The 118,524-nt window shown below is 41.7% G+C and overlaps 16 protein-coding genes across 19 annotated transcripts in view; 5 read left to right on the top strand and 11 right to left on the bottom strand.

The window, feature by feature from the left end:
• Positions 1 to 3,387: 3,387 nt before the first annotated feature.
• Positions 3,388 to 6,253, bottom strand: LOC148060803 (growth arrest and DNA damage-inducible protein GADD45 beta-like). Its single transcript, XM_087779400.1, has 4 exons — positions 6,123 to 6,253; positions 5,690 to 5,791; positions 4,149 to 4,371; positions 3,388 to 3,492 (listed from the first exon to the last, which is right to left on the bottom strand). The coding sequence occupies exons 1-4, from the start codon at positions 6,164 to 6,166 to the stop codon at positions 3,388 to 3,390; spliced, it is 474 nt and encodes a 157-aa protein (XP_087635526.1). The 5' UTR covers positions 6,167 to 6,253.
• Positions 6,254 to 13,883: 7,630 nt separating this feature from the next.
• Positions 13,884 to 15,362, bottom strand: LOC148060802 (growth arrest and DNA damage-inducible protein GADD45 beta-like). The gene is made up of 4 exons (XM_087780362.1): positions 15,285 to 15,362; positions 15,006 to 15,107; positions 14,525 to 14,747; positions 13,884 to 13,988 (listed from the first exon to the last, which is right to left on the bottom strand). The coding sequence occupies exons 1-4, from the start codon at positions 15,326 to 15,328 to the stop codon at positions 13,884 to 13,886; spliced, it is 474 nt and encodes a 157-aa protein (XP_087636488.1). The 5' UTR covers positions 15,329 to 15,362.
• Positions 15,363 to 20,052: 4,690 nt separating this feature from the next.
• Positions 20,053 to 21,532, bottom strand: LOC148060801 (growth arrest and DNA damage-inducible protein GADD45 beta-like). Its single transcript, XM_087779399.1, has 4 exons — positions 21,455 to 21,532; positions 21,176 to 21,277; positions 20,695 to 20,917; positions 20,053 to 20,157 (listed from the first exon to the last, which is right to left on the bottom strand). The coding sequence occupies exons 1-4, from the start codon at positions 21,496 to 21,498 to the stop codon at positions 20,053 to 20,055; spliced, it is 474 nt and encodes a 157-aa protein (XP_087635525.1). The 5' UTR covers positions 21,499 to 21,532.
• A 3,831-nt stretch (positions 21,533 to 25,363) lies between these two features.
• Positions 25,364 to 28,241, bottom strand: LOC148060800 (growth arrest and DNA damage-inducible protein GADD45 beta-like). Its single transcript, XM_087779398.1, has 4 exons — positions 28,097 to 28,241; positions 27,664 to 27,765; positions 26,125 to 26,347; positions 25,364 to 25,468 (listed from the first exon to the last, which is right to left on the bottom strand). The coding sequence occupies exons 1-4, from the start codon at positions 28,138 to 28,140 to the stop codon at positions 25,364 to 25,366; spliced, it is 474 nt and encodes a 157-aa protein (XP_087635524.1). The 5' UTR covers positions 28,141 to 28,241.
• A 7,452-nt stretch (positions 28,242 to 35,693) lies between these two features.
• LOC148060799 (growth arrest and DNA damage-inducible protein GADD45 beta-like) lies at positions 35,694 to 37,164 on the bottom strand. Its single transcript, XM_087780361.1, has 4 exons — positions 37,092 to 37,164; positions 36,813 to 36,914; positions 36,332 to 36,554; positions 35,694 to 35,798 (listed from the first exon to the last, which is right to left on the bottom strand). The coding sequence occupies exons 1-4, from the start codon at positions 37,133 to 37,135 to the stop codon at positions 35,694 to 35,696; spliced, it is 474 nt and encodes a 157-aa protein (XP_087636487.1). The 5' UTR covers positions 37,136 to 37,164.
• Positions 37,165 to 42,085: 4,921 nt separating this feature from the next.
• On the bottom strand, positions 42,086 to 43,767 carry LOC148060798 (growth arrest and DNA damage-inducible protein GADD45 beta-like). Its single transcript, XM_087779397.1, has 4 exons — positions 43,682 to 43,767; positions 43,411 to 43,512; positions 42,933 to 43,155; positions 42,086 to 42,190 (listed from the first exon to the last, which is right to left on the bottom strand). Exons 1-4 carry the CDS (start codon positions 43,723 to 43,725, stop codon positions 42,086 to 42,088), a joined length of 474 nt encoding a protein of 157 aa, XP_087635523.1. The 5' UTR covers positions 43,726 to 43,767.
• Positions 43,768 to 44,910: 1,143 nt separating this feature from the next.
• On the bottom strand, positions 44,911 to 55,634 carry LOC148060797 (microtubule-associated protein 1S-like). 2 transcript variants are annotated; one of them, XM_087780211.1, is made up of 10 exons: positions 55,451 to 55,634; positions 53,664 to 53,759; positions 51,928 to 52,010; positions 50,605 to 50,742; positions 49,802 to 50,291; positions 49,635 to 49,721; positions 46,758 to 48,937; positions 46,532 to 46,667; positions 46,238 to 46,458; positions 44,911 to 45,615 (listed from the first exon to the last, which is right to left on the bottom strand). In XM_087780211.1, the coding sequence occupies exons 1-10, from the start codon at positions 55,599 to 55,601 to the stop codon at positions 45,460 to 45,462; spliced, it is 3,738 nt and encodes a 1,245-aa protein (XP_087636337.1). In that variant the 5' UTR covers positions 55,602 to 55,634; the 3' UTR covers positions 44,911 to 45,459. The 2 variants fall into 2 exon arrangements, with proteins under 2 accessions (XP_087636337.1, XP_087636338.1); XM_087780212.1 differs by having other exon boundaries at positions 53,670 to 53,759.
• Positions 55,635 to 57,349: 1,715 nt separating this feature from the next.
• LOC148060796 (cocaine- and amphetamine-regulated transcript protein-like) lies at positions 57,350 to 58,297 on the bottom strand. Its single transcript, XM_087779934.1, has 3 exons — positions 58,163 to 58,297; positions 57,905 to 57,985; positions 57,350 to 57,457 (listed from the first exon to the last, which is right to left on the bottom strand). The coding sequence occupies exons 1-3, from the start codon at positions 58,295 to 58,297 to the stop codon at positions 57,350 to 57,352; spliced, it is 324 nt and encodes a 107-aa protein (XP_087636060.1).
• A 1,745-nt stretch (positions 58,298 to 60,042) lies between these two features.
• On the top strand, positions 60,043 to 63,643 carry yju2 (YJU2 splicing factor homolog). Its single transcript, XM_087779746.1, has 8 exons — positions 60,043 to 60,251; positions 60,373 to 60,473; positions 61,641 to 61,785; positions 61,861 to 61,995; positions 62,063 to 62,244; positions 62,330 to 62,477; positions 62,744 to 62,927; positions 63,009 to 63,643. Exons 1-8 carry the CDS (start codon positions 60,228 to 60,230, stop codon positions 63,116 to 63,118), a joined length of 1,029 nt encoding a protein of 342 aa, XP_087635872.1. The 5' UTR covers positions 60,043 to 60,227; the 3' UTR covers positions 63,119 to 63,643.
• A 512-nt stretch (positions 63,644 to 64,155) lies between these two features.
• On the top strand, positions 64,156 to 70,780 carry LOC148060794 (SH2 domain-containing adapter protein F-like). Its single transcript, XM_087780334.1, has 8 exons — positions 64,156 to 64,327; positions 65,045 to 65,294; positions 65,380 to 65,481; positions 65,705 to 65,867; positions 66,510 to 66,758; positions 66,832 to 67,006; positions 67,319 to 67,438; positions 69,985 to 70,780. The coding sequence occupies exons 2-8, from the start codon at positions 65,049 to 65,051 to the stop codon at positions 70,169 to 70,171; spliced, it is 1,242 nt and encodes a 413-aa protein (XP_087636460.1). The 5' UTR covers positions 64,156 to 64,327; positions 65,045 to 65,048; the 3' UTR covers positions 70,172 to 70,780.
• Positions 70,781 to 72,484: 1,704 nt separating this feature from the next.
• On the top strand, positions 72,485 to 73,192 carry cimip5 (ciliary microtubule inner protein 5). Its single transcript, XM_087779468.1, has 3 exons — positions 72,485 to 72,733; positions 72,795 to 72,834; positions 72,956 to 73,192. The coding sequence occupies exons 1-3, from the start codon at positions 72,531 to 72,533 to the stop codon at positions 73,142 to 73,144; spliced, it is 432 nt and encodes a 143-aa protein (XP_087635594.1). The 5' UTR covers positions 72,485 to 72,530; the 3' UTR covers positions 73,145 to 73,192.
• A 98-nt stretch (positions 73,193 to 73,290) lies between these two features.
• On the bottom strand, positions 73,291 to 93,976 carry mgaa (MAX dimerization protein MGA a). 3 transcript variants are annotated; one of them, XM_087779467.1, is made up of 23 exons: positions 91,870 to 93,976; positions 88,603 to 89,714; positions 85,670 to 87,230; positions 84,068 to 84,515; positions 83,808 to 83,951; positions 83,602 to 83,730; positions 82,360 to 82,482; positions 81,578 to 82,284; positions 81,154 to 81,433; positions 80,655 to 81,085; positions 80,125 to 80,194; positions 79,706 to 80,052; positions 78,674 to 78,934; positions 78,309 to 78,606; positions 78,040 to 78,231; positions 77,025 to 77,560; positions 75,694 to 75,816; positions 75,485 to 75,596; positions 75,066 to 75,150; positions 74,916 to 75,003; positions 74,731 to 74,842; positions 74,445 to 74,669; positions 73,291 to 74,384 (listed from the first exon to the last, which is right to left on the bottom strand). In XM_087779467.1, exons 2-23 carry the CDS (start codon positions 89,637 to 89,639, stop codon positions 73,981 to 73,983), a joined length of 7,713 nt encoding a protein of 2,570 aa, XP_087635593.1. In that variant the 5' UTR covers positions 89,640 to 89,714; positions 91,870 to 93,976; the 3' UTR covers positions 73,291 to 73,980. The 3 variants fall into 3 exon arrangements, with proteins under 3 accessions (XP_087635593.1, XP_087635591.1, XP_087635592.1); XM_087779465.1 differs by having other exon boundaries at positions 73,293 to 74,387; positions 91,870 to 93,975; XM_087779466.1 differs by having other exon boundaries at positions 73,293 to 74,387; positions 85,670 to 87,227; positions 91,870 to 93,975.
• Positions 93,977 to 94,176: 200 nt separating this feature from the next.
• tyro3 (TYRO3 protein tyrosine kinase) lies at positions 94,177 to 102,252 on the bottom strand. Its single transcript, XM_087779722.1, has 19 exons — positions 101,966 to 102,252; positions 100,874 to 101,057; positions 100,701 to 100,801; positions 100,463 to 100,633; positions 100,242 to 100,328; positions 100,066 to 100,178; positions 99,816 to 99,996; positions 99,157 to 99,299; positions 98,959 to 99,097; positions 98,766 to 98,889; positions 98,608 to 98,705; positions 97,552 to 97,647; positions 97,354 to 97,434; positions 97,198 to 97,290; positions 97,013 to 97,134; positions 96,841 to 96,950; positions 96,615 to 96,774; positions 96,402 to 96,538; positions 94,177 to 95,050 (listed from the first exon to the last, which is right to left on the bottom strand). Exons 1-19 carry the CDS (start codon positions 102,024 to 102,026, stop codon positions 94,666 to 94,668), a joined length of 2,586 nt encoding a protein of 861 aa, XP_087635848.1. The 5' UTR covers positions 102,027 to 102,252; the 3' UTR covers positions 94,177 to 94,665.
• Positions 102,253 to 102,338: 86 nt separating this feature from the next.
• On the bottom strand, positions 102,339 to 105,930 carry lrrc57 (leucine rich repeat containing 57). Its single transcript, XM_087779723.1, has 6 exons — positions 105,810 to 105,930; positions 105,306 to 105,437; positions 105,085 to 105,220; positions 103,310 to 103,578; positions 103,059 to 103,244; positions 102,339 to 102,997 (listed from the first exon to the last, which is right to left on the bottom strand). Exons 2-6 carry the CDS (start codon positions 105,387 to 105,389, stop codon positions 102,956 to 102,958), a joined length of 717 nt encoding a protein of 238 aa, XP_087635849.1. The 5' UTR covers positions 105,390 to 105,437; positions 105,810 to 105,930; the 3' UTR covers positions 102,339 to 102,955.
• haus2 (HAUS augmin like complex subunit 2) lies at positions 105,471 to 107,584 on the top strand. The gene is made up of 7 exons (XM_087779724.1): positions 105,471 to 105,739; positions 106,070 to 106,193; positions 106,702 to 106,788; positions 106,856 to 106,948; positions 107,010 to 107,206; positions 107,269 to 107,377; positions 107,432 to 107,584. Exons 3-7 carry the CDS (start codon positions 106,702 to 106,704, stop codon positions 107,546 to 107,548), a joined length of 603 nt encoding a protein of 200 aa, XP_087635850.1. The 5' UTR covers positions 105,471 to 105,739; positions 106,070 to 106,193; the 3' UTR covers positions 107,549 to 107,584.
• A 3,721-nt stretch (positions 107,585 to 111,305) lies between these two features.
• The window catches only part of ppp2r5ca (protein phosphatase 2, regulatory subunit B', gamma a), a 7,622-nt gene continuing 403 nt past the window's right edge, over positions 111,306 to 118,524 (top strand). The window contains exons 1-13 of the mRNA XM_087779506.1: positions 111,306 to 111,473; positions 113,576 to 113,775; positions 115,514 to 115,624; positions 115,687 to 115,779; positions 115,845 to 115,975; positions 116,035 to 116,094; positions 116,164 to 116,272; positions 116,341 to 116,394; positions 116,462 to 116,632; positions 116,710 to 116,837; positions 116,910 to 117,011; positions 117,080 to 117,152; positions 117,569 to 118,524. The exon at positions 117,569 to 118,524 is cut by the window's right edge and continues 403 nt beyond it. Of these exons, the coding sequence (XP_087635632.1) occupies positions 111,410 to 111,473; positions 113,576 to 113,775; positions 115,514 to 115,624; positions 115,687 to 115,779; positions 115,845 to 115,975; positions 116,035 to 116,094; positions 116,164 to 116,272; positions 116,341 to 116,394; positions 116,462 to 116,632; positions 116,710 to 116,837; positions 116,910 to 117,011; positions 117,080 to 117,152; positions 117,569 to 117,700 (1,428 nt within the window). The 5' untranslated portion in view covers positions 111,306 to 111,409 and the 3' untranslated portion in view covers positions 117,701 to 118,524. The remainder of the gene's footprint in view (positions 111,474 to 113,575; positions 113,776 to 115,513; positions 115,625 to 115,686; positions 115,780 to 115,844; positions 115,976 to 116,034; positions 116,095 to 116,163; positions 116,273 to 116,340; positions 116,395 to 116,461; positions 116,633 to 116,709; positions 116,838 to 116,909; positions 117,012 to 117,079; positions 117,153 to 117,568) is intronic.

Genomic DNA, 118,524 nt, shown 5'->3' with positions numbered 1-118,524 from the left:
CGCACATGGCTAATTAATATGGTAATTTATTCACGTGTAGCGACTTCAGCTGATAATACTTCCGTGTCAACAGAGAGAGAGAGAGAGAGAGAAGCAGGCGATGAGAATCACTGCATGAGGAAGGTAACTTAGTCGACAACAACTTGTTAAATATATTATTTTGATTTGACTTGAATGAATGAATGTAACTCTAGATTGATATCAGAAAGTTATTCACCCACAGCACGGATAAAGCATTGAGGAATAAGTGGTAAGTGAAGTCCTAGCTAGCAAGTCTGTCTTAAGTTAATGCTAAGTTATCTAACATTATTCCTTGTATCAAGTCAACTATATTAATAGTAGTAGAGTTTCACCAGCATGAAACATAATAATAATAATAATAATAATAATAATAATAACAATAATAATAATAATAATGTCTATTTGTATAGCACCTTTCTAGATAATGTTGGTGATGGTCTGCTGGTTCTGCTCAGGACCTCTGCATCAATGATGATTTTGAGGAAGCTTGTGTTAGTTGACAGATACAGCCTATGGATGGTGCAGTGGTTCTCAAATGCTCTATCTTCAGGATGAAAAACATTTTTCCCTATCATCAAGTCTTGAGCCAATTTTTTTTAACCTTTCAAGTTTATTTCACAGAAAAACAGTACAGTAGACTTGTCTTGTTATTCGGTTTGTCTTTGACTAAAATAATCTTGTTTTTTCACCAGAAAAATGGCTACAGCTAAAGAAAAAATCATCAGCATTAACAACCCTATGGCAGTGGGGCTCAAGTCAAACTGGCTAGGTTCTCCACACTGTATCTGTTGATGATGTTCAAGACTTTTTCATCTGTGACTGAAAACCTACACAAGTATCTGCGAAGTCATACAGTAGACCCGGCCAAAGAGTACAAATGCGCTGTGTGTGCCACTCTAAAATATATGTGCACGGATGAGAAGGCTGCTGAGCTTTGTGACAGAGCAAAAACCTACTGTGCAGCCAACCCGATCCCAGAGTCATGTGCTGTTACCGGACAAAGGCAGAAGCAGAAACACATGGAGGACTATGTAGTGGACTCTAGTCATGGGGAAGTGAGTGACCTAGGTGATGCAGAGAAATTGTAAGTAAGTAAGTAAGTAAGTAAGTAATATTTATTTATATAGCGCTTTTCCAGACCAGGGTCACAAAGCGCTTTAACAATCAAAACAATACTCAAAAAATATATATAAAGATCTACCTTGCCTTGACAGGATGGTTGCTGAGATGGATCAGTGTTTTGTTGCAATGTGTTTTCAGCTTGCTGGATAAAGTCATGTTCCCGACCTTGACACAGGTCATTCAGGTCTCTCTGATCGTCCCAGTGTTCAGCTGCACTTGTGAATGGACATTCAGTTGCTGAGACGGCTCCACACTTGGCTGAGAAGCACAATGGGGCAGGATAGGCTTTACCATCTTGCCATCATGCCAGTGGAGACTGAGGAACTTTCCAAGCAAAGCCGTAGCCAAGTGATTGACCGCTTTGCAAAAACCGTTCTTAATTTATTCTTCTACTAAGGAAATAAAAGAACCCAGAGATGCAGGGGTGCTTTATTTTATTTTTATTTTTTACTTTTGTAAATGTTCAATTTGCAGATGTTTACTGAAAAAAAAAAAAAAAAAAAGTTTCATTGCTCACTCACTTTCAGTGCTGAATTTCTTTTTTTTTCTCGCGCACTTTGCACGCTCTAATGAATTATTTGTGCCCCATGTGTGCCCCAGTACAGTATTAGGTCTAGTGATGCCCCTGGCCTAGGGGGCATCGTCAAGAGATGCGTGAACCAAACCGCAAACCTTCCCTGCCAGAGCTGTGCCTCGAAATCCTGTCCATGAAAACCAGGAACAGGATTGGAGACAAAGCACATCCCTGACAGAGACTCTCACCGGGAATACCCAAAATTCCCGAAGCACCTCCCACAACTTCGTCCTTGGCACTCGGTCGTAGGCCTTCTCCAAATCCAAAAGCACATGTAGACTGGTAAGTCATACTCCCAGGCACCCTCGAGAACCCTCAAGAGAGTGAAGAGTTGGTCCGAAGTTCCACAGCCATGACAGAACCCGCGTTATTCCTCTTGGATCTGAGGTTGAACTAATGCTCGGACCCTCCTTTCCAGGACCTTAGAGTAGACCTCACCAGGAATGTTGAGGAGTGTAATGCCTCTGTAGTCGGCACACAACCTCTGGTCCCTCTTTTTAAATAGGGGGACCACCAACCCGGTCTACCACTCTTCAGGTACTGACCCAGACACCCATGCAATCTTGAAGAGACAAATCAGCGAAGACATCCCTTCAACACTCAGAGCCTTCAGCATTTCTGGGCAAATCTCATCAATTCCCACAGCTTTGCCACTTCGGAGCTTTCTGACCACCACAGCACAACTTCAGCACGAGAGATCGATGAAGCCAATCGGCCTCCAGCTCTGTCTCTACTAGAGAGGGTGGGACATCCAGGTTGAAGAGTTCCTCAAAGTAGTCTTTCCAACGGCCAACAACATCCTGTTTGCACAAACAACAGTCCGAGTTATACCTCCATCCGGGGGCTCAGCCGGGGGCTTGTGAGTATCTCCACACCTGCCTGACGCCCTATACCATGAGCAACACCGGAGAAGGACAGAGTCCAGAGCCCAAGCTATGCGTGGAGGTGAGCCCCACCAGATCCAACTGGTAACGTTCCCGCACCAACTCAGGCTCCTTACCCCAAATAGAGGTGAAGTTCCACGTCTCCAGAGCCAGCCGATGCAGCCAGGGTCTCGTACAGCTAGGCTCCCTGTTTCCACCGCCACCCAGTTGGCATTGCACCCGACTCCTGAGATGTTTCCAACAGGATAAAAGTAAAATGTTTATTTAAAAAAAAATAGGAATATATGTTATTATTGGGTATAAATAAAAACATGCTACAACTGAGGACATTTACTTTATTCTTTTCTTTTTTTGTGGAGTAAGACCATTTGTTTAAAACAAAAATATATATATATATATTTAACGGAAATAACTTCCATAATATGTTTTAAAAACAATATATTGAAAAAGCAAAATTACAACTAATGTGAAACATGAATATAATTTCATGAGTCAGTTTTATTATGGTGTAGCTTACCTTTTTAAAAGTATGAAGCAATATTAGCTTAGTAGCTAGTTAGCTAGAGATATGCTAAATTATAAGTGCTACTTAATATTAAGCTAGCTTGTGACAGAACTTGTAAAAGAAACTGATAGATAGCGAAACTTCTAGCTAGTTAGTCAGACACACAGACTTAACATCTCATCAGTCATTTCTATAAATCATTTATTTTCATCAACACACAATTTTAAAGCATTAATAAAAATAATAACATTAACAATATTTACAAAATTATGACATGTGTGTCATGTTTCCTGAAGGACCAACTCTGGCACCCACTGGTTTTCTCGCCGTCTCTGCTGACAGTAGCTCAGGACTTCCTGTAGCCTGCAGTGGTCGCCCTGTTGATTCTGAAGGTAAAAAAATAATTCACATTAATCTTCATTTCCCAAGCTCAACTACAAAAGATCCAAGTGAATTGTTTGTTGCCTGTCTTTTAAATTGTAGATGTAATAAGGCCACCACCTTTCCAGGGTGTCCCATATTTCTTGCTCCATTTAGAGAAGCAGATGATGCTCATTGACTCTCTTTAAATATATTGTGCTTTTTGTCCTTTTTATTTGATTGTCTTTTAGTGTCAACGATAATCAAATAAATATTATTAAATAATATAAGTGCCTAACTCTGTCTTTTTAAAAGTCTTTAAAAGTGTCTCATACATATTATATCCAACTTGATTTCTATCAAAGTTGAGAAATGTGTTGAGATAAAAGGTGAAATTTACAAGGTTATGGTCATATTTCAAAAAACAACTTTTCATTAACAAAACATTCTAGTAATATATTCTGAAAGCTTAATAATAATATTAATTCATGTCACTTGGACTCGTCCATGTCTTTTTTTGGAAGGAAGAGAAGAGTATTATTTGTTAAGATATGCACACAATGTGCTTTTGTAAAACATTTGATGACTTCACAAAGTGTGTTCATTCCTCTTTCTGAACTCCAGGAAGTACATATAAGAAGATCTTGTTAAATAACAAAGAAGAAAGAAGAAGAAAACGTACCGTCACCAGCATGCAGTTGAAGTCCCTGTGCTCTTCCTCGTTCCTGTTGAAGTCCACTGACCCCAGAAGCTGCTGGAGCCGCTGACCACGAGATACCCGTAGGATTGTAATGCCCATATCACAGCAGAAAGACTGGAGTAAAGTGAAGTGGATCTGCAGCGCCACGTCGTCCTCGTCCTCATCGTCCGCCACGAGCACACACATGACTACACTGTCCGGGTCTCTAAGAAAGTCAAAGCAGTGATGCTACTTAGTGCTGAACCTCTGGATTTGTCATTGACATGTACAAAATCATTGTTGTTAGCATTATTAAAATTAGTCTTTTATGTGTAATTGTGCACACGTGGCTGCTGTGATTGCGAAGAGAAGATGCGAGAGGTGCTTGAAGGTACAAAACTCTTTCTGAAATTAAATATTTTCCTCAATTAATCATTTGCTTGTGATGACTACTCACTTTTATATAGCAGCACTAGTGATGCAGTATAATGACAGTATTTAACGACACTACTCTAACTGAATTCTCTCAGTATTTCAAGTTCAAATGCTCAAGGTTTTCTGGTGTGACCTTCTATCCCAGGGGTAGGGAACCTGGTCCAGAAAGAGCCGCAGTGGGTGCAGGTTTTTGTTCCAACCGATCAAGCATGTACAGTTTAACCAATGAGGTTTCAGCTGAACAAGCAACACCAGACTGACAATCAACTGATTACACTCCTAAGACACCTGATTGGATAAAATGTGTCCTCTTGAATGGTTGGAACGAAAACCTGCACCCACTGCGGCTCTTTCTGGACCAGGTTCCCTACCCCTGTTCTATCCCTAGAAAACCTTGGTTGACATTCACCAAGATGGTGAGGCTGTGTGTCCCTATTCTACTAATGGAATACCTGTATGTTCTGCTGATCATTATCACAAACCAAGCCAATATTTAGTCTCTTAAGGATTGGTAACATGTTCTATGATAGTTTCCAGTTTAATTAGGTAGTGAGTTTGGTGGAAATCCTCTCGAAAATCTTTGATGCTTAGTATCTCTGCCCCTGAGCTCACAGTGTGGTTGCAATTCAAACAGAAACATAGAAAGAATGAGGAAACTACTTCGACATTACTACTTGGTTAACATCTTTCAACTACCTTTAAAGTTTGCTAAGCTTAAGGCTGCAAACTTTAAGAGTATATTACTTGCGTAAAGTTGAGAGTTGACATTTGTTTGTAATCATTTTTTGTTTTGTTGTTATGGTGTTTACATATCTATTTCTTATGTTTTTAGTCATTCTAACATTGTATTTCTTTTCTATTATGCGTGATTTATTTTGGAATACGGGCTCTTTATATACTCAGTATATAATTCTGATATTTAAATTAGTATTTTATTACTGTGGGGCAAATACATTTTTATTTAATCTTATCTTGAAACTATTTCCTTAAACAGGTATGCACCTCCTTCACTTAAATTTGCACATCAGTGGTTTTGCATTTTTGTGTAACAGTGAGGACAGTGTGTGCAGATCCAAAGACTTAATAATAATGGTCATTGCATAACTTACTCAGAAAGAAGTTGAGCTGATTCATAGATGCCAACAGTGAGACAGTCTTGTGTCTGGGCTGTCATCAGTAACTCCTCAACAGCCATATCCATAGAAGCCAACCTGTAACCAGACAGACAAGGAAATTAAGTTCATTTAAAGTTGAATGCAGGTGACACAAGGATGGATTAAAGGTTAAGTCAATTTAAATCTAAATGACAGGTGTGCAGGTGTTAGAGGATGTAGACACATGAGCTGCAACAGTGACTGACTCATGGTCAACACATGCAGCATGTGCAGTAAGACTGCTGCACCACAACATATCTCGTCACGACATGCAATAAGCGTTAAAAAATTAATTAAAAAACTTGTTTAAATATGGGACGGATCGATTGCATTTGAGATCAACAGATTACTTTGGAGAAACGTTTCAATATAAATATAAAATGTTTACCTGTTCTCAACAGCGCTGGAGCAAAATACTTCACCGGGGATCATGTTTGCACGTGTAAAGCAATAAAATCCTCTTGGTTTCAAGTATTAAATCCTCGCTGACCATCATGTGCAGCAGTGTGTGTTGAATCCTGACCTGAACTGAAACTCACTCATACCTGCCTTTGATTGTGGGCGGAGCTACAACGTCAACGGTCCCGCTCTGAACTGAACGTAATGTACCTTTGTGACGTGCTTCCTTTGAAGTGTCTGGAGACACTGTAGTGTTTTTTTTATTTTTTATTTTTTTAACAAGAATGAATGTCAAAGTGACTCTAAACTACGTTGATTCTGCAAGAAGGGAGCACATCTGAAAGTTACGTAATGTTGGGGGCGTGTCTAGCGTGTGCGTGTTTTGTTTTGGTGAGGAGGCGAGCAGAGCAGCTGGAGAAAATCCTTCAAATGAATAAGCGAATATAATAAAGTGCACCTGCATTTTTTTGGGGGGGGGGGTTCCACCCTGGCCGGTGGACCACATGGAAGTCGTATTCAGCGATTTTTCCAACCAATGAGCTAGCTGACCTTCTGGCCTCACTTGACCTGGTCAACCATCTCAGAATATTATTTACTGAAGGGAAGGATCAACATTCACCGATCTTGCTGCTCCATGCTTGCCATAAACCAGTGATGGACTTTAAAATTCTGGTTCTTACTTTCAGAGCTATTCATGGTCAGGCTCAGGGCCGGGTCTAGACAAGCATGTATGAGGGGGCAGCCACAAATCTTGAGGGGGCATTGTGCTGTAACTTACTTACTTACATGTAAGTTTGAGGGGGCACAACATTTATTTGAGGGGGCCAGGCCCCCTCTTGCCCCTGCCTAGACCCGGCCCTGGTCAGGCTCCTCCTTACATCACTGATCTGATCCAGCCTTACACCCCAGCTCGGGCTCTGAGGTCTGTGGATCAGAATCTACTGATGGTTCCTCGCACACGGTTCAGGACCAGAGGAGAGAAATCTTTTCAGGCTGTTGCTCCTAAGCTTTGGAACGATCTTCATCTCTCTCTGTGCTTGATGGATCTACTGACTCCTTCAAGAAACATCTTAAGACGTTTCTATTTGTTCAGGCTTTTCCTAGATTTTCTGGAACTCCTGTTGTGTTATCAGTTTGATCTTGATCTTTAAAATATATACTTTATTGAACATTGTTTTGATTGTTTAAGCGCTTTGTGTCCCTGGTCTGGAAAAGCGCTATATAAATAAACAATTCTTACTTACTTACTTAAACTACATATTATTGGTACAACATGAGTAACCTGCACCAGTTGCGCTGCCAAATCCCGGCCCAAGAAAACACTGCATGCCACTATGGGCACAGTACGAGTCAGTGCACCTATGGAGAGAATTGCAGTCGACTTGATGGGGCCCTTGAATGAGACAGAGAGACACAGCAGATTCTTACTGGTGGTGCAGGACTATTTCAGTAAGTGGGTGGAAGCCAATCCCCAACGAGCGAGCGACAACGGTGGCAGAGAAGATTGCCTCTGAGTGGGTACGCAGATACGGCGCTCCATACTCCCTCCACAGTGACCAGGGCACCGACTTCGAATCAGCCGTCTTCCAAGGAATGTGCGAGCTGTTGGGGATTGACAAGACATGAACTACCTCTTTCCATCCTCAGTCAGACGGTCAAGTGGTACGCTTCAATGCCACCCTACAGAAAATCCTAGCCACTACAGCAGAACTATGTCACTGGGATTGGGACCTTATGATTCCATAGGCACCTGATTATATGGACCAAAAGAGTAAAAAAGAAAGTCCTGAAGTTCCTATCCTTCTACGAGGGCCCTTACTTTGTCGTAGGTCAACAGGACGACCTAATCTATCACATCAAGAAGAGCTCCAGGTCCAAGACCAAAGTTGTTCATCGTGGCTCAAGCTCAAGCACTCAGCATCAGGGAGAGAGACTAGTCGGCTGCCCACTGGTACCTCTTCCACGACGACCACCAAGAGTGCGCAGAACTCCAGACATGTTTGGTGACTGGCTGAGTCACTAAACCTGGTGTGATGATCACCTGAGTGAGGGTGTAGGCGGATTGCTGCCTTACTCAGGTCAAAAAAAGCACTGTTACATTGTTTACAATCGTTGTTTGTTAAAATGTATATTAATGTTGTTATTTTGTGTTCTTTTTCACAGATATAGGATGATAAGAGTAAGGAGAATGTTCATTCTGATATTATTTTTAAAAAAAAGGTTTACTCAATTACCTTTTGTGTGTTAATTGAGGATTTCGGCGCATGTATACGTTATATACGACTATTGTGATGCTCAAGCTTTAATACCTTGTGACTTATATTGACTGGAATGTTTAAAAGTGAAATTGAGCAACTGTTTACAGAGTAGTGTACATATTTGTTATGGACACTTTGTTGCATTTACATGTGAATGGTAAGGGTTTAGTCATTTCAGTTTACACACTCGATGGCGATCATTCCCATGTCAGGTTTTCTCCCGCTTAGAATAGCACTGAGGGACTCTAGGGGTTGGGATGAGTATTGTGGGAATGTTTCCAAGTGTGATGTCACATGTCCTGTTTATAATGTGTACTGTGTCCTGGGGTGATGTTAAGGGTTTAATTATAATCCAATAGACATATATACATAGACGCCGCATTATCATAATTATCAAAGCAGCCTGTATCATATACAGCAACAGGAATGAAGGAATGGATTATCAATTTTGGTGACTTAGAAAGTTGTGTCAATGAAATGAGGTTCGTAGCATGGCTTGTGAGTTATTATGAGTGATTGGTAACTTCTCTGAGGCCCTATTTAGTTGGTCTCAGAGATCCTTGGATACAAACGCCCAAAAACACTAGAATGGGAATTTACAATCTTCATCCAAACTATACAGACAGTGAGTTATCAGCGCCAAACAATCAATCAATACAATGTGAAAATTGCTTGTTTAAATGCAGCATTGACACAGATGAGGTTTAACCTCATAACATTTTTCTGGAATCAATCATATGGAACTTTTTGGGTTGACTAAGAAACTCAGGAATTTGGAGCGGAAGTTTTGCTTCTAGATCAAGATATTAGTTGGAAGATGCGGTTGACACAAGTGGTAGAAAATACATTTGAAAATTCAATTTGCTTCAAATAACTTAGACCAAAAAATCTTAAAACCTAAATCAACGAAGTGGGCTTCATATAAAATACAGTAAACTGGAATGATTCAAGGATCTTTTTGGCTCACTTCAAAAATGTTCAAACAGTCTCAATTATAAGGGAACATCTATATATATTTTTTTCTAGTGAATTGATTTTACACTGTGAATCATTAATTTAGTTTATCTAAGAAAATGAACCAGAACCCAAAGAAATCTAAGTGATACTATTTATAGCAAATCCTGAAAATGTTGTTTATGTGATGCTTTTAACCAACAAACCATTGCTTACAAAAAAGTAATATCAGATATTCTGTATATGCTCTTGTTGGTTGATTGTTTTGTTTGTTTCAGGAAGTTACCAATATTGTTTGAGACTGTGGTTAAAAACTAGATAGAATTTTCTTCTTTTTAATATTATTTATTTTGGTCTTTTATCAGGCTCACTTTCCACTTCGTTCTCAGTTGATCAAGACTCCTGGAACTATTCTGAGTAAAACAACCACAGCCACTTAATGACTCGCTTTTGTTTTATTAATAACACATTTTACTAATATATCCGTCGCTGTAATGGTGCTGATGTACTGAAACTATTGTGCATCATTTTTATATAGTTTTTGTGACAGATACTTGTAGTTAAATTGGCAAACAAAAAAAAAATACACTTAAGCGATCATGCACGACATCTAGTGGTTAAAATGTAAACTTTGACTCCGGGGTGTGACAATTCCTAGAAGTTGGTCAGTCTTCGTGGAAGTGAGATTGCCAATATTCCAGATAACTTATCTGGAATATTGGCAATCTCACTTGTGTGTTGTAAAAAACTATAATAAACACAGTATCCTTGAGGGAAACTATATAATGAAACGCATGTGGTTGTTTTATTCAACTACTTTCATATCATTGTACATTTAGTGTCAATTTAATTTAATTAATGTGTCCTGTTTACTACACTATATATGTTAAATAAGTAATATATATGAATTATTTAAATGAAAGTAAATATATTGTGATAATAACATAATAATCATAACGTGTTATATAATTGTATTACATTTTACACTGCATTTTTATTACCTGCATTTTATTATTGCCATCGTGTTTTTAACTAGTTTTTTTTTTTAACCAACATCAAGGAGGTTTTGTTTTGTCTGATTTGTTTGTCTTACTAGTTATGATTTTAGAAAAGCTTAAAAAGTATCATAATGTACAAAAATAATAACCTTAGGGTTATACTTACTATTATACTATTACTGTTAGTACTATACATTTCTAAATTACCTGTTTTTTTATTGGCCACTTGAGGGCGCTCGATAACCAGTGGTTGCTTTATTTTTTTGTTTTTTATTTATTATGCGATGACAACTTTTTTGTTAACATCAGTCATATAATATTGTCTCTATTTCTTAATTAGACAAAAAGAGCCTTGTAACTGACTTTTTTTTTTCTATTTTCCATAATAGCAAAGCTCATGACCGTAGGTCGGGAAAAGCGAAAGCAATACCGCCCCTGCTGCACCAATTCGCCGACCATTCTCCAATTCCCGAACACCCTCACACGAGAACAAGACCCCAAGATACTTAAACTTCTCCACTTGAGGCAAAGGCACAATCCTAACCCGGAGAGAACAATCCATCTTTCTCCAGGTGAGAACCATGGTCTCAGATTTAAAGGTGCTGATCCTCATCCCAGCCGCTTCACATTCAAATACAAACTGATCCAGCAAGAGCTGAAGGTCGCGGTGTGATGAATCCATGAGAACCAAATCATCCGCAAAAAGCAGCGATCGGATCTTCAGGCCACCTTCACCTCGAAATCCTGTCCATGAAAAACCAGAAACAGGATTTGACACATCCCTGAAGACCAACTCTCACCGGGAATACACCACCCACTGCGGGAATACAGTGACTGGACGGCCCTCAGTAGAGAGACTCTAGCTCCATATTCCCGATGCACCTCCCACAACTTCGCCAATGTCACTCGGTCATAGGCCTTCTCCAAATCCAAAAGCACATGTAGACTGGCAGGTCATACTCCCAGGCACCCTTGAGAACCTGGATACTCCAAACTACTGTTTGGTGCATATTCACAAAAAAACAGTTAGAGTTATACCTCCATACAACCTAAACCATAAAATGTTTATTTTCAGATAAATAGGAATATATGGAATTATTGTACATCAATAAAAACATGATAAAACAAATCCTGTAATAACAAAGAAACAATACTAATGGTCGACTTCAATTTAAATTGGTTAGATAAAGCTCATTCCAGTTAAGGTCTCTCACAAAACAATTAAATCTAACACAAATGATAAAGAAACCAACAAGGATTATTAGCTCCTCAAAAACACTCTTAACTTAATTTTCACTGACAATTGTGATTGTGTTAGTAAAACTTACAAATTAATTACTGGGGTGTCAGACCATAATGCAACCCTGGTCTCAAGGCAACTCTCAAAAACTCGATACAGAAATCTAAATAGAAGAAAGGTCTATATTTCCTGTATTCCAAAGCGTGACATGGAGTCATTTGATACTGAAATAAATAATGCTGTCCAAAATGAGTTAGTTAGTGGCCAGGACACCAAGCAGACCTGTAGCACATTTAAAAGTGCCATCACTCAAATCCTTCATAAATTCACCAAAACACAGTTGCAAAACTTCAAAAGTAAAAAATCCTTGCCATGGCTCAATGAGTGGTTATGGCTTTTAATGAAGGAAAGAGATGCTGCTCTAAAAAAGGATCTGAAATCTAGCACCTTGATAACGGAAACATGTTTTATCCTATGCAATTCGGCTTCCAGTCAAAACATTCCACTGACACGGCATGCTGTTACTTTCTTGAGGTCATCAAATCCAAGCTGGACAAGGGAGGGGTGGTGGGGTCCATGTTCCTCGATCTTCGTAAGGCATTCGACACTGTCAACCACTCAGTGCTGCTGAAAAATCATATTCATTTCAATCTTTCTGTAAACTCTATCAGCTGGTTTTAGTCGTACCTTGACAACCGTTCTCAGTGCGTTAGAATCAATGACAAAACGTCACCTTCTAAACCCTGTACAACGGGCGTCCCACAAGGTTCTATTCTAGGGCCATTACTATTCAGCTTGTACATCAACGATCTACCCTCCATCTGTGACGATGTGGAGGTCTTGATGTACGCTGATGATACTGTCTTCTTTACAAACAACCCCGACACAAATTCAGTAGCAACTAGGCTTGACAGGTCCTGCCTTACGCTGAACACGGAGAAGGCGGTCTCGATGTTCTTCTCGAACAGATAGATCCAAAGTGCTTTTCCAAATATCTATGTGGATTATTTCACAATCAAAAATGTAGAGGAAGAGAAATACTTGGGTGTCGTTTTGGACCCTACACCTAATTTTAAAAAACATCTGAAAAAGGTCTGCAATGTGATGAAATTTAACATTGGCAACTTTAAACACACCAGGAGCTCCTTATCATTGCGAGCAGCAAAATGTTATTTTAATGCAATGATGATTTCAGATTTTTTGTACTGCTTGTCATGTTCCAAAGCGAAACCCACAGTTTTAAACTCGCTTAGATCTTTGCACAGCAAGGCCTTAAAAGTCTTTGATCAAAAACCTTGGCGTTACGACCATTGCTTCTTCCTTGAAAAACATAAAATCTTGAGCTTTGACAACTTGATAAGGTTCTCTAAAGGCTGGTACATAAAGTCCTGCATGATGCTGCCCCTCCTCCCCTAAAAACCTGTGTACAGCCACGCTCTCAACTAATAAGCAGAGCTTTAAGGTCAGTGTCCAGGGGCGACTGCAATGTTCCCAAAAGAAAGTCTGCGTTCACTGAATCAGCCTTTTCACACAAAGGCATCAAAGAATGGAACAGGCTCCCAGACAATCTAAGGAACAAAGCAGTTTTTTCATCGCTTCTCACAGGCTGTCATCAACTATTTTTTAGACCACCAGTCCTGCGCGCACTAATAGTACCAGATGGGTATTTGGCCATCAGATGAGATTATTAGATTGTACTTTGTTTTTGTATATTATTGTGTTTTTGCTTTATTTGTATGTGATGTATTATGTAAACTGTCTGCATCTTTGTTGAGGACTACGAATGGAAAGTGGCATTGTGATAAAACTGGTGCAGCTATCTTTTTAATTGAACTGCACTTTGTCCTTTTAAATAAACTTAACTGACACAATTGAGAGCATTTCCTTTTTTTTGTAGTAAGACCATTTGTTTAAAACAAACAAAAGAAAAGTTTATTTAACGGAAATAACTTCCACAATATGTATTAAAAACAATATATCGAAAAGCAAAATTACGACTAATGTGAAAGATGAATATCATTTCAAAAGTTAATTTTATTATGATTTAGTTTACCTTTTTAAAAGTATAAAACAATATTAGCTTAGTAGGTAGTTAGCTAGAGATATGCTAAATTATAAGGGTTATTTAATATTAAGCTAGCTTGTGACAGAACTTGTAAGTGAAACTGATAGAAACTTCTAGCTAGTTAGTCAGACACATCAGTCATTTCTATAAATAATTTATTTTCTTAAACACACAATTTTAAAGCATGAATAAAAATAATAACATTAACAATATTTACAAAATTATGACATGTGTGTCAGGGTTCCTGAAGGACCAACTCTGGCACCCACTGGTTTTCTCGCCGTCTCTGCTGACAGTAGCTCAGGACTTCCTGCAGCCTGCAGTGGTCGCCCTGTTGATTCTGAAGGGAAAACAATAATTCACATTAATCTTCTTTTCCCAAGCTCAACTACAAAAGACCCAAGTGAATTGTTTGTTGCCTGTCTTTTAAATTGTAGATGTAATTAGGCCACCTTTCCAGGGTGTCCCAAATTTCTTGCTCCATTTAAAGATGCAGATGATGCTCATTGAATCTCTTTAAATATTCTGGTGATATATTCTGAAAGCTTAATAATAATATCAATTCATGTCATTTTTATATGCTTGAAGTTTAAAAACATAAGGTTTATTATTGTAAATTATTACTTGGACTCGTCCATATCTTTTTTTGGAAGGAAGAGAAGAGTATTATTTGTTAAAATATTCACACAATGTGCTTTTGTAAAACATTTGATGACTTCACAAGTGTGTGGAAGTACATAGTAGAAGATCTTAAACATAGAGTAAGACAATTTGACAAAATTTGACACAAAAGACAACTTTCAAAGAAAGAAGCACAAATATAGAACAACAAGTGCTCTTGTTATATAACAAACAGGCCGGAAGAAGAAAACGTACCGTCACTAGCATGCAGTTGAAGTCACTGTGCTCTTCCTCGTTCCTGTTGAAGTCCACTGACCACAGAAGCTGCTGGAGCCGCTGACCTCGAGACACCCGTAGGATTGTAATGCCCATATCACAGCAGAAAGACTGGAGTAAAGTGAAGTGGATCTGCAGCGCCACGTCGTCCTCGTCCTCATCGTCCGTCACGAGCACACACATGACTACACTGTCCGGGTCTCTAAGAAAGTCAAAGCAGTGATGCTACTTAGTGCTGAACCTCTGGATTTGTCATTGACATGTACAAAATCATTGTTGTTAGCATTATTAAAATTAGTCTTTTATGTTTAATTGTGTAACAAAAACTATTTCCTTAAAACAGTTATGTTTTCATGCTTCATTTAAATTTGACCATCAGTGGTTTTGCATTTTTGTGTAACAGTGAGGACAGTGTGTGCAGATCCAAAGACTTAATAATGATGTTCATTACATAACTTACTCATAAAGAAGTTGAGCTGATTCATAGATGCCAACAGTGAGACAGTCTTGCGTCTGGGCTGTCATCAGTAACTCCTCAACAGCCATATCCATAGAAGCCAACCTGTAACCAGACAGACAAGGAAATTAAGTTCATTTAAAGTTGAAGTTGAATGCAGGTGACAAAAGATGATGATAAAAATGAATTTAAATACTTGTTTAATTATGGGATGGATCGATTGCATTTGAGATCAACAGTTTACTTTGGAGAAACGTTTCAATATAAATATAAAATATGTACCTGTTCTCAACGGCGCTGGAGCAAAATGCTTCAACGGGGATCATGTTTGCACGTGTAAAGCAATAAAATCCTCTTGGTTTCAAGTATTAAATCCTCGCTGACCATCATGTGCAGCAGTGTGTGTTGAATCCTGACCTGAACTGAATCTCACTCGTACCTGCCTTTGATTGTGGGCGGAGCTACAACGTCAACGGTCCCGCTCTGAACTGAACGTAACGTACCTTTGTGACGTGTTTCCTTTGAAGTGTCTGGAGACACTGACGGGCTTGCACCGTTGCTGCTTGTTGCTGTGGATTATATATATAAAAAAAGTCTACATAGCATAGATTACAGCGCACTTACCACTTAGTTTGGTAAATCATTGCTACTGTAATAAAGTTGTATCTTTCTATTCTCTCCACATAAACAATGCGCACATGGCTAATTAATATGGTAATTTATTCACGTGTAGTGACTTCAGCTGATAATACTTCCGTGTCAACAGAGAGAGAGAGAGAGAAGCAGGCGATGAGAATCACTGCATGAGGAAGGTAACTTAGTCGACTACAACTTGTTAAATATATTATTTTGATTTTACTTGAATGAATGAATGTAACTCTAGATTGATATCAGAAAGTTATTCACTAAGTTAATGCTAAGTTATCTAACATTATTCCTTGTATCAAGACAACTATATTAATTTGCTGTACGAGCTGTGGGAGGAATTTCCAGTGAGTTTCACCAGCATGAAACATAATAATAATAATAATAATAATAATAATAATCATAATAATAATGTCTATTTGTATAGCACCTTTCGAGATAATGTTGGTGATGGTCTTCCGGGTTCTGCTCAGGACCTCACAGTTGATTAAGGAAAAATAGATCCCAGCAATTCAACAAAGAGCAAGAAACAAAACACTGTACAGTGAGCTGTACAGTGAGCAATGGCGAGGAAAAACTTCCTTTTCGAAGGCAGAAACCTCGAGTGGAACCCGACTCATTGTTGACGGCCTGCCGCTTTGACCGGCTGGGAGGAAGGATGGGGGGGTAGACAGATGGATAAGGAGAGGAGTGAGGGAGGATATAGTGAGAGAAAAGAGGAGAGTGTAGGAGGGTCCATGGGGGTGCTGGAGAGAACTCGGGATCTGATGACGTGGTGAAGATCCTGGATCAGCAGCAGCTCTGGAGGTGGATCCCTGGATCAGCAGCAGCTCTGGAGGTGGATCCCTGGGGCTCCGGGAGAGAAATAAAAAGGTGTGGGTTTGGGACAAATGTAGACAATACACAGGTATACAGACTCCGGTGACGGGTGAAGATATATAGAGGGGAGAGGGGGGGGGGGGTTGAAATAGCCAGGCCAGAGGGCACATACCTAGCACAGCAGATCCAGACACAGGGGCCCAAGCCGCGGCAGGAACCTGCGGGAGACCAGGACCCGGCAGGCGAGATAACCACCAGAGCCGACCCCAAACACCAGCGAGAAGGCGGACCACCACCGGGGGCACGAGAGGACGAGCACAGGCGAGGACGACCGAGGAAGCAGAGAGGGGGAGGCACCAGGCGCAGGCACCGGGGCAGAGGGGCAGCCAGAAGAACCAGTCAGGGGATAGGGCCCCGGGGCCAGGCCGGGCGACGGAGGACCTCCAGACCGTCAGGCCGCCACCAAGTCCATAGCAGGGGACCGAGTCAAGGAGATGGGGACCCACCACAGCAGCGGCGGCGGAACCCCCCCCAATACCCTGCGGACACGGCCAGTAGCCGGGTTGAGTGCCACCGCATGAGCCCGGGGGAGCAATGGCCAGGCACCGGCCCAGGTCCCCCGGGTCACAGGGGGGCCACGGTTGTGCGGGCAGGGCGGGGGCAATGGGGCCGCAGCCGTCCGGGAACGGCCCCCAGTCTATGAACTGTAGCCCGTCCCCAACAGCCGCAGCCCACCTCCCCATGAGGGAAGTTTGGGGGGCCTTTCAAGTTTATTTCACAGAAAAACAGTACAGTAGACTTGTCTTGTTATTCAGTTTGTCTTTGACTAAAATAATCTTGTTTTTTCACCAGAAAAATGGCTACAGCTAAAGAAAAAATCATCAGTATTAACAACCCTATGGCAGTGGGGCTCAAGTCAAACTTGCTAGGTTCTCCACAGTGTATCTGTTGATGATGTTCAAGACTTTTTCATCTGTGACTGAAAACCTACACAAGTATCTGCAAAGTTATACAGTAGACCCGGCCAAAGAGTACAAATGCGCTGTGTGTGCCACTCTAAAATATATGTGCACGGATGAGAAGGCTGCTGAGCTTTGTAACAGAGCAAAGACCTACTGTGCAGCCAACCAGATCCCAGAGTCATGTGCTGTTACCGGACAAAGGCAGAAGCAGAAACACATGGAGGACTATGTAGTGGACTCTAGTTGTGGGGAAGTGAGTGACCTAGGTGATGCAGAGAAATTGAAAGTAAGTAAGTAAGTAAGTAAGTAATATTTATTTATATAGCGCTTTTCCAGACCAGGGTCACAAAGCGCTTTAACAATCAAAACAATACTCAAAAAAGTATATACTTTAAAGATCTACCTTGCCTTGACAGGATGGTTGCTGAGATGGATCAGTGTTTTGTTGCAATGTGTTTTCAGCTTGCTGGATAAAGTCATGTTCCCGACCTTGACACAGGTCATTCAGGTCTCTCTGATCATCCCAGTGTTCAGCTGCACTTGTGAATGGACGTTCAGTTGCTGAGACGGCTCCACACTTGGCTGAGAAGCATAATGGAGTAGGATAGGCTTTACCATCTTGCCATCATGCCAGTGGAGACTGAGGAACTTTCTAAGCAAAGCCACAGCCAAGTGATTGACCACTTTGCAAAAACAGTTGTTAATTTATTCTTCTACTAAGGAAATAAAAGAACCCAGAGATGCAGGGGTGCTTTATTTTATTTTTTACTTTTGTAAATGTTCAATTTGCAGATGTTTACTGAAAAAAAAAAATCAAAAAGTTTCATTGCCTACTCACTTTCAGTGCTGAATTTTTTTTTTGTCTCGCGCACTTTGCACTCTCTAATGAATTATTTGTGCCCCATGTGTGCCCCAGTACAGTATTAGGTCTAGTGATGCCCCTGGCCTAGGGGGCATCATCAAGAGATGCGTGAACCAAACCGCAAACCTTCCCCGCCAGAGCTGTGCCTCGAAATCCTGTCCATGAAAACCAGAAACAGGATTGGAGACAAAGCACATCCCTGACAGAGACTCTCACCGGGAATACCCAAAATTCCCGAAGCACCTCCCACAACTTCGTCCTTGGCACTCGGTCGTAGGCCTTCTCCAAATCCAAAAGCACATGTAGACTGGTAAGTCATACTCCCAGGCACCCTCGAGAACCCTCAAGAGAGTGAAGAGTTGGTCCAAAGTTCCACAGCCATGACAGAACCCGCGTTATTCCTCTTGGATCTGAGGTTGAACTAACGCTCGGACCCTCCTTTCCAGGACCTTAGAGAAGACCTTACCAGGAAGGCTGAGGAGTGTGATGCCTCTGTAGTCGGCACACAACCTCTGGTCCCTCTTTTTAAATAGGGGGACCACCAACCCGGTCTACCACTCTTCAGGTACTGACCCAGACACCCATGCAATCTTGAAGAGACGAATCAGCGAAGACAACCATTCAACACTCAGAGCCTTCAGCATTTCTGGGCAAATCTCATCAATTCCCACAGCTTTGCCACTTCAGAGCTTTCTGACCACCACAGCACAACTTCAGCACGAGAGATCGATGAAGCCAATCGGCCTCCAGCTCTGTCTCTACTAGAGAGGGTGGGACATCCAGGTTGAGGAGTTCCTCAAAGTAGTCTTTCAAACGGCCAACAACATCCTGTTTGGTGCATATGCACAAACAACAGTCCGAGTTATACCTCCGTTCAGGCTAAGCCATAGGGAGGCGACCCTCTGATCCACCGGAGCGAACTCCAATATACAGGCGCTCAGCCGGGGGCTTGTGAGTATCACCACACCTGCCTGACGCCCTATACCATGAGCAACACCGGAGAAGGACAGAGTCCAGAGCCCAAGCTATGCGTGGAGGTGAGCCCCACAAGATCCAACTGGTAACGTTGCCGCACTAACTCAGGCTCCTTACCCCAAATAGAGGTGAAGTTCCACGTCTCCAGAGCCAGCCGATGCAGCCAGGGTCTCGTACAGCTAGGCTCCCTGTTTCCACTGCCACCCAGTTGGCATTGCACCCGACTCCTGAGATGTTTCCAACAGGATAAAAGTAAAATGTTTATTTAAAAAAAAAATAGGAATATATGTAATTATTGGTTATAAATAAAAACATGCTACAACTGAGGACGTTTACTTTATTATTTTCTTTTTTTGTGGAGTAAGACCATTTGTTTAAAACAAATAAAAAATATATATATTTAACGGAAATAACTTCCATAATATGTTTTAAAAACAATATATTGAAAAAGCAAAATTACAACTAATGTGAAACATGAATATAATTTCATGAGTCAGTTTTATTATGGTGTAGCTTACCTTTTTAAAAGTATGAAGCAATATTAGCTTAGTAGCTAGTTAGCTAGAGATATGCTAAATTATAAGTGCTACTTAATATTAAGCTAGCTTGTGACAGAACTTGTAAATGAAACTGATAGATAGCGAAACTTCTAGCTAGTTAGTCAGACACACAGACTTAACATCTCATCAGTCATTTCTATAAATCATTTATTTTCATCAACACACAATTTTAAAGCATAAATAAAAATAATAACATTAACAATATTTACAAAATTATGACATGTGTGTCAGGGTTCCTGAAGGACCAACTCTGGCACCCACTGGTTTTCTCGCCGTCTCTGCTGACAGTAGCTCAGGACTTCCTGCAGCCTGCAGTGGTCGCCCTGTTGATTCTGAAGGGAAAACAATAATTCACATTAATCTTCTTTTCCCAAGCTCAACTACAAAAGACCCAAGTGAATTGTTTGTTGCCTGTCTTTTAAATTGTAGATGTAATTAGGCCACCTTTCCAGGGTGTCCCAAATTTCTTGCTCCATTTAAAGATGCAGATGATGCTCATTGAATCTCTTTAAATATTCTGGTGATATATTCTGAAAGCTTAATAATAATATCAATTCATGTCATTTTTATATGCTTGAAGTTTAAAAACATAAGGTTTATTATTGTAAATTATTACTTGGACTCGTCCATATCTTTTTTTGGAAGGAAGAGAAGAGTATTATTTGTTAAAATATTCACACAATGTGCTTTTGTAAAACATGTGATGACTTCACAAAGTGTGTGGAAGTACATAGTAGAAGATCTTAAACATAGAGTAAGACAATTTGACAAAATTTGACACAAAAGACAACTTTCAAAGAAAGAAGCACGAATATAGAACAACAAGTGCTCTTGTTATATAACAAACAGGCCGGAAGAAGAAAACGTACCGTCACCAGCATGCAGTTGAAGTCACTGTGCTCTTCCTCGTTCCTGTTGAAGTCCACTGACCACAGAAGCTGCTGGAGCCGCTGACCACAAGACACCCGTAGGATTGTAATGCCCATATCACAGCAGAAAGACTGGAGTAAAGTGAAGTGGATCTGCAGCGCCACGTCGTCCTCGTCCTCATCGTCCGTCACGAGCACACACATAACTACACTGTCCGGGTCTCTAAGAAAGTCAAAGCAGTGATGCTACTTAGTGCTGAACCTCTGGATTTGTCATTGACATGTACAAAATCATTGTTGTTAGCATTATTAAAATTAGTCTTTTATGTGTAATTGTGTAACAAAAACTATTTCCTTAAAACAGGTATGTTTTCATGCTTCATTTAAATTTGACCATCAGTGGTTTTGCATTTTTGTGTAACAGTGAGGACAATGTGTGCAGATCCAAAGACTTAATAATGATGTTCATTACATAACTTACTCATAAAGAAGTTGAGCTGATTCATGGATGCCAACAGTGAGACAGTCTTGTGTCTGGGCTGTCATCAGTAACTCCTCAACAGCCATATCCATAGAAGCCAACCTGTAACCAGACAGACAAGGAAATGAAGTTCATTTAAAGTTGAAGTTGAATGCAGGTGACAAAAGATGATGATAAAAATGAATCTAAATACTTGTTTAATTATGGGATGGATCGATTGCATTTGAGATCAACAGTTTACTTTGGAGAAACGTTTCAATATAAATATAAAATATTTACCTGTTCTCAACGGCGCTGGAGCAAAATGCTTCAACGGGGATCATGTTTGCACGTGTAAAGCAATAAAATCCTCTTGGTTTCAAGTATTAAATCCTCGCTGACCATCATGTGCAGCAGTGTGTGTTGAATCCTGACCTGAACTGAAACTCACTCATACCTGCCTTTGATTGTGGGCGGAGCTACAACGTCAACGGTCCCGCTCTGAACTGAACGTAACGTACCTTTGTGACGTGTTTCCTTTGAAGTGTCTGGAGACACTGATGGGCTTGCACCGTTGCTGCTTGTGGATTATATATAAAAAATATGGGAACGTTTTTACTTAATTAATTCTGTGTTTATGGGTGTGAACTTAATTTCTAATGGCAATAAAATAAAGGTACAGCAGGTGCAAAAATCACTTGAGAGTTTTAAGTCTACATAGCATAGATTACAGCGCACTTACCACTTAGTTTGGTAAATCATTGCTACTGTAATAAAGTTGTATCTTTCTATTCTCTCCACATAAACAATGCGCACATGGCTAATTAATATGGTAATTTATTCACGTGTAGCGACTTCAGCTGATAATACTTCCGTGTCAACAGAGAGAGAGAGAGAGAGAGAAGCAGGCGATGAGAATCACTGCATGAGGAAGGTAACTTAGTCGACAACAACTTGTTAAATATATTATTTTGATTTGACTTGAATGAATGAATGTAACTCTAGATTGATATCAGAAAGTTATTCACCCACAGCACGGATAAAGCATTGAGGAATAAGTGGTAAGTGAAGTCCTAGCTAGCAAGTCTGTCTTAAGTTAATGCTAAGTTATCTAACATTATTCCTTGTATCAAGTCAACTATATTAATAGTAGTAGAGTTTCACCAGCATGAAACATAATAATAATAATAATAATAATAATAATAATAATAATAACAATAATAATAATAATAATGTCTATTTGTATAGCACCTTTCTAGATAATGTTGGATGATGGTCTGCTGGTTCTGCTCAGGACCTCTGCATCAATGATGATTTTGAGGAAGCTTGTGTTAGTTGACAGATACAGCCTATGGATGGTGCAGTGGTTCTCAAATGCTCTATCTTCAGGATGAAAAACATTTTTCCCTATCATCAAGTCTTGAGCCAATTTTTTTTAACCTTTCAAGTTTATTTCACAGAAAAACAGTACAGTAGACTTGTCTTGTTATTCGGTTTGTCTTTGACTAAAATAATCTTGTTTTTTCACCAGAAAAATGGCTACAGCTAAAGAAAAAATCATCAGCATTAACAACCCTATGGCAGTGGGGCTCAAGTCAAACTTGCTAGGTTCTCCACACTGTATCTGTTGATGATGTTCAAGACTTTTTCATCTGTGACTGAAAACCTACACAAGTATCTGCGAAGTCATACAGTAGACCCGGCCAAAGAGTACAAATGCGCTGTGTGTGCCACTCTAAAATATATGTGCACGGATGAGAAGGCTGCTGAGCTTTGTGACAGAGCAAAAACCTACTGTGCAGCCAACCCGATCCCAGAGTCATGTGCTGTTACCGGACAAAGGCAGAAGCAGAAACACATGGAGGACTATGTAGTGGACTCTAGTCGTGGGGAAGTGAGTGACCTAGGTGATGCAGAGAAATTGTAAGTAAGTAAGTAAGTAAGTAAGTAATATTTATTTATATAGCGCTTTTCCAGACCAGGGTCACAAAGCGCTTTAACAATCAAAACAATACTCAAAAAAGTATATACTTTAAAGATCTACCTTGCCTTGACAGGATGGTTGCTGAGATGGATCAGTGTTTTGTTGCAATGTGTTTTCAGCTTGCTGGATAAAGTCATGTTCCCGACCTTGACACAGGTCATTCAGGTCTCTCTGATCATCCCAGTGTTCAGCTGCACTTGTGAATGGACGTTCAGTTGCTGAGACGGCTCCACACTTGGCTGAGAAGCACAATGGGGCAGGATAGGCTTTACCATCTTGCCATCATGCCAGTGGAGACTGAGGAACTTTCCAAACAAAGCCGTAGCCAAGTGATTGACCGCTTTGCAAAAAACGTTCTTAATTTATTCTTCTACTAAGGAAATAAAAGAACCCAGAGATGCAGGGGTGCTTTATTTTATTTTTATTTTTTACTTTTGTAAATGTTCAATTTGCAGATGTTTACTGAAAAAAAAAAAAAAAAAAAGTTTCATTGCTCACTCACTTTCAGTGCTGAATTTCTTTTTTTTTCTCGCGCACTTTGCACGCTCTAATGAATTATTTGTGCCCCATGTGTGCCCCAGTACAGTATTAGGTCTAGTGATGCCCCTGGCCTAGGGGGCATCGTCAAGAGATGCGTGAACCAAACCGCAAACCTTCCCCGCCAGAGCTGTGCCTCGAAATCCTGTCCATGAAAACCAGAAACAGGATTGGAGACAAAGCACATCCCTGACAGAGACTCTCACCGGGAATACCCAAAATTCCCGAAGCACCTCCCACAACTTCGTCCTTGGCACTCGGTCGTAGGCCTTCTCCAAATCCAAAAGCACATGTAGACTGGTAAGTCATACTCCCAGGCACCCTCGAGAACCCTCAAGAGAGTGAAGAGTTGGTCCGAAGTTCCACAGCCATGACAGAACCCGCGTTATTCCTCTTGGATCTGAGGTTGAACTAACGCTCGGACCCTCCTTTCCAGGACCTTAGAGTAGACCTCACCAGGAATGTTGAGGAGTGTAATGCCTCTGTAGTCGGCACACAACCTCTGGTCCCTCTTTTTAAATAGGGGGACCACCAACCCGGTCTACCACTCTTCAGGTACTGACCCAGACACCCATGCAATCTTGAAGAGACAAATCAGCGAAGACATCCCTTCAACACTCAGAGCCTTCAGCATTTCTGGGCAAATCTCATCAATTCCCACAGCTTTGCCACTTCGGAGCTTTCTGACCACCACAGCACAACTTCAGCACGAGAGATCGATGAAGCCAATCGGCCTCCAGCTCTGTCTCTACTAGAGAGGGTGGGACATCCAGGTTGAAGAGTTCCTCAAAGTAGTCTTTCCAACGGCCAACAACATCCTGTTTGCACAAACAACAGTCCGAGTTATACCTCCATCCGGGGGCTCAGCCGGGGGCTTGTGAGTATCTCCACACCTGCCTGACGCCCTATACCATGAGCAACACCGGAGAAGGACAGAGTCCAGAGCCCAAGCTATGCGTGGAGGTGAGCCCCACCAGATCCAACTGGTAACGTTCCCGCACCAACTCAGGCTCCTTACCCCAAATAGAGGTGAAGTTCCACGTCTCCAGAGCCAGCCGATGCAGCCAGGGTCTCGTACAGCTAGGCTCCCTGTTTCCACCGCCACCCAGTTGGCATTGCACCCGACTCCTGAGATGTTTCCAACAGGATAAAAGTAAAATGTTTATTTAAAAAAAAATAGGAATATATGTAATTATTGGGTATAAATAAAAACATGCTACAACTGAGGACATTTACTTTATTCTTTTCTTTTTTTGTGGAGTAAGACCATTTGTTTAAAACAAAAATATATATATATATATTTAACGGAAATAACTTCCATAATATGTTTTAAAAACAATATATTGAAAAAGCAAAATTACAACTAATGTGAAACATGAATATAATTTCAAGAGTCAGTTTTATTATGGTGTAGCTTACCTTTTTAAAAGTATGAAGCAATATTAGCTTAGTAGCTAGTTAGCTAGAGATATGCTAAATTATAAGTGCTACTTAATATTAAGCTAGCTTGTGACAGAACTTGTAAGTGAAACTGATAGATAGCGAAACTTCTAGCTAGTTAGTCAGACACACAGACTTAACATCTCATCAGTCATTTCTATAAATCATTTATTTTCATCAACACACAATTTTAAAGCATTAATAAAAATAATAACATTAACAATATTTACAAAATTATGACATGTGTGTCAGGTTTCCTGAAGGACCAACTCTGACACCCACTGGTTTTCTCGCCGTCTCTGCTGACAGTAGCTCAGGACTTCCTGCAGCCTGCAGTGGTCGCCCTGTTGATTCTGAAGGTAAAAAAATAATTCACATTAATCTTCATTTCCCAAGCTCAACTACAAAAGATCCAAGTGAATTGTTTGTTGCCTGTCTTTTAAATTGTAGATGTAATAAGGCCACCACCTTTCCAGGGTGTCCCATATTTCTTGCTCCATTTAGAGAAGCAGATGATGCTCATTGACTCTCTTTAAATATATTGTGCTTTTTGTCCTTTTTATTTGATTGTCTTTTAGTGTCAACGATAATCAAATAAATATTATTAAATAATATAAGTGCCTAACTCTGTCTTTTTAAAAGTCTTTAAAAGTGTCTCATACATATTATATCCAACTTGATTTCTATCAACGTTGAGAAATGTGTTGAGATAAAAGGTGAAATTTACAAGGTTATGGTCATATTTCAAAAAACAACTTTTCATTAACAAAACATTCTAGTAATATATTCTGAAAGCTTAATGATAATATTAATTCATGTCACTTGGACTCGTCCATGTCTTTTTTTGGAAGGAAGAGAAGAGTATTATTTGTTAAGATATGCACACAATGTGCTTTTGTAAAACATTTGATGACTTCACAAAGTGTGTTCATTCCTCTTTCTGAACTCCAGGAAGTACATATAAGAAGATCTTGTTAAATAACAAAGAAGAAAGAAGAAGAAAACGTACCGTCACCAGCATGCAGTTGAAGTCCCTGTGCTCTTCCTCGTTCCTGTTGAAGTCCACTGACCCCAGAAGCTGCTGGAGCCGCTGACCACGAGATACCCTTAGGATTGTAATGCCCATATCACAGCAGAAAGACTGGAGTAAAGTGAAGTGGATCTGCAGCGCCACGTCGTCCTCGTCCTCATCGTCCGCCACGAGCACACACATGACTACACTGTCCGGGTCTCTAAGAAAGTCAAAGCAGTGATGCTACTTAGTGCTGAACCTCTGGATTTGTCATTGACATGTACAAAATCATTGTTGTTAGCATTATTAAAATTAGTCTTTTATGTGTAATTGTGCACACGTGGCTGCTGTGATTGCGAAGAGAAGATGCGAGAGGTGCTTGAAGGTACAAAACTCTTTCTGAAATTAAATATTTTCCTCAATTAATCATTTGCTTGTGATGACTACTCACTTTTATATAGCAGCACTAGTGATGCAGTATAATGACAGTATTTAACGACACTACTCTAACTGAATTCTCTCAGTATTTCAAGTTCAAATGCTCAAGGTTTTCTGGTGTGACCTTCTATCCCAGGGGTAGGGAACCTGGTCCAGAAAGAGCCGCAGTGGGTGCAGGTTTTTGTTCCAACCGATCAAGCATGTACAGTTTAACCAATGAGGTTTCAGCTGAACAAGCAACACCAGACTGACAATCAACTGATTACACTCCTAAGACACCTGATTGGATAAAATGTGTCCTCTTGAATGGTTGGAACGAAAACCTGCACCCACTGCGGCTCTTTCTGGACCAGGTTCCCTACCCCTGTTCTATCCCTAGAAAACCTTGGTTGACATTCACCAAGATGGTGAGGCTGTGTGTCCCTATTCTACTAATGGAATACCTGTATGTTCTGCTGATCATTATCACAAACCAAGCCAATATTTAGTCTCTTAAGGATTGGTAACATGTTCTATGATAGTTTCCAGTTTAATTAGTTAGTGAGTTTGGTGGAAATCCTCTCGAAAATCTTTGATGCTTAGTATCTCTGCCCCTGAGCTCACAGTGTGGTTGCAATTCAAACAGAAACATAGAAAGAATGAGGAAACTACTTCGACATTACTACTTGGTTAACATCTTTCAACTACCTTTAAAGTTTGCTAAGCTTAAGGCTGCAAACTTTAAGAGTATATTACTTGCGTAAAGTTGAGAGTTGACATTTGTTTGTAATCATTTTTTGTTTTGTTGTTATGGTGTTTACATATCTATTTCTTATGTTTTTAGTCATTCTAACATTGTATTTCTTTTCTATTATGCGTGATTTATTTTGGAATACGGGCTCTTTATATACTCAGTATATAGTTCTGATATTTAAATTAGTATTTTATTACTGTGGGGCAAATACATTTTTATTTAATCTTATCTTGAAACTATTTCCTTAAACAGGTATGCACCTCCTTCACTTAAATTTGCACATCAGTGGTTTTGCATTTTTGTGTAAGTGAGGACAGTGTGTGCAGATCCAAAGACTTAATAATAATGGTCATTGCATAACTTACTCAGAAAGAAGTTGAGCTGATTCATAGATGCCAACAGTGAGACAGTCTTGTGTCTGGGCTGTCATCAGTAACTCCTCAACAGCCATATCCATAGAAGCCAACCTGTAACCAGACAGACAAGGAAATTAAGTTCATTTAAAGTTGAATGCAGGTGACACAAGGATGGATTAAAGGTTAAGTCAATTTAAATCTAAATGACAGGTGTGCAGGTGTTAGAGGATGTAGACACATGAGCTGCAACAGTGACTGACTCATGGTCAACACATGCAGCATGTGCAGTAAGACTGCTGCACCACAACATATCTCGTCACGACATGCAATAAGCGTTAAAAAATTAATTTAAAAACTTGTTTAAATATGGGACGGATCGATTGCATTTGAGATCAACAGATTACTTTGGAGAAACGTTTCAATATAAATATAAAATGTTTACCTGTTCTCAACAGCGCTGGAGCAAAATACTTCACCGGGGATCATGTTTGCACGTGTAAAGCAATAAAATCCTCTTGGTTTCAAGTATTAAATCCTCGCTGACCATCATGTGCAGCAGTGTGTGTTGAATCCTGACCTGAACTGAAACTCACTCATACCTGCCTTTGATTGTGGGCGGAGCTACAACGTCAACGGTCCCGCTCTGAACTGAACGTAATGTACCTTTGTGACGTGTTTCCTTTGAAGTGTCTGGAGACACTGTAGTGTTTTTTTTATTTTTAATTTTTTTAACAAGAATGAATGTCAAAGTGACTCTAAACTACGTTGATTCTGCAAGAAGGGAGCACATCTGAAAGTTACGTAATGTTGGGGGCGTGTCTAGCGTGTGCGTGTTTTGTTTTGGTGAGGAGGCGAGCAGAGCAGCTGGAGAAAATCCTTCAAATGAATAAGCGAATATAATAAAGTGCACCTGCATTTTTACTGAAGGGAAGGATCAACATTCACCGATCTTGCTGCTCCATGCTTGCCATAAACCAGTGATGGACTTTAAAATTCTGGTTCTTACTTTCAGAGCTATTCATGGTCAGGCTCAGGGCCGGGTCTAGACAAGCATGTATGAGGGGGCAGCCACAAATCTTGAGGGGGCATTGTGCTGTAACTTACTTACTTACATGTAAGTTTGAGGGGGCACAACATTTATTTGAGGGGGCCAGGCCCCCTCTTGCCCCTGCCTAGACCCGGCCCTGGTCAGGCTCCTCCTTACATCACTGATCTGATCCAGCCTTACACCCCAGCTCGGGCTCTGAGGTCTGTGGATCAGAATCTACTGATGGTTCCTCGCACACGGTTCAGGACCAGAGGAGAGAAATCTTTTCAGGCTGTTGCTCCTAAGCTTTGGAACGATCTTCATCTCTCTCTGTGCTTGATGGATCTACTGACTCCTTCAAGAAACATCTTAAGACGTTTCTATTTGTTCAGGCTTTTCCTAGATTTTCTGGAACTCCTGTTGTGTTATCAGTTTGATCTTGATCTTTAAAATATATACTTTATTGAACATTGTTTTGATTGTTTAAGCGCTTTGTGTCCCTGGTCTGGAAAAGCGCTATATAAATAAACAATTCTTACTTACTTACTTAAACTACATATTATTGGTACAACATGAGTAACCTGCACCAGTTGCGCTGCCAAATCCCGGCCCAAGAAAACACTGCATGCCACTATGGGCACAGTACGAGTCAGTGCACCTATGGAGAGAATTGCAGTCGACTTGATGGGGCCCTTGAATGAGACAGAGAGACACAGCAGATTCTTACTGGTGGTGCAGGACTATTTCAGTAAGTGGGTGGAAGCCAATCCCCAACGAGCGAGCGACAATGGTGGCAGAGAAGATTGCCTCTGAGTGGGTACGCAGATACGGCGCTCCATACTCCCTCCACAGTGACCAGGGCACCGACTTCGAATCAGCCGTCTTCCAAGGAATGTGCGAGCTGTTGGGGATTGAAAAGACATGAACTACCTCTTTCCATCCTCAGTCAGACGGTCAAGTGGTACGCTTCAATGCCACCCTACAGAAAATCCTAGCCACTACAGCAGAACTATGTCACTGGGATTGGGACCTTATGATTCCATAGGCACCTGATTATATGGACCAAAAGAGTAAAAAAGAAAGTCCTGAAGTTCCTACCCTTCTACGAGGGCCCTTACTTTGTCGTAGGTCAACAGGACGACCTAATCTATCACATCAAGAAGAGCTCCAGGTCCAAGACCAAAGTGGTTCATCGTGGCTCAAGCTCAAGCACTCAGCATCAGGGAGAGAGACTGCCCACTGGTACCTCTTCCACGACGACCACCAAGAGTGCGCAGAACTCCAGACATGTTTGGTGACTGGCTGAGTCACTAAACCTGGTGTGATGATCACATGAGTGAGGGTGTAGGAGGATTGCTGCCTTACTCAGGTCAAAAAAAGCACTGTTACATTGTTTACAATCGTTGTTTGTTAAAATGTATATTAATGTTGTTATTTTGTGTTCTTTTTCACAGATATAGGATGATAAGAGTAAGGAGAATGTTCATTCTGATATTATTTTTAAAAAAAAAGGTTTACTCAATTACCTTTTGTGTGTTAATTGAGGATTTCGGCGCATGTATACGTTATATACGACTATTGTGATGCTCAAGCTTTAATACCTTGTGACTTATATTGACTGGAATGTTTAAAAGTGAAATTGAGCAACTGTTTACAGAGTAGTGTACATATTTGTTATGGACACTTTGTTGCATTTACATGTGAATGGTAAGGGTTTAGTCATTTCAGTTTACACACTCGATGGCGATCATTCCCATGTCAGGTTTTCTCCCGCTTAGAATAGCACTGAGGGACTCTAGGGGTTGGGATGAGTATTGTGGGAATGTTTCCAAGTGTGATGTCACATGTCCTGTTTATAATGTGTACTGTGTCCTGGGGTGATGTTAAGGGTTTAATTATAATCCAATAGACATATATACATAGACGCTGCATTATCATAATTATCAAAGCAGCCTGTATCATATACAGCAACAGGAATGAAGGAATGGATTATCAATTTTGGTGACTTAGAAAGTTGTGTCAATGAAATGAGGTTCGTAGCATGGCTTGTGAGTTATTATGAGTGATTGGTAACTTCTCTGAGGCCCTATTTAGTTGGTCTCAGAGATCCTTGGATACAAACGCCCAAAAACACTAGAATGGGAATTTACAATCTTCATCCAAACTATACAGACAGTGAGTTATCAGCGCCAAACAATCAATCAATACAATGTGAAAATTGCTTGTTTAAATGCAGCATTGACACAGATGAGGTTTAACCTCATAACATTGTTCTGGAATCAATCATATGGAACTTTTTGGGTTGCCTAAGAAACTCAGGAATTTGGAGCGGAAGTTTTGCTTCTAGATCAAGATATTAGTTGGAAGATGCGGTTGACACAAGTGGTAGAAAATACATTTGAAAATTCAATTTGCTTCAAATAACTTAGACCAAAAAATCTTAAAACCTAAATCAACAAAGTGGGCTTCATATAAAATACAGTAAACTGGAATGATTCAAGGATCTTTTTGGCTCACTTCAAAAATGTTCAAACAGTCTCAATTATAAGGGAACATCTATATATATTTTTTTCTAGTGAATTGATTTTACACTGTGAATCATTAATTTAGTTTATCTAAGAAAATGAACCAGAACCCAAAGAAATCTAAGTGATACTATTTATAGCAAATCCTGAAAATGTTGTTTATGTGATGCTTTTAACCAACAAACCATTGCTTACAAAAAAGTAATATCAGATATTCTGTATATGCTCTTGTTGGTTGATTGTTTTGTTTGTTTCAGGAAGTTACCAATATTGTTTGAGACTGTGGTTAAAAACTAGATAGAATTTTCTTCTTTTTAATATTATTTATTTTGGTCTTTTATCAGGCTCACTTTCCACTTCGTTCTCAGTTGATCAAGACTCCTGGAACTATTCTGAGTAAAACAACCACAGCCACTTAATGACTCGCTTTTGTTTTATTAATAACACATTTTACTAATATATCCGTCGCTGTAATGGTGCTGATGTACTGAAACTATTGTGCATCATTTTTATATAGTTTTTGTGACAGATACTTGTAGTTAAATTGGCAAACAAAAAAAACATACACTTAAGCGATCATGCACGACATGTAGTGGTTAAAATGTAAACTTTGACTCCGGGGTGTGACAATTCCTAGAAGTTGGTCAGTCTTCGTGGAAGTGAGATTGCAATCTCACTTGTGTGTTGTAAAAAACTATAATAAACACAGTATCCTTGAGGGAAACTATATAATGAAACGCATGTGGTTGTTTTATTCAACTACTTTCATATCATTGTACATTTAGTGTCAATTTAATTTAATTAATGTGTCCTGTTTACTACACTATATATGTTAAATAAGTAATATATATGAATTATTTAAATGAAAGTAAATATATTGTGATAATAACATAATAATCATAACGTGTTATATAATTGTATTACATTTTACACTGCATTTTTATTACCTGCATTTTATTATTGCCATAGTGTTTTTAACTAGTTTTTTTTTTTACCAACATCAAGGAGGTTTTGTTTTGTCTGATTTGTTTGTCTTACTAGTTATGATTTTAGAAAAGCTTAAAAAGTATCATAATGTACAAAAATAATAACCTTAGGGTTATACTTACTATTATACTATTACTGTTAGTACTATACATTTCTAAATTACCTGTTTTTTTATTGGCCACTTGAGGGCGCTCGATGACCAGTGGTTGCTTTATTTATTGTTTTTTATTTATTATGCGATGACAACTTTTTTGTTAACATCAGTCATATAATATTGTCTCTATTTCTTAATTAGACAAAAAGAGCCTTGTAACTGACTTTTTTTTTTCTATTTTCCATAATAGCAAAGCTCATGACCGTAGGTCGGGAAAAGCGAAAGCAATACCGCCCCTGCTGCACCAATTCGCCGACCATTCTCCAATTCCCGAACACCCTCACACGAGAACAAGACCCCAAGATACTTAAACTTCTCCACTTGAGGCAAAGGCACAATCCTAACCCGGAGAGAACAATCCATCTTTCTCCAGGTGAGAACCATGGTCTCAGATTTAGAGGTGCTGATCCTCATCCCAGCCGCTTCACATTCAAATACAAACTGATCCAGCAAGAGCTGAAGGTCGCGGTGTGATGAATCCATGAGAACCAAATCATCCGCAAAAAGCAGCGATCGGATCTTCAGGCCACCTTCACCTCGAAATCCTGTCCATGAAAAACCAGAAACAGGATTTGACACATCCCTGAAGACCAACTCTCACCGGGAATACACCACCCACTGCGGGAATACAGTGACTGGACGGCCCTCAGTAGAGAGACTCTAGCTCCATATTCCCGATGCACCTCCCACAACTTCGCCAATGTCACTCGGTCATAGGCCTTCTCCAAATCCAAAAGCACATGTAGACTGGCAGGTCATACTCCCAGGCACCCTTGAGAACCTGGATACTCCAAACTACTGTTTGGTGCATATTCACAAAAAAACAGTTAGAGTTATACCTCCATACAACCTAAACCATAAAATGTTTATTTTCAGATGAATAGGAATATATGGAATTATTGTACATCAATAAAAACATGATAAAAACAAATCCTGTAATAACAAAGAAACAATACTAATGGTCGACTTCAATTTAAATTGGTTAGATAAAGCTCGCTCCAGTAAGTTAAGGTCTCTCACAAAACAATTAAATCTAACACAAATGATAAAGAAACCAACAAGGATTATTAGCTCCTCAAAAACACTCTTAACTTAATTTTCACTGACAATTGTGATTGTGTTAGTAAAACTTACAACTTAATTACTGGGGTGTCAGACCACAATTCAACCCTGGTCTCAAGGCAACTCTCAAAAACTCGATACAGAAATCTAAATAGAAGAAAGGTCTATATTTCCTGTATTCCAAAGCGTGACATGGAGTCATTTGATACTGAAATAAATAATGCTGTCCAAAATGAGTTAGTTAGTGGCCAGGACACCAAGCAGACCTGTAGCACACTTAAAAGTGCCATCACTCAAATCCTTCATAAATTCACCAAAACACAGTTGCAAAACTTCAAAAGTAAAAAATCCTTGCCATGGCTCAATGAGTGGTTATGGCTTTTAATGAAGGAAAGAGATGCTGCTCTAAAAAAGGATCTGAAATCTAGCACCTTGATAACGGAAACATGTTTTATCCTATGCAATTCGGCTTCCGGTCAAAACATTCCACTGACACGGCATGCTGTTACTTTCTTGAGGTCATCAAATCCAAGCTGGACAAGGGAGGGGTGGTGGGGTCCGTGTTCCTCGATCTTTGTAAGGCATTCGACACTGTCAACCACTCAGTGCTGCTGAAAAAACATATTAATTTCAATCTTTCTGTAAACTCTATCAGCTGGTTTTAGTCGTACCTTGACAACCGTTCTCAGTGCGTTAGAATCATTGACAAAACGTCACCTTCTAAACCCTGTACAACGGGCGTCCCACAAGGTCCTATTCTAGGGCCATTACTATTCAGCTTGTACATCAACGATCTACCCTCCATCTGTGACGATGTGGAGATCTTGATGTACGCTGATGATACCGTCTTCTTTACAAACAGCCCCGACACAAATTCTGTAGCAACTAGGCTTGACAGGTCCTGCCTTACGCTGAACACGGAGAAGGCAGTCTCGATGTTCTTCTCGAACCGATAGATCCAAAGTGCTTTTCCAAATATCTATGTGGATTATTTCACAATCAAAAATGTAGAGGAAGAGAAATACTTGGGTGTCGTTTTGGACCCTACACCTAATTTTAAAAAACATCTGAAAAAGGTCTGCAATGTGATGAAATTTAACATTGGCAACTTTAAACACACCAGGAGCTCCTTATCATTGCGAGCAGCAAAATGTTATTTTAATGCAATGATGATTTCAGATTTTTTGTACTGCTTGTCATGTTCCAAAGCGAAACCCACAGTTTTAAACTCGCTTAGATCTTTGCACAGCAAGGCCTTAAAAGTCTTTGATCAAAAACCTTGGCGTTACGACCATTGCTTCTTCCTTGAAAAACATAAAATCTTGAGCTTTGACAACTTGATAAGGTTCTCTAAAGGCTGGTACATAAAGTCCTGCATGATGCTGCCCCTCCTCCCCTAAAAACCTGTGTACAGCCACGCTCTCAACTAATAAGCAGAGCTTTAAGGTCAGTGTCCAGGGGCGACTGCAATGTTCCCAAAAGAAAGTCTGCGTTCACTGAATCAGCCTTTTCACACAAAGGCATCAAAGAATGGAACAGGCTCTCAGACAATCTAAGGAACAAAGCAGTTTTTCATCGCTTCTCACAGGCTGTCATCAACTATTTTTTAGACCACCAGTCCTGCGCGCACTAATAGTACCAGATGGGTATTTGGCCATCAGATGACATTATTAAATTGTACTTTGTTTTTGCATATTATTGTGTTTTTGCTTTATTTGTATGTGATGTATTATGTAAACTGTATGCATCTTTGTTGAGGACTACGAATGGAAAGTGGCATTGTGATAAAACTGGTGCAGCTATCTTTTTAATTGAACTGCACTTTGTCCTTTTAAATAAACTTAACTGACACAATTGAGAGCATTTCCTTTTTTTTTGTAGTAAGACCATTTGTTTAAAACAAACAAAAGAAAAGTTTATTTAACGGAAATAACTTCCACAATATGTATTAAAAACAATATATCGAAAAGCAAAATTACGACTAATGTGAAAGATGAATATCATTTCAAAAGTTAATTTTATTATGATTTAGTTTACCTTTTTAAAAGTATAAAACAATATTAGCTTAGTAGGTAGTTAGCTAGAGATATGCTAAATTATAAGGGTTATTTAATATTAAGCTAGCTTGTGACAGAACTTGTAAGTGAAACTGATAGAAACTTCTAGCTAGTTAGTCAGACACATCAGTCATTTCTATAAATAATTTATTTTCATCAACACACAATTTTAAAGCATGAATAAATATAAGAACATTTACAAAAGTTACAAAATTATGACATGTGTGTCAGGGTTCCTGAAGGACCAACTCTGGCACCCACTGGTTTTCTCGCCGTCTCTGCTGACAGTAGCTCAGGACTTCCTGCAGCCTGCAGTGGTCGCCCTGTTGATTCTGAAGGGAAAACAATAATTCACATTAATCTTCTTTTCCCAAGCTCAACTACAAAAGACCCAAGTGAATTGTTTGTTGCCTGTCTTTTAAATTGTAGATGTAATTAGGCCACCTTTCCAGGGTGTCCCAAATTTCTTGCTCCATTTAAAGATGCAGATGATGCTCATTGAATCTCTTTAAATATTCTGGTGATATATTCTGAAAGCTTAATAATAATATCAATTCATGTCATTTTTATATGCTTGAAGTTTAAAAACATAAGGTTTATTATTGTAAATTATTACTTGGACTCATCCATATCTTTTTTTGGAAGGAAGAGAAGAGTATTATTTGTTAAAATATTCACACAATGTGCTTTTGACATTTGATGACTTCACAAAGTGTGTGGAAGTACATAGTAGAAGATCTTAAACATAGAGTAAGACAATTTGACAAAATTTGACACAAAAGACAACTTTCAAAGAAAGAAGCACAAATGTAGAACAACAAGTGCTCTTGTTATATAACAAACAGGCCGGAAGAAGAAAACGTACCGTCACCAGCATGCAGTTGAAGTCACTGTGCTCTTCCTCGTTCTTGTTGAAGTCCACTGACCACAGAAGCTGCTGGAGCCGCTGACCACGAGATACCCGTAGGATTGTAATGCCCATATCACTGCAGGAAGACTGGAGTAAAGTGAAGTGGATCTGCAGCGCCACGTCGTCCTCGTCCTCATCGTCCGTCACGAGCACACACATGACTACACTGTCCGGGTCTCTAAAAAAGTCAAAGCAGTGATGCTACTTAGTGCTGAACCTCTGGATTTGTCATTGACATGTACAAAATCATTGTTGTTAGCATTATTAAAATTAGTCTTTTATGTGTAATTGTGTAACAAAAACTATTTCCTTAAAACAGTTATGTTTTCATGCTTCATTTAAATTTGACCATCAGTGGTTTTGCATTTTTGTGTAACAGTGAGGACAGTGTGTGCAGATCCAAAGACTTAATAATGATGTTCATTACATAACTTACTCATAAAGAAGTTGAGCTGATTCATGGATGCCAACAGTGAGACAGTCTTGTGTCTGGGCTGTCATCAGTAACTCCTCAACAGCCATATCCATAGAAGCCAACCTGTAACCAGACAGACAAGGAAATTAAGTTCATTTAAAGTTGAAGTTGAATGCAGGTGACAAAAGATGATGATAAAAATGAATTTAAATACTTGTTTAATTATGGGATGGATCGATTGCATTTGAGATCAACAGTTTACTTTGGAGAAACGTTTCAATATAAATATAAAATATTTACCTGTTCTCAACGGCGCTGGAGCAAAATGCTTCAACGGGGATCATGTTTGCACGTGTAAAGCAATAAAATCCACTTGGTTTCAAGTATTAAATCCTCGCTGACCATCATGTGCAGCAGTGTGTGTTGAATCCTGACCTGAACTGAATCTCACTCGTACCTGCCTTTGATTGTGGGCGGAGCTACAACGTCAACGGTCCCGCTCTGAACTGAACGTAACGTACCTTTGTGACGTGTTTCCTTTGAAGTGTCTGGAGACACTGACGGGCTTGCACCGTTGCTGCTTGTTGCTGTGGATTATATATATAAAAAAAGTCTACATAGCATAGATTACAGCGCACTTACCACTTAGTTTGGTAAATCATTGCTACTGTAATAAAGTTGTATCTTTCTATTCTCTCCACATAAACAATGCGCACATGGCTAATTAATATGGTAATTTATTCACGTGTAGTGACTTCAGCTGATAATACTTCCGTGTCAACAGAGAGAGAGAGAGAGAAGCAGGCGATGAGAATCATTGCATGAGGAAGGTAACTTAGTCGACAACAACTTGTTAAATATATTATTTTGATTTTACTTGAATGAATGAATGTAACTCTAGATTGATATCAGAAAGTTATTCACTAAGTTAATGCTAAGTTATCTAACATTATTCCTTGTATCAAGACAACTATATTAATTTGCTGTACGAGCTGTTGGAGGAATTTCCAGTGAGTTTCACCAGCATGAAACATAATAATAATAATAATAATAATAATAATAATAATCATAATAATAATGTCTATTTGTATAGCACCTTTCGAGATAATGTTGGTGATGGTCTGCTGGTTCTGCTCAGGACCTCTGCATCAATGATGATTTTGAGGAAGCTTGTGTTAGTTGACAGATACAGCCTATGGATGGTGCAGTGGTTCTCAAATGCTCTATCTTCAGGATGAAAAACATTTTTCCCTATCATCAAGTCTTGAGCCAATTTTTTTAACCTTTCAATTCAATTCAATTCAATTCAATTTTATTTAAAGTGTCTTATCATAACAAAGTTATCTCAAGACACTATACAGTTGAAATAAGACTACAGTTGATTAAGGAAAAATAGATCCCAGCAATTCAACAAAGAGCAAGAAACAAAACACTGTACAGTGAGCTGTACAGTGAGCAATGGCGAGGAAAAACTTCCTTTTAGAAGGCAGAAACCTCGAGCGGAACCCGACTCATTGTTGACGGCCTGCCGCTTTGACCGGCTGGGAGGAAGGATGGGGGGGTAGACAGATGGATAAGGAGAGGAGTGAGGGAGGATATAGTGAGAGAAAAGAGGAGAGTGTAGGAGGATCCATGGGGGTGCTGGAGAGAACTCGGGATCTGATGACGTGGTGAAGATCCTGGATCAGCAGCAGCTCTGGAGGTGGATCCCTGGATCAGCAGCAGCTCTGGAGGTGGATCCCTGGGGCTCCGGGAGAGAAATAAAAAGGTGTGGGTTTGGGACAAATGTAGACAATACACAGGTATACAGACTCCGGTGACGGGTGAAGATATATAGAGGGGAGAGGGGGGGGGGGTTGAAATAGCCAGGCCACCAGGCCAGAGGGCACATACCTAGCACAGCAGATCCAGACACAGGGGCCCAAGCCGCGGCAGGAACCCGCGGGAGACCAGGACCCGGCAGGCGAGATAACCACCAGAGCCGACCCCAAACACCAGCGAGAAGGTGGACCACCACCGGGGGCGCGAGAGGGCGAGCACAGGCGAGGACGACCGAGGAAGCAGAGAGGGGGAGGCACCAGGCGCAGGCACCGGGGCAGAGGGGCAGCCAGAAGAACCAGTCAGGGGATAGGGCCCCGGGGCCAGGCCGGGCGACGGAGGACCCCCAGACCGTCAGGCCGCCACCAAGTCCATAGCAGGGGACCGAGTCAAGGAGATGGGGACCCACCACAGCAGCGGCGGCGGAACCCCCCCCAATACCCTGCGGACACGGCCAGTAGCCGGGTTGAGTGCCACCGCATGAGCCCAGGGGAGCAATGGCCAGAAACCCAGGTCACAGGGGGGCCACGGTTGTGCGGGCAGGGCGGGGGCAATGGGGCCGCAGCCGTCCGGGAACGGCCCCCAGTCTATGAACTGTAGCCCGTCCCCAACAGCCGCAGCCCACCTCCCCATGAGGGAAGTTTGGGGGGCCTTTCAAGTTTATTTCACAGAAAAACAGTACAGTAGACTTGTCTTGTTATTCAGTTTGTCTTTGACTAAAATAATCTTGTTTTTTCACCAGAAAAATGGCTACAGCTAAAGAAAAAATCATCAGCATTAACAACCCTATGGCAGTGGGGCTCAAGTCAAACTTGCTAGGTTCTCCACAGTGTATCTGTTGATGATGTTCAAGACTTTTTCATCTGTGACTGAAAACCTACACAAGTATCTGCAAAGTTATACAGTAGACCTGGCCAAAGAGTACAAATGCGCTGTGTGTGCCACTCTAAAATATATGTGCACGGATGAGAAGGCTGCTGAGCTTTGTGACAGAGCAAAAACCTACTGTGCAGCAAACCAGATTCCAGAGTCATGTGCTGTTACCGGACAAAGGCAGAAGCAGAAACACATGGAGGACTATGTAGTGGACTCTAGTTGTGGGGAAGTGAGTGACCTAGGTGATGCAGAGAAATTGAAAGTAAGTAAGTAAGTAAGTAATATTTATTTATATAGCGCTTTTCCAGACCAGGGTCACAAAGCGCTTTAACAATCAAAACAATACTCAAAAAAGTATATACTTTAAAGATCTACCTTGCCTTGACAGGATGGTTGCTGAGATGGATCAGTGTTTTGTTGCAATGTGTTTTCAGCTTGCTGGATAAAGTCATGTTCCCGACCTTGACACAGGTCATTCAGGTCTCTCTGATCGTCCCAGTGTTCAGCTGCACTTGTGAATGGACGTTCAGTTGCTGAGACGGCTCCACACTTGGCTGAGAAGCACAATGGAGCAGGATAGGCTTTACCATCTTGCCATCATGCCAGTGGAGACTGAGGAACTTTCCAAGCAAAGCCACAGCCAAGTGATTGACCGCTTTGCAAAAACAGTTGTTAATTTATTCTTCTACTAAGGAAATAAAAGAACCCAGAGATGCAGGGGTGCTTTATTTTATTTTTATTTTTTACTTTTGTAAATGTTCAATTTGCAGATGTTTACTGAAAAAAAAAATTCAAAAGGTTTCATTGCTCACTCCCTTTCAGTGCTGAATTTTTTTTTTTTCTCGCGCACTTTGCACGCTCTAATGAATTATTTGTGCCCCATGTGTGCCCCAGTACAGTATTACGTCTAGTGATGCCCCTGGCCTAGGGGGCATCGTCAAGAGATGCGTGAACCAAACCGCAAACCTTCCCCGCCAGAGCTGTGCCTCGAAATCCTGTCCATGAAAACCAGAAACAGGATTGGAGACAAAGCACTTCCCTGACAGAGACTCTCACCGGGAATACCCAAAATTCCCGAAGCACCTCCCACAACTTCGTCCTGTGCACTCGGTCGTAGGCCTTCTCCAAATCCAAAAGCACATGTAGACTGGTAAGTCATACTCCCAGGCACCCTCGAGAACCCTCAAGAGAGTGAAGAGTTGGTCCAAAGTTCCACAGCCATGACAGAACCCGCGTTGTTCCGCTTGGATCTGAGGTTGAACTAACGCTCGGACCCTCCTTTCCAGGACCTTAGAGAAGACCTTACCAGGAAGGCTGAGGAGTGTGATGCCTCTGTAGTCGGCACACAACCTCTGGTCCCTCTTTTTAAATAGGGGGACCACCAACCCGGTCTACCACTCTTCAGGTACTGACCCAGACACCCATGCAATCTTGAAGAGACGAATCAGCGAAGACAACCATTCAACACTCAGAGCCTTCAGCATTTCTGGGCAAATCTCATCAATTCCCACAGCTTTGCCACTTCGGAGCTTTCTGACCACCACAGCACAACTTCAGCACGAGAGATCGATGAAGCCAATCGGCCTCCAGCTCTGTCTCTACTAGAGAGGGTGGGACATCCAGGTTGAGGCGTTCCTCAAAGTAGTCTTTCCAACGGCCAACAACATCCTGTTTGGTGCATATGCACAAACAACACTCAGAGTTATACCTCCGTTCAGCCTAAGCCATAGGGAGGCATAGGGATCCACCGGAGCGAACTCCAATATACAGGCGCTCAACCAAGGTCTTGTGAGTATCTCCACACCTGCCTGACGCCCTATACCATGAGCAACACCGGAGAAGGACAGAGTCCAGAGCCCAAGCTATGCGTGGAGGTGAGCCCCACCAGATCCAACTGGTAACGTTCCCGCACCAACTCAGGCTCCTTACCCCAAATAGAGGTGAAGTTCCACGTCTCCAGAGCCAGCCGATGCAGCCAGGGTCTCGTACAGCTAGGCTCCCTGTTTCCACCGCCACCCAGTTGGCATTGCACCCGACTCCTGAGATGTTTCCAACAGGATAAAAGTAAAATGTTTATTTAAAAAAAAAAATAGGAATATATGTAATTGTTGGTTATAAATAAAAACATGCTACAACTGAGGACGTTTACTTTATTCTTTTATTTTTTTGTTGAGTAAGACCATTTGTTTAAAACAAATAAAAAATATATATATTTAACGGAAATAACTTCCATAATATGTTTTAAAAACAATATATTGAAAAAGCAAAATTACAACTAATGTGAAACATGAATATAATTTCAAGAGTCAGTTTTATTATGGTGTAGCTTACCTTTTTAAAAGTATGAAGCAATATTAGCTTAGTAGCTAGTTAGCTAGAGATATGCTAAATTATAAGTGCTACTTAATATTAAGCTAGCTTGTGACAGAACTTGTAAAAGAAACTGATAGATAGCGAAACTTCTAGCTAGTTAGTCAGACACACAGACTTAACATCTCATCAGTCATTTCTATAAATCATTTATTTTCATCAACACACAATTAATAAGCATAAATAAAAATAATAACATTAACAATATTTACAAAATTATGACATGTGTGTCAGGGTTCCTGAAGGACCAACTCTGGTACCCACTGGTTTTCTCGCCGTCTCTGCTGACAGTAGCTCAGGACTTCCTGCAGCCTGCAGTGGTCGCCCTGTTGATTCTGAAGGTAAAAAAATAATTCACATTAGTTTTCTTTTCCCAAGCTCAACTACAAAAGATCCAAGTGAATTGTTTGTTGTCTTTTTAAATTGTAGATGTAATTAGGCCACCTTTCCAGGGTGTCCCATATTTCTTGCTCCATCTATAGAAGCAGATGATGCTCATTGACTCTCTTTAAATATAGCATGTGCTTTTTGTCCTTTTTATTTGATTGTCTTTTAGTGTCAACGATAATCAAATAAATATTATTAAATAAAATAAGTACCTAACTCTGTCTTTTTAAAAGTATTTTCTTTGTTTAAAAGTGTCTAATACATATTATATCCAACTTGATTTCTATCAAAGTTAAGAACTACTTTGAGATAAAAGGTGAAATTTACAAGGTTATGGTCATATTTCAAAAAACAACTTTTCATTAACTAAACATTTTGGTAATATATTCTGAAAGCTTAATAATAATATCAAAACATAAAGTTTATTATTATAAATTATTACTCGGACTTGTCCATATCTTTTTTTTGGAGGAAGAGAAGAGTATTATTTGTTAAGATATTCACACAATGTGCTTTTGTAAAACATTTGATGACTTCACAAAGTGTGTGGAAGTACATAGTAGAAGATCTTAAACATAGAGGAAGACAATTTGACAAGACACAAAAGACAACTTTCAAAGAAAGAAGCACAAATGTAGAACAACAAGTGCTCTTGTTATATAACAAACAGGCCGGAAGAAGAAAACCTACCGTCACCAGCATACAGTTGAAGTCACTGTGCTCTTCCTCGTTCCTGTTGAAGTCCACTGACCACAGAAGCTGCTGGAGCCGCTGACCACGAGATACCCGTAGGATTGTAATGCCCATATCACAGCAGAAAGACTGGAGTAAAGTGAAGTGGATCTGCAGCGCCACGTCGTCCTCGTCCTCATCGTCCGTCACGAGCACACACATGACTACACTGTCCGGGTCTCTAAGAAAGTCAAAGCAGTGATGCTACTTAGTGCTGAACCTCTGGATTTGTCATTGACATGTACAAAATCATTGTTGTTAGCATTAATAAAATTACTCTTTGATTTTTAATTGTGTAACAAAAACTATTTCTTAAAACAGGTATGTTTTCATGCTTCATTTAAATTTGACCATCAGTGGTTTTGCATTTTTGTGTAACAGTGAGGACAGTGTGTGCAGATCCAAAGATAATAATGATGTTTATTGCATAACTTACTCAGAAAGAAGTTGAGCTGATTCATAGATGCCAACAGTGAGACAGTCCTGTGTCTGGGCTGTCATCAGTAACTCCTCAACAGCCATATCCATAGAAGCCAACCTGTAACCAGACAGACAAGGAAATGAAGTTCATTTAAAGTTGAAGTTGAATGCAGGTGACAAAAGATAAAAATGAATTTAAATACTTGTTTAATTATGGGATGGATCGATTGCATTTGAGATCAACAGTTTACTTTGGAGAAACGTTTCAATATAAATGTAAAACTTACCTGTTCTCAACAGCGCTGGAGCAAAATGCTTCACCGGGGATCATGTTTGCACGTGTAAAGCAATAAAATCCTCTTGGTTTCAAGTATTAAATCCTCGCTGACCATCATGTGCAGCAGTGTGTGTTGAATCCTGACCTGAACTGAAACTCACTCATACCTGCCTTTGATTGTGGGCGGAGCTACAACGTCAACGGTGCCGCTCTGAACTGAACGTAATGTACCTTTGAGACACTTGACGTGTTTTGTTGTTTTTTGTTGTTGTTGTTTTTTAACAAGAATGAACGTCAAAGTTACTCCAAAAGTGGATCTACGTTGATTCTGCAAGAAGGAAGCACATCTGTAAGTTACTTAAAGAATAGTTGAGCTAATGTTGTGACAGTGTTGCTAACTAGCTAGCTTGCACAGTTGCTGCTTGTGTATTATATATAAAAATATGGGAACGTTTTTACTTAATTAATCCTGTGTTTATGGGTGTGAACTTAATTTCTAATAGCAATAAAATAAAGATACAGCAGGTGCAAAGGTCTCAGTTAGAAAAAAAAATTCAGACACACGTACATAATAGGATAGTTACATTAGGAATGTGTGGCTAAAAGTAAAACATTTTTTGCGACTATAAATACAACGTATACAATACAATGTGAAAAATCCTTGTTTAAATGCAGCATTGACACAGGTGAGGTTTAACCTAGTAACATTGTTCTGGAGGAACTTTTTTAGAAACTCAGGAATTTGGAGTGGAAGTTATGCTTCTCTATCAAGATATTAGTTGGAAGATGTGGTTGACACAAGTGGTACAAAGTACTGGCCCTACTACTGTCCATCATGGATGATGACAAATGCTTCCGAACACTGTCATCAGTGAGCAGAGAAGCAGGTGGAGCACGAATGCTTCTTCCAGGATGCAACACTAATAGACTCAGGGACTCATTCATTCCTCGTGCTATTCGACTGTTTAATTCCGAGTTTGGGGGCAGGAGTGGAGTGAAAAGATGATTTTATTCTATTCTATTCCATCTTTGTATCCTTTGTCTTTGTTAATTTTTCTTTCATCTATGTTCTTTATCGTTAGACTTAGTTTGTGTCATCTTGCAATCCTTCCAGGCTGTTGCTCTGGAACGATCTTCCTCTCTCTTTGCGCTTGATGGAGACTCCATCAAGCGCAAAGAGGGATCCAGAGGGATCAATAAAGTTCTATCTATCTATATCTATCTATAATAAAAAGCACGTGGTTGTTATGGATTTTATTCAACTACTTTCATATCATTGTACATTCAGGTGTAGTAATCTTCACCGACAGTCTTTGAGTCGCCATGGTAACAGTGAAGCCATTGTGGAACAACAAGTACATTACACAGTACACCTCACATCACATATCTTGCTTGTGTTAATCATAGTTGGCTCAAACTAAATGCTTGGTTGTTCCTGCTAATTGGACACATTAAAAGCTTTTAAGTTGGTCATTTTTCCTTTCACATTTAACAACACAAGCTCAAGTTTTATAGACTCAAACCACACTTCAAGTGCTATAAGCTGTTTGGCTATCACATGAGAATATCATGCTTCAACTGTGGTGTCCTCACCTGCTCCACACAGGGTCATAGGTCAAACTAATTCATGCAACAATCTTAATTTTTTTTTTTTAATTCCTTGGCCGGAAAGGGTTTTCTTAAGTGCATCAGGAACTCACAAGAAGGTACATCCAATGTGCCCGAATTAACTTCCACTCAGATTTTACATTGTCTTGTTACCTTTCTTAAAATATATCTCAGAATGTTTCAAAACTCTATCTTGCAGGCTGGGAAAGTTTCATCCTGCATCGCGACAGTACTGTTTGAGCCCAACATGATGATTCCAAGCTCCTTCTGCTGCTCCACAGTCTGCTGGTACCACTCCTGCATGCAGGCAGACTCAAACGTAGGGATCACCGTCACCTGGAGTTTGAGAAGAATTACTGGTGAGGACAACACATTTTAACACAGCTTATTAACTTATACAAATATATATATATATACTCATATAGTATATACTAGCATAAAACATAGAAACACAATTTCAAAAAGCCTGATTTAGGTTGAAAAAGTTGTCTGTTTTTAATGTATTACATATTTTTTCTTAAAGGTAATTTTAATTAATTTACTTCAATTTAATTTAATGAATAATAATAATAATAATAATAATAATCTCTATTTATATAGCGCCTTTCTAGACCAGGGTCACAAAGCGCTTTGACAGCCATTCACACATACTGATGGGAGTCCTGTTTCCTACAAAATATATGTTAAATAAGAATTATTTAAAAGATATTGTGATAATAACATAATAATTATAACGTGTTATATAATTGTATTACTTTTTAAACTGTATTTTTCGATGCCCAGTGGCCGTCAAGACGTCGAAAAACGGTTAGTGATGATGTTATTGCTTTATTTATTGTTTTTTATTTATTATGCGATCGCAACTTTTTGTTAACATCAGTTATTTAATATTGTATATAAGAGCCTTGCAACAGAAAATCTTTTTTTCTATTTCCATAATAGCAGACTTGAACTCTACCTGCATTGCTTCAGACCAGGTGGACTTTCCCTCCAAGAGGAAGTCAAGGTGGCTCCTTAGAAGCTCCTCCCTCTCTGTGCTGTCACCACTGATGATGTAGCTGGAGGAGCGAACACATTTGAAGAAGTCCACAGTGACCGTAGGTGAGGAGGCTCCAGAGGGGATGTACGCCAGATCCACGAATATACTCAAATCCTCTGCATACGAGGTGGACTTGGACTCTAGACAAGAGGAGAGGACCAGAGCTACTGATGATGCTCTTGAAATGAAATTTTTTGGACGTTTGAAACTGACCTGGAGTGGGTAAGGATTTCGCTGGTACTGATTTGATCCGTGTGGCTGCAGAGCTGTCCTTTTTGCTCTTGGTAAACCCCAATGAATTTCCTGTTTTGGTTTTTCCCGTGCTTGGTTTTTGTGAGCCATCCGGAACCTGGTATGACATCAACAAACAAGAGTTTTCTTAATTTGTTTTTAATTTTACCTCAAGACTCATATGATGAATTAAAACAAAGAAACGTACCGCATTCTTTCTCACTCGGACGCTGCCGGACGTTGCTCTCTTCCCATCTGAGTCGGACAAGGGGACCGGCATGGTGGTGTCAGGGTTGGGGGGTAAAGGAGGGCCATCTCTGAGTGGAGCAGGAGGAGGATCTGGCGGCAGAGCCCGACTGGTTCTCAAATCACGGGGGGAGTTTATCGGCTCAGTACAGGATTCATCGTCATCCGAGTCCAGGACTCCGTCGGCCGTCGTCGAGGGAAAGTCCTCCGTGCAGGCGGGGGCGTTGGTCTCACTGGGCGACAAGTCCTTCTGGTTGTTGTTGTTGTTGCCATGGTGATTTGAACCAGAGCTGGAGTCGAGCGTTTTTAAATGTTTGAACTCACAGGGGGACACCAGGCAAAGGTCCACGTCATGAGTCGAAGCCCCGAAATGAAGAGTTCCGGGAGCCGAGGGACGCCCCATCTCTGACCCCTGACCCAAGGACCGAGGGGGCTTCTTAATCGGTAAGCTGATCGGAACATAATGGCTACCGTTGGAGAGGTGAACGCTGTCCTCGGTCTCTCTCTGGCTCACAGAGGACGGTCCGTGCTCAAGGGACATGGAGAGGGACTCGTCGACTTCGGTGGACTGCGGAGAGCTGACCTCGGCCGGCATCGAGTGCGTCGTGGTCGTGGCAACGGACGGCGAACGATCCGAAACCACCTCTTTGAGCGGACCGAGCGAGAGGAAGCTGAGATGCTTCTCCCTTGAATGACCGTCCGGAGTACACTTCGGCGGGACCTGACCCTCACCTTGTTTCGGCGAGGTCTGCTGGACGTCGCCGGACTCCGCGTCGCTCATCTGCAGTCGACTCAGCGTGGCTCTGTTGCACCACACGTCGTCCGGCGACAGGCAGTACGGCGTGTGACCGGCGCTGTTGGCCCGCGACTCCGGCGACGTCTGTTCCACCGTCGGCTCGTCGAGACTCGCCGCCACCTGGTTCTCTGGAGACGACCGCGATGACGCGTTGCTCCTCAAAGCTCCATCCAGGAGCGTGTATTCAGTCGGGGTCAGATCCAGCTGAGCTGAAGAGTCACTTTTTTTATTCAAGGGAGCTGGAAATCCCAGCACTTTCTCTGGTTTAGGTCTTTCCTGCTCCAGATTATGTGACACCACGTCTTCTACATCACCTCCCAATACTCCCGAGCTGCAGGAAACCTCCTCCTTGATCTTCTCTTCCCGTCTTCCGTCGTTGTCACTTTTCAGCTTTTCCTTCTCTGCCAGAGATCCTTCGTCTCCAGTGAATTCATCCTTCAGTTTCTGGGTATCTCCAGTCACATCTTTAGACTTTGTAGAACGACGGGTAACCCCCTCAGATCCTCTCTGATCCTTGTGATTCTCGACACGTTCTCCGCTCGTCTTCGCTCTCTTTGTGGAGTCGTTTGTCTTCGGAGATGCCTTTTTATCTTCATTGGCCTCATTTCCTGACGGTTTCTTTGCTTTTTTCAGACCTGCCTTTGAGTCGTTTTTCACTTCTTTTTTCTTCTTGTTTTCATTTTTGGGTTTGACAACCGACGACTCTTTTTTATGGTTCCTTGCTTCTCCATTCTCCTCTTTATTCCCATCATTGGCACTAGGTTTCTTCAGGACATTCTTGTCTACCGACTTTTTCTTTTTGCCACTTTCTTTTGATGTGTTTTTATCAACCCCATTCGTCAACTTCCCCTTTTCTTTTGCCTCCTTGCCTTCTTTTTTTGTTTGATTTGTTTCTTTCACTGGCTTGTTCTCCATCATCCTCTCCAGTTCTTCGCTGGTCACCGTTGGTTTTTGAAGAAAGGGAAGGGTCTTCAGCTTCTCCAGCCCCTGGAGGAGTTTAGCCTGCGGTGTCGCGCCGGGAAACAGGACTCGGACCACCTTCTCCTGCGGACTCGCAGGGAGCCACACCAGCAACGCCGACACCGAGGTCAGGGCTGTGAGAGGAAGAGCCTGCGAGCTGGACGCCCCAACATCAGGCCACTTTTGAAGGAACGTCTGCCACTCCTGGCTGTTCTTGCCCGGGGTTAGGATGTACAAGTCAAGCTGACCCACTCCCATCTTCTGGAACAGCGTGATTGGTTCGACCGGTGCCATTCGAAACATGGGTTGTGGTTTGATGTTTAACTTCTTTAATAGCTGCAGAGTGGACGTTGCCTGATCTGTGCTCCTTACAATGTTGTCCTTGCCTGAGGAATGATTCGAAAAATTATCAATATATGTTCTGGTTCAGGGTCATGCCCTGCAATAACACTGGGTTAACACCGGGTGGAGTCTACGGAAATACATCAGTTCCATCTGAATATTGTATTTAACATTTCAAATGTTTAACTTTATTCTTTATAGAAATGTTAGTCTTTATTAAATAATGAAAATCAATCATAAGTTTTTGAAAGGTTTGAAAGGAATTAAATATTGAATATTCTCAAGACAAATGATTATTTACACATAGTTTTATTTTCTAAATCCTATGATTAAACAAATATTTTTCTAAATTTAATCATTTTAAACATTTGAAGCCTTTTAAATCAAATACATTTTACATTGGATTTAAAGGCTACTTGTTATTAATAAAATCTATGTTTAAAGAAAAAAAAAAATGTATTAATAAAATAAATCAACATTTCGATGCACACAATATTAATTTCAACTATTCAATAAAACAAATTCAACCTCTAAATAAAGAAATTATAATTCATATAATTAAATGATTAAAAAAACATTTACATTCAAGGAAATTCAAAGTTTTAATATGTTTAATTAAATCATTAGATATTCTGATGGCACTGGTTCCCTTTCGTAGAGTCAGAAACAATAATTAAATATTATATAGAACCGATCTAACATAAACATTCATTCATTCTTTTATCGTTATAAATTACTCACATGGTTGTAGTTCCACCTCCAGTCTGTTGGGGGCGTTGAAAAACACAACTCCTAATTCGGGAGAAATGAGTCTCCTCGATGAATCCTCTGGCCAGATGCAAGAGAATATAAATAAAACATGACAAGTTTAAATAAATGTCGGCCGTACTGTTACTCAAAGCGTGTACCTTTGATATCCGAGCTCAACTCCATCTCCGCCACCTTCCTCTCCAGGAAGGTGTTGACGCCGGTCAGGTTTTCCGTCCCGACGTGCGTCAATAAAACGGCGTCGATGCGATCAAGGTGTCGCACCAGCTTCCAGAAACATGCCTGCGGGTCCGAACCGCCGCTGACCAGCACCGTGAAGCCGTTGATGGCGAAGAAGGCACAGTCTCCGCTGCCCGCCGGGAACACGTAGCAGCACGGCCGCGACAACTTGAGGAAGCCCACGGTGGTCGGCGGAGGCAGGAGCTCGAAGGGAGACGGGGGACAGAGGACGCCGGAGACACAGGAGGTGAAGTCGCCAATGGCGGCCATCGTGGAATGCACCGCCGGGGGGTTGACGCTGAGGGTGTAAGGGTCCTGGTTCTCCAGGAGGGTCCACTGACCTACCTCTGGACAGCTGAGAGTCAGGTGGAGCTTGGACGATGGAGATGAAGAAGCATCTTGATCTGTGAACTGAAGACAGAAGATCTCTTTAGTGTTTATTAAGAAAGTACTACATAATTGGCAAAGATTAGATTGACATTATATAGCAGGCATATCCAAAGCAATCTGTGGCCCTTGAGTAAGTATAATGCGGCCTCCATTACAAACTATAGAATTGGATCAGAACATCGAAGATATGGACACTTTTTCAGGACGAACTTCTAACCCTGGTTGGTTTTTCAGGTCATCAAATGTGTCCCTCTTCTGAAAAATGTTTGGACACGCCTGTTATAAAGCAACCGTGACAGGTCGTGTGTGAGTAAAAAAAAGAAACATCGCGAACCGCTTCAGTCAGGATTAGCTTCAGGTGGTTCGCTGAGAAGGTCCCTCGCTGGAGAACGAGTTCCCCGCTCTCCTCCAAACTCTCACCCGTCAGGATCAACAGCTTACGACATGATCGCCGGGACAGCAGCGCAGAGACCTGCCGAGACCAGAAAGAGACGTGGGACCTCATTACTGCACAGTTAGGGAGCGACTTGTCCTGAAATGATCAGTAGTGTCAGCAGTGAGCACTATAGTAAAAAACAAAAACACACTTCAAGACGTCTTCCTCATGAGGAAAAATAAATCAGGCATTTGGTAACATCTAAACATACAAATATGTAATTACTGATAGGGGTGTCAGAAAATATAGATACACCGTTAAATATCCTGGTGATGACTGGGGATGAGAGGATACAGTCGACTCCAGCATCTTTTAAAGCTGATGTTTTGGACATATTTAGGTTTCAGAATAAATGAAAGTAGTTACGACTTGTCATGTGTTCTGTAAATTCTGCAACACCAGAGTCAAGTACTCCAGTACTCCACACTCTACTACTACAAATATATCCTCGTTCATAAAGTATCACTATATATCGCAATATATCGTATCAATGTCCTTGTATCGTGATACGTATCTTATATGCAAACATTTCTATAAATCAATGTTTTGCTTCCCGTCTTAATAAACCAAAAACTTACACTACAAAAAAAGCCAAATTAATCTTTTAGATCTTTATTAATGAAAGTAAACCTTACTGATTAAAATGTCACCCCTGAAAGGATTTGACATGTGCATTAGGGTTATTTATTTTGTGTTTGAGCGCAAGTTGCAGTGCAAGTTTTAGAGTTTTTAAAATGTTAAAAAAAATAATAGTTAGAAGGCTATGTGCACATTTTTGAGCAACAGACTAACTCAAATGAACAGATTGCTCTTGTAAATATCGAATAAATCAGAGATTTAATCTCTTTAATATTCATATTTATATTAGTGTTCCTGCCATAATATAAAGTTGCAATTTTAATCTGTATTTCGTTTGTCTCCTATTTTAGCTCAACGATTGACAGTAATGTTGAGCAGTCAGGCAATAAATGTATCTTGGAAAAAAAAGGAGAAAAGCAATCGCACATTTTGTGTTAATCCTGCAGTGATAACTGTCAAATAAATGACTTTAATTATGGGCGAGTGTCTCGGTGGCAGACATCCCTTTAGACTTAACAGCCACTCACAGCCAGTGATGTAGAAAAAAATGTCTGTAAAATAAGAGCAACTTTGATCAAATTTAAACTCTGGTTTAGAGGCAAATATTCTTCATACAAAACATTCAGTTGTTCTCAGTCTCACCTCTGAGTGAACCTGTTCTTGTTGTGGACCGATCAACACCTGAATGTCCAACAGTCTGCCATGGTGGCGAAGACACTTCTGTCCTGCAGGCAAACGATAAGACGGAGTGAGGAGGACTTTAGCCAAAGAGCAGGGGCCTCATGTACTAAGATGTTCGTAGATCTTCTACTAAATATCTCTGGAAACTGAAATCCAGAAGATGGCGCAGCACAAAAATATTCAGATGGATGACACGTCCTCATTTTTATATTTAAATCATATTTAAATGAACCAGAGTTTGTCGTTTTTCTCCCCGTGATCAGAACAAACAAATGAAAAGCGGATTAAAATATTCATTATAAAATGATCGATATACAGATCATCAATTTGGTGAATGAGAACATTAACTTGTTTAACTACAACTACTGTGTGTTAATTTATGATCAATATTGATGGTTAATGTAACTCTGATGTGAACATCTCAACGTGACTAGTGAGGCTGACGTGCATCTGAGCAGCTGATCCGGGCGTACGCGACCTACAGACCTTGCGGGAATCATGTACTTTTTACCGCTCTTTTCAGTATTTCAGTATATACTGTATATACATATGGACTTTGACTTAAAGGTGGCTAAGCACGTTTTTTGTGCGTAAAACCTCTTAGTACATGAGGCCCCAGGTCATGGAGGAGTGTTGGGAAAATGCACACAAAGCAGAAATGAGGTCAAAACGTAGACAATTAACGATGAACGGATTGACTTTCAAAGAGAGAAAGAGGAAGGAGGAGTGGAAGAGCTGAGTCAGAAGGACAGACGAAGGATGAGATGCTATGTTTGCTTAAGTATCAGGAGTGGACAAGAGCTCGAGGACACACTCAAAGACAAGTGCAGTTACACTGCTGCTGCCTTCAGTCATCACTTAAGTATTAAATAACACTGTGGTTATTCATTTGTATTTCATCATCTTCTCTTAAACTGCCGTCCGCTTCTTCTGCTTCCATCATTCATATTTGTTGAATTCATTTATATTAGTACGATAGGTCGATCTCACATAAATACTGCATGAAGAATAATCAATCAATTCAGATGTATATGATTTAGTTTGAGTCTCAAGGCACCACTTATTTATTTATGTGATTTAAATCTAACTCTTGCTGTTGTTCGGGTGATGTTTGTCCATCATTTATTTATCTTGTGTTTAAACTGTGGTGAACTTAATAATATATCATAACAAACGTTTTTAAATCCTAAAATTATGTTTTGTAAGAAATAAAAATTCTGTTTTTTTGTCAAAATATAGGATACACATCTGTTTAGATGATAGATTTTTCATTATCAAACCATTTTAAATTAATTTTAATGTGGGTTTTAAGCAACACTACAGGATAAATGAAATACTATCAAATAACCATAAGTTCACCCCCAAACATTGCATTATAAAATATGGCTAAAGAAAGATAATAATTAAGCATTTCATTTAAATTGACTTTGCAAATAAACGTGTCTGGGAAATGTATCTTATATCTAATGATCAACCCTGTCTTTCAGTGCTAATTTATAACTACTTCTACCAAATTTCAATCCACTCTAAATTTGATCTTCAGTGTTTGCGAAAGGACACACCCTTTTTAACAATAACTTAACAGCCATTCACTTTCCTTCCTTCCTTCCTTCCTCCCCTGTAGCCTCGTTGACCCAGGAAAGCAGTCTACAGACACACAGTGACTTCACGGAGACGGACAGAACTGGGATTCTAACCGGCACCCTTGAAGGACGCAGTGTGATGAGCGAGAAACTCCTGCAGGTAAACGTTGATGTCACAAGAATTCAGGTCCACATCCCAACACCGGATGCCTGCGGATATAAAACACAGGTGTTTAAGACCATGAAAGAAACACTTTTATTCATCAGAAGACACTGAAAGTGCATAATAATGTAATAAGTTATTATTATTGAAAAACATGTGACAATGACATTGTTTTGTACACATCTTAGATGAACAATCAAGCTATTGCAACTGTGATCAAATAGTTAGCAACTGTAATACAAATATTTTACATTAAATAAACTATTTTCAGCTTTAATCAAACAATTACGATGTAATTAACCTATAATTTAAAAATATCTAACAATTGAATGTAATCAAAAGATTATTGACTTTATTCAAACACTTTACCCAAAAAATGTCCAACTGTAATCAAACAGAGTCCTGCAATAATCAATCAATTTTCCAATATAATCAATCAATTATCAACTGTATTCAAACAAATTTCAGCAATAATAAAACAATTTTCCACGATAATCAAAAAGAAATCACTATAATTAAACCATTTTCCACTATAATAAAACAATTTTCAACTGTATTTAAACACGTTTCAGTAATAATCGGACAATTTTCAACTATAATATAACAATTTTTACTTGTATTCAAACACATTTCAGCAATAATTAAACCATTTTCCTCTATAATCAAACAATTTTCCACAATAATCAAACGGATTTTAGCAATAATCAAACAATTTTTAACTGTATTCGAACACAATTCAGCAATCATCAAACAATTTTCCACTATAATCAAACAATTTTCCACTATAATCAAACAATTTCCCATTATAACCAAACCATTTTCAACTGGATTCAAACAATTTTCCGCAATAATCAAACAAATTTCCAATATAATCAAACAATTTTCAACTGTATTTAAACACATTTCAGTAATAATGAAACAAGTTTTAACTATAATATAACCATTTCTAAAGGCATTCAAATATATTCAATATATATATATAATATTCAAATTTCAGCAATAATAAAACAATTTAAACTGTAATCAATTACCAACTGTATTAAGAATTCGAGTTGAAAGTAAATAATGTAACTATAATCAAATTGTTGATCAGTAATAAAACAATTATCAAACCATTATGAAACAATAATCAAAGAAACAAAATTATCAAACATTTATTTGAGTTGTAACCAAACATTGGTCAAGTAACCAAAAATAATAGGTTTTTTTTAGTGATTGAAAAGGAGCGTGGTTGATATTAATTCAAAATAAACAAATAAACATGTTAGTATAGGTCCAGTAGTAGTTAAGTATTGAAGGTGATGCTACTGACTGCACATGAAGCTGGAAGATGATGTGGGGGTTACAGATTACCTCAGGATTATCTCTCGAGTGCTCCCTCTTATTTTGATTCCATATCAATAACTCACACATATCTAACGTCACCTTCAAGTGACAGCTGGGATTCCCCACACCTCGCATCTAAGATGGTACTTGAAATAAATATCAATTCTGTTTGTCATCCTTGAGTGGACAGAGTGTTCTCCCACAGTCCACACTGTCAAGCTCCACTAAAGTGCTGCACATTGTTCCTCATGATGCTACATTTCACAGTACATCCAGGAAGATAACACGCGTGGAAGGAGATGCTGATGACGCATCCACAGATGAGTAACTAACCCTCGCAGCATCACTTCATCACTGCGCGAATATTCATCCGCGGATATTTACAATGTGATGAAGGTGTTTTTTTATTTACCTCGCTGGATGTCCTCGCAGATGTGGACCGGGTGGGACAGACGAGACGTGCGACCCACGACGATGAGGACGGAGTGAAGGTCCGCGGAGGCAGCGGAGAGTCCGGGCTCCTCCTGGTCCTCCCTCCTCAGCAGCAGCCGGCCGGACGCCATCTTGGCTGTGACGTCATTGAAAGGGGGGGCTGTGCAGGAATGCAGCAGAAGTGAAAACAAGAATCGATGATTCATTTTAATTTTTTTTAGGTGTTTAGCATTTATGAGTCAATGAAGTTCTTAATGATGCGTATTTTTTCAAACGCACTCATTTTCCGAAGGAGATCTTCAGAGGGATTAATACAGTATATATAATCTAATCTAATGAAACTATTTTAACGAAAGATATAAAAAAAAAGATGACATATCAAATACATTCTTACGAAGGACTATAAATTACTTATGTATAAATAAATGTATAAATAAATGTTTAAATACATGTTTAAATACGTAACAACGTATATAAATACGTTAAAAATGTATAAATAAATGTTTGGATAAATACCAATATGTAAAAATGTCAAAATAAATAAATTACTTCTTATTTAATGTTTGTCAAAGAATGGAGCTATTCTACGTATAAATACACATTTTGTCATTTATACATTTCGACGTTTATTTAAAATTCTTGTCTTCTTTGTATGTAGGTATTTATACATTTTGACATGTTGACATTTTGACATTTTGTTGTCAGTATGTAAATGAAGTGGGCGGGTCGAACATCAGTCTAAGGCAGTGATTGGTTAAACAGGCGAAACAAACTAAAGCAATCGATGTCGATCCAAAAACTATCGCTTCTGCAGAAACTGGTCTAAAGCGTCGACGCTGGACGAAGAGTGGAAGAATCTTTTCTGAAATCTTGGCAAACGAACTTGATAAGTTGTCCGTGTTGTTCATTTGTTCTTTTTTTTTTACAGCCACGACCATAATGAATGAACAGTATTATATAGATTATATTAGTATATGAAGTAATAAAACACTGAGTGATATCCATTTATATTTATTCATTCACATGAACATTCACCAGAGTGTTACAAATGTGCTTTTGTTCTGATTTTGTCGTTTGTTTTCTTTTCAAATCAAGTTCAGAAATCTGAAACTTAAGCCTATTAGTGTTTGTATTTGGAGCCATCTATAGTCACAGCCAAGTTTAGTGAGTATTACATTTGAACACTTGGTTATTAGGGGTGCGATGAATTGATTACATTATTTGTGCTTTATTATACATATATCTAATCTTGATGATAACGATCACGATTCACGATAAATTAATTTGAGATGTTTTTTTCTTATGTAGTAAAAAACAGATTAATTAGATGAATCCATTACATATCGGAATTATTTAATCTTTCCATTTTTTAATCTCTTGAAACCGTTAGTAGTATTATGTTTTTGGGTCATTTTTACAAAACTGTTTCTGCGTTCCTACCGCCACGTTTTACAAATTCACATTACTGTACTGACACTTGTAATTCATGGTACTATTGGCGGTTAATATTGCTGTCTTCACCAGGTGTCAAAAACAGATGTTATTCTTGAATGGAGTGACAATATATATTTACAAAAAAGAATTTTGAATACACAAAAGTCGAGATTCATGGTTTGTTAAGTTTATTTATTGACCAGCTTCCATGGAAATCCCATTGAATCAACTAAAACAATTAAAATGATAACAAACGAAAAATGACTAACAGCTGAACATTTATATATAGTTTTTCTACTACCTCTAAGTGCACAAATGCTGATTTCGTTTCACATTTAACAATCATAAATGGGTTAAAAATGAACATTGATGTATCATCCGTACAGAACAGAAGCCAAGACATGTTGATTCTGTAACTAACAGACACCGTTATGAACCGAGGATCTCACAAGCACTTCAGAACATAAAAGTTACACGATGTCGCTCGAGGGCAGCTGCACAGCGTCCCGATGCGAGATCCTTTACGCACGGCACACGGCTCCCCCGCATCACACTGAAATAAAGTCAATTTAAATCATGATCAGTCACTTAATCTTCTAATCTTTCCTAAGCTTTGGAACGATCTTCCTCTCTCTTTGCGCTTGATGGATCTACTGACTCCTTTAAGAAACATCTAAAGACATTTTTATTTGTTCAGGCTTTTCCTTGATTTTCTGGAACTCCTATGTTTGTCTCGGTGTTATCTTGACCTTTTAAGTATATTTTTTATTGAGTATTGTTTTGATTGATAGCACTTTGTGTCTTGAAAAGCGCACTATAAATATAATTTACCTACTTACTTACATCTGGTATTAATCTGCACTTATAGATGTAGTTTGACTTGAATTGACATTTTGAAGAAAAGAAAGACACATCAGCCTTAAAACATATCTTTCCAATCAAACAAGTAAACAGCCTGTTGTCATTTCTTATTTTGTCATTCTTGTCCTTGAATTCTTACCGACGGCAGCCAGCCCAGCTTTTTCTCAGACGGCATCTCTTTGCTCCTCAATTTCTCCAGAACTTCTTGTAAAGCATCAATCTGCGGAGAAAAAAAAAGTTTAATTGGTGGATAATTTTATAGCTTATAAGAGGATTCCCATAGAATTCAGGAGAAAATATGGAATAATAAAGAAAGAAGGAGCATAAAGAAAACTGTCTATCAAACCTGAATAAACTGGGAAAATAGTAGATTTTTAGAAAAGGGTTAATCTCTCACCAGGTCTTTTTCCTGTTGAGCCTTGATGGTGTAGTCCAGGGAGCGCGTCTCCAGAGAGGAGTCCTCAGCACAGACCAGCCACAAGTAGGCGCAACAGCAGGTCGCAGCCAAGAGAGCCTGGACACTGACCTTCATGCTGAATCCACAACTGGAGGAGTTGAAGAGAATCTGTGAGTCTGGTCAGGATGTGGAGATTCTGGACAAGGAGCCTTTTATAGAGGCATGGTTGACATCAGCCGCCTCTGAAATATTAATGGGAAATGTTGACAAAGACGTTCACCACCTTTGTATCTGTGATTACCGGAGGAAGATTAGAAAGATAGAAAGTTTAACACACTATTCATATATAACTGCTCTCGTCTTAATGCAACAAATTGGTCAGTGATGACCCGAGTCACCTTTGTGACCAGCCGCCATCAGGGCAGTGAGTCCGACAGGTCAAGTGGTAGGAAGCGGCGCTGTTGTAACACACATCACATCCTGACGGTGGATCATTCGGTAAATAGAACCTTTGGTTTCCAATCTGTGCCAACTCATTAATTTAGACTTATGTCATCGCTTTCCAATAAAGCTGAGCACAACTCGTTTTGACCTGCATTGACACCAATCTGCAGTGACCCTCCAATTTAATTCGGAGGTCACCACTCCTGAATAGAAATGGAGCATTTATGTGTGTGCTGACTTAAAAACCCTTTAGAAAAGTCAGTTTGAACTAAATTCTACTCGAAATACGTCACCAATAATCGATGAATAAATTAAGGGAAAACAATTAAAAAAACTAATTTATAAATAAGCTTACATTGTTAATGTATTGTTTATTATTAGATTATTCAATAATTTTGTGTTATATTATTAAATAAAGCTAAATAAGCGACAGTTTTCATTTTATTTTGTAATATTCTTTTTATACACTCAATTTAGATTTTGAGATGTGTTTATATTTGTAAAGAACATCCACAAAAAGGCAATAAAATAAAGCATAAAAAGAGACTAATACCCTTATAAATCTGTAACTTGTTATATGCAGGGTTGAGACATTCAGTCAGTTATAATTAGTGAGAGATAATAAAAATGAGTGTATTAAAGTAGTATTAAATAGTGTTAGATTATTTCAGAAGTGTGTAACAAACACAAGAGCTGGTGACCCCTGTTCTAAAGCTTATGAATAGAATATTAAATGGAAATAAATACTTCTTATACATACATCAGGTTGTATTGTCTTTACTTTTATCTGGTTTAAAAATGCAATGTCTATCAATAAAACGTTTGAACGTTGAATGCAAAAATCTACGACTAATGTTTAATTTACTGACAATATTACTCTGGCATGATAAAATATTTTTTTAAAGAACAGAAAAGAATTTCATGTGGTTGACATGTGTTACATTAAACATATGTGCTTTTAATAATGGTGAAATAAATAAAAATGCATTTGAATATATTGTGTCATATATTATATCACCATCACCTTATCTTATCTGAGCTCCTTCAGTGGCAGGCTCAGGCACCCCCAGTGTAGGACGGAGCGTTTTAGAAGGTCCTTCATCCCAACTGGTGTCAGGATATTTAACTCTCTAATTAAATATCCTGATGTTAATCCGTAGTGTGTTTTTCTTCTCGTGTGTTTTTATTTTATTTTATTTTATTTTATTTTATTTTATTTTATTTTATTTTATTTTATTTTATTTTATTTTATTTTATTTTATTTTATTTTATTTTATTTTATTTTATTTTATTTATAGTGTTAATTTTCTAATATTGTAAATAATTTGTATATTTTTAAGATCGTTTTATTTTATTTTATTATCTCTTTTATTATTTCTTTTTTTCCTTGCACTTTATTTTCAATTGTGCTGCTGTTGTAAAAGTGTGTTTCCTCTCTGGGGAAGGTTCAGCGAGATGTTGTAGTTACACATCCTTGCCGCAAGAGGCCAGTACTCCTAGTAGAGAAACGGAAATGAATGGGCTGAGGCCGGAAGTTTATATGTTAGCCTGCTAGTGGTTACTGGTTAGCACGTTTCACAAATACAGAAAACTCCTCTACACAGTCGTTTAAAGTGCAGCCATGTCTGAAAGAAAAGTGTTGAACGTAAGTATCTGTTACTGGTTACATCTAAAATATATTTATTTTTTTATTGTGGTATAGTATTTCTGATCTGTGTCCGATCTACTTAAATGCTTATTTACTCACCAATGTTTCATATTCACAGAAATACTACCCTCCGGATTTCGACCCTGCTAAAATCCCCAAACTAAAACTCCCTAAAGATCGACAGTATGTTGTCAGATTGATGGCACCGTTTAATATGAGGTAAGTTTATTTGATAGTAATGAATTTAACACGGGTTATAAACGTAACAACCTCTCAATCTCATAGTGACGTGTTTAACATTTTAGAGATAAGTTGATTCCTATGAAACCAGTATCACTTTAAAGATCTTGTAAAGACGATTCCAATGATATAAGTAACATTTTCCTCTGATAAATATTAATGTTATGGTGTATAATAACCCGTGAAAATACACACATTTCTGGGTAACCTCCTCAATACTAAGTCAATGGGGTCACTATTTTATTTTGTGACCATTTTGTTGAAGCGGACTTTCAAAATGTCATAACTTATAATATTTAATACATTTTAAAAAGGTTCGTATCATTGGAAAGCTTGCTAAACAAAGAAACATAACAACTCGTTTATTTTGTAATAATATTGTAATTTCTCAATTGTAAAAGTTCAAGTAGAAAGAAATTGGCTCTAAAAATATGCATAAAAGAAAGAAAATTAAAATCCCAGATTGAACAAATACACCATAAGTTGTTTAAATATATATACTGTAAATTTAAACAACTTGTACTATAGTACAAGTTGTTTAAAGAAAACAATGTGCAAATCGATCAATTTGAAATATATTTTGCAGTCTCACAGATAAATGTCTAATTTATAATATAATGGGGATTCCAAATAGTGTTTTACTCATCTAAAATGTTATTCGAGTAAGTTTTGACTAGTGAAAAATAGGAAAATGTTGTCAGAGATGTGTAGCGTGTATTCTTAATCAATCTGAAAATGTCAGTATTCTACATAAACTAGCAAGTGTGTTCTATATCATCAGCATTGGTGAAAAGTGGTGACACAAGGCGAACGCAGTTGAACGGTGAATACAGCGATAAGGCAGCTATTTAGATTTAGTGTGATCGAACGTGAAACGGGCTGATTGACCACTGCCGATATATAAGAGGAAAATACACGCATACCTAACTCATGCCAACTAACATTTAGGGCTCACTTTAAAGTTTGTTTGATCCTTACTATTCAATTATTGGTTTCAAATATTTATAGAATGTTCAGGTAAAATGAGAAAAGTCGATTAAAAATGTTTATGAAAAAATCAAGAAAATCTGGTCTTTGCGTTTCGTTTTGTCTCATGTAGATTTGATGATCATGCATTAATTAATTGGTTAAAATGATTTTTTTCAGATGTAAAACATGCGGCGAGTACATCTACAAGGGCAAAAAGTTCAATGCACGCAAAGAGACCGTTATGAATGAACTTTATATGGGACTGGCTATTTTCCGATTCTACATCAAATGTACCCGTTGTCTTGCTGAGATCACGTTTAAGGTGAGTCATACTTTTGGATATAGTTATGGTCTACGTTATAGTATTATGGGAAATAATTTCTGGAGGGGTCCTTAGACTGATCCGGAAAACACAGACTATGCCATGGAGCATGGTGCCACACGAAACTTCCAGGCAGAGAAGCTGTTGGAGGAGGAGGAGAAGAGAGTCCAGCAGGAGAGGGAGGACGAGGAGATGAACAATCCTATGAAGGTTTGTGCTTAAATAATCAGCGTCCACTGCAGGCCTTACAGTTTAAACTTGTGTTGTTCTCAAACAGGTGTTGGAAAATCGTACACGGGATTCCAAAATGGAGATGGAGGTGCTGGAAAACCTTCAGGAGCTGAAAGAGTTGAACCAGAGGCAGGCTCGGGTAGATTTTGAGGGAATGATTGACCAATACAGGGAGTTCGAGAAGAGGGAACAAGCGAGGGCGAAAGACGAGGATGAACGAGAACTCAAGTGAGCGCTTGGATTAGAAATTTCCTTTTGACACATGACATCCGCACGACAAGTCTCATGAATGTATTTACTCATTATTTCATAGGGAGATGCTGGAGTGTGTGCAGGTGAAAAGAATCAAAGATCCAGATTCAGATGAAGAAGAGAATTGCAGCAGCAAGAACCCGCTGAAGAGGTCCATTTCTGAAAATCCAACAGATATTCTCACTGAAGACAAGCCAGGAGAAACACAGGTACAGATGGGTTTTTTTTTATTATTTAGAGAGTGGAATTTGTTTGCTGAATAATTGAGTGGCAGTAACTAATCATTTTCCAACAACCGTTTTAATAGATTGTAGTAGATTGTTGCATAGCATCATGACATCTTGAATGTTTATATTGTTTACTTGGGTTACCATCTAATCTTGTACTTGATCTAGTAGCTCTCAATGACAACCTAAACATGTTCTCCATGTGTGCTTCCTGTCCAGTCAGTTATTTTAAGCAAAAATTCTTTCAGGAAAATGGAGCAGTGAAAAAGCCAAAGATCGAGAGCTGGGAACGCAGTGTGGGCTCTCTCGGAGCTGGTGGTCCTTTAGTAGGACTTGTGCGGAAAAAGACGGCATCGGCGGCGGCAGCTTCATCGTCAGGAGTCACCAAATCAAGTCCGGCATTGGTGCGTCCTGTCAACACATCGCAACCAGGTAATAAAGCAGATGTTTCTTGCAAACAATCTAGAAGTTCGGTTATTCAGTATTTACAAAAAACATTTTTTCCCAATACAGTTGTAAAGAAGTCCGGAAATGATCCAACGCCTGCTGCCCCACAGAATGGTTCGTCCTCTTTGAGCCTCCTGGGGGCTTATTCAGACAGTGACAGCAACGAAAGCGAATAATGCTGAAGCACTGGCAATGGAAAAAAAAAGGTTTTCGTTTCGTCAATGTACTTATTCCATTATAGTTTTCCTTTTTTTCAGGTAAAATAATGGACATGTAACGAAGCATTTGAAAAAATGTACATTTCTAATCTTACCTCCATATTTTAAAAAGTGATTATGAAAATTAAATAAAAAAACATGTGTGCCCCAACAACAATTGTTGACCCCTTTGTGTATTTGAAATGTAAAAGTTATTTGATATTATGATTGCTTGAAAACTTGTATCCCAATGTCTGATCATCTCAACAAAAAAAAAATCATCTATTTTTGGGATCATTTTTGCTGTATAATAAAACCTCTGAGCATTGATTAGCAAGACCTTGTCCACTCTGTGTGTTGAATTTGTATTCCTCACAAATATAATTCTCTATGTCCATAAAAATAACTAAATGGTTATCTGTACGATTTTGGTTTCTTCAAATGTGCACATTTGAGAATGTTTCAGTGCCACAGCTGTGTAACAAAAATAAATGGTTATTTTCTTTTCAGTCTGATAAGGGTCATAAAATGTATATTCAAGACCATATGTATGAAATAATTGGATGCAAGATTATCAGAAGATATTTGAAATACTTTGTTTACACGGAGGAACAAACATGACATTCATATAACTTGTAATCAAACAATTAAAACGATAATAAATACATTTACATTTCTTTTTCAAAAGAAAGTATTGTATTGTTATATATGCCATTTGTGGTTCACTTTGGCAATAATTGTTCTTATATTAACCACAAATAAATAACGGTAGGAACATTATGAAGGATTCTTATTGTTATTTAATATGAAATATGGCTGATAAAGTAACGTAAGAAAAAATACATATCACACGCTGTTTAACATTTGAGTTAAAAGTAAATTAAGAACATTTAATCCTCGTTATTATCTGAAAAATGTCATTATATAACGTTATTTTACAGCTATTGTTTTGTCAACTACTTGTACTATACGTTGTCCCAAGAAAGACGAGGCTCCTCCCCTTGAACCCACTGGTTCCGCTCGTTCCCTGCTCTGGTCCTGCTCACAACACAAGCGGACCGACCTGTGTCTTTCTGAGGGGACTCCAGGTTCGACTCGAACCGTTTTCATCTGGACTCACATTGACGCCAGGACGCCGGATGGTCACCAGACGAATACAGCGGGAAACCGTCAATGCAAAGAAAGCGGGTGAGATTCAAGAAGTCTGCGGCATCGTTAGCTAACTATGCTAACGTAGCATTGGCCCATTGACACACCGGCCACTCTGCAACTTTTATTTTGCTACTATTTGTATACTCGTTTAGCGAATTTAAAATAATAACCTAAACTCAGTTTGGATGTCAATGAAAAATATTAAAACTAATGCTTAAAGCTTTACTGGATCGATCAATGGCTAACTGGTTAGCATAAACACAACAACTGACCCATTGACCAACATGGACACACGTTTGTTCTCTTGAAAGGATTGAAATTTCTATTAAACCACTGTATGTAAGATTTGATTTTGTTGGATATTAAACGTAAAGCCCCCAATATAATGCATATTAAAACACTTTCTCTTTCTTAATGCCTTTAATCGCAGATAATCTAATGTAAAGGGATAATAAATATGCAGATATTATGGTGTTAATATTACTTTTTCATTGGTAACACCTTGACAGCAACTATAGAAGGTGATATTTCAATCCCAGTCTTCTAAATCTGTGTCATGTGCCTCTTTACCCAGACACCAACTGTTTATTTAATACTTTAGAAATAAAAAAGAGATTTTAAATACAACTCTACTGGCTTGTCCGTTATTATTAGTTTTATTATTTGAATTTAAATCTTGTTACTATTTCATTTATGATACAATTTTGATCTGTGAATCAATAAACATCGCTGCCATTTATTTTTTATTTTTAGATCCATGGCAAAGTGGCTGAAGGATTACCTCAATTTTGGCACCAAGCGTGACCCTCCACAGCCCCCTCGGCCAGATTACAGCGAGAGCGAGATCCTCCGGGCCTACAGAGCTCAAAAGGAGCTTGATTTCGAGGATCCGTACCAGTGCTCTGATAAGGATCACTCAAATGGCACTTTCAGTCCATGCGGTACAACGTTAAGTCTGCCCTCTTTCCCTGCATTTGGTTCAGCTTTGCCTACGAGTGCCGAGGTAGGATGATGATTATTTTCTATTATGAACACTTTGTGATGTGCTTAACATGTCATCTTATTTTTCTACATGCTTGTCTTTGTAGGTGAAGGTGGTTTCTCCTAAACACAGGTTAATAAAAGTGGATTCTCAGGAGTTTGGCCACAGCAAAACACAGCTGAGTCCAGTGACTCTTCATGAAGAACCTGTAAGGAACGATTTAATTACACATGGAATAAACTTTTAAGAGTTAACCTAAAGCTATTTTACATTATTGTTCAACAGTACATGTTATATTTTGATTAATTTATTTGTTAAGAAAAGTTAATTAGAGTATCAACATGTAACACATTTAATTCTTGAATGACATAATTCAAAACTTTTAAGTGGACACTGCATTTGAATTCCTGCATGTCGATCTCCTCCCTCAGGTGGTGCCCTCGGCCCCACTAGCGTCGGATGCTGATACAGATTACTCCGATCCGTTTGACGCCCAACCAGACCCGAGAGTCCGACAAACCCGGGAGCCCAAATCCGCACCAGCAGACTGCTGCAGCTATATGGAGCCATTTGAGGCCCAAAGGATAATTTCAGGTGAGAAATAAGATCAATTCACGTTTAATGAGAGACAGACAAGAGACTTAAAAAAATGATCAACTATTATTTAGTCAGTCTGTCTTTCATTTACTACTCCTTAAAGTAATGCACCCAATAAAATGTTATTGTTTTTTTTTAATTAATGTTTTCTTCCTTTCCTTATGATTGATTTAATTTTAAACATTCATAATTCGCGTAGTAGAACTCTGTAGCTATTATTTTAAAGTTATCCTCAAGACTTAACTTTATCTGTAAAACCTGTCTATTTTGATTCTGACTGTCATGCGACCACCAAACTGAGACCGTGTTGTCATATGAAGTACTGAGAGACCTTTTCAACTTTCCACAACGGTCTTTATCTTGTTTTGTAAACCAATGTTAACACAATTGCTGTGAATGATGATGGTGGAACATTTAAAAAAAAAAAAAAAAGTAAGAACTGTAGTTTCAATTTTCTGACACTGGGGGCGTCAGAAGCATATTTTCAAGCGGAGGTCTTGTTGATTTAGTTTTGTCAAAATACAAATGAGGTTACTAAACAGGTGCACATTGTGTCAATGGTTTTATTTCTTATTTTACAATCATCTAAATGCAACAACCCAAGTACTGGAACCTTCCATTTCTTTCCCCTTGTTTTAGAAATGCATCACAGGAGTGGTCGATCCGGCAGTGGAGATGGAGGTCAGTTGTATGATAACCCATATGAGGAGAAGGCTCGAGCCGGTCGCAGAGCTGCTCCTTCAGCACATGTGCATCAGTGGTTGGATGCGGGTCTTTCCACGCTGGACACCAGGGAGAGTCGCCTCCCCCAGAACGATGAGAGGCCGGCAGACGAGTACGACCAGCCCTGGGAGTGGAAGAAGGACAACATCTCCAAAGCACTGGCTGGTACTTTCACCTCCGTCTCTACATAGAAGCCTTTCCGTTTGGTTGTTCATCACGTTCTCTACTTTGACTATAGTTCAGTTCGAGGGAGCGGAACGAGAGCGCTCACGTGTTCAGACGGAGCACATCCGACTTGCCAAGGCGGGTGGCTCGAGTTTCTTGTCTGATTCCAGCACACTGCGCCTGGGCGTTGATACACTTCCTGCCTTGGGGGAGAGAGTGGATCCCTTTCTGCCCTTGGAGAGTCAAGTGTGAGGACCTTTTCTTCGATTTCACAAGCAGAGGAAACGTTTCAAAAACGTCAATAGATGTGAAGTTCAATGCGGTTTGTTGTAGAGGTGAATGATTACGCCATCTAGTGTTGGAATGGCAGAGCTACATACTTGGCAGATTCCATATTTTTTTTATATCTGTATAATAATCAAGGTATAAATGAATAAATAACTATTTTTGATACTCTGAAATTAGATTTTGGCTTCTGAAAGAAAAGGGGACATGCAGGCAATATAAATAAATTAAAGATGACTGTTTGAATTAATGCATGTGTTGCTTGTCACCTGTAGATGGTACCACGGAGCCCTGAGTCGGGCCGAGGCAGAGACTCTGCTCACTCTGTGTAAGGAGAGCTCCTATCTTGTGAGGAAAAGCCAAACCAGCCAGAACGACTTCTCCCTCTCGCTCAGGTAGAAATCTTGTACTATTTTATCACAATCGAGTAAAATTTTAAATGTACTCCACTCTAGAATAAGTCTCTGTATAATATGTTATCTTTCACTCGCTCATTAATCACCTTTTGAATCTTGTTAACATGATAACATTGTACCTGTTACCTATCATTGTGCCTATCTTATTTGTAACACAATGTGTAAACATATAACGATTCATAACCATTTTTAAAAATCAATAGCCGGAGCTACTGTTGACCAATGAGGTGTGTGTATTTGGATCATGTGACCGGGACTCGTGCCAGTGGTTTCAATAACGTTTTGAGACATTGACAGCAATCACTCACAAGCTTTATGAACCATTGTTAAAAGTACGACAATGTTATTCATACATACTTGTTTAATGTACAATACTTGTACAGGGTTTCATATACTTTCGGAGACTCTCGGAGCAATACTTTCGTAGACTCTCGGAGCAATACTTTCGTAGACTCTCGCAGCAATACTTTCGTAGACTCTCGCAGCAATACTTTCGTAGACTCTCGCAGCAATACTTTTGGAGACTATCGGAGCAATACTTTCGGAGACTATCAGAGCAATACTTTCGGAGACTCTCGCAGCAATACTTTCGGAGACTCTCGCAGCAATACTTTCGTAGACTCTCGCAACAATACTTTCGGAGACTATCGGAGCAATACTTTCGGAGACTCTCGGAGCTATACTTTTCGGAGACTCTCGCGGCAATACTTTCGGAGACTATCGGAACAATACTTTCGGAGACTCTTGCAGCAATACTTTCAGAGACTACCGGAACAATACTTTCAAAGACTATCGGAACAATACTTTCGGAGACTCGCGGAGCAATACTTTCGGAGACTCTCGGAGCAATACTTTCGGAGACTCTCGGAGCAATACTTTCGGAGACTCTCGCGGCAATACTTTCGGAGACTCTCGCGGCAATACTTTCGGAGACTATCGGAACAATACTTTCGGAGACTCTTGCAGCAATACTTTCGTAGACCCGGAGCAATACTTTCAGAGACTCTCGCAGCAATACTTTCGGAGACTCTCAGAGCTATACTTTTCGGAGACTCTCGTAGCAATACTTTCGGAGACTCTCGGAGCAATACTTTCGGAGACTCTCGGAGCAATACTTTCGGAGACTCTCGCGGCAATACTTTCGTAGACTCTCGGGCAATACTTTCGGAGACTATCGGAACAATACTTTCGGAGACTCTTGCAGCAATACTTTCAGAGACTACCGGAACAATACTTTCAAAGACTATCGGAACAATACTTTCGGAGACTCGCGGAGCAATACTTTCGGAGACTCTCGGAGCAATACTTTCGTAGACTCTCGCAGCAATACTTTCGTAGACTCTCGGAGCAATACTTTCGGAGACTATCGGAGCAATACTTTCGGAGACTCTCGCAGCAATACTTTCGGAGACTCTCGCAGCAATACTTTCGGAGACTCTCGCAGCAATACTTTCGTAGACTCTCGCAACAATACTTTCGGAGACTATCGGAGCAATACTTTCGGAGACTCTCGGAGCTATACTTTTTGGAGACTCTCGGAGCAATACTTTCGGAGACTCTCGGAGCAATACTTTCGGAGCAATACTTTCGGAGACTCTCGCGGCAATACTTTCGTAGACTCTCGGGCAATACTTTCGGAGACTATCGGAACAATACTTTCGGAGACTCTTGCAGCAATACTTTCAGAGACTACCGGAACAATACTTTCGGAGACTCGCGGAGCAATACTTTCGGAGACTCTCGGAGCAATACTTTCGGAGACTCTCGGAGCAATACTTTCGGAGACTCTCGCGGCAATACTTTCGGAGACTCTCGCGGCAATACTTTCGGAGACTATCGGTACAATACTTTCGGAGACTCTTGCAGCAATACTTTCGTAGACCCGGAGCAATACTTTCGGAGACTCTCGCAGCAATACTTTCGGAGACTCTCGGAGCAATACTTTTCGGAGACTCTCGTAGCAATACTTTCGGAGACTCTCGGAGCAATACTTTCGGAGACTCTCGGAGCAATACTTTCGGAGACTCTCGCGGCAATACTTTCGTAGACTCTCGGGCAATACTTTCGGAGACTATCGGAACAATACTTTCGGAGACTCTTGCAGCAATACTTTCGGAGACTCTTGCAGCAATACTTTCAGAGACTACCGGAACAATACTTTCAAAGACTATCGGAACAATACTTTCGGAGACTCGCGGAGGAATACTTTCGGAAACTCTCGGAGCAATACTTTCGGAGACTCTCGCGGCAATACTTTCGTAGACTCTCGGGGCAATACTTTCGGAGACTCTCGCGGCAATACTTTCGGATACTCTCGGAACAATACTTTCGGAGACTTGAGGAGCAATACTTTTCAGAGACTCGCAGCAAACCAGTTACACATCTCTTGCAATCCACGACTACACAGAAAAAAATGTAAACGATTAAACCCCCACTTGTAAGTAAATAATTTATTTAGTTTGTACAGCCTTCTTAAATACTACAGTATCTGGTAAATGTGTTAATATATTTTCCATGTCTTTCAGGAGTTGCAAAGGTTTCATGCACATGAAGTTGACTCAGTGCGCAGACGGCCGCTACGTGCTCGGGGAGAACAGCCCTCCCTTCGCCACCATCCCAGAGGTCGTCCACTTCTACACGACACACAAGCTGCCTATCCGAGGAGCCGAGCACATGTCCCTGCTGTACCCCGTCATAGTGCAGACCCTCTGACACTGACTCGCTCCTGTTGGTCCTCTGGTGCTACTGATCCATGATATACACTCAACACGTACCCAAATATAATTTCCTTTAATTTTCAACGCCTTCTAGCTCAAATGCTTAAACACTATTTAAGTTTTCAGTGACTTCAGTAAGTAAAGGCAGCTAAGAAGAGACTGGTGCCTGTGGAGAAAACTGTCTTTCTGGGATTGATTGCAAAGTATTTTAAGTCAAGGTTTTTCAAACACTTTTACCACGATGTGTGTTGTTTTCAGTGAGACAAAAAAAAAGGTAAACCTTTAATAGAGCTAGACAGTAGAAGATGCAGTAGTAAACGTGCACTGTTATTATCCTTCTGACCAAACGTGACTCCTGGACGATCCGTCCGCATGAATGTTCCGATGCTGTAGCCTCGCGTCTTGCAGTTTCCCTCCTCGGTTCTTGTTACGTGCGGAGAAATATCCCGAGCTGCTCGTGCCTCACCTGACAAGACTCCTGCAATACTAGCGTAGAGATTCAGATCGCCGGCGTTTTATGGAAAAGCTTGTGGCTTATTTACTGTGCTGTTTTATATAAGGACTGAAAAGTTTGCTTGAAAATTAAAGTGATGTCTGTTTCATACTTTTATCGTGTCTTTAAACAAAAGAGAAAAAATCTGTCTGTCAACCATTTTTTCACTGAGTCAAAACAAAAGATAAGACTTTTTGAAAAATACTAAACTTTGCACAGGCCAAACAAATGCCGACTCTTGCTACGATGATCTGTTGCAGTTTTTGCGGTTTGTTTGTAAGGAGTAGAAGTTATGTCCTCTATTAATAACCGTAGAAATATGTGCAAATTGTGTTAATGGATCAAGAGAAACACAAAAGTATACACACAAGGAATAAAGACACTATATAAACATCACACACTGTAATAAAATGCAATTTATATGTTGCACTAGATGAATTTAAGATAAGATTCTACTTCATTAGAGCTCTGCCCTCTACAGGCTGTCTCTATGGGTTACTCTTTCCACTGAGAAAAGTTAATGCGCTCGCCACCCAGCAGGGGGCAGTATTTGACACTCAGCATTGGCGAAAAGTTATGTGCTACGGTTCTTTAGGATTCACGTGTGTGTCATTATGATGTGACACTGTCCACTTCCGTTCAGCAAGACCTGCTTGGACATGGCCACCATTCCTCTGAAGCGAGCGTCCTCCACATCTGCTCGTACCTCCTCCTGGATGAGTTTTCACTTCTCCTTTCCACTGGCTCTACTGTAGCACGGTTAAGAATTGTTGCCGAATCCCGTCCGCCCAGTGGTCGATGTGCTGCAGCCTTGCCTCTGCCTGGACTACTGGACACTTTCCTCCTGTCCTGACCTCTTCCCCTGCTGAGGAGACCTCGGTATCAATCGAGTCTCGGTAAAGCAGGACTTCTCTGGCTCGGGGTGACCTTGAACTCCTCTGCCTGACTGCTGAAGAGGAAGCTGTAACTTGGTGGAATGGCCGAAGAAAGTAATGCTACCGAGACTCCTTGGCAGGCCCAGCAACTTGTACAGAAATCGACTGATCTCCAGCTCAAAGCTCTCCACGGTAACTGGGACTTCATAGTTAAGCAATGGCCAGAAGAGGAGACGAGGGAGGATGCCATGCTGGTCGATCCAGGCCTTAAACTTGCCAGGAAGTTCTGACTTGTCTACTACAGAGAGCCATGTTTTGAGGTCATTGCAAGTGCCATGCCTGGAAGTTGTAAGAGCTTGCCAAGGCTTTCCACTGACTTCTCTTAAACTGTTGGAATCCTGGTGTCTCCAAGCATGAAACACAAGTGGTCAGCTGCTTTTCCTTTCCTTTAGGCTCAGGACCTGGATTTAACAGGCTTGAAGATCAATCTTGCCCAAGTGATGATCTGCTCGAGGCCTTGCCAAGTACCTCTGGCTTACAAGAGATGTTTAAAGCGCCCTGACCACGTGACCACAACACTGCGCTTAATAGACAAGAAGGTTGAGAAAAAAAACGTTTTCGAAGGTATATTAAAATTAACTTTCATTCGTTTGGCCCAAATCAGTCAGAAACGTATATGTAAAAAAAATGTTTACATTATTTTAACAGAATACATAGGATTGTTATTGACACTATATTGTGGTAAATGTATGTAGGTATTTAGTTCACCAATAGCTCCGTTTTCAAATAGATATTTGCGGTTATCACAACGCCTTGAAGACCTGTAACCTGGCCCTGAGAGGTTGAGCTTTAAGATCGCCCCGTGATGTATATTACGCAACGTTTCCATGGTAACACAAAACACGCTGGTGAAAGTGGCGCCGGCTGTGATTTGCGTGGATCCAGTTCAACGGAATTTACCCCCAAAAAATCTTCAATTTGCGTCTATGGAGCTGAATCATATCCGCCGCGTTACCTCGGCGGGTTACCGGCTCCCGGACAGAACCTCGGACACAAACGGGTCACCCGAGGACACTGGTCGGTTAAAATCGGAACCAAATAATAAAACCGCGACGCCAGTGGATCAAGTCACGCGGGACAGAGTCTGGAGAGAGATGGTGTGGAGTGAGAGGAGAACCGTGCAGGAATGGTGAGGAATTAAAATCCAATGAGTAAGCCTTCGTTCTGACTGAATATGTGGTGGTTTCCAGGGAGAAGAACTGGGGCTTCCTCAGGAACTTCGATCACCTGGTGAGTTTTTTTTTTTTTTTTACCATTAAATTGACTTTAAAAATAATGTATCTAAAGTAACATGGAAGGTGAAGGAATTCCTTCCATAATTGAGCGTCTCCTCTTCACTCTGTGTCTGCAGGGTCAGCCGAAGGCCGAGGACCCTCTGCCCGCCACGGTGCCCCTCTTCTCCAACCAGGTCCCCAACACCAGCAACCAGGCTTTCGGCAGCCGACTGTCGACCCCACTGGGGAGCGAGCTGATCCGACTGGACCGACTGCTGCTCGGGTTTGGACGCCAAGAGGAGCCGGACCCAGGGATGGAGTCCTGACAGAAAAAGACTTTCCACCTCATGTATCGACACATTTACGTCACTATGTTTTTGAAGCCATGAAGTAAAGCCATACGCTGCTCTGGAGTTTATTGCGTGTTCATATTCCTATGGTTTTTTTGTACTTTTGTTTTTTAAGCGTGAGGGAAGTGAAGTTTATATTATAATTAACCTGAGATAAAAGGGTGAGAAGTTAAAATGAAATGTTCAAGTTTGGGATCATGCATTGCAAATTATTTATATATTTTTTATAAACACTTTATTTAGAAAAGCAGTCTAAAGTTCACTTGACTTATCCAAAAACCAGCACGCAAAACAAACATTCCAATGACAACTGCCTTTCAAAATAAAAGCTCGGTAGACATTGAGTTAGGAATCACGCTAGCAGCGGACGTCCACCGGAGAACGAGAGCTGAAGTCACGGCAGGAGGTCTAACACGACATTTCACTCCAATAAACAACCGATCCCACTTTTTTAAAAAAGTAACATTTCCTCACTTTTGCTGCAGCTCTAGATAACACATTGTAGCTGTTACTGATACTTCTGGATATGAAACGTGAACATGAATCTCCATGCCAAGTAACTTAAAACTTGAGGGTCACATGAATCTTCTGCTGGTCTGGATTCGTCAAGTATTTGTGACAAAGGTTTGTTGGCCATTTAGCCATGTATTCACTTCCTGTCACATGGCAGGAAGTGAGCGACACTTTTAACTTTCCTAGCCTTCAGTCTGTAAACTCTGCGTCAGGTGACGGCGAGTCGTCGCCAAGGCAACAGCGAGCCACTGGCTGACTCTGAAATGTGCAAAATAAAAAACACCCAGGTGATGACATCATCAGATGGGCGGAGTTCCTTTCAGTCCCAGAGGAACCAGTCTTGGCATCGGCCTCCAGGCCACGCCGTCCTCCGGGCCCTGGCTGGACGCCACATCTGGCTCCACCTTCTTGGTGGCGTCCATCCGCATCTGGAGCAGGGGGGGCGGGGCCAGGACCCCCCCCTTCAAGTTCTCGATGCTCGGCTGTGTTTCAAGGTGGCCGTTTTGACCCCCCTTCAGGTCTCGCAGGTGACTGAGGGCGTGGTCCTGCAGCAGGGTGGCAGCTCTTCCAGGACACGTTGGTTCCCCCGGTAACAAGCACACAGACTTCTGCTTGAGCTGGTGGAGGAGCGGCGGTAGACTCGCGACTTCCTTGCCCTGCTGAGGGTCCGAGATAGTCTCCTTGGTGAAACCGGTGTCCAGGGCTGCTGTGATGGACAGAAGAGTGAGATCCAGCTCAGAGTGACCACATCATGCTTTAGTACCTGCTGGATTGTGGGTCTTCAGCCGAGAGTCTGTCAGGATAATGGGGAGGGCCTCCTGCCTTTTCTCAGGTGCATCATGGGAGGTCGAACACGTTCCATGTCTGGGTGGATCTACCTGGACAACAGTTGGTGGGTCATTTTGCAGTAGTTCGGGAAGAAGGGCTTCCCCGGGTCCCTGACACGATGGAGGATCAAGCTTTGTAAGGATCATCTTCCGGCTCTGACCTGCACACATAACACACATAAGAGCGCCACCCACAGGTGAGGAGAGTGACGTCTGACTCACCTGACTGTGTGGACACCTGGCGCACCAGAGACTCTCGCTGCTGCTTAAGACGCTTCTTTGCACCCTTCAGTCCCCTCATCAGGTCCTGCTGGGCACTGATCTCCTGACGCACCTGACAAACAGTCTACATTCAGCCTTTGAGCAGGACCACCCCGGCCGGCCCCCTAAAGATTCCCGACTCTCACCTGGTTCAGCAGCTCGAGGTCGGACGTGTCAGTCTGGTCCAGGCAGCATCTGAGTGCTTGCAGAGCGATGAACGGGTCTTCTGCGCAACTGTGACGAAGAAAACAATGAGACCACCATGTCATGTGATCCGTGACCAAGTCTCTTCCTACCCTGGTTCAGTCTCTATGGCAACCGCCGAGGCTCGGTCCTTCTCGTCAGTACAGTTGATTGTTAGGTCTGAGGGGCCAGATGAGTCTGTGGATCAGAGCATGTTCAAGGTGACATTATCAAACTAGAGGTGGAGACGTACATCTTCAAGTAATTCAATACAAGACAGCTTACAATTTTATTTGGTATTAACTCCTTATACAACTTTCTTTAGTTCTTTCTTCGTGATTAAAAAAAAACATGATCATTTTACTAAATATTGAAATCATATCTTAATCAGTTGTGCCAAAAAAAAAAGGTTTGTAAAAAAGCCAATATATTTATTAAAGTAATTGAATTCGATAATGTCTATATTTAACCTTTGTGTTATCTCAGCGTCAAGGTGAGAACACATTTGTAATCGGGTCACCTTGACCTGTACCTGAGGTCGGAGCGATGATGCCGAGGAGGCCGTCCCGCTTCCTCCTGAGGCGCCTCTTCCTCTTCAGAAGGTCGACCTCAGCAGCCACCAGAGTCAGGATCTCGGAGGTGGCCTGACACACAAAACATAAATTAATATATAGGAAAAAGAAAATAAAACACGTGTCTTTCACACATCAGTCACAGACAATGGCATGCACGTACACACACCTTGTCCAGGACAGTGACGCGGCTAGAGGGGCCCTGCAGGCCGGTCACCCTTCCTAAATTTTCAAACATCTCCACCAGCTCTTGACGCCGCAACTTCTCTCTCTGCTTTTGATTTGGTCGCTGCTGAAGAGGAGAGAGAAGAGAAGACAATGGTGACGATGACGGTGGTGACAAAAAAAGATATATGATGGTGGTGACGGTGAGAATATTAATGATGATGATGATGAAGAGGATGATGGTGACAATATTAATGATGATTACAATGTTGTTGAAGATGAAGATAATGATGAAGACAATGTTGATGATGATGAAGATGAAGATAATGATGACAATGTTGATGATGATGAAGATGAAGATAATGTTGATGACAATGTTGATGATGATGAAGATAATGATGATGATGACAATGTTGATGATGATGAAGATGATGACAATGATGAATATGACAATGTTGATGATGATGAAGATGAAGATAATGATGTTAATGACAATGTTGATGATGATGAAGATAATGATGATGATGATGAAGATAATGATGTTAATGACAATGTTGATGATGATGATGAAGATGATGAAGACAATATTGATGATGATGAAGATGATGACAATGATGATGAAGACAATGTTGATGATGATGAAGATAATGATGTTAATGACAATGTTGATGATGATGAAGATAATGATGATGATGACAATGTTGATGATGATGATGAAGATAATGATGATGACAATGTTGATGATGATGAAGATGATGACAATGATGATGAAGACAATGTTGATGATGATGAAGATGATGACAATGATGATGAAGACAATGTTGATGATGATGAAGATAATGACAATGTTGATGATGATGTTGATGATGATGAGGAAGATGATGACAGAGATAATAATGATGATGACAATGTTGATGATGACGAAGATGAAGATGACAAGGATAATAATGATGATGACAATGTTGATGATGATGAAAATGATGATGAAGATGAAGATAATGATGACAATGTTGATGATGATGAAAATGATGATGAAGATGAAGATAATGATGATGATGACAATGTTAATGATGATGACGGTGATAATGATGACAATGTTAATGACAATTTTAATGAAGGTGATGACAATGTTGATGATGATAATGAAAATGTTGATGATGAAGATGATGTCAATGTTTATGATGATGATGACAATGTTGCAGATGATGACAATGTTGGTGATGATGACAATAGTAATAAGGATGATGACGATGATGAAGATGATGACGGTGATAATAATAATGATGATGACAATAGTGATAATGGTGATGAGGACTATAAAGAAAGTTCTCTCACCTCATCCTTTTCCAGCATCTTTTCTTCATCTGAATTTCCCTCGTCAGAGGAGCTTTCAGTGTCTTCCTCTGACAAAGGCTTCTCTGTGGTGACGTCCACATGCTTCACCTGCTGTTCCGTTTGAGAGCCAGTAGGTGGAGCTGGCGGTGCGGGAGAAGGATGCTGGGCTGCGGGGGTGTCTATGGGAGCTGGTGTGAGAGTGACAGCTGCAGCAGGTGGAGGATCCTTTGTGACTTCACCCTCTTTGGTTTTAGGTGGTGTGAGGAGAACTCCAACCGGACCTGCAGGCTCACTGGAGGAGGAGCTGGGCTGGATCCTGAGCAACAGCTGAGCCTGTTTGAACGGCTGTGGCAGGATCTTAAAGGTGGACATGACCTTCTGCGTCCCTTGGTCGGAGGAATGGACCACCACCAGGTCCTGGGGCCTCCTGAAGTTTCTCAGACCTGACAGACCAGACGCAGGGATCACAGGATCCACGCCCAGAGGCCCAGAGGGTGCAGTGGATGTAGACTTGAGGGTGGGAGTGATGGAGACACCTGGGTGGAGGGAGGAGACACTTGAGCTGGTCCAATCAGAATCAAATCACGTGTATTGTGTGTTTTTCTGTGGTGTTGACTGTAGTGAATAGAATGAAAAAAATAAAATACAATAAAAAAAACAAGTAACTTGTTTAATATAGTCTGCATACACTGGTCCCTCGCTATATCATAGTTCACTAATCGTGGCCTCGCTGTTTTCCAGATTTTTTGGGGTGTAATTTTGCACGCGTACAGTATGAACGCCTATTGTGTAAGGTGCCCTGATTGGCTAAGTGTTACCAGCCAGTGTTCCTCCTAAATAAGGTGGTATTGTTGGTTGTGAATGTGGGGAGAAACAGCCGCATCTGTTTGTTTGTTCCAGAAGTCCCATGCTTCCGAAAATAGTTGTTATTCAACAGACGACTCCTCTGACAAGTTTCATATAAATCTATCCGGAGTTTACCGACGCATGCGGGCCACAAAAGCAGTTCACTTACCTTTTTGGGCTGCAGAGTTTAAGTTTTTCAGCTGGGAAAGCGGGACCAGTTTGACGAGTTTCCCCTCTGGCGTGCGGAAGAGCTTCTCCCCAGCTTTGGTCTGGACCATCTTCAGGACCATCTTCTGGCTGGAGGGAACCGGAACGATGGGTAGGGGGTCTTTTGACTGGAGAAGTGCAGTGGTCAGCAGGTCTGCAGAGACAACATTGAAAGATGAGGTCATCAACAGTGTTGCCAAGAGGGGGCCAGCTTTGGTCATGCGTTCTCACCACGGGGCGGAACCTTCATCACTATCTTAGGGACGGAGGAGGTCTTTGGAGGTTCAGAGGAGCTGGGGGTGTAAGTAGGAGTGAATGTGGGAGTGACAGGAGGGGTAACCAGAGGGGTGACAGTGGGAGTGACAGGAGGGTTGCAGCTGGTCCCCGTGGAGTCAGTAGATGAAGAACTGGGGGGTCTCTTGGCGACACCCACTCGGCCGGTCAGGTAGGCTGCCAAGCGGTTGGCGGGGTGCAGAGCCCCCATCAATCCCAGCTGGATCTTGGCCAGAGGGTAGAACTTCCCGTTCACCTGCAGAGACAGGGCCTTGAGCCAAACGCTCCACTGGGAAAATAAAGCGTCCGAACTGTGTACTAACCTGAACCACGTCGCTGTTGTCGGGCTGCTTCAAACCGGCTGAGAGGAAGCCGGCAGGTGAGACCCTGGACATGAAGGGCAGCACCGGGTCTTTGGTCACCTGCCGGCTCAGCTCTTCCTCGTCCACACTGTCCGAGTCCACCTCGTTCTCCATAGACTCTGACCCGTCAGTCTCAGAATCGACAGCTCGTTGCCAGTCCTCCACAGGCTCCTCCTCCTCCCAGTGCTGTGTATCTTCCTCCTCTGGAGCAGAAGCCTTCTCCTGGACCAGATGAGAGTGGATGTCAGAGTCAAACAGAACATTTTAGAGCCATTCTTCAATATCCAGTAAGTTCCATTCTTTAGAACACGAGGAGTACGATATTTTGCGATATATACTTTGATGGAGGACTCTGATGTTGGAGAGTTTACAGACCACATGACTCTTCACAAAGCTGCTTTCATTTGTTTTTAAATAAAAACATGTCCAAACATCAGCTTTAAAAGCTACTGGCAGTATTTTGTTGTTCCTTTAGCTGAGGATGTAATGACTGCTACCATCTAACAGCCGGAAGTTGAATTGCAACAAAAAAATTAAGAAATGTTGTGATATTAATTGTTAAATAATTAATTTACGTATTTTATTCACACTTATCATAATAACTGTAAAAGTAAAAAAAAGTAAAATGTGACTTGTAGGACAAAGGTCTTTCATTCAAATGATTTTTTTAAATAATTCAATCCAGTGCTATTGCATATTGATACAGTATTGTGAAAAAATGCAACATTTAATTCTTGTGTTATCTCAAGGTCAAGATGACCCACAGGCTCTGAAAAGAAATGTGTTTTAGGTATCCCTTGTGTTGCTTTGGGTCAATGTGAACGACCTCCACCACTGCATATGTATTTATGGGAGCCAGGGAGTTCTTTCACCTAGACCCAGAAGCTAATTCAACAAGGGATACGACAAACACATTTGTTTTAGGGCCTTTGAGTCAACTTGACCCAGACACAGGGGTTAAGTGTATCGATGTTTTTCTCAGCTCCCACTCACCTGCGGCTCCTCACTGACGGTGCTCTCAGATTTGCCCACATAGCTTTTTTCTATCAGCGGCTTAGAGATGTAGACCCGGTACTGGTTTTGCTGCTCGCCCTCCTCCTTCACCATGTATTTGACGGGTCGGATCAGGTAGTTCTGGATCCAGAAGGGCTTCTCCAGCCGGCCCTGAGCCAGAAACTTGCACAGCGTCATTATGACGGTGTTTCGCTCGGACACACTGTCCCACGAACACTCGGCCATGATGGTCAGATTCTTCAGCAGGTCTGACAGTTTAGTAAACTTTGGCTTCTCAGCAGAGTTCTGGGTCGGTTTTGGTTCCACTGATGTAGACGGCTTCAATTCTGGAGGAAAGACCGTAGGGTGACTCCCTCTGATTCTTTAGGTCGTGACTTAAGGGAGAGATAAATGCTCACCAGCTGGAAGACCAGAAGAATCTGTGGTTTTGTTTGAGGCAGAAGCATCATTAGTCTCCGACTTCACCGCCTGAAACAGAAAACACACAAACGCTGCAGATTCAAACTAAACAAAAAATGGAGACTCTACCACATGTGTCAAAGTCAAGTCCCGCAGGAATAAATTATCTATAGTGAAGAACAAATAAAGAATTCAAAATGAATGATAAATTGTTTACAGATAAAAGATGCTTATTTTTTATTTTAAAGATTAATGTTTTTTCTTTACACATAGAATGCTAATAAATCAAACGTTAAATTAAATATTCTTCCATTTGTTTTTTTATTACCATTATAAAAATGTTAGTTCTACCAGACAGTAACACGACTATTCAGCTACTTGATCAAACTTTCAGCTTTCAACTATTTAATATCAGATTAAAGGCTACAAATTATTGGAATTAAAATATGTGTAACAAATTAATTAAAAAAATAGTTTCAACATTCAATACTCTAATGGTACTCGTATACTGCACGGTGGCCATACATACCTTTTTCTTAGCTTTCACTTCCTTGGGGGGTTTCTTCTTATTTGTCTTGGTAGGAGCGTCGGATGTCATACTTTCACCCTGAGAAACTCCTTGTTGCTCAGTGGATCCAATGATGTCATCGAAGCCACCCGACTCAGATGTTTTTACCTCCGTTTCGACCAAAGTGTTCTTTCCGTGGAAGACCCGTACTCTGGCGCAGCTGCTGACAAGGGTTTGAACCTTCACCTTCGGAACTTGGCCCCTTTTGGTCTTCTTGTTGGAGTTCTTAATTGGGGGTTGGGATGAGCTGGTTTCTTCCGGACCCGTCACCGGGTCCACTGACAGGGATTTAGGGTCGCGGACAGGATCCAGTTCAAAGTCCTCCGTGTGTTTCTTCCACAAGGTCTGAATCCGCTCAGCCGGGTAGGCGGCGCTGTCGGCCTCCTTTAGAACTGCCATAGGAAAGAGAAAACCATGTTACACGGGACAAAAGTCCGGACTTTGATCGACCAAAACTCACCATAGGCCATCTTCATCCTCTTCTTGTTCCGCCTCCTCCTGTGGCCCCGGCTGTGCTGGGACGACCCGGAGTCTGAGCCGTCCAGGTGCTTGAGCAGAACCACCTTCTGCTTCAGGCAGCTGCAGCCGAACATGCAGTCAGGCCGCCCGCAGTGGCTGCTGCGACGGTTCCGAGACAGACTGGAGCAGATGCAGCCGAGCCGACAGAAGTCGTTCAGGCAGGACGGCGTCTGTCTGCGGGGCAGCTGGATGGGAGCGGTGGGGTTCTCGCTGACGAAGCCCTGCAAGGAACCGACAGACATAGATAAAGGACTGAAAATTGTATTGCATTTTAATCCAGAAGAAAGAAATCCAGAAAAAGATTCAGGAGAGGATCTGAAGGGCTCTGTGTCTGAGTAAAGGGCAGCATCCACGGTTAGACTTACCGACAACGTGAAGAGCGAGGTAAGAGCGATGGCGGCCCGCTCCTCAGTCACACAGGTGCGAGGTCGCCCCTCCCACATGACCCCATCTTCAAGGTCTCTCTGCTTCAGCAGTGCTCGCGTCATCACTGGATGCTCGTGGGAATTATTGGGAGGGTCCAGCTCGGTGTCTGATTCTAACGGGGCCATGTCCGCACTGGGTCGGGGCAGGTCAAGGGACTGGGTGGAGCTTTTGGGCTTCAATCTTTTCTTCCTCCGGATGGGCTCAGGAGTGGTGCTGCTCTTCTCCTTTTCAGTTTCAGTGGAGGGAGGGGGGGGTTCTGATGAGGGGGTTGTGGTTTCAACTGTTGGACTGGACTCAGGTGGGCCAACGGCAGTGGGGTTGGGAATGGTCTTGTTTTTCTTCAGGACCCTCGGCTTCCTCTCCCCTCTACGAGTCATTTTGGGTTCTCGTGAAGGAAGTTTGGGTCTCTTGGAGGGTGGAACAAAGCCTGATATGAGTGTGGCGCTGGAGCTCAGGGTGGTCTTGAGCGGGCGACTGAAGTTGCTGCTGAGCGGCAGCTGGAACGATGGCGGCTCCACCAGGTGTTCAGAGAAGCTTTCGGCGCGCTGCTCAATCAGTTTGCCCTCGTTCTCTAGGTACTCGTCCAACATGTCGCTGCAGAAGGCAGACAGGTTCTTCTTGGTGGTCTCGGGCGTGACGGGGGCAGCTGAAGGAGACACAAGCATTGTAGAAAAAAGAACTATGAAGAGTGGGAAGGGGGGGGCATGTTACCCTTACTGACCTTCGGGCTTGTCGGCTTCAGGACACGATGAAGTTTCTTGAGGGGTGAACTTTTCCCTCCAGCCCTTGATCTGGGTCACGTCAGATGTCTTACCTGTTCTGGACACAAACGCTGAAGAAACATCTGCAGACAGACGGAGTGAGGAGTAAGTAAATCAGGGCCATCATAATTCCTTATGGTTGAATTTAACATTTCAATTTTTGGACGTCTTTTTACTGAGACTTGTGGGTTTTTGAGCATTGAATTTTTTTTTCAATAATTCTTAAATTAAATGGTTGAATGTCTTTATTTTATTAAATAGTTTAAAGTGATAGTTCACATAAAATTTCACTTTAACTTATTTTCTACTCGCTCTCATGCAAACTAAAGGTTGAGATAATTTGAGTAATCCGTTCATTTTAAGAATTATAAACAAAAATGTATGTTCTCTTTCAAAAATTGAATATAATTAGAATTAATTATTATTTTAACCCAGAGTCTCTTATTTTAATAATTAAAAAAGGAAATGTTGTAAACTCAATATTTTCTCCATGTGTAGCCTTTTAAGTCATTTTAAAAATGTACAGTATGTAATGTATGCATGTATGTATAGTATAGTATAGTATAGTATTGTATAGTGCCACCAGGCAACATCAACAGATGGACAACCAGTAGACATTGTCTGTGCATCGCATGACGATCAAGTTCAGTACTCTTGGCATTGTCTGGTCACAGTATATCAATATTTTTCTTTCTGAATTTAAAAGGTTTTGCGTCTAAAAATATTGAATTTAGAAAATGTATTTCTTTATTATTCAAATGTATTTGTTATTGAATTAATTTGTAAAATATTTCTATTTCATTCCATTATTCTTTATTATTAATTATTAATTATTATTATTATTATGCTTTGTGACCCTGGTCTGGAAAAGCGCTATACAAATAAAAATTACTTACTTATTCAATAAAAGTGAATTGAACCCTTCAATATAGAAATTGTTCAGTTTAATAAATATAAACAATTTATAAAATAATTAAACTTTTCAATATTCTGAAGGCACTGATATACTTCCATACAAGAAGAAGCACACAATGTTCTTTTAGAACATGTTTTTTTAGACAAATGCATTTCATCATAATTTTATTGTTGTCATTTCCTGTCTGCAGTGGTCAGTGGCTATCAGTGTATCTGATCTATACTGGCCACTGTAAAACCGAGACTTCCTTAAGTTAGTCAATGGAATTTGAACCATCAACACTTACTCTGCTGAAGGGCCTGCTCCTGACTCTGCGGCTGCAGACACACACCGGGCGCTGGAATGGGCAGACGGACCCCTAGGTACTGCAGGTCGATGGTCAGATTGGGGTCCAGCAGACTCATTTTCAGTCCCACTAGAGGCAGATGAAAATCCTTTAACTGGAGGACAACATATTTCCCAAAGAGGGCAGAAGAGGCAGCAGATGCTCACCCTCCTGCAGGACTGGGTGGATGATCTGTCGGTGCCTCATCAGCTTCATGTCTCTGAGCAGGATCTTCTCTGAAGCCAGGATGTTCTGGTCCTCCTCCTCTTCCTCCTCCTGTGTGTCAGTTACTTCTGAAGGACATGATGGAACTGGACAGAAATGAAATACTAAGCAAAGGGAAAGTGGAAACCATGCTCTATATGTTGCCAGTGTAAAATGATGTGTTTCGACTGAACAGTGTCGAGCTAAGAAGTGACGAACGTACCAGTTTCTCTCTCCTCTACTGGAACCTGCTTAAACTTCCTCTGTGGTTTTCCTGGTCCCCTTGGCCGCCTCCTTTGGGGAAGAGATTGAATAGATGGCTCGAATGGAACTTCTTCCACTGGTCGTTGTTGATCCTCTGCCGTCCGCCACGCTCCAGTCAGACATGCAGCTTGTGGAGAATCTACAGTCTGTACTGGTGGTTGAGCCTCAGTTGTTGGTCCAGGTTGGAGCTCAGACTCCAGCTCTGGTATTTGGGGTCGTGGCGAGTCTTTGATCGCTGGCTGTAGTTGACTCTGAGCTGGTGATTCAGGTGACTCTTGCAGAGGTTGATCTTCAGCCCACATTTGTGGCTGAACTTCCACCTCTGGTTGACCTTCAGTTCTGATGTGATCCTCAGTAGCTGGTCCGGGCTCTTCAGAGGACTGTGGTATGTGCAGCTTGAGAGCCTCCTGAAACAAAGTTTTTTGTTTCTCTTTTGCTTTTTTTGCTGAGTTTGGGGGCAGGATTGTTAATCTTTGTACCCTTTGTCTTTGATCTATATCCTTTATCTTTAGATTTAGATTGTATCATCTTGTTCTTTATCGTTATTTCTCTTTGTTCTTGTTCTTATTTTCTTTTTATTTATTTTTTATGAATAATTGCTGTATTTCTGTGGCTAATTGGAAAAAAACAATTTCCAGAAGGAGACCTCCTGAGGGATCAATAAAGTTCTACTTAACCTAACCTAAACAAATGCAAAAGCTACATTAAACTATTTGATTTGTGTGTTATTTGAAATTGTGTATACCTCTAAAGAGCACTTGAGTAAGTAAGAAAGCTTTATTTGAGTGGGCCTGGTTACCCTCTCACTGGTGCTCACAGGTCCTACAAAGCTCTTGTTGGGCTCAAACTGAACTGCTCTGCATGTAAATTAGAACCATGTACCAGCCTGTTAAAAGTCACAAGTACTTTTCTTTCAGCCCTTATTCGTCATATTTCCCGATTTGCAATCAGACGAAAATTGGCGCTGACACCCTTTTAAGTCCATGCAAGAATTTTAAAGGGAAAATGTAATATTTAAAACAAGATTTCATGGCCTTTGTCATTTATTTAAAATAAAATACAATTTTGTATCTTGTGACAATTCCCAAGCAATATTTGTTATATTGTCCGTTCCAGGTGTTTTTTTCAGTGCCGTTTTATTTATGGATTTTATTTAGTTAAAAAGTTTAATAAAGATATTTTATTCAAATCAATAAATTCAACTTATTTCATAATATGCAGGCCTGGCCTACAGGAAAGGATTGTTATATTTTGACTCAATAAAATATTGTTAGGCATACTATATATACACCATATAAATACTTTTATTAACCAAGAAATTGTATACTGAATTTATATCAAAATATTGATATTTTATTATTTTCCCAAAAAACTTTCAGCTCAAGTTGTTCTTAATACATATAGTAATTCCATAAATTCCAAGGGCGGAAAAAGAGTGGTTTAGAGTTTTATCCTATTTAGGACCTTCATGACTCATGAATTACTTAAGACAAAAGATAAAAAAAATAGAACTCAACCTCAACCGACATGAATAATTGCTTCAGCATCTTAATTAATTTACCTTTGATGTGAAGGAGATGAACAGCTGCTCCTCTACTTCCTCCAGGTTTGGTCTCATGGTGACATAGTCCTGCACCTCCTCGTCCACATCGGGCTTGTCCTGCTTCCGTGAGCGGCTTCGCTTCCTATTTTTACCGTTTTTGGCAGCACCGTTCGCTCTTACCTGCTGCGGTGCATCAGTGGTGGTGGACTCCACCAAGACGGGGGGCGGGCAGGGGGGAGGTACTTCCTCGGCGGGGGGGAACTCGACGCCCATCCCCAGCTCATCGTTGTTGGAGAAGAACTGTACGAGGTCTGCGATGGATGGAGTGGGCGACAACCCCTCTCCGTCCAGGGAGAAAGTTGGGGAGAGGGCAAGTGGAAGCGTGAGAGGGAAGAGCTCTGCTGGAAATGGCAGCGACTGCTCGCCGTCCTGAAACGATGGGATTGAACTGTGAGGGGGGTAAACAGGTGTTGAGGCAGGTTGTGTGTTGTTGTGCAAAGTCATCGAGAGTGAAAGCGGTTGGGGCTGAAATGTTGTGTAGGACGTGTCCATGTAAGGGGTCTCAGGGGGGGGCAGCAGCGTATGCCATTTGAACACAGAGTCCTCGTGCACTAGCTTCTCCTCGGCAAGCGGCCTCTTCGCTTCCTGCTCCGGTTGGTGAGGGTCAAGGGAGAGAGCCAGGGTGGCGGGGAACACCGGCAGGGGCTCAGGAGAACTGGCCGGCGACAGAGGCTCAAACATGAAAGTGGAACAGTTGGGGTCAGCGAGGGGCATGTTTAGGACCGAGGGTAACGTGGTGGACACTGCCTCTGGTGGCAGGTGTGGAAGGCACACAATAGGTAGCGTTGACTCTACAGGTCCAGACAAGGTGACAGACGGACACAAAGTTGACTCAAAGTGACACAGATGATCTGTATGATCTAACAAAGGAGAACCATGTCGACTGGATCCCTGCAGGGCTGAGGTAGAACGATCCAATGTTTGCTTCTCCGGACTGGAACACTGATAGTTTGATTTAGTTTCTAACGTGTCAGGATGAGTATCTGAAATAGCGGACGCTGATAACAGAACCCTTGTGGTGTCAGTATCTTTTTGGGGAGGAGTTTCTGTCCCGGGACAAGAGTGTTGAAATGCTTTAGGAGCCGTGTATGTGGCAGACGCCTGTTGGCCCTTGGGCTTCTTGGATTGTAGTGAATGTTGTTTAAGAAAGCGAGCAAGAGCTGGCAAAGGTAGAGGAGCGGGGCGCTTGTGCGGCTTTGCACTGACCTCCGACTGTTCTTGGAGTTTGCATGGTTTTTCCACGAATGCTTCAATGACATTTTCAGTGACCTCCAAACTGACTGCTTTTTTGTGTTTGTGTGAATTTGAATGTTCTCTGCGTTCCTTTGATTTCTTCTTTGATCCATTGGTTTCCACTGCCTCAACACTAGAGTCCTCAAAACATGGTTTTGGGGGCGACTCTTTGCTACTTTCAACATTCCTTTGTTTGCCACACAACTGGTTCACATCACAACGCTGCAGGGACACATGAGCCTCCCTTATCAAGTCGGAGAACAGCTTTGGTGGTGCAGGAACACTGCTGAAGAAGAAGCATTTGTAAGAATATTTAGCTTAACACAGAAACACCAAAAGCAGTGTGTTTACAGTGTGTCCTAAATGTGTCTCTTAAAATGATCATGGACCTCTATTGTACTCATCAGTATGTGTCTGTTTGTACAAACCGTTATTTAAATTGTAATATTTACATTAGGAATGTGTTTAAGCTTTGTTTTATTAGAAATTAACTTTTGTTTACCACGCCGTGATTGGACAAGCATTAAGGTTTTTCACCACACGTGATCAAGCCCACTAGGCTCCCCCTCGAGGGGACTCGTTGTATAAACAAAGCGAGGTTTGATAACAGCTGGCTGGAGGAGGCGTGAAGTCATTATTATGTCATAATGGACTTCACTCTCGTAGCGAGATATCAGATGGGCGAGAACTTTATAAAGTCATAACTTCAAAACATTGTCATAATGAGGGACAGCATCTTGGAGAGGAATACTGTAAAACATGTTAGTGAGTCAGGAAATTGACAGTTGTGCTGGCACACTGCTAATAAGCTGTGGTCTTCCCCTGTTACTGTACATTTGTATGACTTATTAAAGCTGACTTCCCATTTTGTCCACGTGTATTATATCCTCATGCACTAAAAGTTCTTTCAGTTCTTGGGGCAGAAGGTTGAAGACTTCTTTAATGTTGGGAATTAACTCATTGTAACTCCACACTGATGGTTGTAGCAGCTTATGAACATCTCTCGAACAGATTTATCAACAAGCATAAAAAATATGACTGCGAATGAGAAAACGACTTCCCATCCTACTAACTCCGTTTAAATCAAATTATTTTTCTTAAATATCACAACTGACTGTAATGCTCAACATCTTTCTGTAATTATATTTATTATTATTTGTCATTATAACTAGTACTTCTCTATTTTTCTTTTTCTTATTCTTTCTATGCTATTTTGTTTATAAAAAACTTGACTAAGCTTTGTGACAAAGTGATTCTCATCTATAATACTAGAGTGGACTCTTTTTGATACTTTGTTCTTTCTCGTTCCTTTTTTCTGACATCATTGTTCTGTCGAAAATAAACAAAATAGAAACCAAAAAGAAAAAAAGGATCTACCAATTAATAAATATAAATTGTTTCCAGTGCAGTGGAGTTCATATGCTGCCGTTAATGATGCATTCAAAACTATAAGAAGACCACAGAAAAACAAATGTTCACAAAATAAATCTATACGTACGAGTTTCAGATGACAAAGCTCATATGATGCAATACTTCTGGTGTCTCTCAAGGTTCAGTGTTAGGTCCAATTTCATTCTCCCTGGTGCTAATCCTTCCCACTTTTAAATAGTCTGTTTTTTCATAGTTAATTTTATTCAGGGAGTCTTATACCTACTTACCTAGAACAGCTGGCAGAGTCCTCCTCCTTGTTCTCCAGGACGTCCAGCGTCACAGAAGAGTTTGCGGGTTTCAAGCTGCGAGGTTTGTGGGTTGCCAATAAAGACTTGAGGCTCTTCTTCACAGGAGGTTGCTCCTGGGTTGAGTGGCCTCCTTCTTTGTCCGACTTAATGTTCGGCTGCTGGCCCAACAAGCTCACACCTTCCTCTTTAAGTCCTTTAGCGAAAGGGTTGTAGTCCACCTTCAACTTTACAAACTGTGTGTTGTGGTAAGCGGTGACCGCCATGAACTCAGTCTGTGGAAAAGAGAAAGTGACTACATCCGGACCGTTTAGGTCCAAATCTTTAGAGGGCGTGTCAGTTTGAATCAGGTGCAAACGTGGGATGTAGCGTTGAGCCGGATGAAGGATAATTTTGTCATCTTGGTCCAATGTGTTGCTTGTGAGTTTCAATCGGTAAAAGGAGACTGGGTTCTGCATCCAATGCTGGCCCTGTGAAGGTGAATCGGGATGATAAAAGGGCTGACTCTTCACGTGACCTTTCGCTTTTTCATCTACTCTCCAACAGGTCCCGTCCCACATGAACCGACTATCGTCAGCCGGCTGAATGTCCAAAACGAAGACGTAACTTTTGGATGACTGCAGGCCAGAAATCCGAAAACGACAGGAAGGAAACATCCTGCTTCCTTCCTTAGTCACAATCATCTCAGTTCTGCATCTAAAAAACTGGTTCCACATGTTGTTGTTGTCCAACGTAACTTTGATTCCTCGTTGGCAGCAGTCTGGCGATAGATTGTCAGAGTGACTGTTGGGTTGTAGTTTTGTAGAAAAGTGTTGACCAGATTTGTCTGGCACTTCCTTGTTCGGGTGCATGTTGGTTCGCCCCAACGCATCCGACCGTCTGCGGCCCGTTTCATCGCTGCCCTTACTTGTGTTCCTATGTTTGACAGCGGGAGGCGTCACTGCACTCCAGGCCTCTGAGGGGCTGTTGGCCGCGACCCGTTCAAAGACCATAGCTTGTTGCTTCTTTTTAGAAGCCATGAACAAGTCCGACACATCTAAAGTGCAGACGCGCGCCGGTTCACATTCATCTGTGTGAATAGTCACAATGGCGACCTGTGGGAAGAAACACCTGATGATTAGAGACGACAAACTCTCAAGACTGCTCACCATGACATGGAACCGAACAAATCCAGTAGGTAGAACCTTCTGCTGATGATGATGGCATGAAGGTGTGAGTAGGAGCAGCAGACATATCGAACTGAGTCTCAGTGACAAGAGTTTAGATCTGCAGGTTTGAATGGGCAGCATCAAAAACTAAAGTAATGGGTTCACTCTGTGGTGGTTTGTTTAGAGCAGTTGATCTCAACTGGTCTTGCTAAGGGAGCCACCATCACCCCTAGATGACCAGTTGAAACCTAATGAGGAAACATTGAATCAAATTTAAATTAAAAAAAATACAAGTTTGAGCTCACAGGAGTTAAAAAATAACAGCATTGTTTCTCATGCATTGATTTAACCGTGGTGGAGCACCACAGTCTGCCCCCGGTGCCCAAATGTGAACAAAATATAAATTAAATAAAAGCCATCCTTATGTGAGGAAAAGACGTTGAGATACAACTGAAGAGATGGTGGTGACAAATATAAACAAGACTAAACCTGGTTTAGAAAAAAAAAACTATACAACATTCATTTTTGTTTAAAATGTACCTCAAATAAGTTTATTATGCATTGGATTGACTTTGTAAGCTGGTTGAGAATTCAATTTAAAATGTTTTTTTCTGTGAAAAGTTGTTTTATTGCTGGGTTAGAATATAAAGCAGTTGTAACCAAGTTTTTTTTTTTTTTTAATCTGTTGTAAACACTGCAACAGACTTATTTTAGTTTAATCGTATAAAAGCAAGGATAATGTCATTACACACCTATAGCAACTGCACAACACTTTTGGGTCCCAACCCATCATTCGAGGATTACTGGTTGGTTTATTACTTATACATTATAATTTATAACATGAAAATGTAAATGTGATTATACATGTTGATGATTCTAGGGTGGTTTGTGCACTCTCTGTTACCATTTTGTGGTCGTGTAGTTTTTGGGCTGGGATATCAAAAAACCACGGAACACAAATATTTCCAGGACAGTTGTGTGTCTAGCTCAGGTTTCAGATGTATGTATTCATGTCGCCAGGTCATAATTCCTGTTGGTATGTCATCTGACGACAACATGACATACATTAGTGCTGCTCCATGAAAACACTTTATCAATGGGCTTGTGTGCGTGTACAATTTTATGTTAAGTTTTGTTTTAAAAAATACATGTGAAGCAACTGACATTTTATGAACATAAAGACAAAAGGGATTAGTTTTGATAAAAGTCCATCCTTTATGGATCAATCACTGAGAATGGAGCGAAATTGGTTTCTGAAGCTAGTAAAGACAATAATGTTACATTATACAAACAAAAACATGAACAACAATTGTAATAATACTAAAATATAAAATGACCACTTAAAGGGGGTAACAACACAAATCTTCTATAGGTACATCTTCTATACAAAAATAGTACTCAAACTTTATTTATCATCAAAATGAAAACAAGTATTTGAATAAAACAGATGAAAGAGCCAAGGTAATGTTGTGGTTATTAATTACTAGTTTACTACCTTAGCACACTTGCTAGCAAACATCGCGCAACTGTTCGCTAGCGCGAATGTCGAAGACAAACAAGTGTTTTTAAGCGAAAACTTTGTTTGTTACAGAGACAACCCTGTTCTTCTTAACAAAGCTCATCGACAACATGGTTATGAAAGGTTTGACATTACATTTTTGGTACAAATATACACAATGTTTGTTTCCGCTAGTGTTATAGCGACTCAGCAGAGAAGAGCAGTAATCCAAGCAACCGCTCTACACACCAAAATACTCGGTTCGTAGGTAGTTTTAACAATATATTAAGGTTGTTGAAACGGCAACAACAATGCAAATACTTGGAATGCTACCATGATGGAAATGGATGTTGTTTCTACAAGAATACATTTCATTGATATTGAATTATCTTTCACATGTATCCAGGGACGACCAGAACTCACAACACTAAGACCAGGTCCAACAAGGAGTTTTTTTTGGGTGGGGGGGCTGGACCTGACAACAAAAGGTGATATATATTCGAGTCTGGATGGGTGGTCGAGGCTGGAGCTAGTAGGCCGAGACTGACACCATCATGGCGTCCAACACACCCCCAGAGCAGGCACTGAAGAGGACGGCTTTACCTTCTTCCTGCTCGGCCATAGCGAGCGACCAGCCGTGGAGACATGCGTCCGTGTGTTCCGTCAGTTCTGCTCCGTCCGGGCCGACATCTTGTTTTTTCCAGACTGCAGGAAGACACGCTCGGCGTGCTCAGTTGTGACGTCAGCCAGCGCTAGCAAACACTGCGCACTCTCGTTCGCCATTTTGAATCGCCACCTGGGTTCGTAACCGACGCGGTAGCGGGACGGTGCGGCGGTTCGGGCCGTAGCCGACCCAAGAGGCGAGACCAGGCGGCTTCCAGAGTCTCCCTCCTCCCTCCCCACCTCTGCGGGGTGAGACGAGCTTAAACTTCCGCTCTTGTGGACCGAGGTTCCATCTCGGCGGCGGTACACTTTGGATTACCGAACCCAGCTGAACCGGGTCGGCGGCTCACCCGGGTGAAGGGATTCTGGAACCCGGGATGCGGGTCCGTCTCGAATGTTCAACCTGTTCCGATTTCTTCTCACTTGAATCGACCTTTTATCGGTTGTTCTGAACCGTGCTTCTGAAAACGCGCGTATCGAAAGCGAGTCTACTACACGCGCCATGTTTGTTGTTGTTCTCTGACGCCAGTGTTGTCTTCGTGTCGCTGTTGAAAGTCGTATTTATTCACATTCCAGTGTAAAGGTAGGACTGTGGGTCAATATGTGTCGCAGGTGAGTGGGTCAGCTGTTATTTGGGGGGTTCTACTCTAGTTTATATATAAAATAAGATGCCTTTATTATTTAATCGAGAGGGAAATTCCAGGTAGAACCAACAGTCTTGGCCAACAAGAAATATGGATGTATTCATGGGGGGGGGGGAATGGGACTGAAGTTCCAAAACAGTTTTATTATTGATATATTTTTAACTGATTCACAACCGCTGATGGTGAAAATATAAGATGTTTTGTAAACCACCATACTTGTTTGGAAATTATATTGTCCAGTTAAACCAGACCTGGACCAAGTTCGGTCGATTCACTTTATTTATATATGTATGGCCCTCATGAGGTGAAAGTATGAACGTGTAGGTCATGTTTTAGGACGTTTGTCCTCTTTGTTAGTGTTTGTTATTCCATACATTTTTTCAAGAAATATTAATAAAAACATGGCTTTTATCAAATTTTATATATTAGATAATGACTGTGGATTATTTTAAAGAAATGACATGAAGACATCTTTTGTTTCTTCTTTCTTTTGCCTTGACAGCCTCTAACAACAGTCACAATATTAAAAAAAGGGGCTATTTGTGACGCATAATTGCCCAAACAATAATAATTAAAACAATGACTTGGTGGTGTTCTCGAGTCGCAGTGGTCAGTACCAGGTGTTTGAGGAATGAACAGTGATGCAGCGGTAGTGAGGTAGGTGACTTACTTGTCATGTGACCATCCTAGTTGTTCGTCAGATTGACCTGAGAGTTACAATACGAGCTGACCAAAAAAAGTTAATGACCCGTGAGAATATTCAGTGATCTCTATCAAGGAGACCTTGATATGGAAGATGTTAAGGTTGGTCTGCAGGGAACTACGATCCTCAGTCCTGACCATTTAATTAAGGAGGGGTTCAAGCCAACCGCAGCGCCCTCTACCAGCAAGCAGAGACACGCAGGTGGTCCTAATACTGTAAAATACTTGTTGAGTTAATACAAACTAGTTCATATTGGCACGAGACCAAAACATGGCCGCCATATGTGGAGATTACTGGCTTTGATTTAATGCTCTCATTTGAATGAAGATTTTGTTGCGGAAACTAGTGAAGTTGGCAGTGAGTGAGATGACATTTTTATTCTGGTCTGAATAAAAGTGAGTTGCAGGAGTTTTTAAGGTGTGTGCTAATGTGCTGCTCTTGCATGAAGACTGTGGACAATTCTGAACACGACCTGGAAGCATGTTTGTGTTTGCGTCTTTAATTCTTCCACACAAACACAAGTAAACCCTTGAGAAAACCTTGAATCACTTTTGACCTTGTAAGGTCTTAAAGAGTCTACTTTTGAGGCCAAAAAATGTTTAAGTGATTTATCTAGAGAAGGCTCTTGGGAAGATTTCATGCAGTCTCCATGATGAACTGTATTCTTAAACCAGAGAATGTAAAAAAAATAAAACTTTAAATGTCACATAAAACGCCACAAAGTGAGTGAGTGTCGATGACAATTCTCAAATACTGTTTGTTTTTCCTGTCCATTTTTTAAAAGGTTGTGTTAAACTGGATGAAGATATGGATGCTTTTATTTTGAACGTAACTAAATAACGCCACCAGGTGAAGCTCAACCCTCTTGTTGACCCAGCCCCGTCCAAACATAGACATGGCTCATTAGAAACCTTTATTCAATAAAATTCTGTCAGAAAATTAAAACATTAGTGTAATTACATCACTGGTGTTAGCTGTCTATCATCCATCGTCTAAGTTGACAACTTCAGAATGTCATTGGACCCGAAACACAATTGGATGTAGACTACGTTCAGTGTTGACGACATAGAACCATTTAGAACCCTGTGGCCACTTTTGTCCACATGGACTATTTGTTGAGGTGTTTAAGACTTGTTGTTAGCTTAGCATTAGCAGCATCATAATGGCATTCTGTCTGGCCCAAATCAACCAACATGGACCTACTGCTAACAAAATGAGCTAGCAGTTAGCATGCTACATTATAAAAGTGACTCAGCGCAGGTGACTGTTTGTGACTCAGATCAAACATGGTCCAATCTTCAGTTCATTTTATGGGCCCCAACCAACAAGGCATCAGAGGTCCTACAGTTCCTCTGCTGAGGTCATGTGACCACCAGCCCAGTGCAAACGTCACACGTTTATGACGGCGTCGTCATCTTCGTCCTGGACATCACCAACCATCATATCCGGGGACCCTACGTGCTCCCCTTCATCGGAGGCTGAGGGTCCGATAATGTATCTGTAGTCTCCCCCAATAGCTAATGCGACACCTGAGCCGACCATGAGCCAGTCCTTCTCCTCTTCCTCCTCCGTGCGCAGCCAGGGGGCGCCCCGACAGCCACCCACTGCCATGCACGTCTGCCCGCCTCCCTCCAGGTTGACATAATGTAAGGTGTCCTTCGGGGGAGGGGCAGGAGACATGCTGACCCACAGCGCCTCCAGCTGGTTGAGGAGGTGTTGGAAACTGGGACGACATTTCGGGACGGGACTCCAGCAGCTGTGCATGATGTCGTAACTGAAACATTGTGAACCACTGTTAGAACGCACACTTTTAACGATAACATTGAAGCATCACACACTCGGCACCATCACAACACTGAAGCTCCACAAACTCGTCACCATGACAACATTGAAGCTATACTGACAAACTCGTCACCATGATGACACCGAAGCTTATCTAACACACTGGTCACTATGACGACACTAAAGCTTCAATCAAAGACTCATTACCATGAAAACACTATAGCTTCAATGACACACTCATCAAAAAGTTGACACTGAAGCTTCACTAACAAATTTGTCACCATGACAACACTGAAGCTTCACTCACACACTCGTCACCATGTTGACGCTGAAGCTACAATAACATACTCGTCACCATGACGACACTGACGCTTCACTCACACACTCGTCACCATGTTGACGCTGAAGCTTCAATAACATACTCGTCACCATGACGACACTGAAGCTACACTCACACACTCGTCACCATGAAAACACAAGCTTCACTTAGACACTTGTCATTATGACGTCACTGATCACAGCTTCACTCACACATGACAACACTAAAGCTTCACTGACACACTTGTAAGCGTGATAACGGTGAAGCTTCACTGACACACTTGTAAGCGTGATAACGGTGAAGCTTCACTGACACGCTTGTAAGTGTGATAACGGTGAAGCTTCACTGACACACTTGTAAGTGTGATAACAGTGAAGCTTCACTGACACACTTGTAAGCGTGATAACGGTGAAGCTTCACTGACACACTTGTAAGCGTGATAACAGTGAAGCTTCACTGACACACTTGTAAGCGTGATAACGGTGAAGCTTCACTGACACACTTGTAAGCGGGATAACGGTGAAGCTTCACTGACACACTTGTAAGCGTGATAACGGTGAAGCTTCACTGACACACTTGTAAGCGTGATAACGGTGAAGCTTCACTGACACACTTGTAAGCGTGATAACGGTGAAGCTTCACTGACACACTTGTAAGCGTGATAACAGTGAAGCTTCACTGACACACTTGTAAGCGTGATAACGGTGAAGCTTCACTGACACGCTTGTAAGTGTGATAACGGTGAAGCTTCACTGACACACTTGTAAGTGTGATAACAGTGAAGCTTCACTGACACACTTGTAAGTGTGATAACGTTGAAGCTTTACTAACGGTGAAGCTTCACCGTTATCACGCTGACACACATCACCATGACGATACAAAAAATTCAGTAACACATCACCATGCCATCTATAAAGTTTTACTCACACATTTGTCACTATGAGGACACTACTGCTTTACATACACACTTTGTCACCATAGCCACACTAAAGCTTCACTCACACTTGTCACAGACAGAACTCACATGTCTTCCCGACAGTCTGCAGGTTTCTTCAGTCTCTCTCCTTTGATCAGATACTCGTAGACCTCTGAGTTCTCCACGCCAGGGTAAGGGGTCTGACCTCGGGTCATCACCTCCCACATGGTCACTCCAAACGCCCACTGAATCAGAGTTTAGCTGAACATCAGGAATCATCACGAGACTGTTTAACGTGATAGTGTATGAGAGGGTGTGTACCACGTCACTCTGTGTTGTGTACACATTGTCGGCCAGGCTCTCCAGAGCGATCCACTTGACAGGCAGTTTGGAGACGGAACCTTGTCGGTAGTAGTCTCCACTGTAGATCTTCTTAGAAAGTCCAAAGTCTGCAACACACACCGTCATGTTCTCATCCAGCCTGAAACACACAACACAAACAGGGTCAGGGGTCAGTGGGTCAAGACCAAAGACCTTAGGGACTGACATGCAGTTTCGAGCAGCCAGGTCTCTGTGGATGATGCTGCGGCTGCTCAGATACTCCATCCCTCGAGCCACATCCAGCATGAACTGGACCAGCGTCTGCAGTGGCAAGTCCTGCAAAACACACACCGGCGTCACCCCGGTGGGCTTCATTGGGTCGTGGTCATGTGACCTACAAATGGCTGCTCTCCGAGTCGCGACAGCAGCAGGAAGGTGTGCAGGTCTCCGTGCTTCATGAACGGCAGCACCACCATGGGGATAGGAAGACGCTGACCGGGCCGACGGTGCAGACTCACTCCTGCGGAGCGGAAATCTTTGTTAGTGGCGTGGCCACACAAGGAAGCACCGGACAAAATTGTACCGATCAGCTGGATGACATTGGGGTGGTCGAAGTCCTTCATGTAGGCGGCTTCTTTCAGACACTGCTCGATGTCGTCCGAGGACGTGACATCCGCTGCGAGGTGCATCATGGGAAATTCATCAACAAGTTCTGACATGGGAAGTCATTCTCGCTTACATTTCAGAACTTTGACCGCCACCTTCTGGACCGACGAGTCCTCCGACTTCAGCAGCGCCTCTCGCACCGAGCCGAACTCCCCTGTACACACACAGTAGTGTCAATTCTCGATCCTCAGAGATGCCGAGTCAGCAGTTATGGCAAAACAATCTAGTTTGAGACACCTGGTCTAGAGGTCAAAGGTCGGAAGAGTCTTACCTTTTCCCAGCATGTGGCCAAGTGACAGCAGCCGCTCCGGTATCAGGACGTCCTGCAGCTTGTTCTTCAACTGATCACTGATCCCCAAACTGTCCACTGGAAAGAGACACATCCATTTATTCATGTAATAGGATGGTCACATGGTTCACATGTTATCTCTAATTTCTCCCACCATGAATATAGAATAAATGGTGGACCTGAGAGACTCGAAAGAAGCTCAGTCAGCCAACAAAGACCTGGAGTGATCCTTCTGTTGTCATAGAACGTCAGCAGGTTTTGACTGTCTCCAGCACAAAGAGACGCTTTATGATCATTGACGCGACGGCGGAGACGATCAAACACAAGACGTGGTGACTGTGGTTTCCTCTTTACGCGCCACCACAAACACTTATGTGTTGACACAACTACTGTAGGTGACACTGCAGATGCCTGGAGGCCTTTACCAGGCACGACAGGTGTGATCGTTGTGTTTCCTGTAAACTGCGAAGCAGGTCAGTCGCCTCCACTTTGCAGAGTCAGAAGTCTTCAGAGACACATCAGTATAGGAGTTTATCGGATGTTTTTAAATTCATTCTTTCAATAAACCATTCTTTGAGTAAAACTATTAAGTAAAAAAATGACTCAACCTTTCAATTTAGAAATTATTGAATTAAATAAAATAAATAAATAGGATTCATTATTTTCATTTTATATGAAATATTACGTAATGACAAAATAAAACATTTAATTTAAAAAATGTGAAGTTTCAACATATCACATAAATATATTTAATCATTCAATATATTTATATGGCACTAATATACTTCCATACGTTGGTGCTATTGATGTGCAGGGGTCACAGCAACAATCATTGGACAAGCTAGCTAGGACGCTAACATTGAAGGTAATCGTGCACAGGTATGCCAAAAACAATACCAGAAACAAGACCGTTATATATATAAGATATATATAAATATGAGCGAGTGTATAGGTGATATTTCTTTTATGTTATGAGGGCCACATAAATGCAGTCAAAGGGTCCAATTTCCCCAGGTCAGGACTAGCCTCTGAACTCACGTCGGGACTCTGGAGTTTCAGTTCCGGCGGTCCTGTTGAAGGAGCGAGCGGCAGTGAAGGAAACCAGACTGTCCGGACCTGCAGGGCTGAAGGCAGTTCTGTGGACAAAGACTTGGTCAGACCGAGACACCTAGGTCCTGTTAACTTTTTATCTTTACCCAAACTGTGTTTCTTTCCCACGTTGCCGGGCCATCATGGAGAAGAGCAGGCCAAGCACGATCAGAACCAGCAGCCCGAACAGAACTCCGACCCACATGTGGCTTCGCTGGGCCTGGATTGGTACTGCGAGGGTCAGAGGGGACACTGACGTACTTGTGCACTCAAGTCTGTCCATGTGGTTTTATTATGTACCTGCAGAGGGCAGTACCAGGACCGGGGGGCTCCAGGGCCCGCAACCCACAGACGTGCACGCAGACACCTGCACGGACGAGTTGAAGAAGCGTCCTGCTCCCAGCAGGTGAGCGCCGGCCTCCCTGAACAGCAGCGGCTCCTGAGAACGCATGCGGGTCAGCGAGGAGAGCTAGAGTCTGAACCTGAGAGGACACTCACCTGCTGCTCTCCACCCACGGTCCACTGAAGCTTGTAGGCCAGAAGCTTACCCTGGAGCTCCTCCTCCTTTAGCCCTGCCCACCTCAGGGTCAGCCGCTTCTCTGTCAGGTCAAAGGTCAAGTTCCTGGGAGCTGTCGATGGAGCTGTGGAGGAGCTGTGTTTAGTTTGTGTCCATATCTTCAGTGTGTGTGTGTGTGTTTATTTAGTGTACGTTTGTGTATAACTACTGTGTGTGTATGTCTATGTGAATCTTTAGCGTATGTGTATTTTTAGTGTTTATACGTGTGTGTTAATCTTTAGTGTTTGTGTTGTTTTTTGTGTGTATATGTCTGTGTAAATCTTTAGTGTGTGTGTATACTTGTGTGTGAATATTAAGTTTTTGTGTATTTTCTGTGTGCATGTTTGTGTGGGGTGTATGTGTGTATTCAGATCATGAGTGTGTATCTTCAGTGTGTGTTTCTCATGTATCTTCATTTGTGTATCTGCAGTGTGTGTGCATCTTTTAGGTGTGTGAGTACATCTTCAGTGTGTGTGTGTACATCTTCAGTGTGTGCATATTTAGTGAGTGTGTGTGTTTATGTATGTGAATTTTTCGTGTGTATATGTGTGTGTATCTTTAGTGTTTGTGTGTGTGTGTGTGTGTGTATCTTCAGTCTCACCTGCCTCAGGTGTGAGGAAGTGCAGCCAGGCGGAGAAAGGTGAAGCTCCGACATCGTTGACACACGACACTCTGGCGCTGTGGTTGGCGTGACTCCGAAGTCCGGGAAGTACCAGCTGGTGTGGAGGAACCAGAACCTTCTGCTGTGGGAGATCTCTTCTCCAAGGTGCTGCCCTGGAGAGCTGGGAAACAGAAGAGAGTGTGTGACTGTGCTTGTGACGCCATACTTGTGTGTGTTGTGCGTGTGTTACCTGGACAACACAGGCGGACAAATCCGAGTAGCCTGTGAATCCGGGTTTCCACGTCAAAGTGACGTTGTTGTCGACCATCCTCACCTGAAGATCACCTGGCGCTGATGGTAAAACTAAATACATACAAGGGTCAACAAACCCCGCCCACTGACATGTCAATCATCCGCTGCTCTCACCTTTGATGTGGACGGTTCCTGTTCTGGACACTGAGATTCCCCTGGAGTTCTTAGCCTCACAGTGGAACTTTATGCTGCTGTTTACACCTGCACGCACACACACGCGTACACAAACATACACACACACAGATACACAACGTTAAAGTGGTATTGATTGTAATGTCATCTGAGCTGTTGGTCAGAGCTTTTCCCGGAACTCTCTCTCTCCGTCTCTCTCTCACCGTGAACCTGCAGCACTGAAGGGGAGGGTCGTGTGTCCCTCTCCATCACCCCCCCCAGTACCCATAGTAGCTCGACAGGCTCAGGTGGACCCACAGCAGCACAGCTGAGGTTAAAAGGGGCGCCACGAAATGTAGACACGTCCTGCGGCTCCTGGATGAAGTGAGGAATTCCTGCGGGACATCATCATCTTCATCATCATCATCTTCATCATCACCATGAGGCGTTCAGGGTCCTCACCCTCCACTGTGATCCAGGCCTGCTGGGACGAGACCGTACCACCGTTGTGGTCGACCTCACACCAGTACAAGCCGGCGTCCTGCTGCTGGACAGACTTCACGCTGGCGACAAAAAGAGGTGGCGTCAAGCAAGCATGTGACGTCACCCAGAAGAAGGGGGGGAGAGGGGCACACCTGTGGTAGGTCTCCACGTGATGCTCGCCCAGGATGATGAACATCTGGTCCGTGCTGTACAGCCTCTCTCCATCCTTCATCCAAAAAATGTCCGGGTCCAGCAGACCCTCCACAGCACAGGCCAGCTTGACCGCCTTGCCCTGAGATACCGTCTGGTTGGAGGGGTGTTTGGTGAAGGAGACGCCTGCGGTGGGACACACGACATGACTGAAGTGAAGGACATTGGATGGAAAAAAAAACAATTGAAATAAGGTTTTGCTGCAGTGACATAATAACGCTGCATCCTGATGACGTCACTGGTGAGGGCGGGGCCGCTTCCGGGAACAACGGATCGTGATCGATTACTTACTGGGAGAATCAGATCGGGTAACCCCGAACATAACGATTTTTTCCCGTGTTTCGAACCGCTTTTGCAGGATGTGTTATGCGCCGAATTGAAGTTTAGCACGCATAAAGTGAGTTTAGACGATGTTAGAAAAATGTCATACAGTTGCAACATGTTTATCTGTTGAGTTAAACCTGAGTGTGAGACATTTTGAATGAAGTTTCGGGGCAGCTTTTAAAGCGCCAGTAAGTTATTGAGTTTTTCATGAAAACCAGTGAAACGAACAAGAGTTATTTGTGGTGATGATTCAAATGCATCGAATATGTTCGCCGATTGAAATATTCTAGAACTTGGCTGGTGAAACGGAAAACACGAACAGGCACCTGCTGTTTCTTCCTCAACACACGGAACTTCTATTCAATAACAACACATTTAAGAGAATTTGCCTCTTACGTTCCTCTGTGTTCAATGTGAACGTCCATGCTTACACCTGCAGGTCGACCAGAACCTTCTAGTCAATTCGGCATTTTTACAAGTAATATTTTCACTCCGATTTGGTTGTTTTCCGAATGAAATGCCAACAGTCAATGTTTAGAAGCAACACTTGATTTATGTTTCGCAGTCAGACCAGTTTTCCCACTCAAACAGTTTTATTTGATCCAGGACTTGAAATGTTCGACAGAACTCGTAAAAAAAAAACAGTAGTTTTATCACTTCCAGGTAGGAGTGTAAAATCTCAGCTCCTCAGTCAGAGGACTTGAACTCACCATTTCCACTTGACCCGTCCGGAGTCAGCCACAGTACCAAGATCCACAGAAACGCCTCCATTTTAACATTATCTCCTGCTCGGTACCAGTTTCACATGGTCCGGACTGGCTCGGTTGGGTTCGGGTTCACTCGGTCACAGTCTCAGACAACAACAACAAGAAGAAGAAGAAAAAAGAAAAACAGAAATATCGCTGGAGAACCTCGTCTACCGAACCAGAACTCGGAGAACAAACTGCTAGAACGGCTCTAAAGAACCTGGACCTTTTACTTTCCCGCAGAACTTTGATCGAACTGCGGCGTCAACAGAAAAGACCTGTGGTACACACGTCGCTAGCGGAAGTGACAGGGCCTTCAAAATAAAACCAAGAGAACTTTTTTTTTTCTCCTTCAATACACCAGTTTAATTGTTAAAACGCTGTTCATTGCCGATTAATTTATTGAAACATCACAGAAAACACATTAAATAATAAAGTGTAATCGACACAAGTAAGAAGCGATGTTTTGAATCTCTTCAACAAAGTGAAATACAGAACCGGAAATGATAATTGAATATGGTGGACTTGACTGTTGTTTTCTCCCGAAGGAATGTGGAGGGTGGGGGGGGACCTTCAGCTACACAAAGACCACCGGCAGTGGTGACGTCGGGCAGCGATTATAAAGTATCACAAGTGTGTTTGTGTCTCACGGGATGGAGGCGTCGTTCTCTATCTGTAGTGTGGTAGAAGTCTACCTGCGTGAACGGTCATGTGACTCCTGAACCGGTACAATCGGAAGAGTTTATTGATAAGACGTGCAGCGAGGAGTCCGCGGTGGCGAGCGAGCAGAGTAACCGTGTTAGTTAAGACCATCCATCATCTTCTACACAGGCGGCGTGACGTCCGAGTGGCTCCGACCGCAGCGCGTCACTTCTATGTTAGCAGCAGGGGAAGAAGCCGTGGGTGTGGGCGCAGTCATGTGACTATTATGGGGATTTCGGACCAGAAGTGGGGTCATGAGAACTTCTTCTTGTTGGCGGTGAAGCGCTCCTGGTACTGTTGACACACAGGTCACATGGTCATCTGAAGAGCAGGAGCTGGTTCTGGTCTGCCTCACCTGTTCGTAGCCCTCCACGTCCCTCAGATTCTTCACCTCGAACAGGTTCCCCTCCACGGAGAAGAGCGACACCTGAGACTGGCCAAGGATTGATGCCGGGATGGATGACAGCTCCAGACAGTTCTCCTCCACTCGCAGGACCTTCAGACGAGGACAGCGGGACACTTCGGCTGACAGAACCGAGATCTGGGCCAGGAAGACGAGAACGTAAGATTTTTAGAGGACTCACGCAGTCCCGATCCAGGTCCTACCTGGTTCTGGTTAAGGTTGATCTCGATGGCCTGCAGCTCCAACACCTCAGGAGGGACACTCCGGATCTGGTTCCGGGAGAGATCCAGCAGGTCTAGGTGCCTCAGGGACCCAAGTCCAGAGGGAAACACTGTGAACTGGTTTGCGGATAGGCAGAGTGTCCGCAGGGCCTTGAGCTGACCCATGGTGGAGGGAAGCTGCTGGATCCGGTTCCCGCTCACACTCAGAACCTCCAACTTCTTCAGCTTGCTGATCTCAGCGGGAAGTGAGGCTGAGGAGAGAGAAAGACCTTGAGGAGCTGGACTTCCTTGGAACTTGACTGATTCCAAGATTCCACACTGCAGCCTGAAAACCACTGAAACTGATAGGTCACCAAAAATTCAAAATTTCACTCATTTTCTACTCACCCTCATGTCGACTAAGGGTTGAGATTTTAAGAGTAATCTGTTCCTTTTTAAAGTTTAAATTAACATCTATTTTAATGTAGTGTCTGGCGCTTAGGTGTCATTGTCTATATCTTTTTCCAAAATGATGCACTGAAAAATATCCAAATACCTCTATACTGCTCATCTGTAACGTCCATCTTGTATTAAAAGCCTCAACATTACGAATTGTTCCGCAAAAAATGAAATAAGTCTATACATTTTGGAATTGTTTGTAGTAGAAGCTCTAAGTGCCTAAGCTCCAGCTACAAGTTTATTGTTATTCCTACAGATTTCAATTGTCAAGATATACGATAACCTGGTATCTTGTTAAGACCAGCTTAAGATATTGACTTGTTTAATGTCTTCTGAACATTTCCTCATGTCGCGGCTTTAATACAAGATGGACTTTACAGACGAGCACGACGGAGAGGTACAGTATGTCTGTCATTTTGGACCAAGATAAAGACGAAGACAACTGAGCGCTAGTCGCTGCATTAGCATGGACATGCAGTTTTCCCTATAACTCGAAAAAGGAACAGATTACTCTTAAAATAGTCCCATCCTTTAGTCGGTTTGTATAGAAACAAAGTTTTAACTATCACTTTAAACACGGAACCTGCTACTCCGACACCTAGAGCTAGGTACCAAACTTTGGTTCTTCCATGGCACCTGCCAAAATGCATCCGTAGTTTCAAACCAGGCTTAGACTTACGGTGCCAAGTTTAGGTACCCAGAGGTTAATCACATCATATAGACTTGATAATGCTACAACATGCTAATGTTAAATGATTACCACGTGCAAGTCTATGACTTGTTTTATTCTGCCTTGTTCGCCAAAATGAACGAGTCCTTTTTGTAGTCATGTTTTATGACAATAACTTTAGTTATTTAGTTTAGTTTAGCCAGTTAACATCTTAATTTAATCATTTTTGCAGCTCACCTATAGCATTTAGATTAAAAAGATAACTTAAAATGAGAATGAAATGTTTTTAACAATTTTTTGCTCTTAAGCTAAGAAAAAAGGATTTGATCTATGTTTAATGTCATTTACTATTTGTTAGAATTAATTTATTCAATTTCCGTACATATTTCCATACAACTAATCTTATAAAATTGGAATGGTAAAAAGTATCGGTATTGATGTGAAGGTATCGGTATAAAAACTTTTCGAATGATACCCAGCCCTACCTCTACCTGATTGATCCAAAACAACACAGCTATCTATACACATCATCATCATCATCATCATCATCATGCGGACCCCTGATATAAAACAGGGGCCTCCAAATGCAGTGAGTTAGCTCCGGTGGATCAGTTTGTGTCTATTGTTAAATCGAGCCAGGGAAACTTACAGAGTCTGTTGGAGTTTAACGTCAAGCTCTTGAGCTGCAGGAAGTTTCCTACGTTCGCAGGAAGTACTTCGATCTTGTTCCCAGAGAGGTCGACAGTCCGGAGGTTGGCGGTTAGACGTTGAAGCTCCTCTGGAAACTGAGAGACAGGATGTGGCGATGTGATAACTTTATCAACTGAGGAGCAATCGTAAACAAACACACACACACACACACACACTCACCTCCAGAAGACCCTTCGCCGTCAGCTGGAACACTCCGGTCTTCTGGGAAGTTTCCAGGTGAGACTTTAGGGCGCTGTTCCCCATCTGGACCACTGACCAGGTCTCACTTCAAAGCAGCTTCACATCAAGAAGCTGCAGAAACACAACAGCCTCTTATCAAACTTGCTGATCGTCTCAAACTCCAGCAAACAGGAACCACAAACTGATCTAAGGTGTTTCTTAGATGCATGAGTTGACGTTCGGTGATGTTACAGAACACCTACAGCCAGCAGGGGGAGCAAAACGAGTACAGAGTCTTCCACATGAGTAGAAGAAGAACCAAAACAACAAACCGATACTTCACGATGTATTGTTGCTTTTGACGCCTCGTCAACACTTGAGAATTACGGCCGAGTTCTTCCGACATGAGAGTCTTAACTCGGCTAATCCTTCGCGTAAGTTAGATTCTGATCTACCAGCAGCAGTGTCAACTGGACGATTGGAGCCGTTATGCGGTTCACTCACCGGGCTCCTACGCAGAGAAGCGACGACTTTGAACAGAAAAGCCGTCGATTGTACGAAGATTGGACCGAACCCGCCCGAGTGACTGACAACACGAACCGCATCTGTGAGACCCAATCGCGGTGTCGGCCCCGCGCATGCGCATTGGAAAGTGATTAAGTTGTTGCGTTCAATAACATCAAACTTAAATCAACTGCGATGATTTACCGTTGAATATTTTTAATATTAGTTGTATATTGATAATATATTGTTTTTAATTTAAGATTTACTCGGCATTCTAATATGCAGTAGTTTGGATTTAGTTCCAGTGGGGGCGCTCAAGGTTCTCCAAGGTCTCAGAATTGTGACGAAGAAGAAACGAATCATCTGGCGGGTCCAGAGACGAAGGTACGAGTTGATGTTGTTGTTAAATCAACTCGATCTCGCTGTTTACAGGATGTTTTCACGGATAAGCAACAATAGTGTGGTGTTTCTCCTGAAGTAACTGTTTTTTTCAGCATAATCTTTATGTATTTCGTCGCTGGTCTTCTTTTGTTTTGTTTACTTTTGTTGCAGTTCTTTGCTTTAGCCTATCCATTTGCAACCAGGAACGTGAATAGTTTTATACACTGTTTTAAACCTTGAATTAAATATCCTCCATTTTAAACTAGTATATTAACTACTGGTTTGTAGTTTTCCCTTTAGGAAACTTTAACTTTTTTATTTTTCTGTGTCTTTGAGTGCTGCAAAAAGGAGCAAAAAAAAGCCTTAAATTGAAATTATTTATTACTATTTTTATAGATCTGTCTCCGCTACCAATTATTTAACCAATAATTATATGAGAAATAAGAGAAAAGATGTGCGATCTGCTAAACAGAACTGAAGGGAAACTGTTATAAACAAGATTGTCTTCCAGATGGAACACTGTGATGTTCGTCCGTTCACTATTACTCCTGCTGCAGCTCTGATATCCAGATGTGTGTCCGTTGGACTTATAACTCAGGTCTGATCTCACTCTCTCTCACACACACACACACACACGATCATCAATAACTGTCTCCCTCTTTCAGGAGGAAGTGAACTCCTGCGGGCAGCAACCGGTTTTCTCCTCTCGGTTTTACCAGGTGGAGCAGGAAATCGAGATGCAGAAGGAGCTGGACGAGGTTCTGGTGAATGGTTCTGGTGTCAGTGGGCGTCTTATTAACTTAACTGGCCTTATTTCAGCTGCGTCTGGAGTTGGAGCTCCTGCAACTGGAGAGGAGGAGCGCTGATGTCACTCACCCGTACTTCCTGACCCGGAGGTTCGAGATGTTGCAGCGGTTCTCTACTCACCTGCAGGACGTGCTGAAGGAGAAGAACCAGCTAATGCAGAGACTGATGAGGCAGCCGACCAGCCTGCCAGTCCATGCTGACCTGCACAGGTATGCTGGGGCGAACCCTGGACTCGACAAGTGAGGTTCTGACTCTGTTTATGTGGATCCAGGATTGTGGTGGACACTGTCAAGATAATGATGGATTTCATCGAGCGTCTACGGGAGAAGCTGGATGTTGTCCGTACCCGTCCTGCTGCCACTGAGAGCTTGACCCAGCTGGTGAGTCACATGCCCTCACTGCGTCACTCCCACCCTCTCATACCTCTCTTCTAGTCCTACAACATTGCCCGGGCCCTGGACCAGGTCCACCAGCTGCAAACCGTGTCCGCTCAGATTTTCCAGCGGAAGGAAGTGGGAAGTAGCCTCCTGAGTGACAGCTCTTCCAGATGACCTCCAGCTTTTATATGAATAAAGATGTTTAAAGTACAGTGATCTCTGACAATTGATCAAAGCGTTGGTGAACAGAATCACAACACCACTATTCCACTAGGGGGCGTTACAGTTTAACACATTAAATATCGACTAATCTCTGCTGACTACGGGCGACATCTTGCGGTCAATAACAGCTCTGCTACTCAAATTTAAAAATATAAATAATATTTAACATGTGTATATATAACAATATGACAAAATACATGATTTGGTTATATTATGTTTGTTGATGAGTTCTTGAAAATGTTTTGACTGCTCATGTGACGAATATTAAATATGTTTTGCGCCAAAAAATGTTGGTTTCATTGATTAAAAAAAGGAAGTGTAATTTAAAATGTGTGTTGATTCTCGAGTAGTTTTATATTGACCTTTAAAGTATATATTTTATTGAATATTGTTTTGATTGTTTAAGCGTTTTGTGACCCTGGTCTGGAAATAAATAAAAATTACTTACTTACTTATTCTAAAATAATCCCATTCATGGTAGAGCAAAGACTCAAAGTTGATCAAAACATTAAACTGTCATTTTGATAACTTTTTCAGTACTTTTAGACTGTCTCATTAACCGAAGAGCTTTTTCTCGTGAAGGCTCTCATTCATCCAGTTCATGTTTATCCAAATGGTTCATGTCAGTTCCAGGGAGACGTTTCGCTTCTCACCTGAGAGTTTTTTTTTCCAATTCCATTAAGAGCATTTTCTTTTTCTCTAGAGCCATTCCTGACTGAACACCTGACGTCATTCACGCAGCGTGACAGCCGAGTCTTCTGTCAGAAACCCGCTGCCAGTGACATCGCATGCGCTCTTAAATTGGATTTTATTTAACTTCTAGTGGCACGAGAGCGAACTTCACGAATCTGTTTATCCATCATCCAGTCCGCGTCGACGTTGTGTCCTGAGGGAATTAATTATTAATTCCAAATTCTCTGACTCGGTCATCCTCGTCTCACTGGACTTGACAGCGTCCGGATTGAACAGTGCGTCGGCGGCCGTGGTGCGTTCATGTCCGGCAGCAGAGAGCATGCCTCACAAGAGCAGCAGAGAAAAGGTTAGAACAAGTTTTATTGTCTTTCTCTGACGCGTGCATCTCATGTTGTGGCGTGGAATCTAACTTCAGGACAGCAAGACCAGGAAAAAAAAGTCTGGAAGTAAAAGTTCAGCTGATGACGATAAAGAAGTGAGTTTTTTTTTTAAATTCATATACTGAGTGAGAAACTTCAGACAGCAATGTATCAACGAGGCACCAAATAAGTGTGTTTATGAAGATATAATAAATTAAAGTTCTTAGATACAAATATTTTAATATTAAGGATAAATAATTAGTAAGGAAGTGCATTTTAAATTTTGGCTTTGCTTTTTCCAAACACAGACAACTTAAGTTAATGACAAAAACGAGTAGCTGATAAGCTCTATTATTTAACGGAGACTCAGAGTAGAGCTGCTCGAAGCTCCATAAACGAACGTGTGTAAACAAAACACATTTATCTGGGTCTTGTTTGACAGTTGATCCCATGACAACCTGCTGACTGGTAGCTGGATTTGGTCAGGTGATGTCGTGTCCTCATAAGCGTGTCATAGTTTGTTGTCTGACAATAAGTTCTTCTTTGCTCTTGTGGAACTTTAGGTTGTTTTTAATGAGGCTTATTCTAGCATGTCCCCTGTGTTAGAAAGTTTATTTTTCATTGGCATGTGTATTCTGTGAGGAAAGTTTATTTTATTGATAACATTAGCATTTGTTTTCGACTATCAGGCAAAATATGTTATAGTGAAAAGTATCTTTTCAGATTTTAACTTAATAATATAATAATAAACTTTTCTAGGTTCTCAGCGCACACACAGTGTTTTTCCAGCTCCAAAACTCTGACAGTTTACTGGATCTGCTGTCAAACCAGAATCAGTGCAGCAACCTCTGGTGACATCAGACACGTGTTGATGTTCCACTAGAGATTAAAGTAACGTCTGGAGTTTCTATGGGCTTCATCTCCGATCCGTCTTTCGCAAACTTTGTCTGCGCTCAGGTTTCTTCTCTAAAAGAACCGGATCGGTTTAGGAACAAAACCAGACCCCTTCGCCTGATACCTGCTATCTCCTCGTTTCTCAGGGATCGGCCAAGAAACTTCCTCCGGCAGCCCCGCTGTTGAGGGTAAAGGCGCCAGGATCTCAGTTGGCCCAGAAGCGTGTAAAGAGACTCAGTAGTTCCACCTTCCCACTCAGCAACAACAGGGAACTCAGGAGGCTGTCTGGACTCTCAGGTAACTGAAAGGGTTGACCTAGTTTTGGCTGCTTGACCCCCATGTTGACTCTTTTTCTGTAAATTGAGCTATGCTATCCACAACTTTGCTCTGCAGCGTAAGCATATGACAAAGTAACTTAAGCTTAACGTTGCCAGATCAACTTTAACTGGAAGATCACTGAAGCCAACATCAACTACTATCCCAAGTTTGGTGCCACAGACAACAAGACCTTAAAAATGTTAGTTAATAAACATGAAGTTTCATTTATTAAAGGACATTATTGTCACTCATTCAAATAGTTTGAATACGTATACACTGACCTTTGAACTCCAAGGATATCCGGAGAAGAGTTTGAATAATTCAGCGCCAGTCTAATCTACTCGAACTAGAGTCTTAACCTGCTGTATTATTGATGACAGATCACTGTCGTGTGACCATCATAGGTCATGCGTCCTCGTGTGACGAAGAAAAGGAAAGTTTCTCACCAAGACTTGTTTGGACTTGTTGAGTTATTTCTGGACCATGGGCATGATGGGATGGCGAGGGATAAATAGACAGACAGATAGATAGTTCAGACACAGCCCACAGAGCAGGGAACCCACTCAGATGTTCTAATCTCTGTGACGGTGAAGGAAACCAGAACCGTTTTCATCAAGCACTTGCTGTGAGTGATTGACGTGGTCGGTGCGATAGGTGGAATCTTTACCGGTCTCTAGTTTCTTGCTCGGTGTCTTCCAGCACCAGAACAAAGCCCGAAGGGTTGGTTTACAGGAAATCACTTACACCACATCCTGCGTGTAACACAGAGTGTAAACAAAGAAGTCATGAAAGTTTGATACCACTCAGAATCAGAACAGACTGAGTCAGCGCTGACCAGACTGACCCAGTGGAGATCAGAACAGTCAAAAGTTGTTACAAGGAGAAACCAAACCCCTGATGTCACGTGATCTCAGCACGTTTGTGTGGGCCTCCCTCAATTGACATGATTTTTCTCACCAGTAGAGCGCCATCGTGTGGACGAATAACGAGACACAGCTTCTTCCTCCGCTGTTTCTCATATTGTCTTTCATAAATCGAAAAAGAAGTTGGAGAACTTTTAGATATCGGCAAGACCGGTTTTCCTCCATTCAAAATATTTATTCTTTCCGTTATGGAGGTACATTTAGATAGATATAAACTGTCAAAACGAAGTAATAGGAGATACATGACTGAGGTGCAATCATATGCAGGTCATATGTTTCTTTCTTGTCTTAAATGTTATTACCCCGGCATTATTTTAAAAATGGTGAAAACGGAACTAATGTTTAAAAAAAACTTCACACGCGTCAGCTCACGACCCCTCGCTGCCTCACCTGGTTCAGCACTTTAGTCCCGCCCTCAGCGCCCTCCCCCTGGTGTCAATCACCAGACAGCGGGGCTACTATTGGTCCAACCCGTGGCCAACCAGCTGCTACCGCTCGGCGATGACGTCACTAACTAGCCAGTTCCCTCCAGCGGAGCTTCATTCCACTCTAAGATGGCTGCCGGCCTGGAGCCCTGAGACCTGGTCGAGCTCTTCGTGTTGAGATGCAATAAACCCGGAGACACCATGGTTGTGGATGCACCGAACTCCAACGGGCCTTTCCAGCCGGTGGCCCTCATGCACTTCAGAGGTACGTCAGGCGGCCGAGTCGTTGTGTATCCTCCCCGGGAGTGGAGGCTGAGGAGCGGGGCTGCTGTGCTCCGTTCCCCTCCGCTGGCCGCTGTCTGTGCGGGCGACACCGGCGAGGCTCGGGCGGTGCTTCGTGTGTTGTCGGTCGAACGTTCTCGAAGACGCGGAAAAGGAGGTTGAATTTCGAGGACGGCTTGTGTTGTGTTGAACGTTGAAAAAAATATCCAGTTTGCTAGCTAAAGCTAGCTGCCCATCCCCCCGCCGACCCAGTGATGTCAAAGGAAGTGAGGTCATATTCTTGAGAGGGGCTTGTTGGTGGGTCGCCCTCAGGTGTGATGTTTTGCCCTCAAATAGTTGAGCGTCGGTGTGGATGGACACGGGAGTAGGCCTGTCGTTGTAGACTTATGGCCTGTGGACCAAAGCGTCCCTGGCAACAACACTGACGGTCCAGCTGATCAGTCCTGTCAGTCTCACTGTTGGTGGAGGAGGGACGAGGTACTCCAATAAACCCCCCTTTAAATTAGCAACAACTAATGTGTTTATTGTAAGGCAAGACATTTGTTATAATATTTAGTCTGACGGTTCATTTAGAAAGTTGTTTATTCATGAATTAAAGGGTGCTTATGCAGACCACTTCTGTCAAATTCTGTATTCACCTGTAGCTGCGTGACTGTCAGTTGGGTAGGTTTCTGTTGCTACTGCAGTTATATCATGGCTGAAAGTCCCCTTCATACCTGAACAAACAGCCTCCACTATCTTGCACAGACCAGTATCAAGAAGTCCAAATTAAATCCATTTTCCAGGGAAGGATTGGCTCAAAAACAATCTCTGAGTCTTCTCATCTTTAGTCTTCAATCAGTATTGAACTTTATTGATGCCTACTTTTAGTCTTTACGTCGCTTGGGTGACGTCCCATGCTGTCAGGTCTCTCTGAATCAATGAATGAGTTCCTGGTCTCACCTGGAGTTCCCAGACTCTTGGAGCGATGAAGAGCTATTTCTGGGAGAAACCAGCTGAGCCGTCTCCTATGACTCATCTTGTGAAAAGGAAATAAATCTGTTATTTTGTCCAAGTCTGGAGTCTTTGGCGGTCGTGGACCGGCTAGTTGTAGTGGAGGTGGTGCATTTCATTGATCCCGGTTGACTTGTGATAATTCAGGTTGCTGGGATGTTTAGGGGTGTTCAGCTAGTTATTTTTCAATGAAAGGTCTGCAGCAACGTCCTCTCTGGACCAGATCCTCTTGTGTGCTTTGTATCTGTTGTAAGCTCTGTCAGCATCACTGCACTAGCACGTGACAGGAACTGGACTCCGGTCTTGTTTGCATCCTGGACTCATTGTCGGCAGCTGCTATGTGGACTGACTAGTTCCAGTTTCTCTCTCCCAGCCGCCCTCACTCGTCAGGTATCAGCGTTGAATTTAGAAGAGTCGGAACCAAACGTTGCCTGAAGTAGAATGGTGACCTGTCAGCAGCAGCAAAACTTGTTTACCTGATTTTGTGACTTTGCATTTTCTGAACTTTTGGACACAAAATACACAAGTAGCTGAAGTTGACACATTCCCTCCAGGAAGCGTGTTCACTGTAAATGGGCAAATGAGCTTGTCATCTGCAATGACATGACAACCTGCTGAGTCGGCAGAAGATGGTCAGGTGACCAGATGCTGTGACCGTTAAACTACAGTCCAGTGTGTTCCCTGCAAACGGTTGCATTAATAGATGTCACGTTGCGATTCAGATCAATACAGTCGACACAACGGAGGCTCTGTAGTCGTTACACAACCACCCGCCAGCTGATCATGGACACAAACTTCATGACCAAGTCAGACAGACTTGACTAGAATAACAGTCCACCAGAGGCGACTTGTTTCAACTCATGTGAGCAGGAGCCCGGAGCGACGCCAGGTTGATGGTTCTCATACCCACTGACCGGCTGACCACATGATGACTTGTCAAGACTTCACGTTTGTAAAAGAGTCCGCCACGCTACTTTCAGTCGTATCATGAGTCGAGTGAGAGTTTTGGAAAGATTGAAACCGATCTGTCAGGGTCGGTTAGACAAGCGTGTGGGGTCTTTGGTTGACTTGCTGTCTCACTTCTCCCCTCAGATGTGGCCCCTGCAGAGCAGGAGAAGCTCTTCATCCAGAAGCTCCGTCAGTGCTGCGTCCTCTTCGACTTCCTGTCTGACCCGCTCAGCGACTTGAAATGGAAGGAGGTGAAGAGAGCGGCGCTGAGCGAGATGGTGGAGTACATCACCCACAACAGGAACGTCATCACAGAGCCCATCTACCCAGAAGTGGTGCACATGGTGAGTGACCTCATGGACGAATTCAAGCTAACTGTTCCAAACGGAGTCATGACAAGAGCCCAGAACTAAAATCTCACCTGCTGACTTGAGATCCTTTTTCTGTACGGACGAGACTTTGGACCACCACCACCTCTCTGTAACCATAAAAACTAGGGTGTGCATTGGCAAGACTCTGGAGATATGATATGCATCACGATACAGGGGCAACGATAAAATATAAATAAATATATATTTATAAATATAAAATATACTGTAGGAACTAGGGCTGAATGATGAATCGCCTTTGCATTATAATCACGATATTCAAAAATGCGATTATATATCACAGAGGTTACAATTGCATTTAATGTTCATTTAATTTTTGAACCGTCAAAATGACTTGCGAGCGGCGCTAGCAAGCGGAGAGAGATGCGTTAACCCGTCGATCAGTGATGTCTAGAGAAGCTAAAGAGCAGCAGTAAGAATTTAACTACAGTGTTTTCTAGAACTTTACATCCTGACAGTGGTTCGTACATTTGAATCAAGACGTGTGTCTGCCGACATGTCTGTCTGTCTGTGTGTGTGTGCCTTATGCAATCACACAATTCAAATTTTGTAAATGACAGGAAATGCACTTGAACACACGAGAAACTGTGCAGAAATATGCAGTAAGAAAAAGAAGAATGACTGACTAGTGTTTTCACTTTTCTTTACACTGAACTGAAGTTTGATTTATTATTGACTCATAAATATAAATGTTTACATCACACTTTTAGCTAGTTTTTACAGTGAATGTGTTATGTTTGTTTACAAGAATAATTAGAGTAACTAAATAAACTTAATAAATAATAAATAATAAACTTCTCCCTTTATTTTAAGGTATGCTTAATTTGCCTTTATTATAAAAATAACTTAATAACTTTCTCTTAAGAATCAAAGAGAAATTCATTTTAATGCAAAGTTAATCCTTTTTTTTATACTGGATTAAAATAATGCATAAAAAAAGGCCTTTAAAAAATAATCGCATAAATAATGGGAATCGCAATATTTTGGAAGATGATTATATTTTTTTCAATAATCGTTCAGCCCAAGTAGGAACAAGGATATATCGGCAGTATTGTTCAAGAACAGAAGTTACAGACCATATGACTCTTGACATCTAAACATCAGCTTTAGAGCTGCTGGATTCAACTGTATCCTCTCATCCTCAGTCATCCCTCTGATCATGCTGGATTCGATTGTTCCTTTCATTTACATTTTAAATGGTAGCAATAGAATGCAACTATCAAAATAAAAATATTTTAAAAAGCAGTATTGTGAAAACAAACTGCACAATTTATCAATGTTTTCCCACACCTCTAAAAAACCGTACACATGGTCAGTAGCACACACACATTCATGGTCACATTTTTGTTAGACTCTGAGTCACGTCTTGAATTGCGGGGTGACTTTTCTGGTGCACCAGCTGCACTGTCTCATGACCCAGCTGACTGTAGGCCAGTCAGATGCCCAAGACCAGAACCTTGCTAACACACTTCAGTCTTTGTGAGTGGCGCCCCTGGGGCCCTGATGCTCACCCAGACTTTATTTTTACACTTCAGAACCACCGCTGTGGGAACACTGTGGACCTGCAGCGCCGTGGCACGTTGAAGAACCCATGCACTTTCATTTAAAGCTCTGACAATGGTTCTGATCCTGTGAGACCGGGGCAGAGGTCAAATGGAAATCCTTCTTTGCTAATGTCGATTATTGTCTCTAGTTTGCTGTGAACATGTTTCGAACGCTGCCTCCATCCTCCAACCCGACCGGCGCCGAGTTTGACCCGGAAGAAGATGAGCCTACTCTGGAGGCTGCGTGGCCACACCTTCAGGTGTGTTTGTCTGTTCCTCAAGGTGTTTGTGTCTATCTGACCTACTATTCTGTCCCTCTTAGCTGGTCTATGAGTTGTTCCTCCGGTTCCTAGAGTCTCCGGACTTTCAGCCCAACGTGGCAAAGAAGTACATCGACCAGAAGTTCGTCATGCAGGTGATGGTGCCCGCCAAGATCCCCAGTCCCCGTTCTTCTTCATCTGACCTTCCTGTCCTCTAAAGCTTCTAGACCTGTTCGACAGTGAAGATCCCAGAGAGAGGGACTTCCTGAAGACCACCCTGCACCGGATCTACGGAAAGTTCCTCGGCCTTAGGGCCTACATCCGAAAACAGATCAACAACATCTTCTATAGGTCTGTGAAGCTCTCCGGGTGTGTATTCACGAGTGTGTTCACCTCCGTCACTGTTGCAGGTTCATCTACGAGACGGAGCATCACAACGGAATTGCGGAACTCCTGGAAATACTTGGAAGGTGAGTCTCTAATCAAATCTTCTCGCATGTTGCTGAAGTGTCTCACACTGCTCGTCACATGTGCTGCAGCATCATCAACGGCTTTGCCTTACCGCTGAAAGAAGAGCACAAGATCTTCCTGCTGAAGGTTCTTTTACCGCTGCACAAGGTCAAGTCCCTCAGTGTCTACCACCCACAGGTAGGTCTGTCATTAACTCTCTGTTTCACTTCAATATTGTTGTAATTGTGTACGCATTGTGTGCGTAGCTTGCCTACTGTGTCGTGCAATTCCTGGAGAAGGACAGCACCCTCACTGAGCCGGTAAGTCACTGTCCTTCCGTTTGACTTTGTGGACATTCTGGGGTCTCACGTTCTGCCTGTGGTGCAGGTGGTGATGGCACTTCTCAAGTACTGGCCCAAGACCCACAGTCCCAAAGAAGTCATGTTCCTCAACGAGCTAGAGGAGATTCTGGACGTCATTGAGCCATCAGAGTTCGTCAAAGTCCAGGAGCCCCTCTTCAGGCAGCTGGCCAAGTGTGTGTCCAGCCCCCACTTCCAGGTGACTCCCCCGAGCCCTCCCTGCCGGGTCAGAACCTGGTCAACGTGGGTCTGAGTAACCTTTCTTTTGCTGTGCAGGTGGCGGAGCGAGCGCTTTACTACTGGAACAACGAGTACATCATGAGTCTGATCAGCGACAATGCTGCCAAGATTCTGCCCATCATGTTCCCAGCACTGTACCGCAACTCCAAGACCCACTGGAACAAGTCCGTCACACGCACACACAAACACACCTCTGCTGTGGTGTGAGTCACTCCCTGACCTGTGACTGTCTTTAGGACGATCCATGGGCTGATCTACAACGCTCTGAAGCTCTTCATGGAGATGAACCAGAAGCTGTTTGATGACTGCACGCAGCAGTACCGGGCAGAGAAGAACAAGTAAGTTTGTTTGCGTGTATACATGTGCGCGTGCACGGAGCTCCTGTTCATCTTCTGCTGCCTCTCAGGGAAAAAGCCAAGTCGAAAGAGCGCGAGGAGGCGTGGACCAAGATTGAAAATCTGGCGAAGTCCAGCCCTCAGGTGAGTCCCTGCCCATGAGCCAGCTCCAGGTTCTTCCACTCGCCATCGTTTGTTCCTCAGTCTGACGTTTGTGTTTGGACAACACACTAGAGTTTTGACCCAGTCAGTGACAGTGACTCTTGCCGCCTTAGCTAGCCTGCATTTTGTTAGCAGGTGTGATGCTATTAGCTAGTGGGCTGTTCTACTAGTTGTTTTTTTTGTCTTTGGGTAGATAGATGCCGTTAGCCATCATTCTGTTCCTAGCAAGCATCATGCTATTAGCTAGTGTACTGTTGTGAGCTAGTTTTTTAACATTGGGTCGCAATCTTACATTAGCTACCATGCTATTAGCTAGCGTGCTGTTGTGAGCCAGCGGTAGTCGTGGGTAGCGTGATGCCATTAGATAGCGTGCTGTAAGTAATGCTGCCTCTGCTCAGTTGCAGGAGCAGTGGAAAGGGCGGCCGATGATTCGTCGCAAGTCTGAGCTGCCTCAGGACCTTTACACCTCTAAAGCCTTGGAGTCCCACCGCAGAGCTGATGACATGTTGACCCCTAATGACGGTCTCTAGGCCCAGCCCTCCCCCCACCCCCCAGACCAGCCCATCTCCTCTCCATCTCCATTCTCATTCATTCCGGTCGGAGCAACACGGACTCTGGACCCCCGTCAAAGTTCTGCCTTCTCAGGTCTGTCAGTTTGAGTGAGGGGCGGAGCCTCCGGCATCCAGCGGTCTTCTTCTTCTGTCCGTCCTGAACTTGGAGACAGGACGCGAGGCCGCAGGAGGAAGTCAACGACGCGCCGTCTGACTTTCTGACGTTTTCTTTTCTCCGCTCTGTGGGACGTTTCATCTGTGCCAAGATGTCACGATCGGTCGTGACCGGAACCCGAACTCTGGCCTTGTTTGTTTCTTTGCTGTAGCACACTGCGACCAACCAGAGGCCTGCACGCCGCGTTCGGGTTGGCGGCAACGGAAAGCCCACGTCACTTTCCGGCGTCCTCCTTTGTGCCATAAGCTGCTCGTTTAAACTCCGTCGCCGCGGTGGCTCCCGTCTGGTTCAACGACAAGCTTCGAGTGAACGTTTGTTCCTGTTTTTGTTTACATGGAATTTCTGTTGACCAAAAAACCTGCAGGTGAATCATGACTCGTCAAACGTCTTGAGTCTTTTAAATGTTCGTGGTGAGGAGACGAGCTCGCTCCTCAGTTTTAGTGTCCTTCCGTCTCTTCTTTTAATCACTAATAAATGATTTTAGTCACTTTATCAAACAACTTTACTGTAATTTAATTAACAATGTTGAGAACCCTGCCCCTGTCCAAGAATAAAACTGCTCAAAGCTGTAAACTGAAAGGTGACGGACACCACCAGGTTCCCGCTTCTATGGAGGAATCGTCTTTTT

Source organism: Callionymus lyra, chromosome 18, assembly GCF_982586985.1.
Source record: "Callionymus lyra chromosome 18, fCalLyr1.hap1.1, whole genome shotgun sequence".
In the NCBI taxonomy this organism is placed as follows: Eukaryota; Metazoa; Chordata; class Actinopteri; order Syngnathiformes; family Callionymidae; genus Callionymus; species Callionymus lyra.
This window is presented reverse-complemented; position numbering and strand designations above follow the sequence as displayed.

What these genes read in the sequence shown, in the direction of transcription:
- LOC148060803 (XM_087779400.1), bottom strand. Translation starts at nt 6,166, where the DNA reads ATGATCCCCGGTGAAGTATTTTGCTCCAGCGCTGTTGAGAACAG. An exon ending in TCAGCTCAACTTCTTTCTGA is followed by an intron (nt 4,372 to 5,689) that starts GTAAGTTATGCA and finishes TGACTTTCTTAG; the next exon opens with AGACCCGGACAGTGTAGTCA. An exon ending in TCAACTGCATGCTGGTGACG is followed by an intron (nt 3,493 to 4,148) that starts GTACGTTTTCTT and finishes TTTTACCTTCAG; the next exon opens with AATCAACAGGGCGACCACTG.
- LOC148060802 (XM_087780362.1), bottom strand. Translation starts at nt 15,328, where the DNA reads ATGATCCCCGTTGAAGCATTTTGCTCCAGCGCCGTTGAGAACAG. An exon ending in TCAGCTCAACTTCTTTATGA is followed by an intron (nt 14,748 to 15,005) that starts GTAAGTTATGTA and finishes TGACTTTCTTAG; the next exon opens with AGACCCGGACAGTGTAGTCA. An exon ending in TCAACTGCATGCTAGTGACG is followed by an intron (nt 13,989 to 14,524) that starts GTACGTTTTCTT and finishes TTTTCCCTTCAG; the next exon opens with AATCAACAGGGCGACCACTG.
- LOC148060801 (XM_087779399.1), bottom strand. Translation starts at nt 21,498, where the DNA reads ATGATCCCCGTTGAAGCATTTTGCTCCAGCGCCGTTGAGAACAG. An exon ending in TCCAGCGCCGTTGAGAACAG is followed by an intron (nt 21,278 to 21,454) that starts GTAAATATTTTA and finishes GTCTGGTTACAG; the next exon opens with GTTGGCTTCTATGGATATGG. An exon ending in TCAACTGCATGCTGGTGACG is followed by an intron (nt 20,158 to 20,694) that starts GTACGTTTTCTT and finishes TTTTCCCTTCAG; the next exon opens with AATCAACAGGGCGACCACTG.
- LOC148060800 (XM_087779398.1), bottom strand. Translation starts at nt 28,140, where the DNA reads ATGATCCCCGGTGAAGTATTTTGCTCCAGCGCTGTTGAGAACAG. An exon ending in TCAGCTCAACTTCTTTCTGA is followed by an intron (nt 26,348 to 27,663) that starts GTAAGTTATGCA and finishes TGACTTTCTTAG; the next exon opens with AGACCCGGACAGTGTAGTCA. An exon ending in TCAACTGCATGCTGGTGACG is followed by an intron (nt 25,469 to 26,124) that starts GTACGTTTTCTT and finishes TTTTACCTTCAG; the next exon opens with AATCAACAGGGCGACCACTG.
- LOC148060799 (XM_087780361.1), bottom strand. Translation starts at nt 37,135, where the DNA reads ATGATCCCCGTTGAAGCATTTTGCTCCAGCGCCGTTGAGAACAG. An exon ending in TCCAGCGCCGTTGAGAACAG is followed by an intron (nt 36,915 to 37,091) that starts GTAAATATTTTA and finishes GTCTGGTTACAG; the next exon opens with GTTGGCTTCTATGGATATGG. An exon ending in TCAGCTCAACTTCTTTATGA is followed by an intron (nt 36,555 to 36,812) that starts GTAAGTTATGTA and finishes TGACTTTTTTAG; the next exon opens with AGACCCGGACAGTGTAGTCA.
- LOC148060798 (XM_087779397.1), bottom strand. Translation starts at nt 43,725, where the DNA reads ATGATCCCCGGTGAAGCATTTTGCTCCAGCGCTGTTGAGAACAG. An exon ending in TCCAGCGCTGTTGAGAACAG is followed by an intron (nt 43,513 to 43,681) that starts GTAAGTTTTACA and finishes GTCTGGTTACAG; the next exon opens with GTTGGCTTCTATGGATATGG. An exon ending in TCAGCTCAACTTCTTTCTGA is followed by an intron (nt 43,156 to 43,410) that starts GTAAGTTATGCA and finishes TGACTTTCTTAG; the next exon opens with AGACCCGGACAGTGTAGTCA.
- LOC148060797 (XM_087780211.1), bottom strand. Translation starts at nt 55,601, where the DNA reads ATGGCGTCCGGCCGGCTGCTGCTGAGGAGGGAGGACCAGGAGGAGCCC. An exon ending in CTGCGAGGACATCCAGCGAG is followed by an intron (nt 53,760 to 55,450) that starts GTAAATAAAAAA and finishes TTATATCCGCAG; the next exon opens with GCATCCGGTGTTGGGATGTG. An exon ending in GGAGGTGGAACTACAACCAT is followed by an intron (nt 48,938 to 49,634) that starts GTGAGTAATTTA and finishes ATCATTCCTCAG; the next exon opens with GCAAGGACAACATTGTAAGG.
- LOC148060796 (XM_087779934.1), bottom strand. Translation starts at nt 58,297, where the DNA reads ATGAAGGTCAGTGTCCAGGCTCTCTTGGCTGCGACCTGCTGTTGCGCC. An exon ending in CTCAACAGGAAAAAGACCTG is followed by an intron (nt 57,986 to 58,162) that starts GTGAGAGATTAA and finishes TTTTCTCCGCAG; the next exon opens with ATTGATGCTTTACAAGAAGT. An exon ending in AGCTGGGCTGGCTGCCGTCG is followed by an intron (nt 57,458 to 57,904) that starts GTAAGAATTCAA and finishes ACTTTATTTCAG; the next exon opens with TGTGATGCGGGGGAGCCGTG.
- yju2 (XM_087779746.1), top strand. Translation starts at nt 60,228, where the DNA reads ATGTCTGAAAGAAAAGTGTTGAAC. An exon ending in TTGCTGAGATCACGTTTAAG is followed by an intron (nt 61,786 to 61,860) that starts GTGAGTCATACT and finishes AGGGGTCCTTAG; the next exon opens with ACTGATCCGGAAAACACAGA. An exon ending in AGATGAACAATCCTATGAAG is followed by an intron (nt 61,996 to 62,062) that starts GTTTGTGCTTAA and finishes GTTCTCAAACAG; the next exon opens with GTGTTGGAAAATCGTACACG.
- LOC148060794 (XM_087780334.1), top strand. Translation starts at nt 65,049, where the DNA reads ATGGCAAAGTGGCTGAAGGATTACCTCAATTTTGGCACCAAGCGTGAC. An exon ending in CATCTCCAAAGCACTGGCTG is followed by an intron (nt 66,759 to 66,831) that starts GTACTTTCACCT and finishes CTTTGACTATAG; the next exon opens with TTCAGTTCGAGGGAGCGGAA. An exon ending in GACTTCTCCCTCTCGCTCAG is followed by an intron (nt 67,439 to 69,984) that starts GTAGAAATCTTG and finishes CATGTCTTTCAG; the next exon opens with GAGTTGCAAAGGTTTCATGC.
- cimip5 (XM_087779468.1), top strand. Translation starts at nt 72,531, where the DNA reads ATGGAGCTGAATCATATCCGCCGCGTTACCTCGGCGGGTTACCGGCTC. An exon ending in AGGAGAACCGTGCAGGAATG is followed by an intron (nt 72,734 to 72,794) that starts GTGAGGAATTAA and finishes GGTGGTTTCCAG; the next exon opens with GGAGAAGAACTGGGGCTTCC. An exon ending in TCAGGAACTTCGATCACCTG is followed by an intron (nt 72,835 to 72,955) that starts GTGAGTTTTTTT and finishes CTGTGTCTGCAG; the next exon opens with GGTCAGCCGAAGGCCGAGGA.
- mgaa (XM_087779465.1), bottom strand. Translation starts at nt 89,639, where the DNA reads ATGGCTTCTAAAAAGAAGCAACAAGCTATGGTCTTTGAACGGGTCGCG. An exon ending in GAGGATGAAGATGGCCTATG is followed by an intron (nt 81,086 to 81,153) that starts GTGAGTTTTGGT and finishes TTCCTATGGCAG; the next exon opens with TTCTAAAGGAGGCCGACAGC. An exon ending in CCAGGTGTCCACACAGTCAG is followed by an intron (nt 74,670 to 74,730) that starts GTGAGTCAGACG and finishes TTATGTGTGCAG; the next exon opens with GTCAGAGCCGGAAGATGATC.
- tyro3 (XM_087779722.1), bottom strand. Translation starts at nt 102,026, where the DNA reads ATGGAGGCGTTTCTGTGGATCTTGGTACTGTGGCTGACTCCGGACGGG. An exon ending in CAATGTCATCCAGCTGATCG is followed by an intron (nt 97,135 to 97,197) that starts GTACAATTTTGT and finishes TCCGCTCCGCAG; the next exon opens with GAGTGAGTCTGCACCGTCGG. An exon ending in GCAGACTGTCGGGAAGACAT is followed by an intron (nt 95,051 to 96,401) that starts GTGAGTTCTGTC and finishes ACAATGTTTCAG; the next exon opens with TTACGACATCATGCACAGCT.
- lrrc57 (XM_087779723.1), bottom strand. Translation starts at nt 105,389, where the DNA reads ATGGGGAACAGCGCCCTAAAGTCTCACCTGGAAACTTCCCAGAAGACC. An exon ending in GTTAAACTCCAACAGACTCT is followed by an intron (nt 103,579 to 105,084) that starts GTAAGTTTCCCT and finishes CTCTCTCCTCAG; the next exon opens with CCTCACTTCCCGCTGAGATC. An exon ending in TCAACCTTAACCAGAACCAG is followed by an intron (nt 103,245 to 103,309) that starts GTAGGACCTGGA and finishes TTCCTGGCCCAG; the next exon opens with ATCTCGGTTCTGTCAGCCGA.
- haus2 (XM_087779724.1), top strand. Translation starts at nt 106,702, where the DNA reads ATGGAACACTGTGATGTTCGTCCGTTCACTATTACTCCTGCTGCAGCT. An exon ending in CCGTTGGACTTATAACTCAG is followed by an intron (nt 106,789 to 106,855) that starts GTCTGATCTCAC and finishes TCCCTCTTTCAG; the next exon opens with GAGGAAGTGAACTCCTGCGG. An exon ending in TGCAGAAGGAGCTGGACGAG is followed by an intron (nt 106,949 to 107,009) that starts GTTCTGGTGAAT and finishes GCCTTATTTCAG; the next exon opens with CTGCGTCTGGAGTTGGAGCT.